Genomic DNA, 144,179 nt, shown 5'->3' with positions numbered 1-144,179 from the left:
TTTATATCTTGGCTGTTTTGCTTGTAAAATGATTTTTTTATCACATTTGAATCTAAAGACGCTTTTTGGTGCAACTGCAGCATTTAGCAGCACGGGCCCAGAATGTATCCCACCTAAAATAGTAGTTTCACTTCAAAAGGATGGGTTAGACAACTTTACTTTTTTATTTATTTTTAAATATAGAATAGATATTATTTCTGGAAAAGTCTTAATTATTGATTGTTATTGATTATTATGAATAATCAATTGCGCAGAGAAAACAACAGCAAAACTCTACCACATGTGAGGGAATTGCATTATGGGAAATCACAGGTCTGTGTAACACTCTAGTCTCATTCTGTGTCAGAATTAATAATTAATTAAAACAAGTGTCTGCTCAAGGGTGGAAAGGTCTTGCAATGAATATCCTAAGCAGGTCTCAGACAATCCCATAGTGTCTCAGATATCACAACACAAAACTTTCACTTCAGCTTTTAACTTACTCCATAACCATGTGGACATGCAATTGATTTTTAAAGAAAAGAGCATTTGCATTCTGACTTGAGAAATGATCTTGTGGTTTCATAATGTCTTGTTTGTTTACGTGTCAGGAATCAATCTAGCTTAGCTGGACATGTCGGAGAAATTTGGAGATAATAGCTAGGCTCGATTTTCTACGTTTTCGCATCCGTAGCGTGCAAATTGATAGGAAAGGATGGGGTATACGGAAAACTCATGCGAAAATTTCGAACTCAGTGTGCAATTACCTTAAGGGTCCGATTCACAGGCTGGTCGAATCCATTTGCGTTTTAATTTGAATCATTCGCATCACGTGCTGAATCGTTTGGAGAGCGTTCTCACTCAGTAAAACAACACGATACTCAAAACAGAGCCACTAACAGAGTGCTGAATATAATGGATATTTACCTAGGATCCATGGAAATCATTTGCCAGTGATGAACTTTATTCTTTAAACATTTGCACTCTCATTAATGTAAACCTCTCTGCACTGCAGGTACATTTCCCAGTGAAAAACACTTTTAACTATAGGCTTCCTCGAAACCTTAATTGTACATGTAGGCTAGGCTGTTTGCGCTAATATGTTTTATTGGCTTCATGGCGCCATGACATCAAGTCTGTTTGCACCTGTCTCTCAAACATACTTAATTGCTTTAGCAATTTTATATCACTGAGCATTGTAGCAATTTATAAGTTTTAGCAACAGTTAAATAAAAACTCTTGTTGACTATTGGAATATTTATATTAGAGTGGAATATTTATCTCAGATAGTCTTTGAAGATACATTTTTGGGTTCATGCTGAAAAATGACTTTTGATTGCTCATCTTGTCTTTGAGACGTTTAGATGTTTTCTGAATCTGGGCACATGTGGAATCACTGGGGTCTTTTTCTGAGGGGAAATATCTAAGAAGAAGAGTTCTTATTTGATTTCCATTGCTATAGAAGAACTGAGATAAATATATATCCTTTGTGACTTTTTTATTTATTTATTTTTTTACTGATCTTATGGGTATGTAGAATGAAAAAAGTTAAATTCACATGCTTGAATTTCTTTATCTGGCAAAACTATTAGGATATAAATGAAAAGTCTTGTATGATGTCATTAGGTTTACATAGTGATTTATAAAGGTCTAGATCAGGTGTCACTAAACTTGTTCCTGGAGGGCCGGTGTCCTACAGAGGCTGTGTCCAAATTCAGGGTCTGCATCCTCCTTAGGATCCTTCCTACCCGGTTGAAGGAGGAGGGATCCTCCGACGTCCGCAAAACCCGGAAGTCGGTGTTTGTGAATTTGGACAGCCTACCCTTCTTTCAGTTCCCTCCCTTACCCGTTGCTCATATCCTGTCGCCTAGCAACCGTGACAGCGCCAAGCAAGAAGCGGGAAAATGGACAAACAAAGAGTTATTCTCCTCATTTTAATTCTTTTGGAAGAAATAAAGCAATTAAATAAATTAAATACTTTCTTTGCTCGTTGTCGGAGAGTTTTTTTATATCAGACTACAAGACAGTCACATCCAGGTAAGCCATTATAGCCTATTTTTATTTGTTTTTAAGTATTCTACTAATTTCTCCTACAAATTCATTGAGCCGAAGCATAAACTTTAGCTTGTTTTGTCAGAGAAACTCCTCTCCCACTCCGCTACCGCTCGCTTCGTCCGCCATTACGCTCTGCCGAAAAGAATTATGGGATAGGTAGGACGGTAAAGGATCCACCACACCCATCCTTCCAATTCGGGGAAAAGGAGGACGTATTTGTGGGCCGCATTTGAAGGATCCTACGAATCTGGACAGCCTTCGTCGCGGCGCTGTGACGTAACATCCTTCAAATGAGTACTCCGAAGGATGCAGACCCTGAATTTGGACACAGCCAGAGTTTAACTCCAACCCTAATCAAACCCACGTGAACCAGCTAATCAAGGTCTTGCTTGGTATACTTGAAACTTCAAGGCAGGTGTGTTGTGGCAAGTTGGAGCTAAACTCTGCAGGACACCGGCCCTCCAGGACCGAGTGTGGTGACCCCTGGTCTAGATGAACACACTCCATCTATCGTGTTTGTAGAATCAGCAGTGTTTATGAAGGTCTTTATTTGTTAATGTGCATGAGCAAATCGTCTCTTTGTGCTTTGATTTATTGATTAGATGGCAGGCAGTGAACAGAGGACAACAGCGGCCTGTGATGAGAACTGAACCTCTGGACTGAGTGTAAACAGCGTTCAGAATCAACAGCAGGGCTGTTTACACGTCTTCTGCAATTGTGAGGGGAATTTCCATAATCACGTCGTGTTTCTGCAGGCTTCATTTGACCCCTGTTAGTCCCTGGAGATGTTGTCAGGTTTAAAGAGTTTCTGTAAGAATCAGGTAAAGGATGATGAGAGCGCAGTGGAGGATGAGTCACCTCGCTGCAGACGCTCAGTGATTAAGACCACAGAAAGCCTTCCAACATGCATGATGTGTTTGTTTCTGTGCAGGTGATTGTGGGAGGAGAATGAGGATGAATCAGAATTTGCTTTGTAATATTGGACATCTTTGTTCCATTTAAGCACTTGTTTTAGGGTGGTAAACAGCTCCTATGAAAAAGTACCACGGTTTTTAGACATTAACAAAGGAACTTGTAAATACCATGGTGGGTTGTATGGCCAAAATCTTACATTTGAATAATCTTAGATCATTTTACACAATAGTTATTGTTTCAACAGCTTTATAGAACTATCACATTATGTCATGTCATGAGAAATCACATTTATTTTGTTATATTTTCAGAATCAATAAATCTATATATATTTTTTTATTTCTTTATAATTTATAGGAAGAAATTAATCAAGAATGCATTAAATTTAACAAAAAAATTTATAACTGCAAAAAATACAGTAAATACAGGTTTGATGAGCATGAGAATCTGCTTTTTTAAAACATTAAAAAGACATACACATTTTTATATCTATGTTGACACTATGAAATAACTATTAAATTGGCTTTTCCCATCAGCGATGAATGTAAAATAAAACGTAAAAAGAAAACTGACTGCAGATCATAATCTCCTATACTAAGTAATTTAACAGATTGATGCACCAAAATAAAAAGATCAAGTGACAGAAGAGCGTGATGCAAACAGTGTTGTAGCACTATTAAATAACTGAAATAGAAAAGTTATTTTAAGTTGTAATTATATTTAACATTTTTTGTTGTATTTTTGATCAAATACAGTAAATTAAGCATTGATGAGCACAAGAACTTTTTAAAAGACAAGTCAAGTTAAGTCACTATTATTTGTATAGCGCTTAACAGCGCTTAACAATGCAATTGTGTCAGCTTTACATCAGCCTGTTAAAGCTGGATGGCTTTATATCAGCTTTACAGTATTTAGACGGGGAAATAGTTTGTCGAAATAGTGTCATTCTCCTCTGGCCAGACAAAATCAGCAGTTTAAATCTAGGCTAAAGCAGAGTCAGATTGTGCGAAGGACTCATCTGGTTCCTGTGGTCTTGTCTCGATGGCCGTCTTGGAGACAGGGTCTTCACTGGGGATCAGTCTCTGGGGCTCATCTAGGTGTCCTGGCTGTAGAGGTCATCTCTAGGTGCTGATCCACCATCTGATCTGGATACGGACTAGATCTGGGTGGCTACAGTGACCTCGGAATAAGAAAGAAACAGACTAATATTAGTGTAGATGCCATTCTTCTAACAATGTAACAAGTACATCGGGTGTTTTGGGAAGTGTTCTGGTTGACCTAATTAATGCAGCCTAACAATCCTTTAACGGATTTGAATTATAGAAATGCGATAGTGTATTATGTGTAAACCAGGTTAAAGAGATGGGTGTTTAATCTAGATTTAAACTGACAGAGTGTGTCTGCTTCCCGAACAGTGTTAGGTAGATTATTCCAGAGTTTGGGCGCTAAATGGGAAAAGGATCTCCCGCCCGCAGTTGTTTTTGATATTCTAGGTATTATCAAATGGCCAGAGTTTTGAGAACGCAGCGGACGTGAAGGACTATAGTGTCATAAGAGCTCACTCAAATACTGAGGTGCCAAACCATTCAGGGCCTTATAGGTAATTAGCAAGATCTTAAAATGTATACAGTGTTTAATAGGGAGCCAGTGCAGTGTTGACAGAACCGGGCTAATGTGGTCATACTTCCTGGTTCTAGTAAGAACTCTAGCTGCTGCATTTTGAACCAGCTGGAGTTTATTAAACGTGCAGAGCAACCACCCAATAAAGCATTAATCTAGCAATAATCTAGCCTCGAGGTCATGAACGCATGAATTAATGTTTCTGCATTTGACATTGAGAGCATAGGTCGTAATTTAGATATATTTTTAAGATGGAAAAATGCAGTTTTACAAATGCTAGAAACATGTTTTTCTAAGGAAAGATTGCTATCAAAAAGTACGCCTAGTTTCCTAGCTGATGACGAAGAATTTACAGAGCAGCCATCAAGTATTAGACAGTGATCTAGGTTATTACATACAAAAGTTTTTGGTCCAATAATTAACATTTAAAAATACATATTTATATATTTTTATATCATTTATATTTTTCCATTAGTCAAAGAAAGACTTCATATACAATGAATGCTTAGTTGTACCATAGTTTGAGAAGCATAGTCTTAGGGGAAAAAATCACATCAAATTTTTTACACTTGATTCAGTAGGCCACAACTCCCAATGGGAAGCGGGACTCCAAAAAAAAAAAGACAAGCCATCAAAGTGCCAGCGAGCGGTTGCCCACGTTTCCCCAGTCGCTGTCTCATCCATATTGTTTATCTTCTTGTTCTTCATGTTCTGTACAAGAAAATGACCGCATGCCCTCCTCCCTGTTGTTTGTTGATGTTGTCAAGAACTCTTGCATTGCTTTGTGTGTGAGTTTGTAGAAGAACAATGGGACTATTCCTAGTCTGTAGTTAGTTGTGTAAACAGCAAGTCTTTAAATATACTCAAGGCGACCTGCTTCTGTCTTGTAGTGTTCATTGGGCCATCCATTTCAATGTCAATAGCACCGTTTTCTCAACAAGCTTGCCACTGCCCTCTGAAACCACACACACAGTCTATGGCACTTTATTTTGGAGCGATGAAAGGCTTTCGATTAAATCACTCTAAATCTGTTGAACACTTAGACCAGAGGAATGACTCACCGCTGAGAAGAGGAAATACAATAAAATGAAATAACCTTCTGAACGTGCCACGTTTCCCTCCGCACAGACCTCTGCTTCCGCTGTTGCTGTGGGCTGTGGGTTTATGACATAAAACGCTGAATAAAGAACAGATTTTTTTTTAATACCTGCTGTAGGTACCACAGCTTTTATGATTACAACTCTTTCTTCAACAGGCTCTGTCAGTATTTTTTCACATCTCCTCCCACACAAGTCTCAGATGTGTTGGGTTAAAAATAGACTAGATTAAACCAGCAACTGAAGATCAGAGTGTGAAAGTCAGAGAGGAATACCGAACAGGAGAAATCCCATGATTCAGTGCTGTTCATCAATGCCATCTCTCTGTGTTTTCCCAGAACTCCATAACACACGGCTCTTAAAATAATGTTTTGTGTGTCTGTGGACATTAAAAGGAATAAAAGAACATTGACACAACTACACACATATATTTTTCAATGACTATTTGTCCTCATTTGACACTGTGTAAAAAATAAAAATAAAATATATATATAAGTAATTAACTTTTAATGCATCCAAAGCTCAAATCCAATCCAAAAACACAGCTCCCATACTACTCTCCATTGGAAATGAATGATTTCCGTTCTGTTGTTTAAGATAGTCAGCCAGCATCACTTGCAAAATTAAACGTGTAATATCATCATGTGACAATGTGGCATACTACTTTTTGTAATATTTATCTTTACGTACTATACTATTTAAAAAAATAGGCAGTATACAGTATATAACAGTATTCAACAAGTATTCTGTCTTGAATGGCCATGCAGTGTTGACAACACTTTTTAATTTCACCCAATTAACAGATGTAGAAGACTGCAAACTCTCCCTTCTGTCTTTAGATGGAGTACAGCTTACGCTCGGCAAACATTTCACAACATTCAACCAGTGTGATAATGAATTATTCATCAGCTCACAGAAACTATTAAAACTAAGCCTTTAATAAGAGCATTTGAGATCATTAAGCTCAATGTACTTCAGTCAGATATTAATCAGCCAGTTTGTTCTTTATCATCTGGTCACTTTTAATATCTGTAAATGTGTCCAAAATAATAATTTCATGTTCATTATTTCTTTATACATGGTATTTTTCTTTATATGTGGTAAAAACAAGAAAAGAAAAATTAACCTACTCTGAGTTTTTCTAGTTTAGGAGCTCTTTTTGAATATTTTATTAATGTGGGGTTTTTTTGTGGGGGACTTAATCATTGTTGTTTTGGGCTCAGGTCACCTTCACATATCTGCTCTTAATATCCTTTCTGTGTCTGGTTGCTTTCTCAGGTTTTTCCCAGAAGGAAACCTTTGAATCAGAGGCGAACGTCCTGCCAACATGTTCAGCACCAAAAGGTCAGAGCGACACAGTGGTTTGTTGCCTATTTTTGTGATGTTTTATGAAAAATTACAGTGACTTGGAGGACTAGACTTTATTTACATCATATTTTAATCGTTGTAAAGTGATAAATGACTCCCAATTAATGTAAAGGCATTAACTTGAATTTGTATTACACTTTTGCTGCCATTTTCTGAATGTAAAGTTGTAGGGTTAACCCATACATTTTTGGCACAATTCTTTTTTTTTTTCATCATTTCTTGTCCTTTAAAGGTGTCATAATGGATATTTTGAAGTCATCGTTTTTTGTACTAAAAAAACATATTGTAGGTTGCAGTTCCTCACCGGTCTGAAGATATTGTTCATTGAAGCTAAGTAGCAAAACTGTATAATTTTCAGTCATTTTGAGCACATTTTATCAGTTTCCAATACCTTACCATTGTAAAAATTTTACATGTATTTTTCATGTAAATATATTTACATATAATTTTCCTAGGCTGGATTTTAATTTAAATTTTTTTTTATAAATGACACATTGTATTTAACTATTTAATTCAAGCATATATTTCCTTTGAATGCATTTCCATTGCAGCCATGTTTTCAGAGTGTCAAAAGCTAGGTTTGACTCATCTAGCTGAATATGATTACGCCTCTTGTGGGTCATTGCGCAGACACACACGCTAAGTTTGACACCACAAACAAACGTAATTGGTAGCTCGTGGAAGTAAAGAAACCAACTGGGATGCACAAAATTGACAAAAGCTGCGTTGAGAGCCTGTGACCTCAGGAAATCACATTGTTATTCTGCACAAGATTTCCCCCCATTCTTATCATGAGTGTCACAGTATGTTGTTGAACACACGGTACAGATTTCAGCCTTCTGACCCTCCTCCATCCCCAACTCCTCCTCTCATCCAGTCAGGATTTGGCTTTCTGATTCTCTTTTGAATCAGGCTAATTTCTAAAATGTATATATTAAATGATTGAATATTAATGATCTCTGCAATACATTCATGTTGGTTCTGTTCTTTTACCTTAGGGGGTTATCGCTGCTCTCCCAGCTCTTATCCGTGCTAGGCTGCATGGATGCGCAGGGAGTTCTTGCCCATAACAGAACCATAGCACCAATCCAAACTGTATGCTAATTGTCAATCCTCTTGGACGATAGTGGTCCTGACAGAAATATGCATAAATGCCTGTGTGGCAAGTGACTATTAAAACCATTGCAATGAAATGTAAAAAATGTAAGACAGGGACTTGGTTTTAAGATTTTGAGATGGATTTTGATCATTTTGTTGGTGTGGCATTTTGATTAAACATTATAAGGTCGCATTATGAATTGTTCACAGTAGGATCAATAACATGCATTTATAAAATATATAGGGTGAATTGTAATTTCATACCAGCTTTAAGTAATAAAACATTTCCATTTTAACAGCTCCCAAGTTTTAGCTTCTAAATATGGTACACTTTTTTTACAACTCTTTGTTTTCTTTCCACATCCTTCCACAAGTCAAATGACTGTTTAGAGGAATTTATTTGGTAAATGCATTTCCATTGCTTTTCTTGTTGGTATTTCCATCCAGCATTTTTATGCAACATCCCAAAATTTGCATAAACAATATGTGGATGGAAATCCAGCTAATGACCCTAATACTGAAATGACAACACTTTCCGACACTATTGAGGGTAACACACATGATCACATGGTTTTGAACCAATCTGCATCCACTATAGAGCTCTTTTATTGTTTGGGTTTGGGTTCTCATCAGCAGTTTAATGGCTCATGTTTACATGCGCTTGTTAAACTGTAACAGGAACAGAGCTAAATTGAATCCTTCATCGCTGGGATTGTTTATTAAACGCATTACAGTTGGAGCAGCTCATTAAAAATGTTGCCCTGCCATCAGTCTTCTCGTGAAAAATTAACCGTAGTTGTCTTTGAGGTCGCAGTAATGCTTATGCACTCTGGGCAGCAGATAAGGCTTCCTCTAATTAGACTTACCAATGTTTACGTTCTGAAATGAGCTCAGGCAGTAAGAGCTAAACCGTTCCACTGATGCCCCGGGCACAGGACTCATTATGCAGTCGTCACATCGCGGTCACCAGAAGCATCTTGACCTCCTGTAGCTGCAGTGTCACTTAAAATCCAGTAAATATTCAGTTGACCTTGGGTAATAGAAAGAAGGTTCACCCTCCAGGTTTGTTTTGAAACAAATCACATTATAGTTTAATTTAGTTCTGCATCCTTGTGTGATACCTGTGCACTAATTGAAGTAGACACCAGTGACTTCCTGCTGAAGCAGGAAGCGGCCTTCTTAGGATGCGGAGACTGAGCTGTCACGGACAGGGTTTTAATTGCTGTCGGTGAGTGCTGTCACGATATTAAAACAGTATTAAGTTGGACTCTTGAGCTACAGCGAACAGGAGACAGACAGGTTTGGTGTGATGCTGTGGATGTCATATTGTCAGGCTGAATGACATTATAAGAATGGAATTAGATTGCAGTGTCATAGAGAGCCTGCTTGGTGATTGTTAATTTGACACAAAGATGTTAGCAGGCAACTTGCTCCATCATTTACTTTGCTTGTGTGGGAAAAAAAGGCCCATATAAATTGAATGGAATTAAAAAGTTTGGATAGCGGGTATTTAACTGGACATTTAATTGTGCATGTTGTGTATTGATGTGACGTCATCAACGTTATTACGCAGAATGCGGAGATAAAGGATGGAAGAAGAAGTTCAATCTGGTGTCTGTGTGGTTCGATCCGAAATAACCAGAAAGGTTACAACATTGGCGACGAGGATGTTGCAACAAGGACTCACTCGTTAGTTAAATCTGAAAGTGAGTTAGACGTGTGTCACGCCGATTTTTTTTTTATCTCGATTAACCGAAAAGTTTAGTGGAGAGGGGCGGCGCGCGTTAAAGATGGACGGTACTGTTCCCAAGTTTGACTGCTACAGCGATCCAGCCACATTGGGTCCGCGGTGGACAAGATGGTTAAATGCATTTGAACTTTTTGCCGATGGAAAGGGTTTGATCCTGGCTGACGATACACGCGACGCTACAAAGCAAAGACGGAGAGCATTGCTCTTACATCACGCAGGGACAGATGTGCAGGATATTTTCTCTACACTCGCTGACACAGGAGGGCCAACAGACTACGCGCAAGCAGTAACAGCGCTGAACGCATACTTTGTGCCTCAGGTAAACACGGCGTTTGCAAGACAGACGTTTTATCAGCTAAAGCAGAAAACGGGACAGACCGTGCAACAGTTTACCACATGTTTAAGGCAAGCGGCAAAAGATTGTGATTTTGGAGCTGATAAAGACAACCAAATAAGGGATGCTGTTCTGAGTCGGTGCAGCTCTGAGTATGTGCGTAGAAAATTGCTGGAGGAAGGAACGGCTTTGACACTTGCTCGTACTCTAGAAATCGCAGCGCAGTGCGAACGTGTTGAACTGCAGATGGCGGCGTTGCACGTTTCTCCAGAGACGGAGGTGAAAGAGACGGTGAGTCTGGTATCCAGAAAAGGAGTGAGAGATCAGAAAAAACGAATGCAATGTAGTAAAGGTAATGCTGATTCAAACAAAACCTGCTACAGATGCGGACAGACAGGTCATTTCGCAAAAGATTATAAATGTCCCGCACGTGGAAAATCATGCAGAAAGTGCAATGGAAGAGATCATTTTGCAAAAATGTGTAAAACAAAGGGAAGTGTGAGACAGACAGTGAAAAGAGTTGAATCAGATGTGGAAAATCAAGACTTTGCATTTGTTGTAAGAGAAGAGAGCAGCATGGACAGAATAACGTTCTCAGTTGGAGGTGTCAGACTACCCATGTTAGTTGACTCAGGAGCAACAAGCAACATAGTGGATGAAGGAACGTGGGAAATGCTTAAGGAAAAAAAGATCAAATGCAGTACTAAAGAGACTGGAAAGCTGCGGTTTGACTCTGAATGTAGAGAAGTGCCAGTTTAACATGGACAAATTGGTGTTTATGGGCATGCTGCTGTCAGTGAAAGGCATAGGACCGACGGCAGAGAGGGTGAGAGCAGTTGTGGAGGCAAGAGAGCCTGAAAACGTTTCAGAGGTGAGAAGTTTCCTCGGTTTAGCTGGCTATAGTAGCCGATTCATACCTCAGTTTGCGAGCATCTCAGAACCTCTGCGCAGACTGACAAAGAGAGACACCAAATTTCATTTCGGAACTGACCAGAAGAAGGCTTTCAAAACTCTCAAAGATAAGTTGGCCGAGGCAACAACACTGGCTTACTTCGACAAGGACGCACCAACAAAAGTCATTGCTGATGCTGGACCAAAAGGTGTTGGGGCAGTACTGGTTCAGGAACAACGTGAAGGAATGGTTCCTGTCTGCTATGTGAGCAGGAGCTTGACAGAGTGCGAACAAAGGTATTCACAAACTGAGCGCGAAGCACTTGCTCTGGTGTGGGCATGTGAACGATTGCACCCTTATGTTTATGATCGAAAGTTTGATCTCGTCACAGACCACAAAGCATTGGAAGCAATTTATAGCCCTCGCTCAAAACCATGCGCACGAATCGAAAGGTGGGTCTTGAGATTACAGCCTTATGACTTCCGGGTGATTCACATACCTGGAACACATAACATTGCAGATCCTCTGTCACGGCTGCTGGGCCCATCAGCCAAAGGTGAGATACACACACATAAAGCAGAGGAATATGTGCGGTTTATAGCAGTTTGTGCCACACCCAGCGCCCTCACCACCAAAGAAGTTGAGCAGATCTCAGCAAATGATGTGGAATTACAGAGACTGAGAACTGCTATTCAAACAGGTTGTTTTGATGACTGTCCTGCATACAAACATATTGCAGGTGAGCTATGTGCCATTGGCCAAATAATACTCAGGGGAACAAGAATTGTTTTGCCACAGTCGCTGCGAGGAAGAGCATTACAGTTGGCACATGAGGGTCATCTTGGTGTGGTAGGAACAAAACAACACCTGAGAACAAAGGTTTGGTGGCCCGGAATGGACAGGGCTGCAGAAAGACTTGTGAGGACATGTCACGGTTGTCAGTTGGTAGCGAGACCAGATGTTGCTGAACCACTGTCGCCCACAGTGATGCCTGAAGGGCCATGGCAAAACTTAGCCACAGATTTACTTGGTCCTTTACCGGATGGACATTCGATTCTGGTTGTCGTTGACTATTACAGCAGGTACTATGAATATGCAATCCTCAAGTCAACAACGGCGGAAAAAGTGATCGACCGTTTGGAAGATATTTTCAGTCGGCACGGACTTCCTTTAACAATCAGGTCAGATTGTGGCCCACAATTCCAGTCCAGTGTATTTCAGGCTTTTTGTCAGGAGAACGGAATACACCATATCAAAACAACTCCAAAATGGGCGCAAGCAAATGGAGAAGTGGAAAGACAAAATGCATCACTGATGAAACGAGTACGGATTGCCCAAACTGAGGGCCAGGATTGGAAAAAAGAGCTACGCAAATATGTGACTGTCTACAGGTCCATACAACATGCCACAACGGGCAAAAGCCCAGCAGAGCTTCTTTTTCAGAGGAAGATCAGAGGAAAGTTACCAGACATTACAACTCCACACAGTGACCTTGAAGCTCGAGACAAAGACGCAGAGCAGAAAGGAAAGGCCAAGATATACACAGACCACAGACGAGGTGCTAAGACATCAGACATAGAGGTTGGAGATCAAGTGCTTGTGAGACAGGATAAAACAGACAAATTCACAACAACATTTCATAGCACTCCTCACAAGGTTGTACGCAGAGAAGGTAACAGCGTTGTCGTTCAGTCACCCACTGGAGCAAAGTATACACGGAATACGACATTTGTCAAGAAGTTTCTGTCTGCGGAAACACCAACATTGGATGGTGAAATGATATGTGCTCGAGAGCCGAGTTGTGATAAAGAGCAAAAGGAAAGTTCAGAGGAAGGCAAAGAGAACTGTGAAACATTTCAGAGAGAGGAGCAGATTCCTAAACTTTGCAGACCCCAGAGACTAATCAGATTTCCTGAAAGGTTTAGAGACTATGTTGTTGAGTGACTGATAAAGGCTAGATTATGTGAGAAGGAAAACAAGTAAAAATCTAATTAAGAGTTTAAGATTGTTGTGGTGTGGTGCACCTGTTCAGAAAGCAGTGCTGATGTTCTATTAAGATGTACAGTGTTACATGTACTTTGAATGTTCTTAACTGTCTTAAGTTGTAAGAAAATGTGAACGATAACTTGTTTAGTTGGGGTAAGTTCATATTCAAGTAAAGGGGGGATGTTGTGTATTGATGTGACGTCATCAACGTTATTACGCAGAATGCGGAGATAAAGGATGGAAGAAGAAGTTCAATCTGGTGTCTGTGTGGTTCGATCCGAAATAACCAGAAAGGTTACAACAGTGCATGCTTTTTTTTCAGTGCATATTTACATTGTGTGCATGCATTTAGTTTTTTGGCCCTATCTAAAACTCGGTGCATCTCTAAAAACACAAATAAAATAATAATAATACTGATAATCTAATATATATATATATATATATATATATATATGCATATGTGTATATATGTGTGTGTGTGCGTGTGTGTGTGTGTGTGTGTGTGTGTGTGTGTGTGTGCATGTTTATGTGGTTTATGAGGACACAAATTTGTATAATGACATGGGTATGACAGAGGTACTACAATATGAAGGTGGTTTATGAGGACACTGCCTATGTCCCCGTAATTCAAAAGGCTTAAAAAACATACTAAATGGTGTTTTTTTGAAAATCTAAAAATGCAAGTCTCCGGTGAGGGCTAAGTTTGTAGGGTTGGTGTAGGGCAATAGCACACACAGTTTGTTCAGTATAAAAACCATTACGCCTATGGAGAGTCCCCATAAACCACAAAAACCAACATGTGTGTGTGTGTGTGTATGTGTGTATATATATGTATATTGTATTATATTATGTTATATTGTATTATATTATATATATATTATATATTATATAAATTCATTTGTAGCATTTAAACAATTTGTTGTTTTGTTTTTTTTCAGTGCATCCCTAAACTTTACCATCTTCTTTGGTTACTTGCTTATTGCTGGTGCTCCTTCTAGACCTGCTGCTGTTGTCAGAAGCAAAATTGATGTAAGACAAATCACAGACTTAACATTGACAGCAGCAATCAACAGCATGCAGTTCCTATGTGTAATGTGAGCACAAATCAAACTCCCTAACCTTGCCAAAGAGAACACTGACACCAATGACCCACACTTGATTAGTTGCAACTTCAAATGCAGAAGACGTTCTTCCTTCAGAGAGCATAAGGCACAAAGGGATATTCAGTCCTCTTCAAAGGTACAATGATCTAATCAAAAATGATACAATAATACAAATGCACAGATATCCTGACTGACATTGGGAATGCTTTGGAATTCTGAGAAGAAATGGTGGAGATGTGAGGAGCTCAACCGATTACTTTCCCCTGCTGTTCTCTTTCCTGAGGGTGATTTTGATTGGTGTTCCATTCATTAGCATAAAGGGGAGCTGTTTGTGAGTTATTCTGAGTGTGTTTGTCAGATTACAGGAGGTGCGGGCATTCATTGAAAGCTGATTTTGGTCGTGTGCACTCAGGGTCCAGAATTAACACTGGGCAAGTGATAACTGCAAGTAAAAATGGGCTTTGACAGGTAAATGAAATAAAGGTCTATATCTTTATTAGGAATTGCAGCATTAGATGGTTTAAATTGAATTGTAAGAACTGTAGTCTGCCCTTGACACATATAAGAGATGTGTGTGATTCAATCTTTTTTTCCTCCAGAACTTCCTGTGGTGACACATATGTGAATTATTCCTTACATAAAGCCACCAAAATGAAAATATGAGAGGAAAATCACAATTTCTCTTCACGCTTTTGTGACAGATGAAGATTCATCTTGTGTATTACACTGCGAGTGACTCAGTGAGTAATCTGGGCTGTTTGTCATAAAAAAATGGCTAAATATTTGTGTTGTCATAGAAACAAAAAAATAATTTTTATTTAAAATAATGCAAAATACACTTTCACGGTAAGTTGTCAGGTGAGAGAAAGCGAACATCTGCAGTCTGATCAAATCAAAAATCAAAAATATTGGCAGGTTTTGGTCAGTTTAATCAATATTGTAGTTTATTTTCTGTTTAAGCACTATGGAGGACGTTTAAAAAAACAGGCACATTCTGTGTTTATTTGATTTGACTGACAGCAGCAACTTCACATTCACTTTCGGATGGTGAATAATATGCACTGAATCAGACAGCAGAAAGACATGATGGCCAACGATGGATGTTTTTGTGAGCTTTTGTCTTGTTAATCTATTCAACCTAACATGAACGTACACCCTTCAGCTGTTGATAGGTGTGATTGACGACACCACTGGCAGCTGAACGTGCTTTTCTGATGTTTATGATGTGTTTGCTTCTGTCCTGTCTGTTCAGTGTGTCTTCTCAACATTTTAGGGTCCTTGCTGAGGCACATTGAATCATCTATCTGCATTTTCTAGTTGCTGTAGTTTAGAGATATATGCAGTTGTTTTTTCAACTAAGATTTTGTACTTTTTGAATAATTGGATTAAAATTCTAGCTTGATTGGATATGATGCACAAAAAAATGCACAAGTGATATTTACCTTTTTTTGTTTTTGTCTTATCACATATCAAGCAGAACTGAGGGACAGTTGTGATTTGTGTAAAAATTACAACCATTTTCACACAATAAATGGTTTGTTTTTCGGTTTTACAGAATTTTTTTTTTAAGTATTATTATTTTTCTGATGTTGGCAACCACAACTGCATTTACATCTTTATGGCAGAGCGGTGGAACACACTTCAGAATAAATGCAGGTCCTGCTGCAATTCCCTGACCTATATTAAAATCTCTAAGACCAGAGCGAGTTTATTTAAAGCTCTGGAGACATTAGATGAGGGAGGGCTGGTATCATTTTCGGCTGCAGAAAATTAAGTTCTCAGACACTGAGAAAATATGGGATAATTCTGATTTGCTGATTATATCTGTAAAGTGCCTACTAATCAAAATGGTTTCTTGTTGTTGTTGTTTTTTTATCAAATTTTCAGTGACTCTTTGTCACACTTGATACTAATGTTGTTCCAAAAGGTAGACTTATTTTTAAGATACCTTCTATTGTTCAATTTCCAAAGCAGGATAGCATCTTCCCAGCATTTTGTGGGATCACATCATGATTGTGAGTCAAGTCTACCGTGTGTTTCGCATGAGCAGCTCTGACCTGTGGAGTTGCTGTTTATTTAGTGTCCTAAATCTGTTAGGTTCCATTTCAGTTAAGATGTCTGTGTAGGCAGTAGAAATCAAGACAACCCATTGACCCAATAAAACTCTTTATATAGTGAGTTGAATCTGTTTTATATGACTCTTTGCATTAGGTTTGCATTATACCATCCAAAACATGCTGTTCACGGTCTGTTAAGGAGTCCAGTTTCAGATCTGGGATACGGTTGTTTCTTTCTCCATAGCCGAATGCTGAAGCATTTTTTATGCCCCAGTATATGAAGCTCCATTTTTATGGGATTATTTTTTTAGGCCACGACTTTAACTTCAAAGAGACTCTGATCATTGCCAGAGGTTATTCCAAAACACTGTTTTCCATTGGAATACTTTTCAACATATTCACTTGTAATTCATCACTGTTCCACCACTCTGTGTTAATGTTTGGGTATTTAAATGCAATATTTGCACAAAGTGTTTTTAATACTTAGTTGGCACCAACTATTAGTTTTTGTGTTTCAGATAGACTTCATGTGACATTATCATGTCACATTTACATGGTATTCCTTTAAAGAATACCACAATATTACCATAGCACAAACATGGTGCACAGATTGTGTTTAGAAATGATTCTTCTCAGCATTTATTAGGTTTATCTTTTTCGTCTATATCTTAAGTTTATCTGTGACATGTCTTTTTATGTACAATTATCTCTTAATTTATATTTGAATTAATGTTTTGCAAGGACAGAATTTTGCCTTGTCATTTGTTGTAGTTGAATTCTGGCATCTGATTGGACAGTATTGCAGCGGGTGTTGTGGCAGGCAGTTGCACTAAGCTGCCATGATCATGTATTGAAATAAGCTGGCAAGAAGCCCTGCGTGCTCACATTAACACTTCATTTAATATCTAATTGTATTTCTTGAAACAGCAGTTGCTTTCAAGGTTGTTCATTGTGTCATTATTTGCCCACCTTCATGTTGTTCCTTTGCTGTTATTACTTTCAAGGGTGAGTAAATAATGACAAAACTTTTATTTTCGAGTGAACTATTCCTTTAGATAATCAGAAAGAGATGTAGATATAGAATCGTGCCAGTTTTTGTATTTACAGCCACGGTTGCTGTGCAGAATACATGAATCTTGTGAGTATTTTTCAGCAGACATGTCAGGCCATTTTAAAATGGGTCACTTCAGAGCTTGCATTGGCAGTTTTCTTTCCCCTCTTATACTTCCAGTGTCGAATCATTTCAGAATTTACACTAGGCGCTTGATTAGAAGTCTTTAAATGACCTAGCCCAACCACAGGCTTGAACTCCCTCTGCATTTCTCTGCCATACAAACATTTGCTGACGGGGCATAAATGCACTGATGGAATGTTCTGTCGCTGTCGTCTCACATCTGAGCGAGGCACTGATCCTCCACTGCACATTCATTTGGATAAGCGACATGCTTTGTGTTCTGCAGCTCTCAGATGTTTGTCTGAGCAATGGACAGACAAAAATAAAATGAGATCAAAGCTTATTAATAAAAAAATATATATGTTTTTCTCATGTCATCCATGTTTTGGGGTGCATGCAGTGCTGTCTTGTACAAATTTGGCCATAAAAAGGTACCTCAGAACTTCAGAAGGTAACCTTTTGAAACAAACTTCACATCGTGAGCACACCTATGATGCTTGGCGATGTACGTAGGCAGCTCACTAGGTTTTGGAACGGTGCATCTGATGCGTGGGAAAAGTGACTGTGATTTGCAACTGGCTTTTCACCAAAAGCCTCTGCAAAGCAGCTTACAGCACTTTAAATGAGTCTCAGCCCATTTGACCCCAGAGAGTCATGACAGAGATTGCTCAGATTGCATTCAAGTCTATCGTCATCAGTTTGCATATGTTCTGATGTTCTTATGCACTTTTTGTTTACTGTTGCTGCTTCATGTATCATTAAAGAAATCTTGGCTGAGCACAAGTAATTTTAGTTGTATGGCTTAGAGACAATTGTGAAAAGTGGTTATAAAAACCCAAATTATATTATGATTTTTGTTGCAAAACAACTATTATATTATTTTTATATTTTTGAAAGAAGTTTCTGGAGCTCTTGAGGCTGCATTTATTTGATAAAAATAGTAAAAACGGTAATATTGTGAAGTATTATTTCAATTTTAATTGTTTTATTTTTTGCTATATTTTAAAGTGTTATTTATTCCTGTGATGCAAAGCTAAATTTTCAGCATCCTTACTCCAGTCTTCAGTGGCACGTGATCCTTCAGAAATCATTCTAATATGCTAATTTGCTGCTCAATAAACATTTATTACTATTATCAATGTTGAAAACAGTTGTGCTGCTTCATATTTTTGTGGAAACCATTATTTTTTTCAGGATTCTGTGATGAATAGAAGGTTCATAAGGGCAGCATTTAAAATCTTTTGTTTGATTATAAATGACTTTGTCAGTTTTGATCAATTTAATTCATCCTTGCTGGTTAAAAGTATTAATTTCTGTATAAAAATAAATCATACTGACCCCAAACATTTAAATGGTAGTCCAAATATTTACTTTTTTTTTTTATTATAAATTAACAAAAATTTGTAAGACTCCTCAATCACAATGTATCTAGACTGACAGTCGTGGCTCATGGTGTTTCTGAAGCAGCGAGGTGCTTCTCTGACCGTCCCTCCAGCTGTGGATAGAGGATGAGGAGCATCTCTCAGACAGCTGGAAATGTTTCACATAGAGCAGGACGTATGGGTGAGCAGCAGAGACGGTAGGCTATTTCCTGTAACCCCAGGAGCCTCTGCAGGAGACCAGAGCGTCTGATTCATTTTCCTGTTAGCATCGCTGTGTGTCTGAACCCACGCTTCAGGTCCTGTGAACAAAGGCACTGTTTTCACTGCGTTTAATAAGCCTAGATAATTCACAAGCCTTTTCACATGCATAGTAATTTGGGAAACATAAAGTTACAAGCTAACAATGGGCAAAAATCTTAAAGGTGATATATTTGGATTTTAAAGAGGTTGTACTTTTTCCCCCTGAAGTCCACTTGTCATTTTTTTTTTCACCAAAACAGTGATAATTTATTTTCTATCCTCTCACTTACTCTTAGAATTAAACTGGCTGTTTTTTTGGTTTTGCTGCTGAGCCATTCAGACTTCATTATAACACTGTTTTCATGTATGAATTGAGTAATGGTGCTTTGCTGCGCTCACATACGGGCTGCAAATTTGATGTGAAGTTCAACATAGTTTTTAATTGCTCCATCAATTATGAACAGCCTCTTTGCAAGGATTTCATTCTTTTGCAAACCAAGAAAGTTGTCGAAATATGAGTCTGTTTTGAAGTTCAGTTTCAATACGTGTGCTTTTTGCACTGGAGAGAAAGTTTTTAGTTTTCAAAGTTTAAGTATGTTTTCAGTACAGTTAACTTCAGTAACTCATCATAGATCATGTCATGTCTTTTTTCATGCACTTTTCATGCCCTGGCATCAGACTGAGAAGTGTCACGTGTCTGTGGCTCATGTCGGTGTCACATCATGAACAAACCGTCCCTATGAGCCTCACAATGTCCTCCAGCTGCACTGAAGCAACTCTCAATGATTCCTGACTGAGCTGCCCACTGCTGGGACGATAAAACATTTATATTTGTTGTTTTCTTTCTAGACACTCTCACTCTCATATTGGTGAATGTTTTTATTTATTTATTAAACATTGGGAAAAAATAATAAAACAGTAATAATAAAATAATTGAATAGTAAAAAATAAATAATAATAGTACAAAAAAAAGATCATAATATTTTTTAATACAAATGTATATTTAATGAATATCTAATTAATTAGAGTTAGACAACTTACAGCTAAATATTTTATATGTATAAAATATTAATTAAAAATATAAATGATATATTGTTTCTAAAATGTTTATTTAATGATTATCCAAAAGAACTTAGAAAAATGTACAGCGCAAAAGTTTTTATGAAATAATAATTTATTCAAAATAAATAGACATTTTTTTTAAAATACTGAAACATTTTACAGCTTAACATTTAGTTATTTATTATGAATAAATTGTTTACTTTGTTTAATTGACTTAATTGCAGCAAGTGCTGCTGACTAATTATGAATTGTATTGAACCAGAAACATTTTTATTATTAAAAACATTTCACACTTGACCTTTAACTTTTATTCAACCTAGAATGTTCCCTTAATGAAGTGAAGTGAAGTGACATTCAGCCAAGTATGGTGACCCATACTCGGAATTCGTGCTCTGCATTTAACCCATCCAACGTGCACACACACAGCAGTGAACACACACACACCGTGAACACACACCCGGAGCAGTGGGCAGCCATTTTATGCTGCAGCGCCCGGGGAGCAGTTGGGGGTCCGGTGCCTTGCTCAAGGGCACCTCAGTCGTGGTATTGAGGGTGGAGAGAGCGCTGGACATTCACTCCCCCCACCTACAATCCCTGCCGGCCTGAGACTCGAACCCGCAACCTTTGGATCACGAGTCCAACTCTCTAACCATTAGGCCACGACTTCCCCATTAGAAATCACACTTAATGTGATTTCACAAGCAAATAAATGTCTTTAGTCTCATTTAACAACATTTCCCAAGTAATTAAATATACACAGACCTGTGGCCTAATGGTTACAGAGTCAGACTCGTAATCCAAAGGTTGCGGGTTCGAGTCTCGGGCCGGCAGGGATTGTAGGTGGGGGGAGTGAATGTACAGCGCTCTCTCCACCCTCAATACCACGACTGAGGTGCCCTTGAGCAAGGCACCGATCCCCCAACTGCTCCCTGGGTGCCGCAGCATAAATGGCTGCCCACTGCTCCGGGTGTGTGTTCATGGTGTGTGTGTGTTCACTGCTGTGTGTGTGCACGTTGGATGGGTTAAATGCAGAGTACGAATTCCGAATATGGGTCACCATACTTGGCAGTATGTCACTTCACAATCAGAAGTCTTAATTAGATAGCATTTATCACCTGCACTAAATGCTCGTACTGTCCTTTAAATGTGTTCTGAGTTTTATTCATCCTTCAAAGTCACTGATAATATTGATCAGAACCAGTGGTGGTTTAATAACAGTCCACAAACAGTCCGCTTCGCTTGTACGCTTGTTCATAAACCAAGGCCAGCGCTGTCCACTGTATACAGATGAGAAAATGACTCATAGATTAGGGAAGATTGAAATGCCTGGAGATGAGCTGAAAATCGAACGGCTTCGTCTCTAAACTCAGCAGCACTTCTTCAGGGACTCAGCTGGTAGTTAATTGTCTCTTATGTAATACGTGAGACCACGTGTTCGATGGCATTTAGATGTGTGAATACGTGGTGAATGTTCAATGCATGCTATAGATTTGACATAAATGGGTCATATTATGAGGAATAAATTTTTTCCTTTATCTTTTTAATAAAAAAGACCTTGATGTCCTATGAAACTAAGAAGAAAGGGGAAAAAAAGATTTTCCAATGGGCCCCCAATGTTTTTTGGTTCTCAGTGTTCTTAAAAAAAATCTCCTTTTGTGTTCCACAGAAGAAAGAAAGTCATACAGGTTCGAAACAACATGAGGGTTAGCAAATGATGACCCAATTTTCATTTTTGGCTTGACTGTCCCTTTAAACATTCCATAAACGTCCATAGGTGCATTCCAAATTGTATACTTATGTACTATTCTATAACGTTTTGAAGTATAATAGTAGTGTGTTCACACTGAAAATTCCAAAAAGAAAAAGTGATGCACTTAAATAACCGAAAAACAAAGTGTGGAATGTTGGAGACTTCATGCACTCAACTGTCACAGCTTTAATGATGTAGCGAAGGGGGAGGGGCTATCAGACTCTGATTATTAATGACAAAATAACCTTATGTAATTCATACACTACATGGTTGAGTACGTAGTGTACAAGTGCATAGTGTATAGTGCGTCATTTTAGTTTATGAAATAAAAAAGAAGCAGACGTTAGCGCCCAAACACAACTATTGTGAGCACTGCTTGCATAAGCGTTATATAAGTAAAGATTGATGCAAAGAACAATTAGAGATGATATGAAGAATGATTCACACAGATTGAAATTATTACATCGATTATTCCGCAGTCTTTGACGCTCAAGGTAGATGTCCGTGGATCCGGTGAAGCTTGATAAATGCTGTTCTGTTTCACCTCGAGGTGGCCAGAGGAAGCAGTGAACCCAGAATAGGCGAGAGATGGCGGAGCTGTCCTGACTTCCTGGTGGTTCACTGGAGCTCTCAGTGGCTGCTGTGGCGAATGGAAAGTGACATGAGACAACCACAGGCACTGCTGGGCCATGCTGATGTGACAGAGCTCATTACACGGCTTCGCCGAGACTTCCCCGCCAGCTGCGGCATATATTTTTAGTCTATAAGGCCAAACAAACTGCTGTGTGCCTCGGTAGATGAGCACAAATATGCAACAACATAAATTCAGAGATTTTTCACGTTGTAGAGTCATTTCGTATAACTGTGAAAGAAACAATTGTTGTCAGACAGGTTTTATGAACACACCTACTGACAAGCCCTTTGATTGTGGTAGGTGTTTTTGTGCTGGTACCTTGACTGGTTTAGGTATTGCTGTTCATTCAAACAATTTGTTCAAATGGCTGATTTATAGTGTTTGGTCTGAATTAGGGATGCACCGAATCCAGATTTTTGGGGTTCGGCCGAATACCGAATCCACTGTTTAAGATTCGGCCGAATCCGAAACCGAATACCGAATCCTACTCGCATCCTTAGTTTTAACATCGGCGATGTTGTGTACTGCTTAGGGTCCTTGCCAAGAGGGCTGCATTGGGATTGGGACCCGCCGGGTCCCGCGGGACCCAACGCAAATCTCGCGGGAGCGGGCGGTTTGAACTTTGCTGCGGGCGGGAATGGGCGGCTAACCTAGCGACATGATGTCATTGTCAACAAAATCAAAGTACTTGAAGTCTAAAGAAACGCGCGGTAGCCTAAGCGTTTTAGATGTCCCCGATAGCCCAGGCTATATTCATCTTCCCTACCAGTGCGTCAGAATACATGCAGGTCAGGGAAAGGAACAAACATGAATCTCTTTAATAATAGCAATACAATACGTTTTTTTTTCCCTGCGGGACGGGAGAAGACACAAAATCAATGCATCTCTATTATCGTGCGGGAATAAATTCTCAGAGTTTTGCGGGTGCGGGCGGGAGTGGACATACATATTGCGGGAGCGGGCGGGAGTGTAACACACACGTTGCGGGAGCGGGCGGTAATGGTCAGAAATTCGGCGGGCGCGGGATGAAGAAAACAGTCCCGCGCAGGGCTCTACTTGCCACCACGAGACAAATTGGCATTGCAAATTGAACATAAAGCTCGACTTGAATCGCCTTCTTTTGGTTGAAAGTATACTGCCAAACAAAACTTTTTTTGCTTACGAGTTCCATTTTCAGATTCTTACAGCCTACTACATTCGAACGGGTCCTATGTAAACACCTTCACGTAATCAACGGCCGTGTGACGTCGTAGCGCAAGTCTAGGGTTCGGTTTCAGTGGAAAATAAATCCAAGGTTCGGCCGAAACCGAACCCCGTCAAAAAGCCCAGGATTCGGCCGAATCCGAATCCGAATCCTGGATTCGGTGCATCCCTAGTCTGAATACACTTTGTTGAATCCTAGTCCTTAAACAAATCAAGTGTAGCATTAGTTCTGGCAGGTCACGTTAGTTAAGCTCGCATCAGCTGACTCTCAGCTGTTCCCCATCTACCTATAGGAATATGACACCTATCTAAGCATTCATATATAAGGTCTCTCAGTATTATCAGCAGTTTTCGCGTTGCTCAATAGCTAATTACCCTCCTCCATCCCCAGCTCCTCCTCTTGTCAGTCAGGATTCAGCCTTCTGATTCTCCTTTGAATCAGACTAATTCTAAAATGTATACATAAAAGTCGTGGCCTAATGGTTAGAGAGACGGACTCGTAACCCAAGGCACCGCTCCCTGGGTGCCACAGCATAAATGGCTGCCCACTGCTCTGGGTGTGTGTTCACAGTGTGTGTGTGTTCACTGCTGTGTGTGCTTTGGATGGGATAAATGCAGAGCACTAATTCCAAGTATGGATTGCCATACTGCCATCCGCTGGAAAGGCAGTCTCTCATGAATGCGCGTACGACAGTTAGTGGAAGTTATAAAAAACTGTTTATATAATTTTAAATATAGATTTATTTGACAAAAATGCATCGTTTCACTACAGGAGGCCTTTATTCAACCCCCGGAGCCATGTGATGCGTGTTTTAATATGGATGGATGCGCTTTATTTGACTACTTTTGGACTGTTGAACAAAAACACTCACCCATGCCATTATAAAGCTTAAGAGCAAGGACAATTTTTAATATAACTCCAATTGTATTCGTCTGAAAGAAGAAAGTCATATACACCTATGCCTTGAGGGTGAGTAAAACATGGGCTATTTTCATTTTTGGGTGAACTAACTCTTTAATTACTCACTCTCATGTCGTTCCAAACCCGTAAGACCTTCGTTCATCTTCAGAACACAAATTAAGATATTTTTGATAAAATCCAAGAGCTCTCTGACCCTCCACAAAAAATATTCTCGTAGCTTTGTAAAATTACGGTTGAACAACTTTTATTTTAGCGATGTCCTTATTACATTACTGTGCCTTGATTGTGGTATTACCCTTGCTGTCTATGGAGGGTCAGCAAGCTCTCGTATTTCATCAAATATATCTTAATTCGTATTTTGAAGATGAAAGGAGGTCTTACGGGTTTGGAACGACATGAGGGTGAGTAATTATTGACAGAATTTAAATTTTTTGGGTGAACTATCCCTTTAATGTCTTTTTGTCTTCATTTTGTTACTTGTTTTTTTAACTTTAATGTTACACTCATAGTCGATTTCAAAACTGAGTCCAAGTCCCGAGTCTTAAGTAGCCCTACTCTACTCGGCAGCTATATTTGCAACGCCTCCGGGCAGCTATTTCGGGCATCTAAGACAAAGTCCTATCTAAATGAACGGGGTAATCCCGAAATCTCAAAAACTGCTTGCTGAACTCGAAATTAAATTGTCAACTCAGCAACAAAATCTGCATTGTAAAAAAAAAAGTTTCAAAAAGTTGTTTCAACTTATAATTTAAATAATTTGTTACCCCGCTGACTTAATTTTTAGTTTAGTCAACTTGAAATTTTAAGATACTCAATGTTAATTTAAGGGACAACTGGAATATTTTAGTTGACTAAACTAAAAATTTTAAGTCAGCGGGGTAACAAATTATTTTAAGATGAAACAACAATTTTTTTTTTTTACAGTGATTACAGCAGTTAGCTACTGCCCCCAAATTCAGCATTCAAGGAGTGCAGATATTTGCCCCAAACACAATTAAATATTTTACTTTTGTGAAACTTTGCTTGTTTTACTCTAGTTGAGTCTGCGTGCTGCTTGATGACACACAATATTTCATAAATAGGCTTCTTATCACTGTAAAAAGTGATAAGTTGACAACTTAAAAAAAATTGAGGAAACCCATTGCCTTAAAATTATTAAGTAATTAATAAAAAAAAAATGTATACGTTAAATGAATTGTCAATTGTCACTTAACTTTTTTTTTTTCAATTATTATTTACTTAATGATTTTAAGGCAGCGGGTTAAAGTTAAGTCAGCATCACTTTTTACAGTGTGAAATGAACTTCCCCATAAATGTTTGCTCAAATAGTGTTAAAAAGCTTATTTTTCAATCTACACCAGCCAATGCGCATGTGCAGTCATAAGTGTGTCTCAATGGGAACCGGAGCTTCTAACGGCCGCTGCACAATCACTTTACCAATCAGCGATATTCTGCCATTTTGCGTGTTGCAGGTTCTCCCACTCACAAGTAATAGGAGTGAACCGTCTTTGTATATGTCTAAAGTCTTTTGTAGGACATCCAGCTTACTATGATCAACAATACAGACATTTGGCCACTAATCAGTGTGTGATCTGGCTGATGTCTGTGTGAAAGCCTCATGTTTGTAGAAATCCCACAACCAATGGAAAGTCGCTCACCCTTGTCAGAGGACATGTTGGATGTTTTAAATCAAACTTGCACTTCTACCATCACTCGGTTACATAATACAAACCAGCTACTTTTAGGTTGAGGAGCCTGAGGACAGCTAAGCAGCTGTAATTATCATGAAAGGTCATTGAGCACGGTAGAGCACACATCCTCTGGACCCCAGATTGAATTGGCCAAGAGCTGCCCAAAGGAAGAATGAGTTAAGGGTCGTTCACACTGAGTGTTTTATTTTTAATTTTTTTTAAAACAATGGAAGTTGTCAAGAGACTGTGTTGTTGGTTGTAGTGAACATTTCACCCAGTTGATGCTGTAACGTTATTGGTGGACTTCACAAATAATAATTGGAATTGACCATGTGACCTTTAGAAACAGGTTGAGTGGTGCTTCAACCACACATGCAGTGTATTGTTGGTGTTGTGCAAGATTTTGTCTTCCTTGAACCCCAAAGCAATTCTATTCTATCTTTTAAGTTTGCTCAACTTTGTTTTTGTTTTTTTGTTTGTTTTTTAACAGTGTGTAAGAATATATCTCACTAAAACACATTTAGCAATATGTGTTGTCACTGGGTTTGCTGTTATCAAGTTGAATTACATGTCTATGGAGGGCTGGGTTTTGATGAGAGCGCATGTGTTCATCATGAACAAAACAATATGAAAATGACAACTTCATTGGTTCTTGCATATCTCATTATGCACAGAGATCGAATATGTGGATGTTTGGCTGAGATTTGAGAGCTAGACCAGTATGTCAAGTATTGCTTCAAAAGACTTGAAATATAAAGCAAAACTTGTATGGATCACTACATTTATGATGCGTTTTTGTACTTTGGTAGCCCTTGGAAACTACATGCTAATGCAAAATTAAATTTTTTGTGTTAGGCCTACATGAAAGTTTGAAATAACCTGAAAGTGAGTAAATGATGACTCAAATGAACTGCCCCTTTAATGCTTAATAACATCTCTGACATTTAGACTTTCAGTAACACTGATGCAGCAGGTGCTTCATTAACCTCATGATTCACATCATTACTAAAAACACCTTCAATATGTTCTCCCAAAAACAAGCGCTCCTGCTTTCAGCCCCCTAACATGCTTTTACCTGGATATGAAAACATTGGCCTCCTCAGACTATTAATTAGCTGTTGACAGTTCACTGATTCCCTCTAATGAAGATCCACGGCTTGTTTCCGCTGTGCCACAGTCAGGAATAGCGTGAAGTCGCATCGTCACATGACCAGCTTTACAGCCTGAGAAACCGAGAGGATATCCGTAAGTGTGATGTCTTCATGCGAGCTGTACACGATTGTGATCTTCACCATAGAGCATCATGGGAGTCTGCTGCACCTCTCTCCACACAGGCTCTTTCATCACTGGTATATACAGATGCACATTTCCCATAGATGTCACGAGTATGTGAACCATGTCCATGAATTGCCGCTGGGCATGAGCTGTCTTTAATGTCAGCTGTGTGAAGCGATTTCCGAGCCAGATTCTTGCTGAGCTGTATCTTAGCAGGCTGTTGTTCAGAATGAGCGAGAGAGATTGAAAGTGAATGGAGAGAGAGAGAGAGCAAGAGATCAGTCTTTTTTACGCTAGCTCACTGTTTTCCCCCTAAGGCGAAAACCCTCCATCTGGGTCAGTTGCAGTGGCCGAGATGGTTTTTGATGTGTGAGAAATAATTTAGTACCTACAGTGCACATGTTGTTCTCTAGCCTCATATATGAAACATTCAACATGACGTGAAAAAAGTGTGATTATTCTCCTTGACTGCTAGTCGCTAATAATGCATATCACAGGTCTGGGTCGATAGAAACACCATTTTAGCCTTCTCTTTTCTGTCTGAGGTTTAACTAATATTTTTAAATATGTATTATTTTTTTTGTCAATTTGAAAAGTGATTTAACAATGTATTATTTGCTACATTTCGCTAAATTTCACTACATTATTAGTCAGATAAATAGATTTAAAATTAAGCTTGATTTAGAATGAATTAATACTACTTATTTCACATTTTGAATAGTTACTCTTTTAATTTACATTTTATTGCCTTTTTAGACAAAAACGGCATATGTATAACTATTTAATTAGGTCTGAAAAGTGAATTATTGTTGCATTTTAACAAGTATGAAAACAAATTGAAATGAAATAAATTAGTAAATTTTTGAATAAAGTGAGTATACGTTATTTATTTATTTCAAGAATAAATATTTATTTAAGCTCATGCCTGGTTTATGAAAATTTTAAATCCTGAATACCTTAAATATAGACAGGAATTGTAAGGAATTTATTGATTCTAGCTTTGATTCCACTTGATTAGCATGATTTATTATTGATTAATTCCATTACTTTTACATTAATGCCATTATTTTAGTATTTTTGAAGAAGGATTTTCTGTCTGTCTGTCTATCTATCTAATATTTACATACTTTAATTTTTTTTCCTAATTAAAATATTATTTATTACAACAGAATGCGGCGGAATGTGTTCACGATCCATTGATGGATCATGAAAATCTTATCATTAATTTACAGATCACTTGCTTTCTTATCTGGATTTTGGTGCACTCTGTCATCTCTCGTCTTTACATGCTTGTTTTTGTCCTCTGCTGTAGCCTGTTTTTCACCCCCCTGCTGATCGTTTGGTCCCCAGTCGTCTTTAATGAAAAGAGCCGGTCAGCTTTTGCTGCAGTCGATAATTTCACCTAGACACAGGATAAGAGAGGGACGCCTCTGACAGCAACACGCAGCTATCAGCCTCATAGTAAGGGCAAGAAAAGACCAAATTTCAATTTACCGCCCGTGAAAATGTAATCTTCTCATACCGGGAGCTTGAAAGAGGTTGGTGGATTTTCTGCCGGAGGACAATGACAGACACTTTGTCACAATAACACATGACAATAGAAAAACAAATAAACAGGTCTACACATGTACGGCACTTAACTCACTTATTCTTCTTAATTTATGCTTTTAAAATAAGAGATATTTCTAGTTTTGTGTCTAGTTTGCTAGTTTTTCTTTAAATGGGAGTCTTACAGCTCATGATTTGTTAGACAATTCTTAAATGTCATACTTTAATTCATAATGCAGGTATGTGTTGTATATTTAGCTTGGCTCAGGGGGCGCTATAGCATATACACCATTGCCTGTTTACAGTCAGTTTTCGCTTTTAGATAAAAAATTGAGTTATGTCCTTTTTTGTTAATTTCATCATTGTGATTGGCTTGACACTATTAATTGTGAGTCCCATGTGAATTGAGCGATGGGTTATTTTATTTTATTTATTTTTTTGCTTCACTCTGGTGGGGTTTATTTTTAGCTCCAGACCACTGACAGCATCCTCCCATAAATATAACCCGGCATTATTTGTATTCTGCACCACAGTTGGTAAGCCATCTCAGAGCAGGTCTATTTTTCAACCCCAGTCTAGAAATATCACCCTGCGCCACCCACTGCAAACACGACAGAATACAGATGTGCCCGAATGGCCCATTTATTATTCAGATCTATCTGTAGAGCTTCATATAGGCCATTTTCCATGAATACGGCACGCTTTAGTGTCCATTACTTTTCACAAATTCCCCCCCACCCTTTTTGTAGTTGTTATGAGATCGATGAGATGAAAATAGTAGTAAAAATTTGCCTAGCATAAGAAGTGGCAATTTTTAAATGCATCAAATATCTGATTACCCATTAAAATGGTGATTTGGGCCTGAATCTTGTCACAACCTTCTCATTACCTTATGGTAGCTTTAACTACAATCTAGGAAAAACACTGATTTGTTTTCAGTCTGATAGGTTTTTAGCTCCATTGTATGTTTAAAAAAGCTCTAGCTCTAATGTGTTGATGGTTTTATCCTGCCAGGGGTATTTGTGAACACCTGAAGTGATTTGTTTTGTGAGTTTTCGGGATCTGGGTCACCATAAGCCCCAGGTATTTCACCATCAACAGCATCCATGTGTGTATTGTGCTGTGGCATTTATGTGTGTGCATGTTTTCCTCTTTCACAACCCATATGTATGTATGTAGACTGCCATATAGAGAGCAGATATTTGAAATGTGCATTGTGTTCAAGTAGTACGCCAAATAAATTTTAATTATAATATTCATTTCAGTAAGTCTCAAGCGATGTGTCAGTAAATAAGTTAATAGATTTGAACTATACTTAATATGAAATAAATGAATTTTAAATATTACTTTTTTACTAGGGTAGGTGCCTATGTAGGCAGCTCACTAGATTTGGAACAAAGCAAAAGTTTCAGTGAACAAACAGTGACAGGAGCAAGCAACAGTATATGCAGTAGATTGAAAACTTGACCTTGCTGAAGGAGAGTGAATAATTGTTGGTGTTAGTTGTCCTTGGCTTGGTAATTTTTCACTCGTTCATTCCAATTCCCTCTTTTCTTATTGTCAATATCCTCTTACTCCTGTTTGTTTAGCCTGGATTCACTGTGCCGGACGAGCAGCTTCAAATCCCTTTGCGTGGCTCAAGCTTTACTCTGGCACTTGCTCTTCCTGCATCATCAGTCGTTTGGATATATTCGTTAAACACATTAGCCTGGTGGCCCACTCTCTTTAAGGCCAGTCACATGATCTTGGTTCTGCCTTAGCTTAACCTCAGCAGCGTGTCAGTCTGCAGATAAGCTCTGAAAGCGCACCATCAATGGACCCCATATTTCACACGCCACGGTACGTACAAAAACTGCATCTTTTTATACTCAAGTTTTCTTGGTCTTGCTGGAGAAGCGGTGAAAGTTGCGCAACAACAACAAAATTTATGTCAGATCCTTCAAACAACTAATATTGGAAAAGCCATTTCCATAAGGAGGCTATTGAGTTCAATTAATGTGGGATTTTGATGATCAAAATAGGTTTATGAGCAGTGTTTTTCCTGAGTCTTTTAGTAAACAAGAATTATCTTGCAGCTTTTTGATTGTAGCTTTTATCTGTCTGTCTCTTTCTCTGGAAATCATCCTTAAATGGGGAATTTGCCTTGAGACGCGTTCAATCAATAGCAGGAAAATAACAGCTCTTAGACTAAAAGGTAGATTTGCTGTGTAAGTTAGAATGACGTCCGTGGCACGCAGACGGAGTGAAGAGATTTGAAAGGATTGAGAAGTCTCTCTTTGGAGAAACGTACAAGAAAGCAATTATGTCTGACCGAGACTTACCTGTTTGTTCTTCAAAAGACAGAGCTGCTGTTATTTGCCATCACTTACCCACTTCAATATAGACAGAACATCCAGAGTGCCAAGAATTTATTTGTTTTGTCAAATATTTCATACTCAAATCTCCTTATTCTGTCAGATGAAATTTAATGGGTTTTAGTTTTTGTTTTTAAATGCATCTTAATGTGTGTGTTTTTTTTTTGTTTTTTCAGCAGTGTTATTTCAAAACATCTTTTTTGAAGTGCAATCAAAAATTATTTTGGCTCCTTGCTTTCAGAATATGTTCTCATCTTAATTCCATTGGGTTCAGTTTGCTTAAACCATTTATGTTGGGACTACATGAAGAATATTTGTTGCGCACAAACTGGGCAGTGGATGTTTATAGTTCCCAGCATGCTTTCAAAAGACTTGATTAGGAGAGTAAAGGTAAAAGTTACACTACCATTCAAAGGTTAGTCAGTAAGATTTTTCATAAATCTGTTATGCTCACCAAGTCTTCATTTATTTTATTAAAAATGCAGTAAAAACAGTTATAATGTGAAATTATTATAATTTAACGTAACTCCTTTCTATTTTAATATATTTCCAAACCTAATTTTTTCCTGAAATGGCAAAATTGAATTTTCAGTTATCATTATTCCAGTCTTCAGTGTCACGTGATCCTTCAGAAATCATTCTAATATGCTGATATTGTGCTCAAATACATACATACCATAGTAAGTACAAGTTTAAAATGACAGCATTTATTAAAATGACAGAAATCAACTGTAATATTATAAAAAATCTGTTTAATATGCATCCTTATTGGACAAAATTTACTGACCCAAAGTTTTTAACGTTATTTTCAGTGTAAATTTATGTTTTTGAGAAAGATGGGGGGGGGGGCTGTAAGTGCTTAATGCTCTGGTGTTTGGGGATTTTTTTTTATTGCTGATGAATGAAGCTTAGTCTTAGGATGAGGACGGTTAGGTATACTGTATGTTGCCATAATGAGCAGTTGCTGTGCAAAAGCCAGTTTATTGACCAGTTTATTGTGTCTTGCTCATTACATGAATTTAAAAAAGCTCTGTTGATTGATATGTTTTCCCTGCCATAAGAAAAAAAAAAATAATTTTTGGGGTACCTTTTCATATGGATCTGTAACTACCCTAACATGCTGACATCCTAACAGATGCTATGAGGATAGGTTAAAGTGAGGCATGGCATTTATATGATATGTTTGCAAGCTGATGCTCTTATTGGGTTATGTTTCCAGGCTCTGTGTTTGTTTGAAGTGAGCACTCCAGGACACACTTTAAGCCGAGCGGTGGCCACGATAATCCTACTTGATCAGAACAAGTGGATTTACAGAGTTTTAACCGCAGTGTCCCAGATAGCCCGGCCAATGAAAGCCAACCCCCTGTCCTCCGCCAGCTTTTAATTCATTCATCCATCCATCCGTTTACCCCTGCGCCTTCCCCTTTCAGTGCATCAGAACTATTTAGCCTCTGGCCTAGGCTAAATTTGAGATAATACTATATATTTGGTTTCAAACACACACTGTTACATCATGGAGTTTATAGCATGCACCACTGTAAAAACTGGCATTAGTGGGATGTATCATGTAGCATATCATATATTGTGACAATGGCAAATGTTTAAATGAATCTAAAGGCTTACCAGTAATACAAACCGGTCCTAATAAGTGTGGTTTAAGTTGTCTGATCCATAAATGCAAGTTTTAAGTTTCACTTATGTTTACCTGAGCATAAGAAAATGATAAGAAAAGGATCAAAACAAAATGCTTACGTGGTAATTTGGAAATATATCACTAGATGTCATGGCTCTCAGTGTAACACTCCATGCACACTGCAAACAAGCAACGTGACAAAACTAGAACACACCCATTATAATCAACAAGGCGTAGACATGGTGTAAATATGAGATTTAGTGTGCAGTGTACGGTTCGTTGATTATAATGAGAGCATTCGTAGGACAACTGCAGGAATCAAACAGTCATATGAGTGATAGCTTCAGTGATAATAATGGGACAGTTCTAATACTACTGTGTTGCTTGCTTCTTTGCAATTTGTTCAGAATCTGAATAACAAATTTAGTTTTTCATTCTGCTGTCATTTTCAGCCAATCCAGAGACATCATTGCACAAGTTATATACGAGGTATATATACCGTGTGTGTGTATATATATATATATATATATATATATATATATATATATATATATTAGCATTTATAATCTAATAGAGATAGACACTTGTTCATTTTAGTTTTGTTAGGTAAGTTTGTAGAAGTAATTTGATGGGTGGCAGTTTAGCTCATTTGGCAGCTAATTAATTAATGCCACTAATCCGAGTGCATGTTTGTGTTTGTGTGTGTATATATGTGCCTGGTTTTGTGTGTGTGAGTTTGTTTCTATGTGGTACACACTGAAGAGAAGGTCAAGAGTGTAACAGCTGCTGCCGCCCAGTCTTCTGCACAGGAAGCAGCATGTTTCATAAAGGTGTAGTGCCACTTTGCTGCATGCATAAACAGTGAGAAATTGTTTCCTTTAAGAATATGTGTGTGTGCAGTGTGATCATGTTGCAGTCTCAGTGTCGGTCAAATTTAACATCTTTAGCATTTCATTTGAGGTTCACTTAAAGGATTGCTTTCTCTCTGGAGAGAACCTCTCATCAATATTCAGGCGCCATTGTAATTATCACACGCTTGCACATGAGTTTATGTAATTGGGTGGGATCTGTTTGTTTATTAGTATGAAATGAAAGCAGGGAAGCAAAAATCGTCTTAGGTTACGTATGTAACCCCAGTTCCTCGAAGGAACGAGACGCTGCGTCAGCGTAACTGGCTCTAAATACCAATGAAATCTGTCCAGAGCCGGTTACGCTGTAGGCGTTCCCCAAAGCGTCTCCTGACGCAGCTCGAGTTCCTGAAGAGGAACATACACTGCATTCAGACTGCCTGTATTGTTTTTACCTTCATAGTAATGGTTAGAGATAAACAACTTCGCACATTTGCACATTTTCTATATATAGATTGTTAAATGCTTTGTGATCAGAAGGTTTTTTGGGTGCTGCTGCCACTACTTTGGTTGTGTGTATAGATTCCAGGATCATTGTATTGAACAACACACAACAAGACAAAAAGTGCACTTTAAAAGTTTGCAAAAAGCAATAATTCATCTTTTTAAAATATAATTTAAAAGTCGGACGAACAGACCTACATAGTAAAGTGTAGCTCAACATTGTCTAGCATATTATTGTTAGTCCAGTAACTATGTATGTTCCTGTATGTATGGGGTCATCACCTTGACAAGCAGCGCAAGTGTTGTGGTTAATACTGCTACTGTATTAACTGCCATAATCTCTGACCCGTGCAGGCCTGGACAGACACCCGCAATGAATTGGATATAAAGCCAGTGATGTTTTATTCATATGTAAATCAGAACTAGTGGTGGCTATGTACTGTAATCCTTGCTCTGCTTTTCCTGCCTTACAGACATTGCTTTGAGATTGATCTAGCACATTGACTCATAATATAAACCTCTTACTGCTTTGACTGGTCAGCCACGTGGTTGTGCATTTACCAGTGGCTTAAGACAGAAAGGACTAGGCTTTTACATGACTGGCAAAGCCCCTTACACAAACCAAAACATGGTGCATTTCTTTTGGCACAATTTAACAAAACAGTGTTATTGTGTTGTTAGATGAAGGTCTTAAGAGTTCTTGTGTATGTGCTTTTGGTTGTGCTTTTGAAATGGACTTTGGATAATGGATAAAGGCAGTGTTTTGAACTCTAGGCAGTGAAATCGAGACGATGACCACTTGATAACGTGGAAATGTGCACAATTTTGAGCAGTCCAGGGTGATTATGAACATGAAATTATCCAGCCATGGCTTCCTGTTTCACAGAAATATAAATAGGAGGGAAAATAAAGCCCAAATTCCCTTAATCATCTATCACAATGAGAAAAAACAAAGAATATATTTCTGATAGCTTCACAAATTAGTGAAATGGCTTTAAGAAAAGAGCTAGAGCAGTGAAAATTCCCATTTCCACCATCAGGGCAATAATTAAGAATTTCCAATCAACATAAAATGTTATGAATCTGCCTGGAAGAGGACGTGTGTCTATATCGTCATAATGCATGGTGAGGAGGAGAGTTTGAGTGGCTAAAGACTCTCCAAGGACCACAGCTGGAGAATTGCAGAAAATAGTTGAGTCTCAGGGTTAGAAAACCTTTAAAACAAATTGTCAAACAGCACCTACATCACCACATGTTGTTTGGGAGGGTTTCAAGAAAAATTCTCCTAGCTCATCCAAAAACAAACTCCAGCATATTCAGTTATCAGACACGACTGGAATTTCAAATGGGACTGGCTTCCATGGTCAGGTGAAACTAAAAAATGAGCTTTTTAGCAGCAAACACTCAAGATGGGTTTGGTGAACACAGGGATGAAAAGTACCCCATGTGTACAATGAAATATACTGCTGTATTTTTGATGTTGTGGGCCTATATTTCTGCTGGAGGTCCTGGACATCTTGTTTAGACACATGGCCTCATGGATTCTATCAAATACCAACAGATAAAAAATCAACAAGTGACTGACTCTGTTAGAAATCTTATAATGGGTCATGTTTGGATCTTACAACCGGACAATAATCCAAACACAAACCTCAAAAACAACACAAAAATGGGTCACTGAGCACAAAACCAAGCTTCTGCTATGGCCATTCCAGTCCTCTGACCGGAACCCTGTAGAAAATGAGTGGGGTAAACTGAAGAGACGCACCACCAACATGGAGCTGGGAATCTAAAGGGTCTGGAGAGATTTTGGATGAAGGAATGGTCTATGATCTCTTGTCAGGTGTTCTCTAACCTCATCAGGCATTATAGGATACAATTTAGAGCTGTTAAACTGGCAAACTTCCTCTAATACACTGGTTAATTGTGGCCAATGTGTATTAGAGGAAAAACATTTATTTCATAATGATATCCCCCCCCCCCCCCCCCCCCCCCATTTTAAATTCTTATTATCCAATGAAATGTTAGATTTTTGTGAATTTGTTTAATAAGAGATCAAAGGGATTAACAATGCAGATTAATTTTCACAGCCTTCTTTGATCATATTTACCAAGGGTGCCGATATTTTTGGCCATGACTGTATATTGTAGATGGATGATAAATATTATGCATGGACAGATACTGTAGATGGAGCGATGGATATTGTGGATGGATTGATGGATGATATAATGTATGGATGGATATTGTAGGTGGATGATATTATGGATGGATGGATATTGTAAATGGATGAATGATGGACAGATATTGTAGATGGATGAATGATGGACAGATATTGTAGATGGATGAATGGCTGGATCAATATTGTAGATGAATAGGTGGGTGGATGAATAGATATGTAGATGGATGGACAGATTTTGTAGATCGATGGAAGGATTGATTGATGGATGGATACATGGATGGTTGATGGATAGATAGATAGATATTGTAGAGGTATTGATGGATTGACGAATAAATAACACTGAGCGAGCAGATGTATTGCACACAAGTTTTTGTCTGCAGCCAGTGGTCGAGTTGGTCAGACTGCAGGCAGGAGCTGGAACTAAAAGACTGATTCAGAAAGTCTTTCATTCTACCTGAGTGCTGCTCACTCTCTCTGATTCACTGGCCTGTTATTTCTGATAATCATAAGCTTTCAAAGCAGAACAATGTTCATCATTCCTTCTCTCTTCAGCAGCAGCACATGATTGCAACTGTCATACAACGTGATGTGCTCAAATAGGAGCAATTTAAAGACGTACACAATGGGCCGCACTACCACTGAAAGTCCAGAACCATCTGGAACAATTCGATCAAATGAAACTCCCAAAGATCCTTTGTCTCCTCATCAAAATAAAAACTCAAGGCTGGTTCTTAAGACTGACAGCTGTTCTTGGAATGTGTCATAGAGATGAGCACTATTATGTTTGGAGTGATGAACGCTATTATGCTCAGAACGGAGATGTGCATTCTCAGAATGAGCGGACGACTGCAAATCATCTGAGAAGTTTTAATTCTCAAGATCACTGTTGCTATGTGCGTTATACAATACTACAACAATACTCCTACTATTTTTGCACTTTGTATATCATTTCTTAATTGAAGAAATCAGATTATATCTATTATACTGAATAATTTTTTCTACGTAATATCCAGACAATCTACATTAATGTGTTATATGTCCAGTAGTACAGTCAAAAAACACTGCATGGAATATTGAATTATTATTAATCTATACATTCATATACATTATAATATATATTATAATTATATATTATAATATAATATATTCATCCATCCATCCATCCTAGTTAAACATCAAACATTAAAACATTACTGTGTAAGCCAACAACTTACTGTGGTATGGGAGAAAAATACCCTTAAAAATATTCTTAATTCAAGTTATATTTTCTCAAAATATACTCTCTAGCAAGCAAGCAATTGTTTATTTATATAGCAGTTTTCCAAACAAGAATTATTTTTTAATTTGTTGTCTTACAAGATTTTACTGGAAAGCATTTTACTGGACAAAGATGCTCATTAAGAGTAATATTCTTTTAGAGTAAAGAGTAAAAACCATTTTTGAGCAAAAAAAAAAAAACATTTTAAAATTAAATTAGATGAAAATTTGATTTAGCTTTGTTATACCTAAAGTCCACATGAATTGTGCTTTTCAGCCTAAAATTTTACTTCATAATCTGACGTGTTTAAAACTTTAAGTGGGAATAACAGGCCCATAATAATTTAGGGTAAAATAAACTGATTGCTTTTCCTGTTCTGAAACTAATTAACATGAGGCAGTCATCTGCAGCTCTTTTCTCTCCGGTACCGTATGCTTGGATGGTTTTATCCCGGCTCACTTTCAGGAAGCAAACAGATGTCCCACCTGAGCCCCAACATGACAGGAATTTCAGATGGACCTGTGAATTACGTCTCAGGTCAAACGTCGGTCTTCTATGCACTTTTGAAGGAATGAACTATTGAACTGAATTTTAATGCTGCCTCTGCTGAGCTGTGCCAATATGATTTGGCAAATATTCAGGTCTCTGTTGAATACATCCATGATAAACAAGATAAATTATGTTTTAACTCATTAGTTCAAGTACAAACTAGTCCAGTTTCCCCTTTCCATCTCTCATTGCGATCGCTCTCAGCCCAGATTGTGCACAGTCATGCCAGCATGATGCCCGCTGACTGCTGATGGAATGTAAGGGTGACGTTTTCACGCCAGCTGCCCTGTGCCAGCGCAGACCGACTGGTGGATGGGAGGTGTTGGAGTGGAACGTGTGAAAATCCACGGGTCGACCCAGAAAAAAGCGCCAGGAGCCCAGACCACCATCTGAACCAAGAGTCCACCCATATGAGCCATTAAAGGCCATGCTTTAATCTCTTCTGAACTCTTCATGTTGCTCAGCTCTCACTTGTAGCTCATGCCTTTTAAGCACCAAATGTTTCATAAATACGTCCTCCCCTGTGACCTCGTTCACCAATGCCAACGATGGGAGTCTGCACAGATGTGTTTCTGTCCACTGGTACCTGCCAGCAGCAGCAGATGTCTTGTGAGGGTGGAACTGGCCACTGTGCAGTGAAATGACCCCTACAGCACATATGCTAGTGCTAAATATAAAGTGGAGTCCAAAAGTTTGCTTTTGGAGACTGGTAGTGAAAATGCCTTTTAATCAATTACAAAATAAATGTTATTGCATACTGCATCAGCGTTTACAATAATGCATCTTTAATTGAGTTCTGTGGGTTTAAAAAGCAATTATGTGATGTTCATATTTTTGCTTAATTTTTTTTATGCATTAATTGTTGTTGTTTTTTTCCTTTTTTTCTCTGTATATACTACCATTCAGAAGTCTGGGGTCAGTACTTAAGCTCACTGTGGCTATGTGCATAATACAACACTACTACAATACTCCTACTATATTTGCACTTTGTATATCATTTCTTTATTGAAGTAATCAGATTGTATCTATTATATTGAATACATTTTGTACATGGCGCAGTGGCCAGTACAATACGTTTTGATCAATTTAATGTTCTAAAAATATATTAATTATTTAAATAAAGTGCTGTGGAAAAATTATATTAGAGCAATAGATGATAGGAAAAAGTGATAGACATATTCAAAATAAATATTGAAAAAGTTAATCGCATACACATTAACTTTTTGATTCTATTTTTTTAATCAGTAACACACAAATTGCAATTTCCACGTGCAAATTGTTTGTCCACATCTTGATCAACAACTGATAGATTATTATTTACTTTTTTTCCATTAACTGTCACTTCACAGTGCTACAGATATTACTTTTTTTCTGTTTGTTCATCATGAGATCTCAAGGTCAGTAGTCTGAAGTGAGAGTTGGTCTGTTGACCTGCGACTCATTAAAGTGTGGCTTAAAACAAATGAGTCTGACCTGAATCTGCTGAGGCTCGACCCCTTACAGCATCACAGTGCTCTCACTTCACCACAACACAAGTGAACCTCTCTTCTCCTTTCCTCTCATTCTCTCTCTTCTTTGTTATAAATCAGTTCAGTTTCCTGCTGAAATCATCAATGTTCTCCTCCAATCATATTTGCCCTCAGCTCTCCGTCTCCACCAATGAGAGAGCAGGAAAGCGGGAATGTGGCTAGCAACTAGAGAGTTATTGAGAGACTGCGGTTAACTCAAGGCCTCAGGAACACTGTGTGTGTGTGTGTTTGTGACACTAACACACAACTTGAGAGATGTGCGCTGATTCAGCGAGGGAGAAGTCTGCCCGGCGTCACATTTAGCGCAGTAATGAAACAGACGTATTCCTAGGGGTTCTTCATAACTCCTTTGGGTTATCAGCTCTTGTCTGCTGGCTGCGTTTCAGTAATATTGATGTATGTTGTGAAATGAATAGCAGCACCTCTGTTAGTTGCTGATTTACTGAGGTGCTCTGATAACAACTCTACCATCCCGCTCCACCAGCACATGCTGGTAAATGCCGTAGGAATCGTTAAATCCCAGCGAGAACATCATGTGTTTGAATCTGCTGTGTGCATTATTTTCTGTTTTATAGCTGATTCAGTTAGAAACACATAGTGTCAAGAGAGATGTATCTGCAAAGTAATGTTTGCTGCTCAGCCATTGTGCACTTGAGGTTTTTAGTTTGCTAAAATCTGTACGTTATGCTGCTTGATATTGCAAACTGTTATTTGTTATCATATTATTTGAATGTATTATCATAAACATACCTATAGTGGCTAATGAATTGAAAGTCTTGCACATTTTGTGCATTTGGAAGTGACGGATCGTTGTTGGATCGTAGTTGCTGCAATCTCATTCATGATTGACAGGTTGATGGAAGGGGGGGGGGGGGGGGGGGGGGTTCATCACATATTTAGAGAAGAGGTGTTGTTGATGTGCATGGATAAATCATTTATAGTAAACACTTCAATATTCCATAAAAATAGGAATTGTCAACTTTGAGCCTCGTACATTGCTGTTTTTCTGTAGTTTATGTATTTTTTTGCTTTTAGACAGCAGTTTGTGAGGCCATTCTCTACAAACTCACACAATTCTCTCTCTCTCATGCTAATACAACCATTAAGAGCTGATGCTGGGAAATCAGAGAGAGAAAAGAAGACGTGGAGGATAAAAAATGATCTCATCAGAAAATTTGGGCAGAAATGTAGGTTGCATATAAAGTGCTGTGCAGAGTGACAGTCAGTTTATAGAAAGATGACAGATGTGCATCAGTGTGTTATGGAATGTCAGGTGAAGAAACCTCATTTGATCTGCTCTCACATGAACTCCAGTTCTTCTGTTTACACTGTATGTGATCAAACATGTTTTTCTTGTTTGTTTTATTGAAAGTGTTCATCACAAGCATGTACTGTATGTGAATGTCATGCTTTAATAGAAAGAGCTTTCAGTAAGGTTGGGAATCAGGTCACTTCCTGTTTTATAATGTTGTTTAGAGCATTTGTGTTTTCCTGAGGTTGAATATAGTGACTGTTATAAACCAAATAAATCAAATAAAAACAAAAACAGCCTGTAGCCTCTGGTATAAAATTCAGCACGTTGAATTTTAATGCAACTCTGACCAAACATTTGTTCAAGCCTCGAGCTGTTTACTCCAGTGCAGACGTTTATTATGTTTATTTCACAGCACTGTTGGGAAGCTGTTTTATCACTTTACCTGCTTCATGCAATGCAATTATATTTAACACGGTGTGGTTTAGAATGTTAATCAGAGATTCCTGCACAATGTGGTGAAACTTTTTAATTCATAAATGCTCCGTCTATTTAAGTGCGTGTTTTTGTAAGTTTAAACAGTTTTATGCATTTATGAAGTAGCTACCAGTATTGGAGAGTAATTGAACCATTGCAAAGACCCCCCCCCCCCCCCCCCCCCCTTAGTTACTGTTGATATGTCCTACAAGCCACACATCATTTTCTCATGCAGTGAAAAATACATCGCAGAGCAGATGACACAGACAACATGCAGACAAGACAGAGCAGATTACCTTTAGTATGAAATTTTGTAATTTTTTAAGAAATTCAAACAATAAATGCTGTTTTGTGTCGTGACCGGTCTCTGTCGCCTTAGTTCAAGTTGCATGTGAACCGTTTACTAGTTACTAGTTAAAGGTGCAATAGGTGATTGTTAAGTTAAGAGGTCTAAATGTATTTATCTGTATTTATATTCTGTGGAAGGTGTAGGACCAAGAAATGTTCGTCCAATCAAAGCGCTCGGTCCGAGCGTTTTAATTGTCTTTTCTACCTGCCTGTCAACGTATAAATTTGCATACCTCTGCTCTGTGCACCCTGTTCGTGCAGACACGATACGTCATCAGCGCGTTCACACACACTATGCAGTCAGAGTGAGAAAGGCAAACATCAACAACCTCTGTAAATAAATACAATTTAAATTCATGTCTCGCATACTTCAATGCACTTTGAATGGAACATATACGCTCACTTTGAAGTGGAATCATGGTGGAATATCTGGTGATGCCCACTTCGCAGGGCACTTAATGACTTACGGTCGAATAGAACAAATGTCGGACGTGATAAGATATAGCTACCTATGAAATGTGCAGAGCAGGGAGTGCGCGAGGACTGTAATTGTAACCGTTGATGTATCATATTGTAGTCATTTAATGTTGTCTCTGCCTGGTATTCTGCTCTTTGAGTGTATGTGCGTTCAGGGGGTGTGGCTTTGCACGGCAATTGCAGGGAGGGTGGGACGTTCCCTTTCAGTGCTATCAGGCTAAAGTTAGCATTTCCGAGATCTCCTACTGCACCTTTAAATCACGAAATAAACCCGAATGAACATCAGACAGTATCGTGTTCCATCTGCGAGTTTATTTGTCAGTCAAAATAGCGGATTTGGCGTTATGACTGGTCAGATCGCCTGTCAATCAAGCTCCATGCGAAGGATCAATTTGGTAGAAAGGCTATTAAGTTATTTTTTAGTAGTTTGAGTTTGACAATAGTTTTATGGAACTTTCCAAGGAGAAGCGGTTTAGTATGACAAACTACTAGTGCATAATATATATATATATATATATATATATATATATATATATATATATATATATATATATATATATATATATATATATATATATATATATATATATATTGTCACTTGTATTGCACATGCTTTACCGCCAACCACTTGAAAATAATTTGATATATTTTAATATGCTGAAATGAGAGTTTCTCAGGTCATCCAAGATGTAGAATGGTTGTTTCTTCATCTCAACAGATTTGGAGAAATGTAGCATTTCATCACTTGCTCAACCAATGGATCCTTTGCAGTGAATGGGTGCCGTCAAAATGAGAGTCCTAACAACTGATAAAAACATTACAATATTCCACAAGTAATCTACAGGACTCCAATTAACATAATGAGGCGAAAAGCTGCTTTTAACTTTAAGATGTCACTTTTGGCCAAAATATGAGTCCATAATCCATTATAACGCATCCTCCAGAAATTCCATCTCATATCAAAATTCACCAACATATTGGAACTGTTTTGGACTGTTTTCACTTATAAACGGTGCTATATCTGTGCGTATTTCTCTCCTGAGTTAGACTAGACAACTTTTTCTCTGTAAATAGTAGTATTATAGATAGAGGGCTCATATTTTAGCCGGAAGAACAAAAACATCTTAATGACGGATTAGTTTCTTACAAACATGCAGCTTTTTACTTCACAAAACGTTAATTGATGGACCGTAGTGGTGTGGATTACTTGTGGATTATTGTGATGTTTCTATCAGCTGTTTGGACTCTTCTGACGGCACCCATTCACCAATGGTGAGCAAGTTATGCAATGCAAAATTCTTCAAATCTTTTCTGATGAAGAACCAAACTCATCTACATCTTGGACAGCCTGACTGTGAGTACATTTTCATTTTTGACTATTCATGTAGCTATAGTCTTTGTTTCTAGATAGCATTTTGACTTAATCAGATAGTGCTACTTCAGATAGTGCTGTGTCATGTTTGCACTTTGAGGCCGTCTCAAGCTATATTATATCCCTCTCCCCAGCTGACTCGATTAAGCCATCAGGCGTTTGAAAAGCCGAGGGCTGTCAAGGCCAGTGTCCCATTACTCTCTCTTAAGAGCCACGTGTAAGCGGCCATGAGGGCCCACAGGAGCTGCTTGTCTCCTCTAAATGACATGTCTTTCTCATGTTCTCATTTAGTTTCATTGCATGTAGTCTGGTCATGGTAATGGCACCCGAGAGTATCTGTAATTTTTGCCTTCAAAGATCGGTGCAACAAGCGGGCCGCAGTGTTGACGTCAATCCTTCACGCTGAGATGTTCAGTTCCCTGTGCACACCAGATCTGAGTTTCACCCGGGCTCAAATCCATCTTTTCGAGCGAGATAAGCATGCTCTGGCTTTGCCTGAATTCCCTGTTGTTTATGCATCTTTCGCCAAAACATGTGACTACTATGCTTAATCTCCGAATGTCTGGAAAGGCAACTCTCTCTGCATGGAGCATGAGGAAGAAGAGAACCAAACGCCAGCTCTTCCTCTCCTTTAAACATTAGCTGTAAGATAAGTATTGGAGTTTCTGTAACACACACACACACACACACACACAGATCCCCTTCTGCTCCCCGCCCATCATGTCCCCGTCTTACTCTGTTGGCTGTGATAAAGAGCAGCCACACTCACGTTCGCCATCAGCCACCTGCCAAAGCGTTTAATCTCACTGCAATTTCCCATCACCCTGTTTTCCCACTGATCCATCCCACGTCCTGTGAGTAGGGGATTTGGGATGTTTTAGAGCAGGGGCCGGCAACATTTTCGGCATGACGTGGCATTTTTAATTTTTCTGGTTAACCACTGTGCCAATATTTCATATTTCTCCCCCCCCCCCATAAAAAAAATAATTTTTAGTTTACAGTAAAGAAAATAAAAACAATTTTGGAACCATTAAGACTATGTGGTTTGTGACATTGTGTTCATGCACATTTTATCTGCTGTTCTCAGTAATGCAGTGCAAAAAAATTTCATTAAAGTTAAAAATGTATTTTTAATTGTAAGTTAATTAATACTGCCAGATAGACATCATGGGCCATTTTGTCCAAAGTTGCTGTTTTACAAGCTTGCATTGCTGCAACAATAATAGGAATTTTTTATTTAATTATTTATTTATTATCTAGTTTATTTTTTAATAATCACTAAATGAAATTGTTAAATTGTTAAACAGACACACATGCGTTTTATGCACATAAGCAACTGCATATAAATTTTAGAGTATATATTTAATATATTAAACACCTTTTATATTTTGTATAATATATTTTTTGTTTTTATATTAGTTATTTTTAGTAAACGCATTCAATTTTAAAATTGACAGTTGTATATGTACGTGTGTGTGCGCATTCACCTATGCATATATAAATTAAATATATGTATTATGTATATATTAAACAATAAATTAAAAATAATGCATTTATATTTAAAGAACAATAAATAATTAGGATCTAGGATAAGATAGGATCTACACTTTTAATATTTTTAATGATGTAGCCTGGTTAATTAAAGGCTTTTTATCTTTTCTAAACGAGTGCCTTGAAGTTTAGCATTTTTTTTCCTTTTAATATTTAATTAATTTTTTTATTTTTTATTTTTTTTTAATGTGGCAATAGACTTTCATGATCCAATGTTATCAATGTTTTCATGATATTCCCCCTTACACTATGGCGTCTGTCTTCTGGTGACCTTGCGTGACCTCTACCATCTTCTGCTCAGCAGTTTAGGAGAGTTTCCCGGTTCAGATTATTTTGACTTAGAAAACTTATTTTCTAATTATAGCTCAAGCAGTAAGCAGTGTTTTCACAGCAGATGTTCTGTATCGATTCAGTGCAGACTCTGCGTCTGTGAATCACATAATCTACCCCTTAATTGAAGGAGAATGTTGTTTACATAAACACTTGAGCAGCGACGGCCAGTGCTGATGGTTAAAATACAGCTTCGGCATGAATACGTTCCCTTAATCAGAGCAGAAGTCATGCGGCGAGGCGGCTGTGGTTATTATTGTTTAAAAGGAAGCTGGTGCTTTGTTTACATCTGGTGTTACTAAGACTGGAAGCTAGCCAGACCCTCCTCTCCCCCCTCACTGTCTTTCTGAGCTGTGAATAATAGATAAAGCCCCGGCGATGATTGGCACCACATCTCGTCCGTATGGAGGAATGAAAGAGCGCCGCGCCAGCTAGTTAATACGCACCCTGCATCACAGCGAGAGCAGGACCTCAGTGAAGACTCGCCATTCGCCATTCAAAAGCGGACGGTTTGCATTCACAGGAACAACAGGAGCATCTAAATGGAGAAATTAAAAGTGTGTCTGTCTACAGGTGCCTGCCTGTCTGACTGAACAAATCACAAACTAGCTGCATGATTTTGTCTTGTAGTGTCATTGATACTTCACTGATTTACTGAATCTTTGATCGTCCCACAAAAATGGTTGTTAATTGACTAAATTAATTACTTTGAGTGAACCTAATTTGTTTATGTTCACTTTTTAACCAGTCAAAAGTCTTTTATGCTCACCATGTCTGGATTTATTTGATCAAAAATACAGTTGAAAGTAATATTATTCCATTTTAATATATTTTGCAGTGGCAAAGCTGAAGTTCCACAGCTATTACTCTAGCCACAGCCACATTACTCCAGTCTTTAGTGTCACATGAACCTTCAGAAATCGTTTTAATATTCAGATGTTTTCAATTATTGGTATTCAGTTATTAATGGTTCTTACTTTTGTTAATGTTTTTGCTGATTAGTTTTTATGGATTCCACAAAAATATTGTCTTCTACACTGATAATAATGAAAATTGTTTCTTGAAAGCCAGCTCAGCATATTAAACTGATTTTAATGTAATTTAAGTTTAGTTTAGTTTAGTTTAGTTTTCAAATAAATGCAGCCTTAGTGAGCATAAGAGATTCCTTTCAAAGACATTTTTTCAATTATTCCAAACTTTTGACCAGTTGTGTGTGTGTGTGTGTGTGTGTGTGTGTGTGTGTGTGTGTGTGTGTGTGTGTGTGTGTGTGTGAGAGAGAGAGTGTGTGTGAGAGAGTGTGTGTGTGTGTGTCACATTGGTTGGTTAGCTAATAATGCAATAAAAATAAAGCATAAAAACAGGTTTTAGCTAAATTTCTATTGTTTATATAATATATTTTAGTTGGATTTAAGCATTTTTGTCAATTTTTTTGTATAAAATATTTCTAGTCAACTTTCCTCTTACTTTTTAATTGTTAATCGCTCTACATTCAGGGATTGCATACTATTTGAGGTGGCTGGTTTAGTGGATGAATATTCTGTGTATTTGAGGTGGTTAAGTTTGGCTCTTGTGTAAAGTCTGGCTTGAGTGTCTGGCTTCAGTTTTATGGTTGACTTGCTGCTCCGTGTTGTCTAACTAACTAGTTCTTGTTTTTGTTGTGCTTCCTTAACCGTGTAATCTTGCTGGCCGGTGTTTGTCTTCTGGCTGATTGCACATATTATGTAATAGTGAGCTGGTTTGAGAGAGAGAGACAGAGAAGGGAGGGAACCGCACCTGGGGTCTGCTATCAGCATGCAGTCAGAGGTGCTGGAGGCTCTTTTGTGAGCTGTTTATTTGGACAGGTGTCTAAATGACACACACACACATCTCTGTTGGGAGAGAATAATTTAATGTTTGTCTACATGCAAGATTTTTTCAACTAATTATAAAGAAGTTTAGAATACATAATAATTTCTGACATGTGGGATCAATATTTTGCTCATAATGCTGTTTTCCTTAACCTTTTATCAAGCAGTCATCATATGTTTATGAAATTAACATATTGAGCTTTGGTGCTTCTGTAAGTAACACAGCTAAAATTTGTTTTGCTTTTTCAGGCTGTTTGTGTCAATTGAGTCGAGATGGAAAGTGAAGATGATTGACTGTGAGATCAAACAATGTACTGATCCCCAGTGATCTGCCTTTCTTTCTTTAGGTTCACTCAATTTTTAAAATTAAATCACTTTAAAGATAAACGTTTGCCCTGAGTGAAGAAATTCAACTTTTCGTCATCGTCAGTGGTTTTAATCTAAACAACTTTTTGGGATAATGCAGCATTTTTCCAATTGCAGATAAATTTGGGAATATTTTAGAGTCACCCGAAGGCAAATGTAATGTGCCATGTTGCATTTTTCTACTTAAGCTGCAGAATGAAACCTCATGCATGTACTATATCTGTATCAATTACTTACACCATGTTATCATATTTTTAATCATATGGTTTCTTGAAGTATTTTAGAGTACCATTTAAATATGAATATACTGTATACAATAATTTAGTGCCATACCCCCGGTTTCACAGACAAGGCTTAAGCCTAGTCCTAGACTAAAATGTAATTCTGAGCTGTTTCAACTGAAATAAACTTGCACTGACTGATCTTAAAACATATCAGTGCTTTGTTTTGTCTCAAGATGGACACCAGTAATGTTTTTTTCTAAGGCATGTTAATAAAAATTACTTAAATGTCCTAATTGAACTATGGCCTAATCCTGGTTTAGTCTAAACCCTATCTGTGAAACCGGGCCATAGTGTATTAGTACCATAGTTTTACCATCGTATACCATTACCATACCATAAAGGGGAAGTCGTGGGAAGTCGTGGCCTAATGGTTAGAGAGTCGGACTCGTAATCCAAAGGTTGCGGGTTCGAGTCTCGGGCCGGCAGGGATTGTAGGTGGGGGGAGTGAATGTCCAGCCTCCCTCTCTCCACCCTCAATACCACGACTGAGGTGCCCTTGAGCAAGGCACCGAACCCCCAACTGCTCCCCGGGCGCCGCAGCATAAATGGCTGCCCACTCGTCCTGGTGTGTGTTCAGGGTGTGTGTGTGTTCACTGCTGTGTGTGTGCACGTTGGATGGGTTAAATGCAGAGCACGAATTCCGAGTATGGGTCACCATACTTGGCAGTATGTCAGTATGTATGATATAAAACAGATTTCCATGCAAAGTCATAACAGTCTGTTTACCCATGTCTCAACAGTCTGTTTACCCATTAGAGAAAAATAGTTCTGTTTTTTAATTATCATAAGAGTCATGTGTCACAAAGCTCAGTCACATATTGCACTCAAGAATATGGGTCAAAATGTCACCTGTTGCCTCCATTTTTGGCTTTTATGGATGCATGATACCACAATAATTGACTGGCAAAGAAAAGTTCTTCTCATGTAGATCTAGTCATACACAACATTTTAGATGGAATCAACAAAGGCAGGCCTTTAGCAGCAGATATACAGTTACACGCACACAGGCCATAAGTTTACAACCCCTGCTCTATGTGGTTTGAAGACTCAGTTCTGCATGTCCCCTCTGCTGTTTCCTCTCAGACTGAAGAAGAAGTCCCAATCGGTGGATATCGCCTCTCAAGGTTTTCCAGCACGGCTCATCCCGAGTCTGTCCTTAAACAGATCTTCACCACCTGTTGCCAAGACAACCACATCTGAGGTGCAAGAAAACAACACCACCAATTCCCAGTGCCGTGGTCTGCGGTGCAGCGATCTGAAACGTGGATACACAATAGGTAAATGAGCATCCGACTATTTTCAGTTTGAGTGTTTCTCTCAGATCTCATGAGTTTCAGTTGAGCTTTATCTGTGTGTGTGTGTGAGAGAGTGCACGATGTTCACATTGTATGTGTTTAGAAAGTTCTGACTTCCTCTTTTCTGCCTCCTCTTGGCCTCTTCTTGCTCTCTGCTCATTCACCTCAGTCTCACTTTGTCCTCTTTGTCTCCTGATACTCTCATGTCAACTCTTCTCTTTTTCTCCTTGCTCTCATCTCTGTATCCTCGCTTTTTCATCTCCTTCTTATCCATCTCATCTTCTTCTCCCCTCTTGATTCTCTGCTTGATCTCACCTCATTTATGTCTCCAGTCTATCTCCTCTCATTCTTCTCTCTCTTCTTGCTCTCCTCTCTTTCTTTCCTGTCTCTTCTTTTTTCCTTTAATTTCTCCGTTTTCTACTAAGTATTATCCTTTTCTCACCTCTTTTTCATGTCTCCATAGTTTCCCCTCTCCTTCTCCACATTTTGCTTTCATCCATTTCACCTCGTTCTCCTCCCATTCTCCTCTCTCTCCATGCTTTCATCTCTCTCTTTTCTTGTTCCAGTCTCCTTTTTTTCCTCTTTCCTATTTCTCTCATATTTCTCCTCTTTTCTGCCTTTTTTATCTGTCTCCGTAGCTTCTCCTCTCGTTCTCCACCATCTCTTTTTGCTCTGTCTCTCAACTTTTTCACCTCTCTTTCTCTTCTCTCTTTGCTCTCATATTTCTCCTCTCTTTATCCTTTCTCCTCTTTTCCCTCTTTCTCATCAATTTCATTTCTTTCTCTTCTTTTCTTCTAGAGCTAATCTCTTTTTCATGTCTCCGTAGTCTCTCCTCTCATTCTCCACTTTTTGCTCTTATCCATCTCATCTCTTTCTCTTCTTATTCTCCTGTCTCTCCGTCCTCTCATCTCTGTCTTCTCTCTTGTTACTGTCTCCTCTCATTCTTCTTTCTCTCATATCTCTCTTCTTTTCTGCCTAGATCTCACCTCTTTTTTATATCCATCTCCATAGTTTCTCCTCTCATTCTCCACCATCTCTTTTTGCTCTGTCTCAACTTTTTCTCCTCTCTTTCTCTTCTCCTTGCTCTCATTTTCTCATTTTCTCATTTCTCCTCTCAACTATTTCATCTCTTTCTCTTCTTTTCTTCTAGAGTTCATCTATTTTGATGTCTCCATTCTCCTCTCAATCTTCTCTCTGTCCTTGCTCTCACATCTGTCTCTTCTCTTTCTTCCATGTCTTCTCTTTTTCTCATCGGTCTTGTCTTTTTCTCCTATCTGACCTCTTTTTCATATCTATCTCCATAGTTTCGCTTAATGTTCTCCACTTTTTCTCTCCTTGCTCTCATGTCTGTCTCTCCTCTTTATTCTCTCATTCTCCTCTGTCTCCTCTCTTTCTTCCCGGTCTCTTTTTCTTCTCTTTCTCATCTATTTCTCCCCTCTCTTTTCTCATTTTGTCCTTGATCTCACCTATTTTCTATATCTGTCTCCATTTTTTTTCCTCTTGATCTCCACTCCCTCTTTTTGCTCTCATCTCCATCTCTTCGTGTCTCATTTTCTCTTATCTCTCATCTCTTTCTCCTCTGTCTCATCTCTGTCTCCTCTTTCTTTTCTGTGCTATATTACCATATTGAAAAGCTTTTCTCAGTGTTTCTCCTAGTACACAGAGTGAAATCTGTGACCTGTGAAATAAGCCCAATGCTCGTGCGGGTTTGTGGGGCCTGAAGAGATTGTGAGGAGAGATCAGAGGCTTTAGAGAGAGCAAGAGATGGCTTTCCTTTCATCTCAGCCGGTTTGATTGTGCTGCTGATTTGACTGCACCATTTAAGAGCCGATTAAAAGAGATGTTTCCTCAAATCAAGAAGGTCCTTCAGTTGTGCTCACAGAACACGGGTTAGCAAATATACCTGCTTTGTGTTCACTTCATTTACTCACTCTTGGGCAGCTGTTTTACTTATTACTGTTTTTCAGTGTTTTGGCTTTTTCATTTTCATTTTACTGTTTTATTATTAATACAGGTTTTTAGTAGGGCTGTCAATCGATTAAAATATTTAATCGCGATTAATTGCATGATTGTCATGAGTTAACTCGTGATTAATTTCAACTTAATCGCACATTTTTATTTGTTCTAAATGTACCTTAAATGAATGCTTTTTAAGTTTTGGATGCTTTATGCAAATGTATGTTTATCATTACTGAAACCATAGTCAACATAGAGAATGAATACTAGACATGTTTCAAAGGTCATAGATGTTTTTCAAAGAACTTGTTCATGTCTATTAGACACATGAAAAAAAAGAAATACCAGGTTCCTATAACTTCTCTTTCTCTGCACTGAGCAATTTATACAAACCTGTTTACATTTTTGCACGACAGGGCAGATCTTCTTCACTGTAAAAAAAAAAAAGAAAAAAAGAAAGTTGAACCAACTTCAAATTTTAAGGGAACAAGCTTCAGCAGATTTTTGAGTTCTCTCAACTTATTTTTGTAGGAGATTCTCAACTTTTTGTTGTATAAACTTAAAACAACAAGTTGAGAAAAATCTGCTGAAGCTGGTCGCCTTAATTTTAAGTTGGCTCAACTTTTTTTTTTTTTACAGTGTTCTGAACATGCAAAATGTACATATGAAGAGTTCAGATGCAAAAGCCTCTAAGTGCCATCTGAAAATTTCTTCTAAAATTTGCATTTTTATCAGGCTGCTATGTTTATGATCAGTTATTTCACTTTAATGGCAACGAAAAGAACCTATTCATTGGCTTTAAAGGGAAATTACTGAACCTTCACATAGGAGCCTGATAAAAATACTCATTTTTGAAGAAAATTTCAGATGGCACTTAGAGGCTTTTGCATCTGAACTCTTCATATATTATTATATATTATATTTGTTTGCCTCTCTGTGCCCACATACTGTATTTTGATGCAGCTAAATTCTCAATAAAACTGTTTTCATTTATATATTTTACTATTTCTGTTGTCAGACAACGGCATGAATATGAAATAGTGACTGAAACGCGACCCATTAAGACTAGGCTACATAACCAGCTCTCCCTTCCAAGATGTTAATCTGCACAAAAACCCTGATAATCGAGCAGTGTTCTGATGAAATCAAATACACATAAGATAAAGACAGCAGCTGTGCTGTGATTTCGGCTATACTTGCTATACTTGCATGTAAAATTAGAGAAGAAACATAATATCTGTGTTTAACCGAAAGCGCTGCTCCTCTCTGCCGCTCGCTGAACAATGCAGATTCAGAGAGAAAGAGAGGTGTGTACCAGCAAGTCTCAGAAACGAAATAAGGTTTGGGTGCTTTTTTGAAGGGAAAGAAAGTCGCTAAAGGGGTCTGCAATGTCGCTAAGTTGCCAACACTGTGCATCTCCATTTCTCCAATTACGGGCTAGGCCACGGGTCAAACAGAAAATGTGCGCTGCATTAATCGTGCATTAATAAAATTAGTGCAGTTGAAATGAATTTGCATTAAAGCCCTAGTTTTTAGTAAAATAAGTTTACGTGTTAAGTGTTTTATTACATTTAGTAAATATTTGTATTTGTTTTTATTTCAGTCTTAATCATTTTAATATTAATACTTACTTTACTAAAAGTTTAAGTTTGTGAAAAATGTGTATTTTATTTAATTTCATATTTATTTCAATTCCCAAAAACATTTTTTGATAGACATTTACAAGGATTTACTTTTCTAAGCATTTAGACATTAAAAAAAAAGGATAAATCCCACTGAATTACATTGCAGAAGGGAAACGAATGGGACTGGTATCAACCTAAAGAGGTTTATTTTGCTAGAATGATCTGCTGACTGTATATTTTGCCCTGCTGTTTCAATAAATGGACATGAAATATTGATCTGAGTTGAAATTTGGTTTTATTAAGTGAAAAGAATGAGACCCGTGGAGCCATACGAGAGATGTAAAACTAGCACAGCTCTGCAGAAAACTGGTCGCCTGGAATAGCAGTCAATTAGTTTAACAGTTGTTATTGATGGCAGAATGAATCAGAATATTTCTGAGAGTCATGTAATAATGATTGATATTTTATTAGCTTTTCACATTGGTTGCTCTTTAATGTTATTGGTGATTTTGCTGTTCTCATTGTTTGACTTTCTCCTATCTTTTAGAGGCCGTGCCCTCAGGCAGTCACTGCAAATCACAGCGCAGTTTGCCTTCTCATAGTGCCTCTAATTGGTGGAGAGGACGGCGGGAGAGAGAAGTGTTATCGATGGCCGCACGCTGAGCGTCTTTTCATCCTGTGTCAGAATCGCCATTAAAACCACACCGCATATCCCGCTACATTTTAATAACCTGCCCTCATGTGTCCCGCCAAATTATACTGTCATTTCCAGCTTGATGTGAGCGATGGTTAGAGTGTTTTAATGTTTTTAAATGAATATGACCCTGACAGGCCATTCGGTCTCCTTAAATGAGAGTGGTTTTATAGCAGGCGAGTGTACATGCTGCAATAAGTGCTTTTGGCTGGCTGCAAATGAGTCAGGGGGAGCACAGCATAAATTTGTCCATAAACTGCAATAATGAAATAAGTGCAGATCTCGGGTGATGTGGGAAATGCGCTTCAGGTAATCAGTGGAGAGGAATCAGGTCCACAGCGGTCCCTTAGGGTCCTGTGTAGCCTTAATACCTAACTCACCTAATTCTGTTAACAAGATACTGGATAGTCTGTTTTGTAAGCCTATATATTTATCCTGTAGTTCTTCAGAATGACGTTGACTACCCTCGGCCTTTGGTGCTGGTAATGGTGGGACACGTGAAAAGTTAAATAATAGAGGAACTATATATCATTGCACATTTGTGCATTGCAAGTAAAGCATGCAAAGTGCATAAAACACACTGTTAACCAGAAGTTAGTTTTAACCGTTTGTTAAAAGTGGTCACATACACTACTATTCAAGATTTTTTTTTTTTTAAGGGAATTAATACTTCTATTCAACATGGATGCATTAAATTGATTAAAAGTGACTGTAAAGACATGTATAATGTTACAAAATCTTTCAAATTTCAAATAAATCCTGTTTGAACGTTCTATTCATCAAAGAATCCTGGAAAAAAATGCATCACGATTTCCACAAAGGTAGTAAGCAGCACAACTATTGTGAACATTGATAATAAAAATAAATGTTTCTTGAGCAGATCAGCATATTATAATGATTTCTAAAGGATCATGTGACACTGAAGACTGGAGTAATGATACTGAAAATACAGCTTTGCCTCACAGGAAAAAAATAATTAAAAAAATATATTAAATATATTGGAGTTGCTTTAATTTGTAATAATATTTCACAAAATGAATGCATCTTTAATCAAATAAATGCAGCCTTTGTGAGCATAAGAGATTTCAAAAAGAATATACAGTCATGGCCAAAAATATCGGCACCCTTCCTTGGTAAATATGATCAAAGAAGGCTGTGAAAATCAATCTGCATTGTTAATCCTTTTGATCTTTTATTTAAAAAATTCACAAAAATCTAACCTTTCATTGATAATAAGAATTTAAAGTGGGGGGAAATATCATTATGAAATAAATGTTTTTCTCAAATACACGTTGGACACAATTATTGGCACCCCTAGAAACTAGTAGATAATTAAGCTTCACAAATTTGTGAAGTGGCTTTAAGAAAGGAGCTAGAGCAGTGAAAATTCCCATTTCCACCATCATGGAGGTTTCAAAAAGTATTGAATAAAAGGGTACCGTTAATTGTGGCCAATGTGTTTTAGAGAAAAACATTTATTTCATAATCATATTTCCCCCCATATTAAATTCTTATTATCCAATGAAAGGTTAGATTTTTGTGAATTGTTTTAAATAAAAGATCAAAAGGATTAACAATGCAGATTAATTTTCACAGCCTTCTTTGATCATATTTACCAAGGAAGGGTGCCGATATTTTTGGCCTTTCTAACCCCACACTTTTGAATGGTAGTGTATATTATGCAGGATTCAAAGTTAACACTTGCTAAGCGCTAAATAAATATTAATAAAAAGGTGAATAACTAAATAAATTATACTTGCCAAAATCCAGAAACTTTAAATAACTACAACAAAAAGCATAGATGTTTTTAAGTTAAAAAAAAAAGTATTTTAAGTTTTTAGTATTTCATATGCCATTTAAGGGGGTTAAAGAATTGTCCTTATTGCTGCTAAACTGCAAATGATTGATTTTAGAAACATGGCCTTCATAAACCTCTCATTTGAGCTTCTCTAAACTCCCTTCCTTTCAGTCGGTGTTTTATGTCAGCCTTCAGCTGTTAAACATAAGCGTCTTCTTCCACATGTGAGCTAACACTCTGTTGCACTTAATACCTCTGTATTTCCGTTCTCATTAGGTGGCTGAGTATGATCTGCTATGATGTGTTAGGGTGAACTGTCAAACCGCACAAGACTGATCACACTGTTAATGGTTGTGGAAAGGTAGAATGTTTGTCCTGTTCCTCTGTCTCCTCTCTTCTTGGACGCACTGCCTCGTTATTCTGAAATGTATTCTGAAGGTGCTGACCTGAGGGGTCAGGAGAGATGCTGTATGGGATCAAGCTCTGTTGTACAGGAAAACAACAGACGAGGGTGCAGCATGCTAACAAACAAATGTCATCCTGATGAAGAACGGTCAGGCTGGTGTGAACTCTGAGCTGGGCTTCTAATTACCAGTGAACAGACTCATTGTCTGCTGCCCTCACAGACCTCACAGTTGTCTGCTGGGTATATATGTTTTCACATATTCCACAACTTGAAATATCAGCAACACTGCAAGTGTATTTTTATCAAGTTTTTTAGTGAATATAACTGAATTTCTTAAGCGATAATGATAGCCGATATTAAGACCTGAAAAGTTTATTCTTTATATTTAATTTTTTTTAGCCTAAAATACCTAATTTTGTCATTACAGGAAAATAAAATATATTTATTTTTATATATATTAATAATATAAATATATGAACATACACTTATTAACATTTTATATGAATAAATAAATTTAAGAAGTTTAATAGGCCTAAATTAAAAAGAAAATATAAATATATATATATATTGTCAGTCCTCTGTCGTGTGTGTCATGTGTTCCTGCCTCTTGTGTCCTTATTTGCACCGTGACATATATATATATATAAATAAAAGATTTAAAAAAATCTGTATTGCCTCACACACCTGAATTATTCATAGGTGTGTGGGATTAAAGTACAATATAAACTAGAAAAAATAAATAAATAAATACTGCACACTACTTGCATTATAAATAAATATTAGCAAAATTTTGGTCAATCTACCTTCATCAGGTCAATTAAAAAAATTATAGTAAATATTTAATTTATTATTTAAATTATTTTATATATTTTATGTATATAAATTTTGATATTTCATAATATATCTTATATTTATAATAATTTATTTATTTTATTTTGATAAGGTATATCTTTGTCGTTCTGGCATCTTATACTGGTTAGATTATAGCAATAAAAAAAACACCCATATATAATGTTTGTTTGCAAACAGCAGTGTCCTGCTATTACCCGTGTTATTTACACACTGAATTAGATTGGTTTGGGAGTTAGATAGAATGATGGCAGTGCAGAGACAGTTACAGTAACCAGCCTGCGGCCTCCACCTGCACGCTCCATCAGCACCCGACCTGCTGACTCCAATTCAATTAGCATCAGTTCAATAGATTGAGCAAGTGTCGAGCTCAAGCGTGGCTTCTGCAGGCTTCTCTCAGGCTGCAAAAGGAGCCGGATATATTATCCAGGAGAAAATGTCGGTGACATTTACTCCCCTGTGCTATAAAATGCAGAAGGCCACTGTGGCAGGCCTATTTAGAGTTTATGACTGGTCTGTTGGGCCTAGAGGAGAACATAACTGTTTCTAGCACTCCGTTCTGTATAGCGGTAATGTTTATTTGCTCAGATTGATGCTGTCTTGCGTGTACCTGATCTCCAGCAGTGCCTGTGCATCCTTCTGTTTACACAGCCACAGTAAATGAAGACACTACTTCCTAGCAGAAAAATATCCCTACATCTGTAGCAGACAGGATTGACGCACACCCCCGGAGGCATCTGTGTGGCTAACACATTATCGACAAGCCTGTGACCATTAAACAGCAGAATTATGTGAGCCATGTCGCGTTCAGATCAATCACGTCTGGTTCAGGTCAGTTTTAGCTGTGGTGCTCCTCCCTAGTTCAAGTTGACCTTTGTGTTTCGACCGATTGACCTAGTAATCATAGTTAACTGGCCTGGGCTTCCGGACCATGCAGAGATCAGACATGAAGAGAAGGATCCAGGACCGCTTGCTGAAAAGGTCAGGTGTGATGGTGGATGACCTGAGGATGGATGACTCCTGCAGCTAATGTTGAGGCTGTTTGTCACGTTTTATAGTAGTATTAGGGGTTATTTACTACTTAATGTAGTCAGCTTCCAGGAGGCAGGGTGCATGGGTTCTTTTTATCAGTCAACTGTGAAACAAAAACAAGCTGATCTTGTGATGTTTTTGTGCCCTTTTCACTTTTATGCAAATCAGATAGTGGCGGAAAATGCTTGCAAAATTGGGGCTTTTAGCATCCTTTTGAATAGATTTTAATTTACCACCTGCTATAATTTCACTAGACAAATCGTGCTGATGTTTGTCATTCCAGCACATCACAATAAGCCTCATTTATGTTAAAACAAAGCATGTTTATGCTGAAAAGAAGAGCAGATACATAGCTATTCCAGCGCATTTATCACCAGCATAAGATGGATTATGAGTGGTTTGTGAAAAAGACTTTTCGTGCTAAATACTGCATGCTAATGTGCCAAAACTATTTAGTGAATTTGCCCCCTTATAATATAGTTTGAAGCTATTTTAGTGTGTAAAATTATATATCTATGGGTAGAATTGTATATTCAGCTTTGTTTTGAGTCATGTCTCATAACATTTCCAAAGAACAAGGTCACTTTACAATCCATCAAATATAACTTTACGCTGAACTTTATTTCCCTATCAGTCGGTCACTCCGAGTCACGTCGGTGACCGACGACTTGAGATCCCAATTCCAATTCGTCGGTCACCGACGTGACGTCTCCGTTCCCTTCTTCAGGGAACGAGGGTTACATATACGTAACCGAGACGTTTCCTGTCATTCAGATCTTTTGTGCCCCTAAATAACGTGTGAAAATTTCAAAGAACTATGCAGCTGGTTTCTGCACCAACACATTATGATTTCCATCAGTATATAATTGCTCTGAGATAAGGTATCAAGGAGGAAGTTATATATTATAGGAAATTAGCATGCAAACATGGCTGGTGCAAGATGAGACACATGAGACCAGCACAGGCAGTGTGAAAAACACAAAAAATCTAATAGAAAAATAGCAATGTAAAAACAACAATACAATGTCCTTTTTGGTAATGTATATAAATTGAAATAAATCTGTTCTGTCTATAAGTAGTATTCATTAACTGCTTCTAAGAGAAGGCATGAGAACACAGCGTCTCAGTTAAAGATAAATTGTTTGCTTTAACCTTCCTTTTACAGCAGATTTGCAGTGGCAGTTATTTCAGACACAGAATATCACCCATTTGTCAGGGTTCTGACTTTTTCAATGCATGTTATTTTCATGCCACAATGTTACCAGCATCTCCTCCACAGATGGAACCAAAAGATCTGTTCCTTGACTTGCTCTGTGGGCAGTGAGATACAAAATATCTGTGAAATAAAAAAGCAGACTGAATTACAAAGTGGAGACAAAAGGCTGACATGTGGTCGATTAATATGGTCAATAACTGACACAGACTGAGCAGAAATTATACAGCGATGTCCCTTCAGTGCCATGTGGAGGAGGATATGAGCTACATCACAGTTTGAGTGAAAATGGTTAAGTCAAGCATTGATGCCACAGACTGAAACTGATTGTAAATCAACATCCTTACAGCTCAGACAAGCTTTGCATACATGTTAGTAGGATAACAGGGGAGATCTAAAGAATATCTGGAGATGTCTTGCCGTTTAAAAATTTGGAGTCAGTAAAATTGTTTTTAGAAAACCGTCTTCATTTCCTTAGTTTTCTTGACTGTAAAGCACATGCGGCACAGTGCTACCAAAATCATTTGGACACATACTGCCATACCGTTTTTGGAAAACTTGCTAGGTTATGAAAACATGTACCTGTATTTAAAAGCATTGTGATACTTTTGGTCAGTTCCTCCCCTGCTCTCACTTCTCTCTACATCTAACTAGACTGGCAGTCACAGTACTTCTCCAGACGAAGGCGCCGAGATTCATGGATTAGGCCGTGGGGTGGAATGAAAACAGTTTGCTTTCCTGGAGGTGGTTCTGCAGCCAGGGCTGAATTTACTGCTGCATTACCCTCGGAAGGATTGGTGCCGCTGGATTTATAATCCGTGCTGTATAATTATGCCTCTCTCTCTCTCTCTCTCTCTCTCTCTCTCTCTCTCTCTCTCAGCAGGGCCTCCCTCTCTTGATTTGAGCAATTTATCTATCAGAGTCTGAGTTCTGCCTCAGTCCCGCCCCTGAGCTCGGCTCCCAGTGTGCTGGCCAGGGATGGATTTTATTGATTATTATTGATTAAGGGGATTTTAAATGAGGAGTAAGCGGTTTGTTCTGAACACCTCGATGTGAAATATAAGATCTGCCAGTCCTCATAACAGCTGATATTTGTTTGCGTTTCCTCGTGCATTTGCTGTACACGTCAGAAAGATTTCTGTATCTGTGTATGTTGTACATGTGCATATTTTCAGAACTTCCTTGGACTGAAACTTGAATTACTAGATTATTGTTTTCTTCACCTTTTTTATCACTTTTCCAAAAGAGCTTATATCAAACTTTAACAAACTTAACAAGACCCTGCAGCTTTGTTCTTAGTTCTTAATGATCTGTTTTAATTCAGGGTTGAGTACATTTGTGGATCGAGTCCATTTATAATCTTAGCCGACTATTAAAATCAAATAATCGCTCAATACTTATTATGCACTGCACAAAATGCTTTTCTTACTTAGATTTTTTGTCTTGTTTCCAGCCAAAATATCTTAAATCAAGAAAGATTTTCTGGATAAGTAAAAATTATTGTCTTGTTTTCAGAAAAACATGTCAAAATTAAGTGCGTTTTTGCTTGAAACAAGCAAAATAATCTGCCAATGGGATAAAATAAATAATCTTGCTTTATGCTTGAAATAAGATTATTTTGCTACGCCATTGGCAGACTAGATATTTTGACTGGAAACAAGACAAAAAAAAATCTAAGTAAGAAAAGCATTTTTTGCCGTGTGGTTAAGGCCGATTAGAAAAAACCATAAAATGTTATGCTCTTAGTAGTCAAGACTTTTCATGTGAACATCAATATTTCTTCGTTTTGTGGTTCATTTATGTAATAAACTTTTTTTAGTCATTGGATCTAAGATTTTTTTTTTTGCATGTGAACATTATTTTATAATTGTGTGGCAAACATTGTTTTATTTTGAATCGAAAAAGACCCTTAGATTAAAATGCTGTTAGAATTGGGGCAGAAGCCATGTGCTGCTGTTGTTTTGATTATTTTATTAAATTATAATTTATTATTTAATAATTCCATAAATTAGACAGATTTCAAATACCTTCATTATTCATTATAACCTATAGTGGATAATTTAATCCGCATTCTTTCTGCGTATTGTTTTAGTAGTTAAAAAATATCTAGACCCAATTATACACATTATATTTATATATCATAAAATATAATGTATAAAATTGGGTCTATATTTTTTATTGTAATTCAGATTAATATTTGTTTATCATTATTTATTTATTTACATGTTATTTATTCATTTGTTTTTCATAATTTTTTATTTGCAATATTAATTTTTATATATAAATAAATCCCAAATTCAAACTAAATTATTGGCAAAAATACAATAATTTAAATCGAATATTTGACTTCTGCGTTACTTAAAAAATCATCAAAATTATATCAGGGATAAGCTTTCATCCTCTTACCTATTAGAAGAAAATGCCCCCCTTTCATGATTTTCAATTTGTTATGAGAACTAACTTATACCAACTTACCTAAAAAATGTTTCCATCTTTTTCCTTTAATAATATATTGGAGGATGCATCATCTGTTCATGCTGAATCTCTCTAAATATGTTACAGTTTAGCAGTAAATGCTAAATCAAATGCTTATATTTCAAAAGAGCACATCATTTTCTGTCATATGAGCCATTTAAAGCAGTGGAAGAACTACTGTACCAAATCAGCTGAAGGGTCGCTCATCATACAGTGTCTTTCCGCTCCTGCTTTGCCTGTGAGATCTCCTCATCATCTTCAGATGTTTCTCTTCTCGCAATGCCAATCACACTGGCACGTCTTACTTTGTGATTGTGGCCTCATTGTCTTGATTACCCTCTGAGCCTCTCACCGCCAACATCCACCTCCATCCTCTCTATCACAGGCACTTGTCCGTTTCTTTTCTCTTAATCAGCACAGGAATGAAAGGAGACAGGCGTTAGGCCATTATAATTCATGCACCAGCGCTTAACATAATGATGAAAAATATGAGCATGTCCTTCTGAAAGGGAAAGCAATTAATTCCCCCTGCAGAGTTCAGGAGAAGATATTAACACAGTGGTTAGCATAAGATTGAACGTGTTTTGTTTACACGAGCCTGATCTCTGTGTTGCCCTCTCAACTCATGCTGGGTTTTTTGTTGACCACCCGACAGAGCCAAGCTCAGGCTTTATTGTTTTAATAAATTGAATGCTAGTGATGATGGACAGATAAAGATGCTAGTGCATTTCTGATGGTCTCCTCTCTTCTATTCTGCTCACAGATGATGATTTCAGATATAATTTTAAATATATTGCAAATACAGATTTTTTGCTTGCATTAATAACGCTTCCTCCTGTGAAAAATTGGTCCGGTCTGAATCAGTTGCTTCCTTAGATTTATATATATTTTTTTATTTTTATATTTTGTTATATTTTAAATAAAATATAACTTTTCATTTACATTTTTACATTTAAATATTACTAACTTTACATTTTCAGTATTGTCCAAAATATATTTTTCAATATATTTCAAAATATAACAAAAATGGCCAAAACTGTTGCATTTTAACACACTGTAAATATGCTTCTGATTAATTAGGTACTCTGATGGCTTTTTTTTCTTCTTCTTCTTATTCTCAATTTTGTTCAAAATATGTTTTGAACAAAATATGACAAAAAATGCCCAAACTGTTGGAAAAACTGACATTTTTTTTCTTTTTAGTATTGTTCAAAATATATTTTTAAATATATTTGAAAATATTAAAAACAAAATGGCAAAAAGTACACTGCAAAAAAAGCTGTTCTTACATAGATTTTTTGTCTTGTTTCCAGCCAAAAATAAAAAAAATCTTAAATCAAGAAGAATTTTCTAGACAAGTAAAAATTATTGTCTTTTTTTCAGAAAAAACAAATCAAATTTAAGTGAGTTTTTGCTTGAAACAAGCAAAATAATCTTGTTTTCTGTTTAAAATAAGATTATTGTGCTTACCCATTGGAAGATTATTTTGCTTGTTCTAAGCAAAAACCCAGTTAATTTTTACTTGTTTTTTCTGAAAACAAGACAATAATTTTTACTTGTCTAGAAAATTCTTCTTGATTTAAGAAGTTTTAGATATTTTGGCTGGAAACAATACAAAAAGTCTAAGTAAGAAAATCTTTTTTTTTGCAGTGTATGTTAGAATTATAGATTCCAAAATACATTTTTATATATCTATATTCAATAAGTTACTTAATAGTTACTTAAATTTCCAATTTTTTTATATTTATTTAATTTTTAATATTGTCCAAAATTTGTTTTAAAAATAATTTAATATTATATATTTTGTAAAATATATATGTTTATAATATAACATAATAATATACAATAATAATAATAATAATAATAATATGTTTAGGTGTTTAAGATAAGGTTTAAATTAAATATATTTTCAGTTTGAAGAAGAAAAAGAAACATTAAGCTTACTTTGAAATATATTTTGGACATTTTTTCTTTTCTTTTTTTTTTTTTTTGGGTAGTACTGCCATTGAAATGAATTGTAATGCAAATGGTAGGCTTTCTCCGGGTATTATAAATCTCCTTTCACCCAGCCAATTTGTTTTGAGCTAACTAGTGGGGCACCACCTTAATTGAGACTTTGCAGGGTTTCCTAATCTTTAAACCTTCTGTCTAAGACTGTAGTCCTCTGGTAACAGCACATTAAATCAGACCCCATGCAGCGTGTAGCTGGGCTGTGATCAGATCAGTGCAGTCATGTGTTATTACAGAAGTAAGAGACTCGGCACTGCAGTATATCTTAAGAACGAGCTAGTACCATTTTAGAGACCATTTTCAAATCAAGATTTCATGCATATTACCAGGCTAACTGCGTATTCTGTTTCCAGGTTGATGAGCCAAGAACCCAACTTTTCAGAATCGCAATGCTTTGCCCAGTGGGTCGGCTGTTTGTTCAGGTGTCCCGCAATTCTAAACCCTCCTTTGGATTCTGAAGCGAAACCCTTTGTGCTCTGTAACCAGGACAGATATGACATAACCATATCAATTACAGAAAAAAAACTGAGCAGGATGGGGGAAAAATCCTGATGCCAAAATGAACACAATTCAGTTCAGACGAGAGGCTTATCCACTAAAAATAGCTTTGTCTTCCTGATGCGATTTCCTTTCTCTGTACAGGGATTTTTCCTCCACACGTTTAAGCTGCCTGCCCCCCCTCCCCCCTCCTTTACGGGACCATTTTTGCTACTGAAATAAAAAAAAAAGATGATATGTCAAATATTTGGGTAACACTTTATTTTAAAGTGCTCTTGTTACACGGTATACATACTATTAGTCTATAACATTAAATTGTGTATAATTACATGCAAGTAACCCTAAACCAAACCCTAACCATATAGTAAGGACATTAATTAATATTACTCAGTATTTAAATATAAAATTACACTGTAACAATGACACCTTAAAATAAAGAATAACCAATATTTGTAATATACACTACAGTTTATTTGATTAAAAATACATTCAAATGTAGTTTATTGCTGTGATGCAAAACTGAATTTTCAGCATCATTACTCCAGTCTTCAGTGTCATATGATCCTTCAGAAATCATTCTAATATGCTGCTTTGGTGCTTATACAATAATATTTATTATCAATGTTGAAAACAGTTGTGCTACTTAATTTTTTTGTTTTGTTTTTTACAGGATTATTCATAAAACATATTTTTTTGTTTGTATTTACTTATTTATTTTAACACTGTAAATGTCAATTTAATACCAAATATATATATATATTTTTTTAAACTGATTTCTTACCCCAAACTTTTTAAACAGTATAGAATTAAATTTATTTATGTTAAGCTGGCCTACTTTAAAAAAGTAAATAAGTAAATAAAATACTTTTATTATTTGAATGTCATCAATAAAATATTATTGCAGATATTGTAACTATTTAGACCTACCAAACAGAACAGCAAAAATAGTTTATGTTTGCAAACAGGTTTCAGCATGATATTTTTTGATCAGGTGGAGAACTGGTTTAGCAGTTGATTGGCTGGATCCAGCTATTGGTTGCTGTGATGACAGTCTGGCTGATGATCTGTGACAAGAGTCTTGCAGTTGATTGGTTGCCGTGTAAAGGGTCCAGTTGCTGATTGGTTAGCGTGACACAAGTCTAGCAGTTGATTGATTGCTGTCGTGACAGTCTAACTGATGTTTGGATGCTGTGTGCTTCTATGCAGTCAAACTCGTTTCTAAGGAATGCCGTGTATAATTGCAGTCCCTGGTTCTCACAGCAATGACTGAACAACCGTTGAGGTCAATTGAGCAGAGAAGGTAAAATAGCATAACGTTAAAAAACGCTGATGGGAAGATCTGACTCAGACCTCTAATGACTGCTCATATTCAAACTAATAGACCTTCCTAAACTCAGGTCATCAGTTGAGGGACTGTTACACACTCATGCCTTGGTGAAATGATTCATTCTCTGAGATTCTTCTGTGGCCAGACTGAGTCATTTGCATTTGTCTTGTGAATATTCATGAGTTTCTGTGCAGTTTGGATAGCATAATCATCTGTTAGATGGTGCTATCATCTCAGAGAGGGAAAGCAGTACTTTTGTCTTTGAGGCAATCATACACCTGAACAGAAGAGAACACATTATCCACCTGCATGAAAGCCAAGCGCTCCACCTGTATGCTGTGCCTTGGGGGAAGTGTGTGATTTCTGCGAGTTTGGCAACAACAAACTGTATGACATGGCGATATATTGTTAAAAAATATTCCTTTATATTTTTCAGCTTTATTGTGTGACATTCAATGTGTATCTCAATATGTATGTATTTGCTTTAAAATGGATACAAATTTAGATTTGTTTCCTCCTCTCAGTCAGAGGAATTAAATTTCTGCCAAATGGCTACAGCAAATAAAATACAATAACATCTTGTCACAAGATAATCGAGGCATGTTTTCACATTTTCCTCTCATAAAAGGAACTCAATAAAGATTGAATTTTTATTAATTAAAAGTTAGATGCACCCCTAACTATTATTTATTTATTTTAGCATTGATTTGGAATTTGAAATTCCAACCAAACAAACGTTATGACATGAAATATTAAGAAATATTTAATTATTAAATAAGTTCATATGACGTTTTTGTACAAATTCAGATTTTCTTGTTTTCACTGATGCACAATATTATATTTGGAAATCATACTGGATACATTTTTTTGTTGTTGTTGCTAAAATACTTCAAGGCATGTAAAATGAGTTGAATATTTCCTTGAACATTTGTGAGTGATAAAGCAAACTAATCATTGAATCATTTATTTGAAGTGATTCATTAAAATGAATCGGCCTCCTTTTTTCAGTTTTACCAAGACTCTATTATAATATCTCTATCATAGTGCTCTCGTACTCAGCAGGGAGCTGCACTGGGATTGTAGAAAGCAATTTACCATCCCGAAAAATCCCACACAAGTAAAATGGAAAGAAATAAGTGTCTCAGGCATTGAACGTCATACATCCATTCGCTGGTATTTTATCTCCACATCCACAATCTCTATGATTCCTTCTTCTGCACCACATTTTGTGTCATAAATAACATTTCACTTTATCATTTATCACAAATACAGCTGTCGTACAGGAGACGTTCTGTCTGGCATAATCTGATTGTATTTAGTGCTCATTCATTACAGCAGCAGAGCTTCACTGCTTTCTCTATTAGCTGCATCTGCCCAGCCAGAGTGAGTTTTTGCTCCATTTGTGTCTGTCTAATTGGGCCTGTAAACTGTGAGGCTCAGGGTAATGTGCAGATGTTCATCCTTGGGTTGATGTGCTCTGTGTGTGTGGTGTCTGGACACATTCAATGTGGAAATGGCAGTTGTGGTGGTGGTTTAGTAATGAGATCTGTCTTGACTGAAAGAAAAGGATTATGGCTCTCATTTGGTCAAGAACCAGAGTTTCCATACAGCCTTTTACTTGAGATATACAAGCAAAAACTCAATTTTCAGGTGCTGAATTCATTTTCATCTATATTACAGTATGTCTTCTTTAACACTAATATAATAAAATATAATAAACTTATATGTAACAAATAATTATGTAAATAATTGTATGTATATATATATATATATATATATAATTTGATCAATACTACAGGAATATTGTTAAATATTATTACAATTTAAATAATGGTATATATATGGTAATATACTAATATACTAAATAATATACTTTAAAATGTCATTTATTCCTGTTATACAAAGATGAATTTTCATCAGTCATTACAGTCTTCAGCGTCGCATGATCCTTCAGAAATCATTCTAATATGCTGATTTATTATTAATTTTGGAAACTTAATCTTTTTTATGTCTGTGATACTTTTTTCATGATTCTTTGATGAAAGAAAAGCTAAAAAAAACAACATTTATTCAAAATAGAAATATTTTCTAATCTTGTTTTCACTATCAGTTTTTTGTAACATCCTTGCTGAATAAAAGTATTCATTTCTATCAAAAAGAAAAAATGTTGAAGAAAACATACTAAACATGCAACAGCAAAAACTGCTTAAATTCACAGGGCCCAGGACAATCCTAAAAGGCCCCTGACAAAAGCAGAAGATGCTGCTGCTTGAGTCTTGAGTGTTTGTTTGTCTTTGCACGTCTCTTACATCAGCGAGGGTCAGACCGTTCTTACAATTCGATTTAAGCCTTATGTTACAGTTCCTAATGAAGTTACGGGCAGATTGGAAAGGAACTCCATTTAATTTACTCATCAAAGGCTATTTTTCTTGCATTTGGAGCTGCTTGAGTTTTAATTTTAGACCCTGGTTGATCGTATTCAATAATTAGGTACGTATAAAATGCTGCTGGTTGCAGTGATGATACATGTGTGTGTATATAGAAAAATCCTGCCTCGTTCTGGTTTGGAACATTTGATGAATCACTATAAATATCTAATGGCGAACAAATGAACTAATTCTGTGTGCTCCTTATTATTTCCCCAGACTCTCTTCCATTCTGGAAATTGAAATAGAAGAAGGCACCCGATGAATACTGTGCGCACTGAGAGGAGAGAGGAATATTGGTTGGGAGGGAAGCCCTGCTTAAATCTCCCTCAGCTAATAGGGCTTATTTTATTTCTCTTCTAATATTTTATTTCTCTTCTATGTAATGAGAATGATGGATCTTTCATAGGGCCGGTCAAATTAAACTGTTCTTTAATTACAGCCGAGCTTGTGGAGAACCTCGAATCAATAGTATGTTTGTGTATCTGTGTTGAGCCCAGCTCAAGAATGATTTGAAAGGCCCTTAACTTCTCATTGTTTAAGAAATAATTTAATGACCTGCTGGTTTTTGAACTTCCATGCAATTACAGCACAACAAGGACGGCCCTTTAGCTTCTGTGTGCCATTTTGCAGCTACTGTGTACAGTAGTTCATCTACAAATGAAAAACATCACTAAAGCCATATGCTTGTTATTTTCAGTGGAATCAGATACTATATATTTTCCATATAAAATTCATACTTGGGACCAGAAGGACTTAAAAAAACGGTAACACTTTATTTTAGGGTATCTTAACTAGTTGCTTATTAGCATGCATACTACTAGAATATTAGCAATTTAATAGTAGTAATAAAGCACATATTAATGCCTTATTCTACATCCCTAATCCTACCCAATACCTAAACTTAACAGATGTCTGGACTTTCAGGGTTCTGTGTTACTCTGATGATAACTTTCAATTGTTTTCACAACAATGGTTAAGTCTTTTATCAGCAGCTGAATTCATGCATGTCTTATTTGTTGCCAACTTTTGCTGAACAAATCTATGAGTGTACAATAATATGGCTGACCAGCAGAGGGAGTTTCACTCATTTAAGTTTTGGGGGATTTTGGGATCTGTGTAAATTTGGCCTGAGAGGCACACTTCATTTGTCACCCCTTGGGATGCAATTAACTTGATGAATTAAAAAGACACTGAACAATCTTTGCAATTAGCAGTGGCTCTCATATCGTCAGATGAGCTGCATAGATGTCGTTGGGGAGGTGGAGATCTACTGATCGCTTTCCCTGCAAGCTGTTTTCATCAAGTTAAAATATAATTGAGACTCTCTGCATAATTACAGCATGTCTGCCTAATTTACCCCCTCTGAATTCAAGGTTTACTGGTAGGTTTACATCATGTGATAGCAGTGTTTGCTGGTGTGTTTTGTGCAACCACAAAAGTGTCCGAGGCACAATAAACTCATATTGGCCTAGCATGCATGATTTTCTGTGGCAGAGCTATTTTATACTTGTGTTAGTGTATGAAATGACATTTTAGTGTATAAAAAGTATGTGTTTATTTACTGGGTCATTAGTATCACACTTGTAAGATGCTCCAGTAAATATGAAGGTTTGAAAACATTACTTGAAATTAATATTATAATATATATGCTTCCCTTACTATATGTGACCCTGGACCAACACAACCAGTCTTAAGTCGCTTGGTTATATTTGTAGCAATAGCCAAAAATACATTGTATGGGTCAAAATGATGGATTTTTCTTTTATGCCAAAAATCATTAGAGCATTAAATATAGATCATGTTCCATGAAGATATTTTGTAAATTTCCTACTGTAACTATATCAAAACTTAATTTTTGATTAGTAATATGCATTGCTAAGAACTTCATTTGGACAACTTTAAAGGCGATTTTCTCAATATTTTTTTGCACCCTCAGATTTCCAGATCTCAGCCAAATATTGTCCTAACAAACCATACATTAATAGAAAGCGTATTTATTTAGCTTTCAGATTATGTATAAATTGACCCTCATGACTGGTTTTGTGGTCCAGGGTCACATATATATATAAAAAAAACTATATTAGCCTATGATGTTTTAAACCCTACGAATTTACGAACTCAAAACTAGCCAGTAAACATAGACTAATTGGCTATAAACTTCACAACATTAATTTGGTATTAACTTCAAACTTCGAAAAGTTGCTTCAATCATTTTTTTGATTTCACTGTACACGGCTACCGACGCGACGCGTTTAATCCTGACGCCGCAGGCAGTCGACCAATCACAGTCTTTGTTTACGTCAGCATTCCATCACTTGCAGTGATAGAGAAGAGAGCGTTTGGGTCGCGTCGCGTCGCGTCACGTTGCGTGCGTAACAAACGGCGAAAAGTTCAGCAGCTGCTGTCAGTTTCAGTTCCTGCTTCTGCTCGCGTGTTTCACAGTCTCCCCTGTTTTTATTGCTTTTAAATGTTTATGCTTTGGGGAGGATCTGAATATGGATTATATTCAGTCGTTCAGAGACGCGATCACTGGTAAAATCTGGCCTGTTACCGTGAGAGAAGTTCAGTTTAAAGACTACTCTGATGCAGAAACGCCTCTGGAGAACACGCATGAAACACACACTGCAGGTATTAGTTTTGTGTTCCTCTCAAAAGTTTTACAAACGGGTTTTAATGTAATAGTTGTTGGTCTTGTCGCGCGCCTGTAAATTTTGACAGTGCAACATGGCTGCAGTACTAAGTTACAGTGAGTTATTATTGAGAGAGTTTTTACATGTCAGCTGCCCTCCTTTGCATTGCATTGCATTTGACTGGTGAACTTTAGTGAGAAAGAATTAAGAGTTCATATTCTGGCATTTGGTATTGTAAAGTTTATTGCTGCATTGTTGCTTTCTCCTACTCTGCTGAAATATTCATGGTTCCTCGCTCTGGTCATATAAAATAATTATATATATATAAAAAAAAAGTCCATTAAATGTCTCTAATGAATATATATTTGTCTATTTTGGTTATGATCATAAATATATATTTTATATTAACTTTATATATAATATTTAATCAGCTGCATTTATTTGTGAAGTGTGACTTAAGCATTTATATTGAAAAAGAGTGATGTGATTCTAAATTGGTAACACTTTAGTTTAGGGACCGATTCTCATTAAAAACTAGTTGCTTGTTGACATGCATATTACTAGCATAGCATATTAGCTGTTTATTAGAATAAAGCACATATTATTCTGCATGACCATATTTTAGATCCTAGAGACCTACTTCTCACCTAAATCTAACAACTAGCTTATAACTATTAATAAGCAGCAAATTTGTTGAGGCAAAAGTTGTAGTTAGTTAGTTAATAATGAGAATTTGTCCCCAAACTAAAGTGTGACCCAAAAAATATAAATCATATTTAGCATTTCATGGATATTAAAAAGTCATGCAGATTTGGAATAATGTAAATGGGAGTATTTATTTTTAAATTTGTTTAAAAATCATGAACCAACTGAGCAATAGAATTATATTGGTCAAACTCTGTAGGAACCATTCATATTGTATTGATACTGATAGATTATTACTTCTCCACCTTAAAAAATAGTCCATGTATACATGTCTGTGCAGTTTTGTAAAGAAGCCCCAAGTGCTGTGAACTCTTGCATCGACAGCAGACTCTGTGTTATGTATTCCTGTCACAGTGGGCTGTGAGTCAGGTTAATTGCAAGGACTAATTAGGCCAGAGGACGGCTGAGAGGCATGATGATATATGCTGTATGATGATAGACATGTTTCATCCGATAGCAATTTTGCAATCCTGTTTATTCTGCAGTAGATATAGGTGGATATACAATAGTTTGTTATTTAATACATTTGAAAATGTAATTTTTTCCTGTAATGGCAAACCTGAATTTCCAGCAGTCATTACTCCAGTCTTTAGTGGTCCTTCAGAAATCATTCTAACAAAGACTATAGAATACCTAATATGCTGATTTACTGCTTAAGTAACATTTCTTATTATTATCAATTTTGGAATTTTTATGGAAACTGTTATTCTTTTTTCCAAGATTCTTTGATGAATAGAATGTTCAAAAGAACAGCGTTTATTTAAAATATAATTTTTATTTGTAACAATCTTTACAAGTCTTTACATCAAGTTTTGATTAATCTAATATGCCCTTTATGAATAAAATCATTAATTTCCTTTTAAAAAAAAGTCATACTGACCCCAAACTTTTGAAGCGTAGTGTATAGTATATTAATAAACATGTTTTTTGGTTGCATTTCAGAGCTATCTTGTCTTATGTATACTGTTCGATTTTGGTCATACAACCCAATTGAAGGCCAGAGAAGAGTAAAATGCAAGGATTTGACTGCTGTGAAATTGTAAAAGTACAGGAAATAGCATTGCACCATTAGTTCACCTCAACCTTCAGTTAGACAGATAAAAGGACAACTGCAACAGACAATATTGCTGTCCTTACCATTTGACACTTATCAAAGCGGTGCAATGCTGATAGCACCGTGTAAGCCTATTTGCATAAATGGATTAAAAAACACAGAGATAAAAACAAATGGAGCTCATCCTTGTGTAAACAGTAACTGACTGTAGGAAATCACATTTCTGCACTGCAAAATGAAGCATTGCTTAAATACAGTGGGGATTGATGGTGTTTCAATTTAGTATTTTTTAAATTTAAAGCAAATATTTTTTATGAGTTAATATTTATAAATATTATAATCATGATAAACATTATCAGATATTTTCACTCATTAGTCATTAATGATATGATATCAGCCCCAAATGCTCAGTGGTGGAATTTCAGAAGTCATTCTATTTGTAAATGTGCATGCGTTCCCAAAACAAGGAAATAATGGCACAGCGTTTTCTGAAGCATCTCTGGCTCCTCATTACTGGAGAGGAACCAGTCTAAAGAATGAGTGGGCAGCACTGATGCTGGAAGCGCAGGGAGTCCATTAGCATACATCTGCACTGGCTTTAGATGGACGTGGGAGGCACAAGACGCGTCCTGCTTTTCTCTAGATCACCCCCAAAGATGAATGGGGTGTGTTTTCATTACTGAGTTAAGACTAATTCCTCTGCATTTGCCAGTACTGTGCTGTGACAACCCAAGAGGTCATGTGTGGACTGAAGCTAGCATGGCATGACTGCTCATGTGCTGATTTGATCTGTAAAACTACCTGTCCTTGGACACAGGTATTAAATGTAAATTAAAATGTATGAATATTAATATAATTTAATAAATTAAACAATGACAAAAATATTATATATTTATATATAATATAATATTTAAATAATATTAATTAAATTGTGATATTCATATATTTTAATGCATTTAGTAAATGTTAAATATCATTTAATGTTACAGTATTATTTATTATAAATAATATTTATTATATTTACATGTATAATACATTAAACAAATTTATTAATAGTGTGATTTTAGTACTATTTAGATAGTTATAGTTTTTATTAAATAAAATATTAATATTTTAATGCACATTTAGTGCATTTAAAATGTAATTTAATGTTCTATAACTATAAAATATGATTGTTTTATTTTAAATTATTTACTTATTATATTTTCCCATGCATGATGCATTAAATGTATTAACATATTATTTTAGCACCACTGAGACACTGTTATAGTTTATATAGTTTTTATTAATTGTGTTTCAGTTTTAGTACAAGTTAAACTAAATAAATGCATTGATAACTAACTGAAATAAGCTTACTTTATAAAGCTTTTATTTTTCAGTTAACGTTTATTTTTATTTCAAGAAATATATATATATTTATATTTATATATATATATATATAAACATAAAATTAAATGCATAATTTGCATTTTAAATATTTAACAAATGAAGGATACGTCATCTCATTTGATTACTCTGTTTTGTTTGAAACTTGGATGCAAACCAAAAGGAAAATGAAACATTAGCATTGACTCCATGGACATCACCTTTGAACTTCATTGATTGTTCAAAAGCATTGGGGCCCCAGCGGTGTTTTTTTATTCTCGTCTAGACTAAATGCTAAAGTAGCAGGGAGGGTTTACGCTCAGCGGATCAAACTTTGCCCTCTGTTCAATAACCTTTTAAGTTGTGACTAAGCACCCAGGCCCGGTGTGCGTCAAAGGCCGAGGGAGCTGTTTACCTGCATCACAGCGGCTGATCTTTCAGCTCCGGTCTGCGCTCTGGGGCCTTTTTTTTTCCTGACCTGCAATATTTGTCCTGCTTTCCCAATGGTGGGTATGGATTTAACACTAAAGCTGCCACATGCAGTGAGATGAAGAATAGTTAAAGTGTCTCTGCTGAAGGGAAGTGTTGAACTAGACGTCACGTCTCATCCCAATGTGCTCTTTAGTCATGCCAATAAATTTGAAGAAGACTCATTTTTTTATCGGATTGTCTATTTACACTAAGTGCAAAGGCTATTTACACTAACTCCGCCCACCAACGTGTGATTGGGTTAGTCAACATTAAAAAAGACCCCAATTCAGCATCAGTTTCAGTTGTGTACATGGTAAGGCACATGCTTTTTGACGCGATCGACTCGAGTTAGAGTCCGCCTTTTGCAAACTTTTTTTTCAATAAAAATTAAGGAAATAATCAAAGAGATTGAAAATAAAAGTATCGGGTAGGGTTAGGGTAGGTGTAGGGAGGTCTTTATTGTCCCAATAAGGTGGCATCCATTTAATAATTGTAAATAAAACTATAATTTATATGCAATACTTTATTATTGCGTACTGTTTTATAAAATGTACAACAATACTGAGGTGCAGATAATTGCCACTCTTTGCAATAAGTAGTATAAATAGCAGAAAATCTTGCTATTTGCACTTAGTGTAAATAGCATCTATCGTAAAAAAAAAAATGCTATTTGTACTTGGTGTAAATAGCATCTAATTTGCTCTTAGTGTAAATAGCATCTATCGCTATTTACACTTAGTGCAAATAGCCGCTGCCTTTTTTTATTTGTGCCGTGTAAGTCATAGGTCATCTCTTAGAAATCATGCATCATACCTGTGTGTGAGTGTGTGTGAGATCTGACAAAAGATCTGGCAAACTATCAAACGTGTTTTTGCAGCGTTGAGTAATGTAACCAATCAAAGACACATCTGTTGATTTCTTCAACGCAATGGCCAATCAGAAAAGTTGTAGTTTTTCAGAATTCACTCACCGCTGAAAGCGCCAGAGTTTTGCACGCTCGTGAATCATCTCATGACTAACTAAGTGCAGGCGCGATGTAAATAAGAGATTCATTGTGTAGTTCAGAGAGCTTGATTGTAACGGAACTTTGTGAGATCGCGATGAACTTTGATGAGTGATGCTTTTAGTGATGGTAATGGGAGTGCGCTTTGTGTATTTTCTAGGCTATAATCCATTCAGAATTTGAATGAAACTTTCGTTTTCGGACACATACATGCTGCAAAGTTTTGGGGATGATGCTGGATTCATTCTCGAAATATCAGTGATAAGCAATGGATGAGACAAAAAGGATTTAATTCTGGAACCAGTCCTGGCCAAACGTCCTGAGCGAGATCCAACTTTATTGAGATTGGGACATATCAACCAGTAATTTAGCCAACCAACCATTATCAACCATTAATATCAACCAACTAAATTGAAGCTGCAGCTGCAGTTTATTATTGCATGCTATTTTACATACTTTTTTAAACACTATTGGCACTAAACAAAGCCATTGCCTATTTCCTCTTATTTTTTAGTTTTATTCTTTGACAGAATAATTTAATCATTAATGATTTGTGTTTAATAAACAAATATCCCATTGTTCAATTCATTATTCAGCCTTCCTACAAAACTCTGATATCTTCAGTGGTTCTCAGATGCTTACATTTAGAGCAGAGCTGAACTCACGCCAGCAGTGTAGAGGCTGACTTTAGCCACTGCTTTATTTGATTTGCAAACTAAATAGTGCTCACTAAAGCAATAACCAAGTGGATGGAGGTATCTTGCTGCGATTAGTCACCCTGGAGTGAGTGCTAATAAGAGGCTCTGGTGCGGGTGACACACGTGGAGCCACTGACAGGATCGGGGTTTGATTAATTGACCTGGGGTGGGTGTTAATGAGGGAAAGGAACAGGCCGTGTGGAGTTCAGCATCTCCCCTGACACACAATTCAAACTGCAGTACCAGCAAACACACACACACACACACACCAGCTACTGTGACAGTCTGGGCCGTGACAACTGCCGGGGACTTTAAGAGTTTGAGCTGTTCGGTTCAGTGAGCAACTTTGCCATGTTTTTCCCAATGCTGTTACTTCTTCCTTTGATAAACGGGTCATATGATGAAACAGGATTCATTGTAAGTCTGATGTACCACATAGACATACTCTAACAACTTATTCAAACATTAAAACTATGCAATAACAGTTTGTTCAGAAATCATCTTATGACGTCACAACTAACAGTAACATGTGACCGGCCACATTTGGTCATTCCACATATATTCGCTACTTTCTGTTCTAGGTGAGCAGTTATGACAAAAGAAAACAAAAATCAGTTTTTAGGTTTAAATCTAGACCAAATGTGTTTTTTAAATTTTTTTATTTAAACTATGTAAAATTGCATTTTTTTCCCCCTCAATAATTATAAATTAGTATAATTAAATAGTATAATAATTAGTTATATTAGAAAAATCTGAATTGTATAATTTTTTTTAAATTTGGTATTTTTATAACTAGTTTTTATTTTTAAATAAATATTAAATTTATTTATAATTAAAAAATTCCTATACAAATAATTTTTTTCTAAGCTAGATTCAAAATGAATTTGGTTTAAAAAATAATGCCACAGTCTGAATAGTAACAGTGTGTATAGAAGTACAGTAGCAAAAATAGACTTTTTAATTGTAAGTGTTCATGAAAATCTAAATTGTGACTCTTTCTAGTGCAAAAAAGACTAAAATTATAACTGAATCTCAGAGAGAAAAATAAAACTAAAAGTTCTTAATATATCCCCTTAAGCAGAAAAAATATGAGTGAAATTGTTGCGTAAAGAAAGTGATGAAATGTGTGGCAACTTTTCCTCCCAGTCATGACAAAGTGTAAGTGCACACATGATTCTTTTCCTGTTTAACATTTGAAACAGATATTTTCAGTAGAATTAGTCAGAAATCAGATTACACGAATCCAGCGATTATATTACATAATGTGCGTTTAAATGTAAATACACGTCTCGGCTTTATGTGAAGGAAGAATCTGAACTTAAGAATGACATTCAGTCAAAAGCTCACATTGAAAATGTATGACTTTACTGTCAGAAAAGCATGTTATATAGTTCTTACTAGGACAGTGTGTCTATTGGTTACATAATGCATTTACACTATCACTGTAAACATAAGAGCTTTTTCATGCCTATAGATTCTCGAATCTGTATCTGGATGTTGAACAGGGCTTCACTTCAAGAGTGTGTCAAGTATCTCAGCCTTATATAAGTTGAGTCATCCTCTGTAGCGTATGCTGTCACACAATTGCATTTATTTATATATTTCCGGTATGTGTTTATGTGTCTACATCAGTAAAGATGCTTTGTTTAGTACAGGTCTGTGTTGATGTATGAGGATTATAAGTCAAAAATAATATTGTTTGTATTGCTGTTTTTATTTTGCTCCTTTTGTGTTTTGAAAAGAATAACAGCATACATTTAGGATGACATGAGGAGGAGTAATGCTCTTTTTGGGGTTAGCTGTCCCTTTAAGACCGATCTTGGGATAGTGAATCAGATTGTTTGTTCATTGTTGTTAAAATGAAGCAGAGTTTTGCATGGCAAATAACAAAGTCTCCAAACAGCCATGGTCATCTCATTCCAGCACAGTGTGTGTGTGTGTGTGTGTGTGTGCATGTGTGTGTGTGTGTGTGTGTGTGCGTGTGTGTGTGTGCGCGTGTGTGTGTGTGTGTGTGTGTGTGTGTGCGCGCCACCTGCTTATGATGATGGGGCACTTGTTTCCAGCACCATTCTGAGCAGTAAATGAGAGCTGTCTCAGAATAACATCCGCCGGGTCATTGCAGCTGCCGCTAACACAAACCTGGTTGTTTTCACTGTCGCGCTGAAGTTGGTTGCATGCGTTCTGCGTCCTTGTATGACAGCAACGCCCAAATAAGGAACACACAACACATACATAAAAATACATTTTCTTCCGTTTTGATTGCAGTGTCATGTTTGTAATGTCTTTTTTTCCTGACTCTACAACTTTGCTTTGTAATTCAGCATGCACTGTTTGATAGATACCTCACAGACATGAATGATACCTCAGATCATGCAGCTTGAACGTGTAAAAGAAGCTGAAGACATTTGACAGAATTTCACCTATCAAAACTTTATGTATTTATTATTATTTTTTTTTTTTTAATCTCTTATTCTCACCAAGGCTGTAGTTTTGGTCTAAAATACAGTAAAAACATTAATATTGTGTAAATATTATTACAGTTTACAATAACCTTTCTATTTTAACATATTTTAAAATGTAATTCATTCATATGATTCAAAGCTGAATTTTCAGCATCATTACTTCAGTCTACAGGTGTCACGTGATCCTTCAGAAATCATTGTAATATAATCTAATTTGCTGATTTGCTGCTCAAGAAACATTTCTTATTATTATCAATGTTAAAAAGTTATGCTGATTTTTTTAAACTGTGTATATTTGATATTTATTGTATTTTTATTAGAAAGTTCAAATGCATTTATACATGCAGCTTTTATTTTAGATGGAAATTATTTTTAACAATGTAAACATCTTTACTGTCACTTTTTGTTTTTGTTATTGTCATATTAATGTGTCCTTGATTAGAAGTAGGCTACTCATTTAAAAAAAAGAGTAAAATCTCTTGTATTGTATTTTTTTTTTTTGTTTAAATATTATGATTCTTAAAAATAATAAAAAATGAAATACGTAATTATATATATATAATATATCATATTTATATGTATAATATATATTTGTTATTATATGGTAAATAATATTATATAAAATATTATATATTTATTTGTAATATATATTATATGTTTATTTACAATTGTAATTGGATCATTATAAGCCATAATATGTTATATGTTTGGCATATTGAGGCTTGTACATGTACAAACCTCATTCATAGGTATAAGCTGTTATGCCTTATCACATTTCTATGAATTTGCAAACTTCACTGATAATTGAAGTATAACTGTCATAGACCATTAGTGCTGCATTTTTGAGAGCTTTTACTGCTTAAAATCATGTACAATTAGTGTTACATTTGCAGACAAAATAGGTAAAATGTATCTGGGCCAGGAATAATATTATTTCCTTTGCCACTGAAAGGAAAAAGAGAACAGCGTGTGGCCTTGTCCCATATTTCCCACCTGTGTTATGTGACCACTGAACGCTAGTTCTTATTAGCAGTGGCCTTTATATTTAGAGCACAAAATACTAGATAATCAGTGAGCCACAGTACAATGGCTGTGTTCCAAAACACAGTGAGCTGCCTACGTATGCAGCATTATAAGACATCATAGATGCAAATGCTGTTCCAAAAGTGTGATTTATGTGCCACTGCCTGTGTAGAGGGAAGTCGTGGCCTAATGGTTAGAGAGTTGGCCTCGTAATCCAAAGGTTGCGAGTTCGAGTCTCAGGTCCAGCAGGTGGGGGGAGTGAATGTACAGCTCTCTCCACCCTCAATACCACAACTGCTCCCCGGGCGCCGCAGCATAAATGTTCACGGTGTGTGTGTGTGTTCACTGCTGTGTGTGTGCACGTTGGATGGGTTAAATGCAGAGCACAAATTCCGAGTATGGTCACCATACTTGGCCATATGTCACGTCACTGTCACTGCAGAGTGTTCCAAATCACTGACTTATGAGGTTACATTTGAGCTGGGATGCTTCATATGTAGAAAGCAGTGCAGCTCACTGGACTTGTGAATAGACCCAACGTATCTGAGTAACAAATGCGTATTTATTCAAGAGATTTGTCATATTTTGTTGATGGAGAGACACCAAATCCATGGTCTCTGCGGCTCTGGAACATTCTGTGTGTGGCCAGTGTCCATCCAGAGCCACAGAGACGAGAGACCATGGATTTGCTGTCTCTCAGACACACATTGGGCTCTTTGTTTAGTTTCGATGTGACCGCTCTTATCTCAGCGTGTGAAAAGCCTGCTTCAGACGATATACACACACATGAGGGTTCAAATCTAGACAATTTAGCCGTTTTTCATGAAACTTATCTCTGTTGTGTGTGTTTGCTCGCTGTGTTCCTCTCTCTGACTCATGCCTCGGTCAGTGCTGTTGTACTGGAGCACACAGACATTAGCATATTTTTGCGATCTATTATTGGGGTGTTGTAAACATATGAATTATATTAATTATACCCCAAATTCTCTGTTTCTCTGTAATTGAGTCATTTAAAAAGTAATAAATATTTTACATTTACATTTCTGTTAAATGTTTTTTTTTTCTTGGGATATATAGGCTCTAATATATATATATATATATATAATATGTATATGTGTGTGTGTGTATAGAACACAGATGTATATTAAAATAAAATTAAAGAAATATGTTCAAAGTGCTTTAGTGCACAATTTTATTTTGTTTTGATTTATTTTATCCTTCAATTATGTTCTGCCCAGACTTCCGGTTTCATTTTAAAGCATGTCAACACAAGAAGGAATGCCGCAGAATTCCTTTCAGTTCCCGTCCAATTCCAAATTCCTGAGCCTAATTATGAGCAATAATAACAGTACTGTTTACTATAGAAAATATATTTATGTCTCTGAATGTGGGAATCACACATCATCCTTTGAATCAGTGCAGATTAGCTTTCTAAATATCATGACAATGTGTTTTAGAGTAATAAAACTGTTTCGGAGGCACTCTGTGAGACGTCTCATTCAGTGACATCATGTACTGTAAATACTGAGAGATCAGCCACTGTCGCTGTTTGTCAGGTTACGCTCTCAAACAGAGGCGTGAAAGCGCTGGATAAAAGATCAGTGTTTGTATCAGCGCTTGCGCTGGCCTGGTTTCTTTCGCTGCTGTCTCTTTGGTGTGAGCACAGAAATAGCAGGACGACTATGACTCATGGCTGCACAGCCGAGCGTCTCCCTGTCACACTGTCACAAGTGCAGAACCTGTTAGACGGATTCTGGAGTTAATGTTAATGTGAAGATGGACGGACCGCCTGAAGCAAAGTGAACGTGGGGGAATTGCTAACAGCGCTCGCATAACCCTGAACATACACACACACCCATACCCATGAGACTATATGCATACACATTAGTTCCTTTTTTTTTTTTTTTTTTTTTTTTTTTTTTTTTTTTTACCTTTATTTTACCAGGAAATAATCCCATTGAGATTCAGAATCTCTTTTTCAAGGGAGTCCTGGCCAAGACAGCAGAATAATAGTTCCATATTAACATGTACATTAAAAACAAAAAACATTTAACAGAAAAAAAAAAAAAAAAAACAGAAAAAAAATAAAGAAAAAAATAAAAAAGTTCTAGTGGATATACATTTTGGTTTGATGATTGCAAACTGCATTTGAATGATCTGATATTGATCTTTTAATCTATGCCTTTTCGAATTTTCGTCAACCTAAACATTATTTGTAGCACACCTCCTGTTCTGTGGATGTTGCTAATGTCTAAGTTCCTTGATAGTTCATCTCTTTTTTAAATGTTAGTTTATTTTTGTTTGTTTGTTTATACCAGGGCTGAGTAATTTGATGAATGCATTCAACTGCTATTTGTAAATGCTGTGCGATTATTTGTTTGGCTCCCTTCATAATTAAATTTTTTACATTTTAAAAATTTTAATTTTTTGTAATGGGGAAAAATCATACTGTAACATGGTCACAAAAAAGTGTGGGGGACAATTATTGTATATGATTTGGTTCAGTATAATCTAATTTAATATAATACATTTTATAATTAATCAGTTTTTTTACTATAAAAAAATTATAAAATTTCAAATAATAAATAACTGAATATAATAAGAAATCCGTTTTAATATCAGTTAAATATATCTTAATTATTAATATCAGTTAATTTTTACATGTATCACAGTTTCCACAAAAATCTTAAGCAACGCAACTGTTTTCAAGATTGATAATAATAAGAAATGTTTCTTGAGCACCAAATCATCATATTAGAATGATTTCAAGGCTCATGTGACACTGAAGACTGGAGTAAATTCAGCTTTGCACATGAATAACACTACACATGAATAAATTATGATCAGTTTGAGACTTACTGGTCAGGCACCAGCACACTATCCTACCGATAGGGGCATCAGATTTGGTTCAAAACCGGCATCAGGTAGCTGTGGGATTGGATGCTGGTGTAGTTGACGTGCTCTGTTCATCAGAGTCAGCGTTACTGCTGCTGCTGTCACGGTTCTGTTTCCAGACACTTCTGCTCTCCCCTCGGATCTGAGCAGGTGTCTGACACCCGTCTCCCCCAACACATGCTGAAGATCCGTCTCTGTCGGCCGAAAGTGATTGACAGGACCTTTGTTTTCCTCTGCAGAGCGTGAAAAGTTACACATGAATAAATTACATTTTAAAATGTATTAAAATATAAAAGGCCTATTTTTAAGTGTAAAATATTTTACAATAGCCTTGGTGAGCAGAGATAGTTCTTTCTAAAACATAAAAAAAAATTTAAACAGCAGTACCCATTTCATGCTACTGCTAGATTAACATATGTAATATAGAAGTAATTTCCTTAACATATCTAATTCCTTAAAAACAAATCTAATATCTCATCTAATTTTATTCCTCTAATAGTTAGGGGCATCAAAATGCACCATATTCACAGAGTGTGCAAACCCAGATTATCTGATGTCAATACTTAATTGGAAAATCAGTGCCAATACGTAACATAGCCCTATTAGCTTTGCATAAGCCAGGCATTGTAATTGGTTTCAAAGAATTCACAGCACAACATAAATGTGATACTTTCAGGAGGCAGCACTACGTCTCTCTCTGTCTCTCACTCTCAGAGGTCAGGGTGGTCTCTTGTCTGTTACGGCACTTGCAGCAGCAGGAGGCATTGCAAGGTGAAGACACATCGGCTGTCATTGTGCTGAGCGGGAGAGAAAGAGAGGGAGACAGTGGGGAAAGGAGGGAGGGTGAGAGAGAGAGAGAGAAAAGCTGCGTTCTCTGGCTCACCGGAATCGCTCGTTCACACTCGCTGTTGACGGATGAGCCGTCGGTCGAGGCTGAGAGCTCGGCAGCTTGTGTCAAGCTGAGGGGAGAGCGGAACATGAACATAATGAGAACCTTCCCTCGCTTGCTTTCAGATACCGGCCAGAAGAAGACGCCGGAGAAGAAGGATGGAAGGCGGATGTCGTTCCAGAGACCGAAGGGCACCATCGAGTATTCCGTAAGTGGGAACATCAATCCCTTTCCTTGTTATTTCTGTACATGTGCTGTGCATTGTAGGCTTGTGTCTTGTAGATCTTATCCCGGCACTGTTTACTCTGAGGATTTTTCCACATGTACCTGCAAGATTTCTGTGAGAGTTTGCACGAGGACTCTGTGTGTGTGTTTGTGTGTGTGTGTGTATCCACAGGGATGAATTGAGAGCAAGTGTGCTTCCATCAGGGTTTAGGATGGAGAGACGCTGCATGAAGCCAAGCGAATGTTTACATCAGCCTGTTTATTTTCGCCAGTCTGCGTGTGAATGTTCTTATCAACATACATTCCAGAAGAGTATTGCTGAATGACCTTCCTTTCTGCGTTTGTATTTCTATTGATTTGGCGAGCGCGTGTGCCGAGTGAGAGAGAGAGAGACCGTGTGAGCTTCGATTGTCTGTCTTAACAGCTTGTTGTGTTCTTGAAATGACCCTCAAATTCCAGCTGCGGGCAGAACGCTTCTCGTCTCTCTTCCTAGTAACAGAGGAGCGTGTGGGTTGAGACGAGACCTGGAGTTCTGCCTGGAAGTGGAAAGAGACAGAGGAGAGGAAACTGCTGGCGGCTAGAGCTGTCATTTAGCCAGAAGATTGGAATCATACCGCTTTTCCACCAAAAACGGTGCCGGTGCTCATGCCGGAGCTGGCACTCAGTCAGGCAATCTGACGAATTCTCTCAGAAACGGCCCATGTTTACACTGACTTAGATGAACTAACTAGGTCACTGTGTTTGTTTACAAATCTTACGGGTTTGTTAACATTAAAAGTAGAGATGTGTAAAGTCCACTAGTCAGGGCTACCTGAATGAATACTCGATTTGACTAATAGATAAATTTAAAGACACAAAATTTAAAGCACAGCATGTTTTTAACGTGCTATTGAAACCATTGTAGCTACAAATATTAAAACTAAATTTGTGTATAAGAATAACGCTAAGTTAATCAACCTCCATATATTCGATTAGTTGGTATTTGGATGCGCAATAGACTAGTCAAGCATGGTCATCCATCCCTAATCCAAAGTCATTTAAGCGTCTTTTTTGATATCACAGGTTTCTTTTGTATGTGTAGTTTGATTAAAAATATCAATATTTTCTAATATTATTAATATATATTTTAATATATTTTTAAATGTAATTTATTCCTGTGATGGCAAAGCTGTATTTTCAGCATCAATACTCTTGTCTTCAGTGTCACTTGATCCTTCAACATTTCTTATTATTATCAACATTTCTTATTATTTTCATTATTCACCTTTATGAAAACAGTTGTGCTTTTTAATATTTTTGTGGAAACCACATTTTTTCAGGATTCTTTGCTGAATGGAATGTTCAAAATAATTGCATCATTTATTTGAAATACAAATCTATAAATGTCTTTAATGTCTTTTGATCAGTTTAATGCATTCTTGCTGAATAAAAGTACAAATTTATTTTCAAAAGAAATCTTACTGACCCTAAACGTTGGTGAACGTTGGTATATATATATATATAAATTAATTGAATTCACCACTTTTATGAGAAATTAAATTCTAAAGCACCGAATACTGTCAGTTTGCTAATGAAAGCATTGCTGCTAAAAAATTAAATATAATAAATAATATAAATGTATTTTATGAAAAATATTAACTATTCAGTTGTTAGACTTCTAGTAGACTAATTAGCTATTGTGACCTATTATAATTGTGTCATTGTGACTTAATAAATTCCGCATCGTTTTGATATAATGAGTTACTCTTTTCAGATCAGTTCATACAGTTTGAGACTTACTGGTCAGGCACCAGCACACTATCGGTAGAAAAGGGGCATCAGATTTGGTTCAAAACCGGCATCAGGTAGCTGTGGGATTGGATGCTGGTGTAGTTGACGTGCTCTGTTCATCAGAGTCAGCGTTACTGCTGCTGCTGTCACGGTTCTGTTTCCAGACACTTCTGCTCTCCCCTCGGATCTGAGCAGTTGTCTGACACCCGTCTCCCCCAACACATGCTGAAGATCCGTCTCTGTCCGCCGAAAGTGATTGACAGGGCCTTTGTTTTCCTCCGCAGAGCGTGAAAAGTGTGCAAGACGACAGCGGGGCATTTGTCACAGGGCATAAACAGCGTGTCATGAGGCTGTTTGTGGCGGTTGTTGGTGAGGGGTGAGTGGGGGTTAACATGAGAGAGATGGCAGATACGGCACTCATATCTCAGTCTTCCAGCTTGCCTTGAAATCTTCCACTCCAAACCACACCACACCGCTGCAAAGACGGAGTGATGGATGTCATATTGAGAAGATGTTTGGATAATTACTGGACTTGATGCGTAACCCTGAACACACAAATCATCTTTAAATGGATAGCACAGCCAATAGTCTATATATCAATATTCTGTCATCATTTACTCACCCTCATGTCGTTTCAAACATGCATGACTATCTTTTTTCTGTGGCTTCATTGTTTTTCTCCATACATTGAAAGTCAGTGGGGTCTAGTGTTGATTACACTTTCAGAGAAACTGCCTCCATTATTGTAAAAGCCTTGCCTCCTGCCACAGATGATTTTCTTCATTGCTCTTTTCTCAAGAAGCAGTCTCGACCTCAAGAGGGGTTGAAGGAGAGCTAAACTATTGTAGCCCATCTGCTCAGTCACTAATAACGCTCCGCAGGTCAGCGGGTTCTCACCATTGGCTGGTCTGTGGCCAATTAAATTGGTTGGACTCCAGGAAAGAGCCAGAGAGATTGAAATCTCATCGGAGAGAAACAGTGAGGATTCAGCATCTGCTTTACTGCTTCCTGAGTCTGTTGATTCCTGTAGCGGTCTAGAGTCATTGTAACAGCACTAAAGTCATGAGGTTAGTGATTAAAACTTAAAGTCTCATTATGCATGATGCATACTGTGCACAAAATCAATAGACTTTCTGTGCATATTTATAATTGCATTGATTTGAGTTCAGCATCAGCAAATCATGCAAAAATCACTCCTAAGCTCTTAAAAATACATTTCTGAATGTACATGAAGCTCATATGAGATTTCATCACAGGGCTGTGAATGTGAAGAGCTTTAGGCTGTGAATATTTGGGACCAGGCTCACCAGTTGCCCCTTGACCTCCTGCTGATTAAAGACTGATAATTTCTTTGTCAGTGGGCAAACATAACAATAATTTTTGTCCCCACTGTATATATATATTAGGGTTGGGCCGATAGACGATGCCATCGTCCATCGCCGATGGCTGATAGACATCACGATGTTGAGCCAGCATCGTGATTTCATGCGCTATTGCTTTTTATTTTCACTTTCACTTTTGAGATTCACGATCGCACATACTGTTTATACTATGGAGCGGCAGTACTTGCCACACATTTTACAAGATCAGATGTTTGTCAGTTGTGCTCAGGATCTGCAAATCATTCGCCATCATCTCAAGCTGGTCTCACACTTCTCACTCTTGATGAGAAGCTCAGCGTCGTGCCACATCTTTACATTGTTTTGAATCGTTGCTAGGCTCAAAATGCTGCGTAATGTACAAGTAGAGCACTTTAATAATCAAATAATACATGAAGAAATGCATGTGTTTGGACTTGAATATGTCTTCTGATGAGACGTGTGAGAACTTGTGGAAGTTGCTCCCAGCTTTAGGGTGGTGTAAGAGCTAAATGTTTAATGCTGTGTTATAATGTTTGGAGCCAACTCTAGACATTACTAGTCTTGATCCTAATGACCTAAGAGTTCAACGTGTCTAATTCAGAATGGGTGAGCCGCATATGAAGCTGCAGGAAAATGTGCCTCTGCCTGCAGATTCTATTAAAGTGTCAAGTAGCTTAACAGCAGTGTATAGTTGTAATAAAAAAGTATACTACTTGCCAGAAGAATTGTTTATGTTGATTATTAACCTTGATACTTGAATGTGTCAGGAAGTCGGTTTAAGGACTGATGTGCTCTAGTGTTTCTTTACTAGTTGTACATATCTTTGCATCAATTTATAGTTTTATTGTTGATTCTGTTGATATTGACTTGTATGCAGTAGACTACAAACTCAAACAAGAATGCATTTGACTTTCATTTGATCCATACACATTTCCTACTTCTCAGAAGGAACCTTGAGCCACCCATGTCTGGAAAATGTTGAGCTCGTCTAGACTGTCCTGATGACTTACTGCTGCGTGTGTCTTTTTTCCAAGCAGAAGCGACTGGCAACGGCTGACATCTCTACTGGCACCGCTCGTGTTGTATATTGGGTGATATTTTTATCCATGGCTGCCTTTAGAAAGAGGAAGACAGACCTCGGCGGCACTTCCTCCTAAAGTCTGAGATTGAATTAGAAGGGAAAAAACACGGGGGAGAAGGATAGCGCATGTCTAGACTGCAGAGAAAATCATAAATTCGCCATCTAACAACTACAGGTATTAGTGTCCAGTGAAGGCAGGTTGTGTTTGCTCTGAAATGAAGCGTCCAAATAAATAGCCCACGGAAGAACCGTTTTCAAATAGCTCTCACAGGGAATCAATGTTCTGCGCCCGACAGACTGGATGAAAGGACGCCGCTAGCGTGGGGACATTGGGAATATCGACTACTGACGTTCCCATCTGGAGATGACCAGAAAACTTCTGTGCAAATTGGGGGAGGGGGAGGTTGGGGGTTGGGGATTCTTCCATTCTCTAAGAAAAACAACTCACAGAAATCTGATTCAGAGTAGAAGTTCAAAAAAATTCAACAACGCAGAGCTCATGCTGCAAGATGCTGAAAAAAAATTTGTCACAAGATGGTGTTCATGAAGAGGAGCTGTGTCTTTGTTTTGTGGGAAGTGGTTGAAGTGTTAGTTAACCAAAAAATGAAAATATTTTCATCATTTACTCACCCTCAGGTTGCTCCAAATCTGTATGATTTTTTTTCTTCTGTGGAACACATGTAAATGGTTAGCTTGCATACTTTCCCTTCAGTCTAAATTCTGTCCTTGATCTGACCATCTCACTGCCCTTCACACACAAGAGACTCATGATATAGTAAACAGAGAGTTAAATTATGTAGAATCCTTTACATTAAGTCATTATCTGTGTAATGATCATCTGACTGTCCTCAGATGTTTATGTTTAGAGGAAAACTTAATTAAATAGTAGATTTAATTGAATAGCAGATTTATACTACCATTCAAAATTTTGTCATGATTTTTTTTTTTTTACAAATTAATGCTTTTATTCAGCATAGATGTTGTTTTTTTGAACTCTCTATCTATAAAATAGATAGTTTTCAACATTGATAATAATAAAAAAAATCTTTAGCACTAAATCACTATATTAGAAGGATTTCTGAGGGATCATATGACACTAAGGATCATGTGACACTAAAGACTGAATGATGCTGAAAATTCAGCTTTGCATCACAGGAATGAATTGCATTATAAAATACAATTAAATAGAAATCTGTTATTTTAAACCACAATATTTTTTCACAATATTACTGTTTTTTACTGTATTTTTGAGAATATGAGACTTCTTTCAAAAACATTCAAAAATGTTACAGACCCTGAACATTTGAGCGGTAGTGTACAACATCCACCTTGTGCAGACCAAGAGGAACCTAAAGAAATGTATTCCTCTTCTTCCTTCTCGTTGTTTTTACATGTTTTTGTGCTTTTGTTATGCAGGTGGAGTCACGGGACACTCTGAACAACATCGCACTGAAGTTTGACACAACTCCCAATGAACTAGTTCAGCTTAACAAACTCTTCTCCAGAAATGTGGTCCCCGGTCAGGTGTGTATTTCCCCCTTGAATATCCTATTGCTTGTTTTGTTTTGCTTTTTAGTTTAGTTTCATTTTAGGTATTTTAGGTAATTATTTAGGCTACTGTGTTGTAGATTGCAATAGTTTCCAATAGTTAAAATGAAACCTTTCAGTTTTTACTACTTGGATGTCATGTTTTGCTCTGAAATGCATCACGTTACAGAAGTAAAAAAGGTTGGTAATGCCATTTCATGTTGGCTTTGATGTTACAAAAATCACACACTCTAAACTGAATTCATGGCAGGTTTTCTCAGCAAACTTTCATTATAACGCTTCACTCCCTCACCATTAGATCTCTGCCAAGCGTTAGACAAAGAATCAATCTCTCACTGTTTAATATAGTGCAACAGCATATCAATTATTGGCCAATATGACATTTAACCAGATAATATCTCTCAGAGAGATGGAGTGATTAATGACTTCACTGTTCCAGTCATTGCATGAGCAGTTATGAAAGATCTCTTGCTAAACAGCTCCAGTATTGCTTCATCATCTCCTCACAAATACATGTTAAGCAAAGCTGAAGTCCGGATCGTTGATATTCACGTGGCGGCGAGTGCAGTAATGAGAGGGTAATAGATAGAGTCAGGCGCTGGAGACCGCCACCTGACACAGTACAGCTGGAGGGCTCTTAGCACAGATCACGTGACCAAACTCTGCGGCTCCTTCCATTAGCGTAATCCTCCCAAACGCTTCGGCCTGCTGAACAGCCCCTCAACACTGACTCCACTACCCTGCAAACTAACACGAGTGGAGCCTGTTCTGTGTTCAGAGATCTCAGGAGCACCGGGAGAGATCATGTTTGATGCAATGAACTTTGAGACGTTTAATTACTGATTTCTTCCCTGTACTTCAACAGTTTGTACTTCAACATTTCATTATTATATATTATATATGTGTGTTCACTGCTGTGTGTGTGCATATATATATATATTGGGGGGGGAGTCGTGGCCTAATGGTTAGAGAGTCGGACTCGTAATCGAAAGGTTGCGGGTTCGAGTCCCCGGCCGGCAGGGATTGTAGGTGGGGGAGTGAATGTCCAGCGCTCTCTCCACCCTCAATACCACGACTGAGGTGCCCTTGAGCAAGGCACCGAACCCCCAATTGCTCCCCGGGCGCTGCAGCATGGCTGCCCACTGCTCCGGGTGTGTGTTCACGGTGTGTGTGTGTGTGTGTGCATTTGTTCACTACTCACTGCTGTGTGTGTGTGCACTTGGATGGGTTAAACGCAGAGCACCAATTTCGAGTATGGGTCACCATACTTGACAATACGTCACGACTTTTAAATATATATATCTGTGTGTATTTTTTTTTCAAATAAATTTCATAGTTTCTGAAATAGAACAAATCTGTTCTGAAACTGTCATATTAAGTCACCACATAAATGGAAAATAAGTTAGATATTTTAAAATAGGATTATTACTAACATATATACTGTATATATATATATTAATTTGATTATTATATATATTAATGAATTAAAATTAGATTTTTACTATATATATATATATATATATATATATATATATATATATATATATGCACACACACAGCAGTGAACACACACCCGGAGCAGTGGGCAGCCAATGCTGCGACGCCCATCATCGTTCGGTGCCTTGCTCAAGGGTCTCATATATATATATATATATATATATATATATATATATATATATATATATATATATTTAAATTAAATATATTACATATATTTTTTTACATTTAGAAAGTGTTTTTTCTTTCTTTTTAAACATGCTATTAATTAATGGATTTATTTAATGTGACAGATTCAGAACAGAATTGTTTCTTTCAGCTTTAAATAAAAAAAAAATTTGAACTCGATGGAATGCTTTTACAGATTATTTATTTATTTAAAATGACGAGTCAGTAATTTTCTGTGCTAATTGACATTATGACCTTATAAAAAATAATCATTTAACACAGAAAATAATTGACTCATCATTTTTAATAAATAAATCATAAATCATCAATTGATAGCCTTAAAAAAAAGTCTTTTGTTACACCTTAACATTTACAATGGATAATAATTTAGATAAACTTTTGTCTCTGTGTGTGTGTGTGTGTGTGTGTACTTGTTTATGCTACAGTGTGGGGACCAAATGCCCCCACAAGGATATTAAAACCTGAAATTTTTGACATTGTGGGGACCGGCCTGCGGTCCCCACGAGGGAAAAGATGATTAAAAATAGTAAATTATGTTTATCTGAAAGTGAAACAATGCAAACATGTTTTCTGTAGGGGTAGGGGTAGGTTTAGCGTTTGGGGATAGAAAATATTGTTTGGTCAGTATAAAAGTAATAGAAGGCTATGGAAAGTTCCCCCAATTCACAGAAAAAAACGTGTGTGTTTGTGAGTGAGTGTTGATCGTTCATGCATGCAGTGTCTGGCTGGTGATTGTGAAGCGTAATGCTGCGGTTGTGTTTGCAGGTTCTGTATGTTCCCGATCCAGAGTATGTGTCCAGTGCGGGCAGCTCTCCCTCCTTCAGTCCCAGCAGCCCACTCTCTCCCACCTCCTCAGAAGCTGACCTGGAGAAAGTGACCACGGTATGTGACATTTCCCTCTTCACACCGCAAAGCCTCATCATTTAACCTGTGCTCTGGAGGGACTCTCACACAATCACACACGCCCCGAGCATGCCACGAGTTCACACTGAAGGATCTCTGGCTATATTCCAAAAGCTTATGTATCTTATACTTTCTGGCTTACAGGATTCATTTAAAAGAAACTTAATGGAGCAGTGAAATCATGAGCTGACAGCATGAGATGCTGTTGTTCATTGTTAGTCAGGAAACACTGTGCTTTGTTTTCCATCAGCTGATAGAAAGAATGCGTCTTGCAGAAATTTTGTCGAGCTATCCGTGTGTTTGTCTGTCAGGACGAATAGGAGCTCTAATTGTTTAAAAAATTTGCTTAAGGTCAACACGTTTTTCTTTAAAGCTTAAGTGTGTACATTGTTGTTAAAATACCCAAGTATCCCAATTTAATCTGCAGACTAGAAGTACGTTTTCAGGAAAACTGTTTGAAAACAGTTATTGTGTTTGCAATTCAGCTTGGTAAATACATGGCAAACACGCTTCACTTTAAATACTGCAAATATATCACTGTTGATCTAATAGTTACCGAGAAGGACAGATGGTTACATAAAATATTTATATGACACAAATAGATGTAAATTTGCCTTTGAGCGGGTTTTGAGATCACCTGGCTCAAGGTTGTGGTTTTTCACTGTCAAACATGATATATTTACACACCCTCTGTAATCAAATACCTGCAATGAGCTGTGTTGACTTGCCCTCATTCTTAAAAGCCCTTCATCTAAATCCCTAAGAAATGAGCCATTTCTGGTATGGTGAATAGTGTGTGAGTCCTTAGCCATCTTCAAGAATTGGCTAAAAGCATCTCGGGTTACTTGCGTAACCCATCTTCTCTGACTTGGGAACGAGACGCTGCGTAGCTATGATGCATTGGGAACGCCCTCTGGGTGTGCTGATTGTCTGAAGCCCTTATAGAATTACGCCAATTCATTGGCTGATGGTATGGATGTCGTCCTCGACGTTCTTACGTCGCCATGCTTAAACTGGCGAACGCGCCATCTGCTCCTCAGATTTCTCTGCGGAAAAAGGCCACTTGTCGGCAGCACGAGGAGCTTGGTAGCGGAGGCAGCATCTCGTTCCCTACTAAGACATTCTCTTTCATAGGTTCACTCAACGCTGCGTAGCTATGACGCATTGGGAATGATATACCAAACACGGCAAGCTAAAGCGCTGTCGTATCTGGCCCGATGATGAACCAGATAGCATCTATGGCTGGTTCAAACGGACAAGAACTGGGAACCAGGAGCGATGTCAAGATCCAAATTATAAAACCTGATAAAAGTGAGCGGAGAGGAACATCCTGCCGCTATACAAATATCCTCTAGGGGGACTACTCTAAAGGGAGCTAGAGAGGAAACCACACTCCGGGTAGCATGTGCCCAAACGCTGAGAGGTGAAGACCACTCACCTCGTAAGCCAGCGAAATAGCTTCCCTCACCCCGTGACAAATCCTGTGTTTCGATGCGGCAAGCCACGGCGGCCAGCACCAAAGCTAAAGTGGGCGGGACCTGCGTCCCGAAGGCCTACTTCTGAGAAGCGAGTCTTGACCCTCAAGAAGAGGGGAGATCAGAGGACTCCAGGCTATGGAATAGCATCCTGATCCACCACATAGCATAGCTCTCTGGCCGGAGGCCTCAGCCTCTGGAGGAAACGTGTATCAAAGGGGTGTCTGCCCACTGACTGGCCACCAAGAGGGGCGCAGTAGGCCAATAACGCCGCCACGTAGACCTTCAGGGTGGAGTGGGTTAACCCTGTGGAGGAACGGGCCTACAAGAACTCCAGAACTGTACTAATCGGGCAGTTGACTAGGTCGAGCTGGCGACCTCCGCATCATGAAGTGACACTTCCACTTCAGGGCGTACAGTTTCCTCGTACTCTGGTGAGCGGAGGCCTCGAAAACACTTGCCGAAACAGTCGAGCTCTTGGAGCGGAGGCCTCAACATGATGACTCTCTAGATCGAGAGGAGGCCTACTACACTCCACACACTGGGCATCCTGTGAGGAGGTTATCTACCACTCACATAACTGCCCTAGCGGTGCTCTGGCGAGCGGAGGCCTACTACACTCCACACTTTTTTTTTTTTTTTGGAAGTAAGGCGGGCAGAAAATGGCTGCTTCCAGGATTTGGAGAACTCATGATGCAGATCGCTGAAGAAGAGCAACTTTCTCCACGCAGGCCTCGAATTTAGGCCGCTCAGAAACTGCTCGTCGAGTTTAGATGACTGGGATTTGTGGAGCCAATCAATAGAGATCTTCCCTGAGGCGTGCACCAGCATGTCTATAAGCTCTCAGTAGGCCGCAGAAGGCCTAGGCGCTAGGCGGGAGAACGTCGGCTGAAATATCGGGTCAGAATATGGCCACTTCGTGAAGGCAGAGAAATCTGAGGAGCAGATGGCGCATTCGCCAGTATAAGGATGGTGACGTAAGAATGTCGAGGACAGTATCCGCGCCATCAGCCAATGAATCGGCGTGATTCTATGCAGCATCGAGTGAACCAATGAAAGAGAACACATCCATTATTTGACCCTCTAACTCTAGCACTCTCTATTCTAATTCTATTCTTTAAAAAAAAACTTGTACCTTTTAGACTTGCATTCTATTCTTTTACTACTTGTTTTCTTTATTAAAAAAAACTAACACTAGCTTGCTCTAGTCTTTTTCTGTTCGATCTGTTTTCTTTTTATTTACTGTATATATATATGTATGTATATATATATATATATATATATATATATATATATATATATATATATATATATATATATATATATATATATATATATATATATACTTATATTATTAAATATATATTTATTATTAAGTAAATATAAAAACGTCTAATGACTCACTTTTGTCATTAGTTTAATGTCTAATGACAATAAGAGAATTCAATGGTCAAATTGCAGCATTACAATTGCTTATTTTATATTGTTAGAAAAAATGGAATATTCAATTTATTGCCCAGCCTTAGTGATATAGCATCTCTTCTCTTCCCTGTGGAGTAACTGTGCTCGTGTTACACACTGTCAGTAGGCTAGCTGTTGAATTTCTGTTTTGCAATAAAAGGCTTTACCTTCAGCATCTTATAAAGAAGAGGCCAATGTACCTCGCTGCCTCCTGGTCTCCATAGTGACTGCAGCGACGGTGCCGTTTGCAAACCTGCCCGCTTGTGCGCTCAGCCTAAGATGCTCCTTTCCCTTTGATTTCTTTCACACATATCTATTTAGACCGTTCCTCTGGGAAAAGGAAGCAGTGATCTGTCTAGCAGTCTGAGACAGGTACTGTACTAGGAATCAAATTAGGACTCCTGACCTGTTCCAAAATCCAGTCAGCTGCCTACCTAGACAGCATTGTAGGCGTGCATGTTCTGACATGATGGCACCTTGTTTTAGCCAAAATTTAAGACTCTTCTCTCTTCTTAGAGAATGCATTTCAAGAAGCTCTGTAACAAAATTAATTATATTGAATAATCTTATTTTATCTATGGGAGCCTACAATTCATTCAATTTTGAAAAGTCTTGATAAAAAATCATAAAATGCTTATTAGAGTATCACATTTTAGACTTTGCAACATGCTATTAGAATCAGTTGTGATTAACTAAACGTACTTTTAGGAATGCATTGATATTATTTTAAAAAGTAATTATTTTCTTTTATTTTTGTCTGATGATGGATAACTAGCCAGTATTAAAATTATATGCCCATTTGTCTAAATAAATGAATTTAAATAAAACACCAAAGGCATCACAACATTATAATATGCTATAATGGTATAAATAGTATGCTAAATATATTACAGTGCATCCAATAAAATGTATATTCATTTTAAGATTTAATTACAAATAGATTCACTTAAAGTGAACATAAGATGATGGCAAAAACTATTTTAAAGTAATTTAAACATTTTGTACAATTAAATATCCTATAATAACACATATTATCAAATAAGTTAATAAATGAATAAAAGATATATATATATATATATATATATATATATATATATACCAAATAAATTATGACATATATACCAAATAATAAAAAAAATGTATGTAATCTATGAGTACTCAAGGCGGCAATATATTACTTTCAAATGTCTGTGCAATTAAACTAAATGTATTATTAATTATTAATCAGGTAGCTAACAATAAACATACTGTTAACTTGCTCATAGCGATTGCCTTCAAACTGTTGCTCAGCCCTAACAGTAGAAAGAGAAAACTATGCTAATTTGCAGTAAAGCACCCCTTGTGCCAGGTCTGAGAATGCAACACCTACTTTCATGTGTTATTATAAATTACCTTCTAGCACTTTGATGACAAAATGGAGCTTGTGTAGCTATAGAAGCGTTTGTGTTCGTCTATTTCTAGAGTGTATATGCTGACCCTTAAAAGGCTGCTGTCTATGTAGGCAGCACACAGCAAGGCAGCTCTCAGTCATAACAGGCAGCGGTGCTCATTGACCTCCTCAGCCAGAGAGCCTTCTCCCTGCACACTACAGAGTCCTCCAGAGACACGACAGGGTGAGCATCAACCAGGTGCGCTTTGATTCAGTCGAGTAAAGCAGACAGCTCTTTTCCCAGGCTGTAACAATCTTTTAATGACTGAGCCGTTATTGCGGCGCTACAGACTGGGCTTGTATTAATTATTAAAGTGGATGCCCTGGCATGTTTGTATGTAATGAAGAGCAATAGTGAATGCTGACCACAGAGTGCAGTTTATTTGCTTTCAGAAGTGGATGCTGCTGTAATGTGTTATAGTAGTTATATTAGCCATGCAGGTACTTCCATAGTAGAGGAATATGTTAAGGAATGTGTAAGTACTATAAAATACTATAGTAAACATTTGTGTTTGTTTATTTTTATTCAATTGTCTTAATTAATTTAAATGTATTTTTCTTCCCCTGCTATTTGAATGGGATAGTTCAACCAAAAAGTGAAAATTCTGTCATTTAATTGCCCTCAAATTGTTTCTTTCTTCGGTTGAGCACAAAAGAAGCTATTTTGAAGGAAGTTGGTAACCAAACAGTTGACAATAGCCACTGACTTCCATAGGATGGAAAGAAATACTACAGAAACCAACATGCTCTGTTACCAACATTTGGTTTGGTAATATTTTCTACTCCTTTATGTCCACTTGTGTATTGATGTGTTGATATTTTGAAAAAGATATTTGTTATTTCAATTATTCATTATATAATTACAAATAAATACATCATTGGTCGTATTGCATGTCAGTCATGTGGTCTTGAGCTGTCTAAGTGGGCGGTTCTTGTTCAGAATAAGCTGCAGAATGGATCAGACTTTGTGCCGATATTTGAAAGTCTGACTTTCAAAAAGCAGTATTGACTCTATGAAATCTGGTGACTTTGAATTGAGTCTCCTGAAGAGTTTTTGCCTCGTATCGTCCTGATCTCACCCTGCCTTCCTGCTGTATACTAAATTTAGTCTGCGTCACAAGAAGACGAGAGGGAGTGAGAGACTGGCAGTGAAAAGAAGAAGAGGAAGGCCGGTGTGTGTGTGTGTGTTAGAGAGATGACCAGTGTTAATTACCAGTGGCTGCTGGTGTTGGCTGACACTAGGAAAGGTGACTTTGTCCCAGTGTTGCTCGTCTGGTCTGATTTCATGCCCAGAAACTCTTGTGGTGCTTTGCTTCAGTCAGTGAGAGCATGAAACTCTTCAGATCAGCAGAGGTTATGTGTGATGTTAAATTAGCACCGTGCATTTCATGGTGAGTTCCATGCTCATTGTGACATCATGTATACCATTCAAAAGTTTAGGCTCAAGAATTTTTCTTTTTAAAAGAAATTAACATTTTTATTCAGCAAGGATGCATTAAATTGATCAAAACTTGACATTTATGGCTTTAAAGACATTTATAATGTCACAAAATGTTTCTATTTTATATAAAAGCTGTTTTTTGAACATTCTGTTCATCAGAGTAATACATTTCACACTTTCCACAAAAATATTAAGCAGCACAACTGGTTTCAACCTTGATAATTATAATAAATGCTTCTTGAGCAGCAAATCAGTATATTAGAATGATTTCTGAAGAATCATGTGACACTGAAGACTGGAGTAATGATGCTGAAAATTCAGATTTGCATCCCAGGAATAAATTACATCTTAAAATATATTCAAATAGAAAATTGTTATTTTAAATTGTAAAACTATTTCACAATATTACTGCATTTTTGATCAAATAAATGCAGCCTTGGTGAGCATAAGAGACCTCTTTCTTAAAAACAAAAAATATTACTGACCTAAAAAATTTTTGTAGCTCTACATTTCACTATATGGCATTTCACTATATCTACTTCCACTTTATTTTGCTCTTAAAGATTTTGCAAGAGCACAGAGATAAATATGCAGTCATTAAGTATTTTGCTTTCAATAACAACAAAACCACATATGGATCCATTTTGGGATCTTGCGTGTTGCCATAGAAACAAATAATTTCTGAACCTAAGGATGTGAATGGCTCCAAGCAGAATCTAGACACCTATTTCAGTGACATCTGTCAGGTAGATTTAGTCTTTTCCCCTGCAGAACCTGTTTCTGGTCACCAGATGGAGCTTCAGGTTGTTGTTGTAATATTTCACAGCAAACAGCTGCATATAAACAAACCCACAGATGACAATTAATTCAAAGTACTGTTGTTGATCTCAGTTAATACTAGAGTCAGCTGACAGCGTCCTTCTGCCATGTTGCTCACTCTCATAATAATGGCTTCATAGCTGTTGAGCATTTGAGGGCCCATCTACTGTTTCCATCTAATAGCACACGAGTCATGAACATGAGCTGTGTGTGAAGTTGAACAGTACTGTAAGGGTGTGTGTTGAGTATAGATCAATCCGGCAGTGATCTAATGATCACATGGAACTCAACCACCCACATGCACAGCCCCTGCAGTCAGGGTTAGTGGCCTTTTTCCAGGCTTAGGTTCTAAATCCAGCTACTGGTCTCCTCCAGGCTGAATTTCACCGGGGCCGTGTAAAACCAACCCAGCGTAGGTAAGCTCCAGATGGCCTAGAGGACATTAAGATACACTTTTACACTTTTTCTCCTCCTCCATGTCAAATAGAAATGTCACCCAGCCAGAGGACACATTCTGTTGGTCTGTCTCTTCCACAGTGTCTTTTGTAAAAATCATGAGATGTTCTTGGAGAAGCACTGAATGCATGTTCTTCTTGACCCAAGGCTTCAGAAGCTGTTGTCCTTGTGTCGCAGTAATTGACTTGCATTGATTGCTGTGATCTGGTGCAGTAATTCTGTTTATGAATTGACCACCTGTGCAAGAGTCCGTCTGTTAAGACTGAATATCATTATTTGCTGCTACTGGGACAAATAAGTGCCAGAAATGCCCTTTATTTTAATAATGGACAAATTGAGAAATATTTTAGGTCTCACAACAGAATTGATAATTTTAGCATAATTTTAAAGTCAGTTTGTTTTAATCTGAATTCAGGATTGCCACCTTCACATTTTATTTATGTTTTTTGGTCTAAAAACAAACAAAAAAATTTGTTTATAAAAATAACTTGACTTTTTTTTTCATTTGTATATTATTTTTGTAAAACTGAATTTTCTTTTTTTTATTTGTATTACATTTTTATTTTTTAAATTGATTTTCTTTTTTTTTTTCATTTTTTATTTGTGTATTTTTCATAAACTTTTTTACAATAATTTTTTATTTATACAATTTGTTTGTTAGAAAAAATTACTTTTCAGTTTTTATTTTAATATAATGTTTAAATAATATTCATAAAAATTACTTGCTTTTTTTATTTATAAACTTTTTCTTTGTAAAAACTGTTTTCTTTTTCATATAACATTTTGGCTTTTTATTTGTGTATATTCTTTGTAAAAAATATTGTTTTTTATTATATTTTTTATTTTATAACATTTTTGTTTGTAAAAATTACATAGAATTTTTTATTTGTATCATTTTTATTTGTTAAATGACTTTTTATTTTAAAATGGAATATGGTTTTTATTTGTCAGTTTGTTTCTTAATATAAAAATATTAGATTAGATTATAAGTAAAAATTATTCATTTTTATTATATAACATTTTTGTTTAATATTTTTTTTTTCATTCATTTTATATCAGTTATACTTTTAAAGATTACTTATTTTACATTTTTGTTCATAAAATTATTTGATTATATCTTTTTTTTGTAAAAATGGATTGTCATTCATTCTTTTATTTTTTAGCATTTTATATATTTTTTTTATTTGAAAAAATTATTTGTCATGGCACATTGCACATTTTTCCAAAGCAATTTTACAGAAATTTGTGCCAAAAATTAATTTTGTCAACCTAGTAGAATATTTAAGAGAATACACTAGAATGTAGAAGGCTTCATCACTAACCCTCATTGACTAAAATCCACAAGATCTTGAAGAAATGCGTCTGACTGCTGTCTGGAGGACATGACCCTATCCAGCCCAATTATACAGGGCTTTTTTAAGCCTACTGTTCTATTAGTAGTTCAGAAAACCTCCCGACTAGAGAGTTTTTAAATTAAGTAGTTCACCACATCCCTAGCACAGATACAGATCTGTTTATCCATTCCTAAATCCTAAATTAAGCTCTACAGCATGCACGGAAGGCGTCGTTTGTTCTTTTAAATTTTTACTAAGTTACTAATCAACGTCTTCCTGGGAACACTGGATGTTCTTTTGTATTCCGGTGGTTAATAACGACTTTGATAATGAAGCTAGCAATAAACAGCAAAACGCATCTGGAAATACACAAAGCTATTTGCGTTTCCGTGCGCGTTTCTCTGGTGGCATCCTTCCTCCCGGCGCTGTGCGAGATGAACGCCTTCTTCCTGGGCTGCTAGAGGAGGAGAGACTGTGTTTGGAAGAGGCGAAGTGTGTTAACTGTGAACGGGGTTTTATGAAGACATGTTTTGACTCTCTGGTTGCTTATTCTACGATCTGAAGGGTGGGCCGGTCTGTCACAGCACGCAGGATATGCGATGTCGAGGCCAGAGGGCGGGAACAGCAGCCGCTGTGCTTGTCAGGGAAGATTTTGTGAGAGCGGTTTAGATTATAAATATTAATTGCAAATGTGTCGAACGTGGAAAAATGTTGTCTTTATTTATAGTGTTCTGATGCAGATTTTGTGTGTGATTTATAAGCTGTAACATCAAAGGCAGAAGATCAGGGACAAATATATGTCCATTTCATGATTTTAAAAGCCTTCCTAAACAATTGGTCACTGCTAAAATTTCTACTGTATGTGCCAGTGATATGCTGTTTGCAAAAAGTGTTAATTTGTCGGAATACATCAGTGGAGAAAGATACAGATATGTATCGCAGTTTCCACAAAAATATTAAGCAGCACTGTTTTCAACACTGAAAATAATAAAAAATGTTTCTTGAGCAGCAAATCAGCATATTAGATGATTTCTGAAGGATCATGCGACACTGAAGACTGGAGTAATGATGCTGAAAATTCAGCTTTGACGTCAAATTAAATTGAATTACATTAGAAAATATGCAATATTTATCATATAGAATATTTATATTTATAATGATTTAAATAATATATTTAAAATATGAAAATAGAAAACGATTATTTAAAAAATTTTATTATATTGTGTGTGTGTCTGTGCATATATATATATATATATATATATATATATATATATATATATATATATATATATATATATATATATATATAAAATTATATATATAATTTTTTTTTTTTTTATTAATGCAGTCTTGAGCATAGGATACTTCAAAAATATATTTAAACAAATCTTGCCAACCCCAAACATTTGGAATGTAAGACATTTGTAACACTAAGATATACTGTACACTTCATACAGTTCTACAGTAATGGCATTGAGACATGCAGATTGTGATTGTCATTGTGTCACATCTTTGAAAGTGTTTATATATGTTTTCTAAATGTTCTAAACTTGAAATCTAAAAATGTTCTGAAAATATTTCTATAAATGTGAATTGTTTGTTGTAATACTGGATTGTAATGGATTTTAAGGGACAATTCACCCAAAAATGAACATTCTCTTATCATTTATTTCCCTTCATGTCATTCCAAATCCAAATTTTGACACATACTGTTTTTTTTCATACAGTGAAACTCAATGGGGTCCAAAAACATCATTGTACCTTACTGACTTTCATTGATTACAGAATGTTTATTTTTGGATAAACTATCCTTTTAATAATTGTAAAGTATTAATTGAAGCATGAGTAAAGGGTGTCTTTGAAAAATGTTGCTAATTATAGTGTTAAAATATCGGTATTGCTCTCAAATATCCTGATCATGTACCTTTGCCTTTAATTACTATTATTGAGATAAATGGTGTTGAGCGTCTAATTGTGTCTTAGTGTGTTTTAGTAGTAAGATTTTCACAAAAGCCTTGTAACGTGTTGTGAAAGATTCTCTGTTGTAAACACTGTCACTGCCAGATCTGAATAGAGAGAAAGAAAGAGCAGGAGAGCTGAAGAGTCAGTGGTCTCTTGTGCAGTCACTACCCCAGCATTGGTGCATCAGTGTCAGTTTGCTCCAGTCGGCTCTGAGAGGTGTGTGTGTGTGTGTGTCGGAGGGAAGCAGACAGCTGTGGGCAGGAGGTCGTGTTTGCAGGAGACCCAGCACCCACTCTCTGCTCCCGCTGTCGGCTACGAGTATTCATGCCTCCTCCAACACACACACCACTACCCAGAGTCCTTTGCTGCTTCCTGTTTCAGAACCAGTCCAGGAGGAGGCCAAAAGGTTTCTCTTTTTTCAGTTTTATTTTAGTCTTTCACTGATATGCACTACTGGTCAAAATTTTGGGCTCTGTAAGATGTTTTTGAAGTCTCACCAATTTTAATTTATTTTTATTTATTTATTTATTTTAATGTATAATTTAATAATTTGAATATTTTAATAATAATGTAATTTAAAAGGGCAGTCGTGGCCTAATGGATAGAGAGTTGGACTTGTAACCCGAAGGTCGTGGGTCCAGCAGGGATTGTAGGTGGGGGGAGTGAATAACCAACACTCTCTCCACCCTCAATACCACGACTGAGGTAAGACTTGAGCAAGGCACCGAACCCCCTCCTGCTCATTGGCTGCCCATTGCTCCGGGTGTGTGTTCACTGCTGTGTGTGTGCACGTTGGATGGGTTAAATGCAGAGCACAAATTCCGAGTATGGGTCACCATACTTGGCCACACACCACTTCCCTTTCCCCTTCCCTTAACCCTTTATTCCTGTGATGCAAATCTGAATCATTACTCCAGTCTTTTATGTCACATGATCCTTCAGAACTCATTCTAACTGATGTCATGTTATTATCAATGCTAAAACAGTTGTGATACTGTATATTTTTGTGGAAATAATTTTTTCAGGGTTCTTTGATAAATAGAAAGTAAATTTATTTGAAATGGAAAGCTCTTGTAATCTTATAATGAATTATATACATTGTGCTGGAGTCATTTCTTTTTCTATTTTCATATTTTGGACTGAATGGACTGATTTAATAATTTGTTACAAATTATATTACATTGATACAAATTATATGTGCAAACAACTTTTGAACAAATCTGACACAAATTAGGTTGTTGGCATACAGTATGAGTACTGACATAAAGAGAGCTATAAATTGTGGCTTAGAAGAGTTCGTCTTAGAAGAATTTATTTAGAAATATTTCAAATCTCATAATCAAATTGAGATTTCTGACTTTTGGGGACAGCTGAAAATCTGAGCACCGTTTAAGACATTGAGATCTATTTTGAAACTCTGGAGGAGACACGTAAGATTACTCACATATAAGCATGAGACAAAAGTACATTTACTCTCAATATAATTTAATTTCTTGAAAGAAGAGATCTCATTTGCGATTTTCTCTCCTACAGTCATAGTTTCCACCAAATTACCATAGTTACTGCAGTTATTTTTACACAGTACAATATAAACTATTATGTAAAAAAAGTTGTTTCTGCAGTTCATATATGACTATGATTTTACTGTAGCAACGATAGCTGTTGTGATGGACCCTTTTTCACAATCCCAGTTTTCTCATAAATCTGGGAAACTTTTATAGTGGTGAATGGAAACTACAACAAATATAATTTTTGCATTCCCATTTGTCCCACTATATCGGCCCCAATAATAAAACATCCATGATTTTCTAGCGTTTCTGTGACTTTCTTGTTAACTCTTCATTTTCCCACCTAACACTGATGTGACGTACCTTAATCAATAACACACCATGTTCATTCACTTAGGTCAAAGGAAAACTGGTCCTGGTTTCTACCAAGGTTTTTTTCTCGATTTCTGTCACCTCATGTGTTTGGGTTCCTTGCCACTGTTGGCTTTCGGCTTGCTTTGTTGTGGTGTGAAAGACACATAGCTTTCCGTAATTTATCGATACGACCCATATGACACCATTGGATGAGAAAAAAACTTGAAATGAATAAAGCTGGATGATGGCACTGTTGTTTTCTGTAGAGCTGCTTTACAGCTAAATCACATCTTGCAACATTGACATTAACTTCACACTGTTATTGATCTGAACTAACTTGAGCTAAATAATGATAGTATTGTCTTTCAAAGTTTCTTCACAGCAGAATCTGAACTGTCTCCATAGCAGAGTTTCCATAATTGCTTCTGCTATTTCGTGTTTATCTCTATGAAGCTGCTTTGATACAGTCAGTACCATATAAACCACTATAGAAAAATCAAATATTGAGAGATCGATTATGTTGGTCAGATGAGAGAAAGATGTCAAATTTGCTGCCTCTCCCTCAGCAATTGTGTCAGAAACTTAATCATCATATAATAACCAAATTTTTATGTAATGGGGACAATGTGATGCGGGTGAGTGGCTGTTGTTTCTTTATTTCTCCCTGTAATCTGTCCCGTCGCTCTCTCTCAGGACTCCAGTGGTCCACCTCGCTCCGATGCTCCTGCCCCTTCAGTCTTCTCAGCCCTGCGGCCCTCCCGTGTGGTTTCCTCCACCTCAGAGGAAGAAGAGGCGCTGACAGAGAAGTTCCTCAAAATCAACTGCAAGTACATCACAGACGGCAAGGTGAGTCAGCGTTCGGCTTTACTAGTGGCAACGGCTCCGAAGTTGCACAAAAGTTAACTTATGAAGGAGTCCTCAGGTTAGTCATTAATAGGACCCCTGCTATTCCTCCATCCTCTGGGGAAACAAAGGACTGCAAAACAGCAAGGAGCTCCAAGTTTTGCTTCAAGTGTAGGAGTTGAGCTGCTGTCTCCAGCACTGATCTGTTCTCCTTAGTGAATACTCTATGCCTGACGAGTGTAATGATGTTAGTGCAAAGATGATTTTCTCTCACACTGTCAAAACATGCCTGCCCTCACGTTCACCCCAGCATTTATAGAGTGAATTCACTGAACAGTTACGGCGTGCCCAGTGTGGTCTGATTTACAAACGTGACTCTTATGAGCCAGTTCTTATAATTAATCATTCCTAAAAAAAAAAACAATTCAGACCTGTCTTAATTAGTTTGATGGATTCTTCACTGAATGATTAAATCACACAATGGTGTGTGAATTCATGACAGCATTGATAACCTCCCTCACACCTTCAGCACTCATACATGTCTATATAAAAGCTTTACTACCACTGAACTTCACTGTGGGAACCAGGCACTTCTCACTGGCAAAAAATCACTCATCACAAAATGAAAGCTTAAAGTGCAGGCCTGCCACAAGTCCATTGTTTTTACATTTGCTATATTTTCACATTTAAAACAATGATTTGACATTCCTCCGGTGTCATCTTTTGTGCAAAGAAATAATAAGTCTTCTGACGATTCTCTCCCTAGTGGTTTCAGTGTTGTCAGTATTAATGTCTGAATGATTCAATGGGCTTTGTAGCACTTTCAGTTGTTAGGAAATTACTCCTCTTTAAATGTTTTGATTCAGCATACTCGCCTGTTGATCAAAAATTGCCTTTAAATTGCACCAGAAATATATATTAAACAGCGCAACTGTTTTCAACATTGACAATAGCAATAAGCTGTTTCTTGAGCAGCAAATCAGCATATTAGAAGGATTTCTGAAGGACCGTGTGACACTGACGAGATGCTGAAAATTCAGCTTTGCTTTCTATTTTAAAAAATAGAAGCATGTACTGTATTTTTGCTCATTAAATAACTTGATGAGCATAAGAGATGTCTTTCAAAAACATAAAATCTTACCAACCCAACTTTTGAACGGTAGTGTTTACGTTAATGCGTTTCAAAAAAATAAAAAACATGAATTTTTATCAAATAGAAAATATTGTAATTTTATTGTTTATACAGATTATCTGACGTACTTGTGTCCTGTGTCACAGGGTGTTGTTAGCGGGGTGTTGCTGGTGACGCCCAACAACATCATGTTTGACCCTCACCGGATGGACCCTCTGGTTCTGGAGAGAGGCTGTGAGGAGTACGGCATCATGTGTCCACTCGATGAGGTTCAGTCTGCAGCCGTTTACAGAGAGATCACCGACAGCAAGATCCGTGACTCCATACCACCGTAAGACCTCTCACTTCATACCGTCACAGCACAGAGATAGCTGTTCGTCTTTTACTTGCCTAGCATTTAAATAATCCTATGAATGCATTTAATAAAATACAGAATCAAATAATTAATCGAAATTGAATATCAAATTAATCAATGAAACAAATCAAATTGAATCATTCTGAATTTGCAAAAATTGTTCTTGAATCAAATCGTAAAACTATTAATCGTTCAAGATTCACATGCCAAAGTAAGTTCTTGTCCTTGCTCTCTTGTAGGTGGCACATAGGCCAAAAAACAAAAATATAAAAATGACTTGAGCCACCAGACTAATGGTTTTGATTATGAAAGATTATGAAAAGTGAAAATTGCAGCTGCGTTGCATGCTATTAATTGGATTCATCTTCAGATGTCTTATCTAGATTAAAGATCTCTCATGTGACAAATCGGTGTTTTGTCTGTAGTGAGCATGAGGAACCACGCTGCTGTACGATTATTTCAGATATCCACCGTTCAGCTTTATTATACAGGAAATGGATTTTTACTCTTAGGTTAATGAAGCATGAATTCAGACGCCTACGTCTGAATTACTCACCCATTTCGATTTGTAATATGAAGTTAATGATTTTAGCAGCGTTTCCACCCCCAGATATTTATATCCTCTGTTGGTTTATGAATGATGATGTGTTTTATTCAGCTCAGAGCTGTGTTGGTTGGTTCATCAGTCAGACGGGGTTCACTGCAGGGTCTCAGTTGTGGATGTGAAGCATAGATGCCTTTGATCGTGCAGATGTACAGACAGAGGGACCTACTTTTAATTTATGCACTTTTATGTTAGCTTGTACTCTTATTAATTGCTCCAAACGGTTTTAAGTACTTCTATCCACTTCCCACGTACCATCCAGACAGACACACGTCATTGCGCCCTTGTGTTTCAGATGTCTCAGGCTGTGTCTTTACTGCAGTACAGAAGTCACATCTGACATGACAAGTAATGATAGGAAGTCTGTGCATTTTAGACTTTTTAATATGACACAGAAGCATCACAGTGGTGGGAAACAGTGCATAAGAAAATCAAAAGTTGATTTTCATGCACAGCATGCTACGGTTGTCACATTACCTCATATTTTATGGTACAATACCAGTGCAAGTTTCACAACACCACACAACATCATGTTGTTTGGAAGTGGGCCTGTAATATGTTGTTGTATTAAGTCTTCACAGTTTTTACAGTATCTTTATTTTTATATTTTAAATCAAATTTTGACAATTAAAAAAAAAAAAAAAAAGTAAATTTAAGATACAATAATTCTTAGCATTGTTATCATTATTATTACTGAATTCAATAATAACTATTTAGTTCAGTCTATAATTATATATAATTAAAAATAATAATAATAATAATAATGTGAATAAAATAAGGAAAAATCACTATTGTTATTGGAGCTTGAATAACAATAATGTATAAAAACATAACTATTTTCATTTAGTTTTCATTTTGATTTTAATAATAAATAAAAAGAATAAAAATTAGATAGAAAATAAATTTAATAGATAGACTCAAATTATTATTATTTAATTTTAATCAAGTTATTAATAATTGAATAAAAACCAAGTAGATTGAACAGTGCCCTCCAAAAGTATTGGGACAGTGAGGCCAATTCCTTTATTTTTGCTGTAGACTGAAAACAAATGTTGGGTGGCAAAAAATGTGTGGGTTCAAACAAAGGTGCTATCCTCTAAGTTGTGTATCAGATCCAGATGAAAATACCTGTAAATAAAAGCTGAAATGGTAATCTCTCATCTCATATTCATCTCTTTTGATGTCAAACCCAAATGTTTACAGTCTACAGCAAAAATTAAGGAATTGGCCTTATTGTCCCAATACGTTTGGAGGGCACTGTATATATAGCAGTGCATACAATGGTATCTGTGAATGATTATTTATGCTATTACCATTGAAGAGTACTGTGAGATTGAACCAAAGCCACATCATAGAGCAGTAAAGACACCTTTAGATGTGCAGTAATAGTTTTCTAGAAGGTGCATCTCTCATTCTCTCTGTTTGTGGCACAGGGATCTTGAAGCTGTGTTCTCTGGAAGCTCGCATCAAACGGATCAGCGTATGCGGGAGGGTTACGACAGTGCCAGCATTGCCCCCCGCAGCACAGAGGGCTCCATCTCAGAGGACGTCTTCACCGAGTCGGAGCTCTCGCCCATCCGAGAAGAGCGGCAGTCCACAGAGGAGCTACAGCAGGAGGACAAGTCATCGGGAGCCTCGTCCCAATCCGTGCAGACCCTCTTCCAGGAACCTCAGACGGCTGAGGGCAGCCATACAGAGGAGGAGGAGAAAAAGCCAGAGGAGGGAGACCCAGCCAGCAAAATTGCCCTGCCCAAACAATTCAGCCAGGAACAGCCAAGCACACCCACCAGCAGGGACCACCAGCAACCACCCCACTGCCAGACCGAAGGAGTCGCTCCCTCCTCAGGTTCTCAGAGCTCGGCCCCTCAGAGCTCTGCCCCTGGAGCAGCAGAGGCCACAGGACAGGAAAGCAGCCCCGATGGGCCTAAACTGACCCGAGATGGTACCCGAGATTCAGAGACAGACGTAGAGGAGCTGAGGAAAATGTGGAAGAGTCACACTATGCAACAAGCCAAGGAACAGCGAGAGAGCATCCAGCAGGTCCAGAGAGAGAACGTCCAGCAGTCTAAGAGCAGCCAGGAACAGAGCTCTGCTGAGGGTATGACATCATCTCCAATATTTCTGCAATTTGTGTTACTGACTGTGATTAACACCTTTTAAAGGAGTCATAGGTTATTATACATTTATGTTTTATGCTTAATAATTAATTATTACTTTAATGAATAGTTATATGTTATATTAATAGAAATATAGAACATATATAGACCTTAAATAATAAATTTAAAAAAAATTATATTTAATTTTGTTATTATTTTTATTATTTTTTCAATTTGTTTATTTTTATACAATTTTATATATGATAAAAATGTATGAAATGTTAACTCAAAATCCTACTTTTTAAACAGTATTTAAATAAATGTTTTAATACAATTTGTTTTTTAATTGTTTATCAATTTTATTTGATTTTAATTATTTTATTTTATATAATTATAGAGAGAGAGACAGAGAAAGAACTTTATATTGTGTATTAAACTGTATTTATCTATATATCTATATCTATATACAGTGCCTTGTGAATGTATTCATACTTTTTGTGTTGCTTTACCATTATAGTGTATGGATTGTAGATTGATGTGGAAAAAGGTCATTTAAAGCAGTTTAACATAAGGCAGCAACATAAAACGTGAAAAGAAATAAGCGGTATGAATACTTTCGCAAGGCACTGTATATATCTATATATATATATATATATATATATATATATATATATATATATATATATATATATATATATATATATATATATATATATATATATATATATATATACACACACACACAAAACTTCCAACTCACTTTTTGCACATCATAAGGTTCTTTCTCTTAAGCTGTTGTGCACATTTAGTATCATTGTAACCAGCACTGATGACATTACAGTACAGCGTTTTTACATTTTACTATCAAAGTAAGCTTCTGTCCTGGTGTTAGTCTGGGGTGGGGCATGCTGGGAAGTGCTGATAACCTTGTGTTATGTGGCTTTGTTGATGGCAAGACTAGAGAGTGCTGGGGAATGAAAAGTAACACTTTACCACAGCTTTTACACGCTGCTTTGATCTGTGGAGGCCAGACTGTGCCAGCAGCCCTTTCTCTGACCGAGAGATAAGCTAAAGCCCATCAAACATGACAACTGCACATGCACACTAATATTACAACACACATCATAAACATTCTTTCCTTAAAAGTATATATGAAAATATATTAACTACAAATAATGTGATTAATCACAAGTTGTTGATATTGAATTGAATCTGTTGACAGAACTAGTATGTATTTTATCAGTTGCCCAAGGCTGTTTATATATTGCCTGAGGTGTTAATTTTATATTGATACTAATGTAGCAGAGTTGCAGCCTCTGCAAAAAGCATGCTATTATGTTAGTTTTCTGTCTTGGTTTAAAAAAAATCTAAACCAAATAAACTACCATTCAAATGTTGGGGATCAGTAAGAATTTTCAAAGTTTGTTATGCTCACCAAGGCATTTTTTGATCAAAAATACAGTAAAAACAGTAATATTGTGAAATATTATTACAATCAACTGTTTTCTATTTTTATATATTTTCAGATTTAATTTATTCCTGTAAAGCTGAATTTTCAGCATCATTACTCCAGCCTTCAGTGTCACATGATCCTTCAGAAATCATCTAATATGCTGATTTGCTGCTCAAGAAACATTTCTTGTTAGTATTGATTTTAAAAACAGTTGTGCTGCTAAATATTTTTTTGGAAATTTAGATTTTTTTTTTAAAGGTATAAATAACAGCATTTTTAAAAATATAATTTTTTTTAATAATTTAAAATTCCTTACTGTCACTTTTGGTCAATTTAATGTGTCCTTGCTGAATACAAGTATCAATATCTCTGTTAACTGACCCCAAACTTTTAAGTGGTAGTGTACAATAAAATATAATTAAACCAAGATATGCTGACAGCAAAAGGGAAATAACCAATTTTTACAGATGCTTAAAGGATTTTTGTTTTAATCGGAAAAAAAAAATACTGAGCAAGAAAATCTTTTTTTTTTGCATTGTGGTGTCATACTGAACCGGTTATAGCCCTATACCAAAGAACTGAATTATTATATTCATAACCAGTGGTATTTAGAAGGTACAGTGATACAGGGGCAAATAATAGATTGGTATGATATTCACATGATATGCCAGAGAGGCGTTATTCAGGGCTCTATGAGCAGTATGTCCACTAGGCTCCATAGTCTTATAATAGAATGCAGATAATGAAATGTTCATTTTTAGACTCTCACTTGTATATTTTTATCATCATTCCTCCATGCTTTTCAGCTGTAGACGTGCTGAGATCACTGTGTGCCCCAAGGTGCTTTCCATCCCAGCGTATGAGTCATCAACTGATAGCTATTCAACTCTAATGGATGAGCCGGCTTTCAGAATGAGCCCAGGAGTGAGTTAAAAAAAAAAAAGAAGTGACATATGGCCAAGTATGGTGACCCATACTCGGAATTCGTGCTCTGCATTTAACCCATCCAATGTGCACACACACACACACAGCAGTGAACACACACACACCGTGAACACACACCCGGAGCAGTGGGCAGCCATTTATGCTGCGGCACCCGGGGAGCAGTTGGGGGTTCGGTGCCTTGCTCAAGGGCACCTCAGTCGTGGTATTGAGGGTGGAGAGAGCGCTGGACATTCACTCCCCCCACCTACAATCCCTGCCGGCCCGAGACTCGAACCCGCAACCTTTGGATTACGAGTCCGACTCTCGACTTCCCATACTTAAAGATATTAAAGATATGATATCATGAGGAAACAAATCAAGAAGTTTCCTTGATCTTGTCTGATAAAAGGGTTTAAAACATATGGCTTGTTTCTAAACATCTGCTGCTTGCTGACATCAGATGAATACATGAACATGTCACCACCCACGTCAACAATGCCTGTTTGTTGTTCAGAAAGTTGTTTAGTCACGTTGCGATAATGTGGATGAAGCGGTATAGATACAGTATATTAGTATATATGTTGGAAAATTGGGGCATAAATCTGCTTATTTTTCTAGTGCAGGTTTTCATTTTTTTATATATATTTGTTTTTTACTTTTGCTTGTATTAAATGTTATCAAGCTAAAAAAAAAAACATCATAAAAGTAGTGTGCACAAATTAGTGTGCACAAATTATCTTAATCAATACGATAGCTTCACAGCAACAAAACCTGGAAACAGCAATATTCATCAACCATTAAAACAGAGTATAGAGAAATGAAAATGGAAAAAAATGAAACGGATTTCATAGGGCCCTATAATTATATATATATATATTTTTTTGTGGTAATAAAAATAGATGTAAGTGAACAATAACCTTTAAAATTACTTAAAATACATAAATAATATCAATGAGGCAATAATAATTAGTTCAAATAAAGTATCAAAAGTACGAAATCATATGGTTTTATTGAACAAAAAATTTTAAAATGTTAAAATACATAATGTATTATAAAAAATAGAGCTAATGTGCATTACGCATTACACATTACAACAAAGGCCTGCAGGCCGAGGCGCCACATGAGACGATCGCTTGGGGTGACGCGTGCGATTTAGAGCCCGTGTAGCGTGAGATGACGGGAGTATTCTCATTTGCTCGCGCTCTCGTCCGGCCATGTTCAAGAGCTAGAAGACCGTTATGTCAAGCTGGTTGTTTTCGTCAATGACGATTTCCGGTCTACCCTGGAGGCCCGCAGCGTGGTTTCCTTTGGTTGTGGTCCGTATGAGGATGATGTGTTGTCCACCGCAGCCTCTGACTCAGAGGATTTGGAGAAATGCAATTCCCCATCTTACAATGAGCTGTTAGACATTGTGATGCGAGCGGTCGACAAGTTGGGACTAGAATTGGACTGTGAGCTGACGCAAAACCAAGCCCAATCTAAACTGGATGACCGGTTTTTCACTAGTCGTACACCATCCCAGCCCCGTAGGCCTCTTCCCTTCTTTCAAGACCTCCACCAAGAGGTTTCGAGGTCTTGGAAGCAGCCTTTTTCGGCGCGGATTACTAACGCCGCTGATTTCGCCACCGTGTCTAAAATGACGGATCACAGTTATGGGGCAATGCCGGCTGTCGAAGAGACTCTCGCGATACACCTCGCGCCTAATTCGGCTCCGTCTTGGAAGGCGTGCCCTATGTTACCGTCCAAGCCATGTAGGATAACCTCCAATTTAATCTGGAAATTTTACATGGCCGCTGAGCAGGCTGCAGCCATGCTACATTCTATGGGTGTGCTTCAAGCCTATGAGGCAGAGCTCCTCAAGGAGCTGGATGAAGGGGAAGGCCTCACTCCTGAGGCTGTTAAGGAGCTCAGGAGAGCTACAGATTTGGCACTTAGAGCTACCAAACATACAGCTCAAGCAGTGGGAAGGTCCATGGCAGGTTTGGTGTTGGTTGAGCGCCACCTCTGGCTCACTCTAACAGACATCAAAGAAAAGGACAAAACTTTTCTTTTGGACGCTCCCATTTCGAAAGACGGCTTGTTTGGAGATTCAGTCACCACAGTGGTGGAAAAGTTTCAGGCAGCAAAACAACAGTCTGCCTCTTTTCGCCAGCTCACGTAGGCCCAGGGAGGCAGAACGTCAACCACCAATGGTCCGTTCACGGTCATCCTCTCTGCACCGTCATCGGGAGGTTCAGCGTAGTGAACCATCGCCTATGGCACCCCCTCAGAAGGATTGGGGTCCTAGGTCTCGTCTACCCGTTCGCCCGCACCAACGCAGACGGATAGACCTGAGTTCGACAGCCATGGCCTCTCGCTCTCAGGCTCCTAGTAACAGTTCCTGATTCCCTCGCTCATCTTCGGAGGCCAGGCCCTCCTTTGGAGAGTTTGGTCGGACCGCACAAGCGTATCCGCCTCTCTCAATGTGGCCTCCCGACTCAGATCTTAACTGTCCCGCCGCTTACTGCGCCTCGGGCGGTTTTAGACCGGGTCCTCAAGGCGAGCACCTCCTCAGACAGTCTGCGTGCCACAGCCTTCAGAGTTCGAGTGAAAGCCCAATGTTTTGACGTTTATGATGGCCTCCAAAACCCACACCCTTGGGGTGTTGGGCTGGGCCGACAGGGCTCTCGGACACCCTGTTATAGAGGTTCCCGCCACTCAGTTGCTTCGGGAACCTATGCAAGAAACTCAGGAGAGATATTTATCAACCCCGCCTATGCTACCTGTTCTCGCGGATGCCAGCAACTTTCCGCAGTCTGATGTCCTGACACCTGTAGTTCGACTACAGCCAAACACAGAACGTCTACAACCTCTAGCAGATTTTTGCAAATCGCAACGGTACTACACACCATTCGACACGGGTACACCATGCAATTTCGGAAAGGGCCACCCCCTTTCAGCGGGATTCTTCCCACGACAGTAAAGTCCATTTTGTCTCAGATCCAACCCCAAGATTGGTTTGTGACCATCGATCTAAAGGATGCATACTTTCACATCCAGATCGTCAAGAGACACAGGAAGTTCCTCAGGTTTGCTTTCGAGGGCAAAGCTTACCAGTATTGTGTTCTTCCGTTTGGACTGGCTCTGGCCCCCCGAACATTTACAAAGTGTATGGACGCAGCTCTGGCCCCGTTACGGCTCCAGGGCGTCTGAATTTTTAACTACTTAGACGATTGGCTAATATTAGCTCAATCCCAGGATCAGGCACTGAGACATTGAGACTTAGTGCTCGATCATCTACGGAGTCTGGGACTACGAACGAACCCACGAAAGAGTGTTCTGCTGCCTCACCAGTGAACAATGTAGACATGGGTAGACATGGATTCTCACACGATGCGGGCATGTCTGTCTCCCGCACGTGTGCAGTCATTACATACCTGTCTCAGTCAGTTCAAGACAGAACGTCTAGTCCACGTTGGCTAGTGTCTCAGGTTGTTGGGTCTGATGGCGGCAGCATCCCCTGTAGTTCAGCTGGGCCTGCTCCATATGCGACCGTTTTAGTGGTGGACCAAGAGCCAGAACGTTTCACCTCATTGTCATCCGCTTCGCAGAATTACGGTGACACGCAGAGGTTTTCGCTCTCGAAAACAGTGGAAAAGACCCCAGCTCCTTCAGAAAGGAGTCCAACTGGGAGCGTGTCTTCGTCACAATGATGTGTTGTCCACCGCAGCCTCTGACTCAGAGGATTTGGAGAAATGCAATTCCCCATCTTACAATGAGCTGTTAGACATTGTGATGCGAGCGGTCGACAAGTTGGGACTAGAATTGGACTGTGAGCTGACGCAAAACCAAGCCCAATCTAAACTGGATGACCGGTTTTTCACTAGTCGTACACCATCCCAGCCCCGTAGGCCTCTTCCCTTCTTTCAAGACCTCCACCAAGAGGTTTCGAGGTCTTGGAAGCAGCCTTTTTCGGCGCGGATTACTAACGCCGCTGATTTCGCCACCGTGTCTAAAATGACGGATCACAGTTATGGGGCAATGCCGGCTGTCGAAGAGACTCTCGCGATACACCTCGCGCCTAATTCGGCTCCGTCTTGGAAGGCGTGCCCTATGTTACCGTCCAAGCCATGTAGGATAACCTCCAATTTAATCTGGAAATTTTACATGGCCGCTGAGCAGGCTGCAGCCATGCTACATTCTATGGGTGTGCTTCAAGCCTATGAGGCAGAGCTCCTCAAGGAGCTGGATGAAGGGGAAGGCCTCACTCCTGAGGCTGTTAAGGAGCTCAGGAGAGCTACAGATTTGGCACTTAGAGCTACCAAACATACAGCTCAAGCAGTGGGAAGGTCCATGGCAGGTTTGGTGTTGGTTGAGCGCCACCTCTGGCTCACTCTAACAGACATCAAAGAAAAGGACAAAACTTTTCTTTTGGACGCTCCCATTTCGAAAGACGGCTTGTTTGGAGATTCAGTCACCACAGTGGTGGAAAAGTTTCAGGCAGCAAAACAACAGTCTGCCTCTTTTCGCCAGCTCACGTAGGCCCAGGGAGGCAGAACGTCAACCACCAATGGTCTGTTCACGGTCATCCTCTCTGCACCGTCATCGGGAGGTTCAGCGTAGTGAACCATCGCCTATGGCACCCCCTCAGAAGGATTGGGGTCCTAGGTCTCGTCTACCCGTTCGCCCGCACCAACGCAGACGGATAGACCTGAGTTCGACAGCCATGGCCTCTCGCTCTCAGGCTCCTAGTAACAGTTCCTGATTCCCTCGCTCATCTTCGGAGGCCAGGCCCTCCTTTGGAGAGTTTGGTCGGACCGCACAAGCGTATCCGCCTCTCTCAATGTGGCCTCCCGACTCAGATCTTAACTGTCCCGCCGCTTACTGCGCCTCGGGCGGTTTTAGACCGGGTCCTCAAGGCGAGCACCTCCTCAGACAGTCTGCGTGCCACAGCCTTCAGAGTTCGAGTGAAAGCCCAATGTTTTGACGTTTATGATGGCCTCCAAAACCCACACCCTTGGGGTGTTGGGCTGGGCCGACAGGGCTCTCGGACACCCTGTTATAGAGGTTCCCGCCACTCAGTTGCTTCGGGAACCTATGCAAGAAACTCAGGAGAGATATTTATCAACCCCGCCTATGCTACCTGTTCTCGCGGATGCCAGCAACTTTCCGCAGTCTGATGTCCTGACACCTGTAGTTCGACTACAGCCAAACACAGAACGTCTACAACCTCTAGCAGATTTTTGCAAATCGCAACGGTACTACACACCATTCGACACGGGTACACCATGCAATTTCGGAAAGGGCCACCCCCTTTCAGCGGGATTCTTCCCACGACAGTAAAGTCCATTTTGTCTCAGATCCAACCCCAAGATTGGTTTGTGACCATCGATCTAAAGGATGCATACTTTCACATCCAGATCGTCAAGAGACACAGGAAGTTCCTCAGGTTTGCTTTCGAGGGCAAAGCTTACCAGTATTGTGTTCTTCCGTTTGGACTGGCTCTGGCCCCCCGAACATTTACAAAGTGTATGGACGCAGCTCTGGCCCCGTTACGGCTCCAGGGCGTCTGAATTTTTAACTACTTAGACGATTGGCTAATATTAGCTCAATCCCAGGATCAGGCACTGAGACATTGAGACTTAGTGCTCGATCATCTACGGAGTCTGGGACTACGAACGAACCCACGAAAGAGTGTTCTGCTGCCTCACCAGTGAACAATGTAGACATGGGTAGACATGGATTCTCACACGATGCGGGCATGTCTGTCTCCCGCACGTGTGCAGTCATTACATACCTGTCTCAGTCAGTTCAAGACAGAACGTCTAGTCCACGTTGGCTAGTGTCTCAGGTTGTTGGGTCTGATGGCGGCAGCATCCCCTGTAGTTCAGCTGGGCCTGCTCCATATGCGACCGTTTTAGTGGTGGACCAAGAGCCAGAACGTTTCACCTCATTGTCATCCGCTTCGCAGAATTACGGTGACACGCAGAGGTTTTCGCTCTCGAAAACAGTGGAAAAGACCCCAGCTCCTTCAGAAAGGAGTCCAACTGGGAGCGTGTCTTCGTCACAAAACTATCACGACGGACGCGTCCCTGATTGGCTGGGGGGCGGTCCATCAAGGACACCCAGTTTGGGGAATCTGGTCAGAGGAGCAGCGGAGTTGGCAAATAAATTGTTTGGAACTACTAGCAGTCTTCCTGGCTCTCAGGCAGTTCTTACCGCAGTTGACGGGCTGTCATGTGTTAGTCAGGACGGACAACATGACTGTAGTTTCATACCTGAATCGGCAAGGAGGATTACATTCTCGCCCCTGTACAGGCCGGCAAGGAGTGTTCTTCTTTGGGCTCAAATCAAATTCCTGTCATTCAGAGCAGTCCATATCCCAGGTCACCTGAACTCAGGATCAGACCTGCTCTTGAGACAGAGGCTGAAGGACGGGGAATGGAGACTTCACCCTCAAGTGGTGAATCTCATATGGCAGGGGTTTGGACGAGCGGAAGTGGATCTGTTTGCTTCGACCATGACTACGCACTGCCCGCTCTGGTTTTCCCTGTCTCCCCCGTCGCCTCTGGGTCTGGATGCTCTGGCCCACGAATGGCCCAGAACCAGTCTGTACGCTTTTCCCCCTATCCGGCCGCTCCCAGTAGTTCTACTCAGAATACAATCGGATACACAATACCAAGTCGTGGTTTTCAGACCTGGTCAGTCTGTCGATCGGCCCTCCTTGGGAGATTCCCCTCAGGCACGATTTGGCACCCTCGGCCGGATTTATGGAAGCTATGGGTGTGGCCCCTGAGCGGAATGCGTTAATGTGTTCTGGTCTCTCGACTGAGACTACCGACACTATTATTAATTCTAGAGCTCCCTCCACAAGACGCTTATATGCTTTCAAGTGGAGACTCTTTGCTTCGTGGTGTAGACAACGTGCCCTGGATCCAATTCATTGCCCCATTGGTTCAGTGCTGGAGTTTCTTCAGAGCCCTTTTTCTGAGGGAGTGACCCCCGCTACTCTCAAAGTATATGTAGTGGCCATATCTGCGGAACCTGTGCTCGTAGGAGATGTTTCAGTGGGTCGTCATTCTTTGGTATCACGTTTTATGCAGGGTGCGAGATGGATTAGGAAGGTCTGTCGGGCCATCCCTTTGAGCCGTTGGAGTCTGTGTCAGTAAAGTTGTTGACTCTCAAGACAGTTCTTTTGCTGGCTTTATCCTCCCTCAAGAGAGTAGGGGACTTACAGGCTCTATCTATCAGCCCTTCGTGTATAGACTTAGCCCCAGGGCTGGTAAAGGTCTTATTGCGACCCAGGCCGAATTATGTTCCTAAGGTTGCTTCGAATTCATTTTGCTTTCAGCAAGTGGTCTTAGAGGCTTTTTCCCTCACTGACGCGGGATCAGGTAACATGTATCTTTGTCCGGTAAGGGCATTAAGAATCTATGTAGACCGCACAGCTCAGTGGCATAGATCTGACCAGCTGTTCGTGTGTTTTTGTGGTAAGAGCAAAGGCTCCGCTGTCACTAAACAGCGAATGTCGCATTGGATAGTTGAGGCTATCTCTTTAGCCTGCGTGGCTCGTGGCTTGACTTCGCCTCTAGGATTACGTGCTCACTTCACGAGAGCAGTGGTGTCTTCTCAGGCCTTTCTGAAAGGATTGTCAATGGAAGATGTTTGTGCTGCGGCAGGATGGTCCTCTCCTAGCACTTTCATCAAGTTCTACAGTCCCAGCTCCTGGCTCCCAGGTCTTATCCGCTTGAGCAGATGCTTTCCTTGGTCTCCGGCTATCTAAGGTACGTCAGGCATTATGGTATAGCGTTCCCAAAGCGATGAGGTCATCGCAGCATTGAAGTGAACCTAGGAAGGGGAACATCTCAGTTACGGGAACAACCATGGTTCCCTGAGTAGGGAACGAGATGCTGCGATGGGGGCCGTTCCATACCTTGATAGCGCTTCCTTCGTCATTTTGGAAATCTGATGAAATAGCGTGTGGCACGTTGATATAGCATACGGTATGTATGCGTGGGGGGTGTTGCCAAACGCTATTTGGCCAATAAATTGGCGTGATAGTATAAGGGCTTCAGACATTCGTCACCAAGACAAACAATTTTTCAGCGGATTAACTTGCACAGATTAATTGTTAACATCAAGACTAGCAATGTGCGATAGTAAGTAAATAAAGTTTTTTGATTTCATGCCGACTTTAAAGCGCATATACTGTATTAGAACTGCATCGCATATAATTATTTAATTAAATCGTAGCGTTTGTAAATTCGCAATTATGCTTAATTATTATTTATTATTTAATATATCATGCAGCCTTGGAAAACAGTCTATTAATATGTTTTATGGATTCTCGTCCATGAAATGTGCCACTTCTGGTATTTTGCCAGTTAGTCGGCGCGAGCAAAATTAAGTCGACAATTTTTGACTAAAATCGATGAATCGCGACAGCCCTAATTATGTGTTTATTCTTTACAAAACAATAATAATAAAATAATATTTATAGTATTTAATAATCATTTATATATTTTTTAATGATAGTTTTTTTAAATGTTGATATATATTTAATGAAGTCCAAAATGTGTGTATATATATATATATATATATATATATATATATATATATATATATATATATATATATATATATATATATATATATATATATATATATATATATATATATATTGTTATATAATTACATTTCCATTATTTCGAGAATTTCATTTTTTTATGATTTTTACCATTTTATTTAAAATATATAGATAGATATTAGATTATTAGATTATATAGACTATAATCTTGAACGTGGAAATATATGAAAAAAATATATATATATTTATTGCAAGACTACAAAAATGTATGAAATGACCCCTCTAAAATTTACTTTTTACTCTATAAAGTTATTTTGCTTATTCAACACAGTAATATTCATCAACCTCATGGTGTGACAAAGTTCAACTCCTGTCCCGGCACATATTCCTTTTTGGATCATTGAACTGTTCTGACAAATCACAGGGGGTTATTACCACAGCTCAGGACCCACTTCAAAAGTCATCTGAATTACACACCAAATTAGCCCATTGAAAATGAATGCCCTCCCACTGTGTTCTGCAGCGTAAGTAGATTAATGTTGCATTGGCTGTCTAAAGGGCTTTGGCTCCTACAGCACTGGTGTAAGGTGTTTCTTTCTACATCTCCCGCTACGTTGACCTTCTAATCAGTTATTAACAAAAGATGCATTGGTTTCAGCTTCGGATATGTGGTCCTGGCAGGGTTTAGTTCATTTGAGGCCATGTGTTTTTGTTCCAGTGATTATTGTATGCCTATTTTTTTAGATAATGTGCTTCATGTCCTTCTTATGCAGGCCATGAGATTTTTAGACATTTTATAGACAGCCATTCAAACTTGGTCATGTATTAGACAGTTTTGCAAGACAAATTTCAAATGCAGATTCTTCTTACAGATTCTTCTCCTTTTCTCCTTTGCTCAGTTTCTGTGGTGGGCTTTTAGGGTGAGCTTTTATTTCTGTTTCAGGCCTCATGGTGTCCAAGGAGAGGCAGAAGTCTCACAAGTTTCTGTGTCTTCGGGTTGACAAAGCCATGAAGAAGACGTTTGTGTCCAACGCCAGCGCCTCCATGCAGCAGTATGCACAGCGTGACCGCAAGCATGAGTACTGGTTTGCCGTTCCCCAGGAGAGGTGAGTCGGACATGTAGAATTTTGTTTGTGTTCATTATTTGTATAAAATCTGGTCCATTTTGCAGTTTATTCAGGCAAAGCAACACACTCTGTCTATCTAATCATCTATTCATCCATCTATCCGTCATGTTTTTAAGTGTGGTTTGTTCCATGTAAATGTTTTATTTTATTTTATTTAGCCTTTTTTCTTCATGCAGTATATGTTATTTTATTATCTATTAGGTTATTTGTTAATTAAATTTTTTACAAAATGAATAATTTGTTCTCTTCTTATTATTATTTATTTTTAATATTTTTATTTTCGGGGCCGGGGGTTGGGGGTTAAATGTGAACTATTCATGTTTTTGGCAGATTCACACAAAACACATTTCCCTATGAAATTACAAAATTACACAGCATAGTTAAATTTAAATCTAAATTTAAATCTAAATTGAATTTTGTGAGAAGTCGCTCTCATTTTAAATGAGAAAGATGTAAATGGTAACCTGGTCTTATTATGTGAACAACTCCCTATTTAATTTTATTTAGGTTTTTAATGCAAAATATTTTATCATATATTATATTGTTTTTATTTTTACAAACAATATCAGTTATTATTAGTATTAGTATGGGCTGAAATGTGACCTATTCATATTTTTCTCATATCCACACGAAACATGTTTCTCTATGAAATTACACAGCATAATTCAATTGAAGTCATTTTGTGAGAAGTCAACTTATTTTTATATTAGAAATTATGTCAATTTAACATGGTGTCATTATGCGATCCGTTTTCTACTACTGAAACAGTGCTGTCTTTGTTTTATTTCATCTACCCTCTGATTCAACACAAGCGTTCAGTGTTCTTCATCTCACTGGAACTTATTCTGTATGCCATCACTGTATGAGATGAGTCACAGATATTTTTTAGGAAACACTTGCTGGGCTAAATCAGAATGAGAGAGTCAGAATAGATTAGCTTCGACACAGTCTACAAGTTAAGAAAAGAACTCCAGACGTGCTGTATGGTGTAGTCCTGAACAGCATCTGTACTGCTGGAGAGCTGCAGAGCTCTGTGGCCAAACTGCTGTTTGTTATTGTCACTGAGACTAGGCCGGGCCCAGCTATGTGACCTAGTTGGGTGGCGACCCGGATGATCAGTGTAAAGTATTATGACAATAGTGCATGAGCAGGGCCCGAGGGATGAGGCTTTGAAGCTCACGCTGCCTGTCAGCCACTTGTCTTGCCCTGATGCAAGTCACACTGAGTTTTCCACAGCTTTGCCTGTTTAAAAACAAAAAACAAAAGTGACATGCACTACTGTTCAAACTGTTGGGTTCAGCATTAGATTGGTCAAAAAGTGACAGTAAAGACATTTATAATGTTACTGAAGATTTTCATTTCAAGGAAATGCTGTTCTTTTGAACTTTTTAGTCATCGGGAAAAAAGTATCACAGTTTCTACAAAAATATTAAGCTTTTATAATATTGTAACTATTTTCAACACTGATAATAAAAGGAAACGTTTCTTGAGCAGCAAAGCAGCATATTAGAATGATTTCTGAAGGATCTTGTGACACTGAAGACTGGAGTAATGATGCTGAAAATTCAGCTTTGCATCACAGCAATAAATTACATTTTAAAATATATTAAAAAAGAAAACTTTAAGTTGAAATAATATTATAGTATTACTTTTACTGTATTTTTGATCAAATAAATGCAACCTTGGTGAGCATAATAGACTTCTTTTAAAAACATAAAAAACAAACTTTTGTATGGTTGTGTAAGTTATTACAGGTACCTCATACCTATATATATATATATATATATATATATATATATATATATATATATATTAATGCAATAAAGGAAAAGTGGCAAATGAAATTCAGATGCACAGTATAGCCACTATTTTTGTCCTGTAAAATAAAAAAATCTTTTTTTTTCTTAATACTTCTCAATCAATTAGAATGAAACACATTTGATTAGACATTTTTGTTAATTAAATATTCTTTATTTTTGGATTATTCTTTACACTACCAATTAGGATGTAACTTATTTAACATATTTAACCATGTCTAAATCCAAAACTCATTTTTGCCTAAAATCCGTGCAGAGAATATGGAAAAATTCAGCAGATTCTATCTGGCTCATAAGCAATTAAAAGATGACATGTAATATTATTTGTAACAATGTGTTTGTCATTATTTCTCCAGGTCAGACCACCTGTATGTTTTCTTCATCCAGTGGAGCCCGGATGTTTTTGGGGACGGGTTAGGAAGCATCAGCCGTGATCCTGGCTTCATCGTGGTGAAGAAAATTGAGGAGTCAGAGGCAATCGAGGAGCAGCAAACTGTAGAAAATTCAGCTGAGTGGGAGGTACTGTACGGCCCGTCCAGCTCACATGTTTGGATTGATATCATATCTGTTATTCAAGCTCGTGTCTGTATTCTTTGTGTTGATATGCACTGTATTTGATTCAGATATTTTCTCTTTATTGTATTTGCACTTGTCTGTTTGTTTTTATTTTCTGTTTCTATGCTCCAGGTTTCTGGAAGTGTCTTTATTGTGTTCCCCGCACTTCATACACCTTCATGCACCAGTCATACGTTGTTGTCAGAGCTCCTGTATTCAATCTTGCTAAATGTTTCTGGGTTGTTTTGGTGAAGCCAAGATGCATTGTGCATTGTGAGCTTGCAGCTAGTGTTTTGCATGAGTGTGCAATTGTTTTATTATTTTATTTGTTTTGTTTTTTAAGAAAGAGGCACATGTATGCAATTTATGCATGCATGGATCCCTCAGTCGTGTCTAAAAAGGCATGGTTTAGCCCAACTATGTCATGCCTGAATGAGATACAAGCAAATCATGCCAACTGGTGCAAGTGTTGTTACCTGATGTATTATGCGTGGTGTGTCTTTTATAAAGCTCCGTTTGAATGTTTTACTGATTGGATAATACCATCTGATATTTCCCCGCATGTTATTGTGATCTGGTTGCCGCATTGAAACCAATCTGTGGCACTGAGAAACCGATACTACGACTGCGGCGGCACTTAAATTTGACTTTAAATTAATGATGTAGGCAACAAAATAGACTGATTTGTTATTCGGGAACTGGAGGATCTTTGCAAAGCCACATGATCTTTTGATATGAATAAGTAAAATTAACTTTCTCTGATCATGGCCGCAGGGGTGGCGTGAGTCATGAACTCAATTGGATATTGCGACCCCCAGGATACTCAGGGGATCAACTGTAACACTAAACAATCTGAGTGATGACATTTGTTTAGCACATGCTCAGCCAAGCTACCTCTTAAGTGCAATTAAGTGTAGTTGTTTTTTCCTTGTGAAACTGATTTTTAAGCATAAAAGTTGCATTTTGAATGTCCTGTATTTTTCTCTGCTGTCTGAAATTGTGATGCCTGTGAATATAAACATTGTTTGACTGATAAATGTTAACAGGTAGGTCTAAATAGGCATTTCACTAGGTTAGTTGATGGTTATGTTGTGTGACATTTGAAACATGGCCAGTGTGATTCAGTTTGGTTGTTCTACTCATAAAAAGCAGTTTATTGGTTTAATGATAAGGGACTAAATATAGTCATGCCTGTAAATTTAAACATTGTTTGGCTGTTAAACATTAACAGGTTGGGGGCATTAATATATGTAATGAACATTGTTGCATTAAAATATCTGCTTGAAGGCTTCTTTAACAGAGATGCACTGAGAGCAGTCTGGGATAACATGGATCAACAGGTGCTGCTGTTGCATTCAGCTTTTCACTTGATTTTTCTTGCTAATATAATTTGTAATGCTATATATGTAAGGGACAAGTGCACGGCTAGCTGTGCATTAAACGATTTTAATGCACGATGTAGAGGCCAAGAACCACCCGACGTGAAATATATAAATGTATTTGTTGTATAATAAGCATTTTCAGTATTGTTCTCATAAATGTTTTTTTTTTAATAATAAAAAAGTAATTTATATTAAAAATATATAATATGATAATACAAAATTTAATTAAATAATAAAAAATGTATTACTTAAAATGCATGTTTTGCTTTAAACATTCCTAACAGCTAAAATACATAGTATCATTTAAAATTGAAAATATCCAAGAATGCTATTAAATTCTTACTTTGAGGTGTGCTCTTATTTGATTTACACTGATTAATATAAAGTGTTTAAATTGCCTGTGGCAACTTTTTGTCTTGCATTTAATATTAATTCTCAGTGTAAATATTTTACATATATATTCCCTCAAGTTTGCTACTTTGTTATTTCTCAAAATATAGTGAACAGCCTACTTAAAGAACAAGGTGGGCATCCTGCCCAAAAATGCTGTCTAGGTAGGCAGCTCACTGGGTTATTTAGTGTTCATGGTTGATGACATTTGAAACATGGCCAGGGTGTTTCAGTTTGGTTCTACTTCCAAAAATAGTTTTACTAGTTTAATGATAAGGGGAGTAAATACAGGCAGATAAAGAATAGGTGTGTATTTAACTTAGAACGAGTCCTCATCAACAGCCTGGTTTTTCATAGTGTCCGTTTTATAACATCAATCATTTGACTCATTCGCAAGCATTATTGATCAAAATATTTAGAGGTCGCGTTTAGGTGGGAATGTTCCTTTAAAAGCGCTGAAAGCCTTCCGGACAGGAGGCGTGACATATTTTAACAGAGCCAATCAGAGACTGAATTCTTCCATTTGGTCGGATATCATTGGCTCACACAAGTGTCCATCATTGTCTTGCCGTCGTGTTTATGTCTGAATATGGCATGTTGTCGGTCGGCGGAAGGAAGGCTGAATGTGACAGACAGTGAGATAATGTTCTCCAAGCGGGTGAAGGAAGGAAAACCTCTGACTCCCAAGTACACTTATGTATGTAAACACAAGTGTTGAGTGAATGCGTAATGCGTGAGCGGGCTGTTGAAATATTAGCGTATAATGTCTGGCTGTGTTGATTGACGGGCTGTCTAATGGGTTTGTGTTGCTGCTTTTGAAGTAAAACAGTGTAAAAGTGAGATATGACCGTCTGCTGTTGATCTGTGATGCTGGAGCTTGTGTGTGTGTGTGTGTGTGTGTGTGTGTGTGTGTGAGAGAGAATCAGTGAATGTCTCACCTGAGACGAGATGCATTTTTTATGAGTGCTCTAGTTTACCTTCCTGCTTGTACATTATTGAGGTCTGTAAAGTGGCAACTTATCGGCTAAAACTTTTATTTACCGTCTTGGAGTAGTATGGCCTCTGGTCATTACTGTCGATTAATACTGCAAGTCAGGGTGCTGCAGGACTTTAAAGGAATAGTTCACCAAAAAAAAAAAAATCCTGTACTCTCCGTCATACATTCCAAATTCCAAACCCGTATGACTCACACCAAAGAGAACATTTTAAGTGAACGTCCTAGTTGCTGTTGTCTCTATATGATGAAGATAAATAAGAACTGGACATTGTAAGCTCATTGTAAGATAGCGCTACTTCTGAAGCAATACTATATTTGTGTGAGGAAAAATGTAAAAAAAAAAAAAAAAATCTTGACATTTGCTCTAGTGTCTGGTTGTTGAATGAGTCATTCTTATGATTCAGATCTTTTCAATGAATAGGTTATTCCAGTCCACTAAACAACAAAAGTCTGATTCGTCAACGATTTCAACTCAAGTTAACGACTTATTACATGAAAGTATGGATTCAGAAGACTTGTACTGTGTTGTATTGTACACATTTTTGTAATACTTTTACTGTAATTTTGGAGATTGAAATCCCTAGTACCCATTCACTTCCATTACGCTGAAAAGAATTGGCTTGAGTAATCTTCAGCAATTAACCTTTCCTTGGAAGAAAGACATGCAGATTTGATATGTACTGAGCATGGCTAAATTATGACAAAACTTTAATTTTTGGTGAATAAAAAATTCAAGGTCAGCAGATGGCATTTTTCTTGCTTAATGATTGAGATATAACTTTGATTGTAGGATGGTCTACATGACAGGCTGGTTAAATTTAGGGCTTTCTGATCTTTCTGATTGGGATGATGAGGGTGAGTAATGACAGAATATTTAGTTCTGGAGGGGACATTGAGTGTTTGCATTTCTATGTGGCTCTGCAATGGCTTATGTTAGCTATTATGAATATGGTTTGCATATTTGTCTGCAGAGCTTCATGCAAAACAATTCACACACTCGTGCAAAACGCTCGCTGTGTTGTCTGCTCACATCTGTACAGTAGTTTCACATGATCTAGGCTTTCAATCTTATACTCATCTCTTCCATATCTCATAAAGACGATCATTCCCGACCGCAGTTTTAGTAGTTAACACATTGTATTCAAAGAGACCCAAACTGCACATTGTACATATTTTGGCCTCATCCTATCGTCCTGCTCAGCGGTGTGGTTGTGTCCCCTTGTCTCTGGAGCAGGTAGTGTCATGGACTGAGTACCACCGCCGGATCGATGCGTTAAACAGTGAAGATCTGCGCTCCCTATGCAAACGCCTCCAGGTGCACAAAATCTGTAGAACCCTGCAGATGTAGCTCTAGGTTTTGTAGATAAGCTTGCTGTGGATGGCAAGTTTGCGCTTGACACAAAAATGTTTGTGCAGAAAATTCCATAATTTCCCATAAAGAGTTGCCCATGAAGTGATTTTACAATTCTTAGATGTACAACTTAGCAACAGCACTACCGTTCAAAAGTATATATTATAAAGAAATTAATACTCTTATTCATCAAGGATGCATTCAATTGATCAGAAGTGACAGTAAAATTATAATGTTACAGAAGATTTCCATTTCAAATAAATAATTGATTCATCAAAGAATCCTGAAAAAAAAGGAACGCTGACAAAAAAATATTAAGCAGCATAACTGTTTAACTTTGATAATAAGACATTTTTCTTGAGCACTAAATCAACATATTACAATGATTTCTGAAGGATTAAGTGACACTGCAGACTGAAGTAATTATGCTGAAAATTCAACTTTGCATCACAGAAATAAATTAAATTTCAAAATTATTTTCAGTTTTAATTATATTTCATAATATTAAAATTTTTACTGTATTTTTGATCAAATAAATGCAGTCTTGATGAGCAGAAGGGACTTCTTTTAAAAACATTTTAAAAAGCAGTTGTATCACTGAAATAAGGAATTTTCTGGAAGCCATGCTAGAGAAAGTGGGTTGTATTTCCATGTCCAGAATGTTCTGAGGTTTAGGCGGGTGTTTGGGTCGAGACCTGCACTGACTGCTGCCCGGTTATTTGTTGTAAACAATTGATGTAATTGAAGCACGGCCGGTGTAACCTGAGTGTGTTCAGGCCACGAGAGGGACTGTTAACTGTCTGTGGCACTACATTAACACCACTAGTCCTGATGTAACAGGCTTTAGAGAAGTGCTTCTCAACTGGTTATGCTTCATAAACCAGATTCTACAAGCGGCAATCCAACACAGCACATAATTGCTTATGAAAGTGAACAAAAATGTCCTTACATTACATTTAGTGCAGTTAGCAGGCACTTTTATCCAATGCAACGTACATTGCATTTAGTTCATGCATTCTCTAGGAACTGAACCCATGACCTTGCGTTGCTAGCACAATGCATATTGTTTGAGCTACAGGAATCCTTCATCTCATAAAATGAAGTTTATTAATCTTACCATTAACTGCATCAGAACAAGCCTAATTATTAACATGATAGGCTGAATAGGAAAACTGACTATTTCCACTGGTTGAGAACCACTGACTTTGGGAAATAATGCAAAACAAGTGTTTTTATGAATACAATATCCCATATTGCCTAGCCAAAACATTTCCTGTGAGATTAGATTTTCTCAGTTTAGTTTGTCCCCTTAGGTTAATTCCAGTAGAGATAAGTCAACTCAGCTTGTGTTGAATTTACATGTTAAATCTATGCAACCTCACTTCCACAAATGTTTTGAATACCAAATCCCTGCTGTGAGAGTTCATGGGTAAATTTCAAGGAAGATCTACAGTCATGCTTTGTTATAGTCATAGTTATAACATAGTTATAACATAGTTTGTTAATGGCTTTTTCTGTCTTTAGATCTCCACGAAGGAGGATGTGAACTCCAAACATGGCATGTCCATCACCGCCAGCCTGGAGCCAGAGACTTTCAAGCCCAACCTGAACGAACCCAGTGACCTTCTGGAGGCCGAGCAGATCGAGAAGGTAAGCGCTCAGTGGCGCGGCAGTGAAATAAATCTGCCCAATGCTCTGGGCTTTTCAGTGTTTCATCGATCCGCTGGTCCAAAAATAGGTGGCCCTCCTCACTGTTCACCGGTTATTGATTCTTGGCCGGAGGATGATCTCAGACATGTTAACAGACAGATTTATTCACACTCGTCATGTTATGGCCAAGAGCATAGCAATGATTTGAAAAGTGAAAGTGACGGTTCTTGACCCATAAATGATTACTCACCCTCCTGTCATTTGAAACTGATATGATTTGCTTTCTTCCATAAATTTATGCAGAATGTTTCTGCTGACTCTCTTCAATATAAGAAAATACAAATATGCACCCTTTAGGGGTAGATGAGTTACAAAGTTGTAGCTTTGTGTGTATTACCCCTGTTGTAACCCTGAAGACACAATTTTTGCCAAAAAAAAAAAAATATATACTGTATTCTATACAACTAGGATTTAAAATGAAGAAATAAAAATCGCCTACATTTTAAGATTACGAGGACAGAATGATCTGAATTCTTCCACTCATGTGGATAGAATACTGTATTAAAATATTATATATTGTTAAAGCTGCAAAAGATTTGATTAATTTATGTTTTTTGTTCTTTTGAGTCAGTTCTTTTAAATGAATCATTCAACAAGGAATTGTTCAGTGGGTTTAGAAACATAATTTGTTCCTTATCATTTCAGCCTTACATATGACTCTGCCCAAGTGTTCTGAATGAAAACTAAAAAAATGTAATTGTTTCCTTGTCAAATTAACTGACTAAAATTAAGACTAAAATTACTAAACATAAAGTGATTTGAAGCTATATAGAAATATATAACAAACAAACAATTACCAAACCACATAAAATGACTATATTTTGAAATATAGTTCTCAAAATTTTTAGAAAATATAAATTTGAAAGCTAATTCAAAATGAATAAACATTTATAATAGTATCTAAATAATGCTCAAATAACACAAAAATTTTACTAATTTTTTTATTGCCACTGCAGCAAACATTTTGTTCAGCTCTCATCCAGAAAGATAGCATGACTGCGCTTTTTGACTGTTTAATAAATCCTGCAGTTGTCAGAGACATTGTCATAATATTTGTACATGACGTCCTGATCTTTTAATCTGATCTCACAGTGCTGTTTGTGAAGTGTTTTGTAGTGAAGCTTCAGAGGTTTTGTGCGGTTATGAGGTTTAAGTCATTGCGCCCTGCGGGTGCCTGCCTTTCAAACGCATCAGCGCTCTGTGAATGGATCACCTGAGGTGGTCTCTCGCAGAAACCTTTACTCAGACGTAGGCACATTTTGTTGGTAAATCAAATAAACTCGTGTCATTACGCAGAGTAATTCAATGCTCTCCAGGCGCTGGGAAAGCCTGGACCTGCCGGAGGACACAGAGACCGCTGCACAGGAGCATGTGTCGAGGAAACACACAGCACTCTGCTGCCCACTGTGTGTGTGTGTGTGCATATATATATATATTAATATTATATTAATCACAAATTTTTCTGAATTTAATTTATGAAGTGCTTCATATTGCATCAGGACAATGACCCAAAACACCCTGCCAGTTCAGTCAAGGAATTTATAAGGGCAAAGAAATGGAAAGTCTTAGATTGCCCAAGTCAGTCTCCAGATTTAAAGCCGATTGAACATGAATTTCACCAGCTGGAGAGGAGAGTAAGGGCAGAAACTCCCCAAAACAAGCAACAATTGGAATTGGCTGAATTAAAGGCTGGGAAAAGCATTTCAAAGGATGAGACCAAGAGTCTGGTGATGTCTATGGGTCACAGACTCACTGCTGTGATTGTGCACAAGGGATCTGCAACTAAATAATAGCTTTTAATCTTTTATATCTGCCTTATGTTCAACTGTCCCAATACTTATGCTCACATCAGATAGAGGGATAAAACTCTAAAAGTGCTGTTCCTTTTATTTGGTAAAACATATATTTGTTGAAACAGCTAATAATAAAATGTGACATTCTGTAGTTTTGTCTCATATTCATCGTTTAATCATATTTGCAAATGTCTTGACTCCACAGCCAACAGAGCAATTCCGTCTTTACTGTTCCAATACTTATGAAGGGCACTGTATGTGTGTATATAGTGTGTGTGTGTGTGTGTGTGTATATATATATATATATATATATATATATATATATATATATATATATATCAAAATTTAGGTTCTCTGTTTTAGTTGTTTTTTTGTTTTGTTGGTTTTTTTTTTGGTTTTTTTACATTTAGTGCTTTTAATTAAACTTATTTAATTGCCAAGTTAACATTTCTCGTTTTCGTTTAGCTTTTTCATTTAGTATTTCTAATTTATTTTACCTTTATTTAAGTAAACAAAAATTCTTCTAATAGATTTAGTTAATGATAATAAGGTTCTTTGCCTCTACGTCATGCATTAAAATCATTTATTGCACACCTAGTCACAGATTATCCCTAATTTATTCTGTTTTTCACTCAGATGGCGAAACATCTTCCACCCAGAACCATCGGTTATCACTGGAATCTGGCCTTCAGCACATCTAAACACGGCATGAGCATTAAGACACTGTACCGGACCATGCAGGACCAGGACTCACCCATGCTGCTGGTCATCAAAGACAGCGATGGACAGGTCACACTCTTCTCTTTATCTCTCACAAGACCTTGGTTTCAGACCTATATTAAAAAAAATACAAGAAAAAGCCAAGAGTTCTCATGTCATGTGACCAGAAACAGTGATCAGTTTCCTAATCGGCTCTGGTCTCTGTACTCTTGTAGATATTTGGGGCTTTGGCATCAGAACCCTTCAAAGTCAGTGAGGGTTTCTACGGCACAGGAGAGACTTTCCTGTTCACCTACTATCCAGAGTTTGAGGTTTGTGTTCAGTTTATCCCTTAATTTTCATTACAGGCAGAAAAAGCTGTCAGTTTGAAATGAATTCTGATTGTGTTTTTCATTTGGCATGTTCATGTGCCAAATTGGTTATTGATTTATTGACTTTTCTTGTTCTAAAATGCTGTTTGTTTGTTTTCTCACTGGCAGGCATATAAATGGACTGGTGATAATCTGTTCTTCATTAAAGGAGACATGGATTCTTTAGCCTTTGGTGGAGGAAGGTCAGTAACTCAGGGCCTTAATAATTAATGTTAATATTTTGAATGCTGATTTTCATTAGAGATATTTGTGTGATACAAATGAGTATGCAAGGTAAACATGAAAATTTGGCCAGCACATTGCAAACTCATTGTCCTGTTGCACAATCTAAACATGCAAGTTTTTTTTTAACTACAAATCTTGGTGCTGAAGGGGTAGGAGAGTCTTCTTGTGTCTGTTCTGTTTATACTGAATGTGTTCTTTTTCAGGTAGCTAGTTATTAAAATGCTGACGGTGTAACACACTTGATCAGCAAGTTCCTTTTCCATGACAGTACTAAGTAATTCAATTTAATTTGACGTCAAAGCTGAATTTTCAGCATCATTACTCCAGTCTTCAGTGTCACATGATCCTTCAGAAATCATCTAATATGCTGATTCGCTGCTCAAGAAAGTTAAGTAGTTGTGCAGCTTTATATTTTTGTGGAAACTGAATTTTTTTCACCATTCTTTAATGAATAGAATGTTCAAAAGAACAGCATTTATTTCAAATAGATTTATTTTAATGCAGTCAAACAATTAATTGCATCCGAAATGAACGTTTTTATTTACATAATATATCTGTGTATACTGTGTATATTTATTATGTATATGTAAATACACACACATACAGTATATATTTTGAAAATGTTTACATGTATATATTTATATTCATATAATTTAGATTATATATAAATATATTAAATGTATAAACATAACATTTTTCATTTTTTCATACATGCATGGGTGTGTATTTATATATACATAAATATACACAGTACACACACACATACTATGTAAACAAACTTTTATTTTGGATGCGATTAATCGTTTGACAGCACTAATTTATTTATTTAATTGTAACTTTATAAAATGTTATAAATATGTTTTAATCAATTTCTTTTCATCTTTAATACAATGTATTTTTTATTTATTTTTTTATGTTTTTTTTTCAATCTTACTGATCCAAAACTTGAATGGTGGTGTATGTTGCATTATTAATTGCAGAGTGACATTTCAGACAACGAAAGATATAAATAAAAGGATTTGCATCCAACTACTGTAGTGTTTTGCATAGTTTTTAAGCATATTTACATAGTTTTATTTTAAAACCCATTCCATTACAAGAGACTGAATTTTTGATCTGAGACTGTTTTCTTCTCTTTCAGTGGTGAGTTCGGGCTTTGGCTGGACGGGGATCTTTATCACGGCAGGAGTCATTCATGCAAAACCTTCGGGAATCCCATGCTCTCAATGAAGGAGGATTTCTTTGTGCAGGATATTGAGATCTGGTCGTTTGAGTAGCAGCTCACACAGAGGTACCTTTTTGTCGTTAGTTGGAGAGAGGAATTGGACACGAGGCAGATCCCAAACCTTACTGCACATCACCGCGGCTCCCAGGAAGCCCATAACGGATGCTACTGTTACCACGCTTGTCGTATGTTACTCCTGCATTTAATACAGAGCTCTTCTTTGTGCTGTTTAGTATGTGTGTGTTTTGTTCAAGCCGTGTGCAGCGTCAATAACCAACAGGACCCCCGAGCACTTTTAACATCAAGTGGAGATGATGATGATGGTAGTGGCGGCATGGGGTTTGGGCTGCCCGAGAACTGCTAGTCCACTTTACCTGAGCCAAAGCGCCAGGAGTTTGTTCAAGAGATGGTGTTAGCCGATAGGGTGTCACTACTGGATCGATGGGGATAAAAAAAAAAAAACAACTACGGGAAAAGAAAAGCAAGCAACTGAAAACACATTCCCTTGCTCTCAAGAATATGCATTTTTGGGACGTCGATGGATGACGGCGGCGTCCGGGAGAAGATGAGAACGCATCCGTAGTTTCTTTTGAGGCGAAATATTCAAGTGTCGTGAAATTCGTAGTCTTTCTGTCGTTCACTATCATAGCACACCATGTCGAAGCACATAATCGGAAACCCCATAGTCGTAATGTTCTGTTCAGTGGGTTTTACGTGTGAGTGTGGCTAACATCGGCCCCTTCGCTTTGGAAGGGACGACTTTTACTGTTCGTAGGCAGAAATGTGTCGCAATAGATTTGTGGAATATGCAAATTCCTGTCCTGTGACCTCAATCCAGACGGGGCACTTTTGTTTTCCCCGTTTCTCTTTCTGAGAGACCTTTTACGTCTTGACAGATTAATTGCTTTTCTGGGTATCATTTGAAAAGCCTGAAACGTGGTTTAATCGTTTTTCATGAATATAATGACAATACTATATTTATGTATATGATTATATATAAGTTCATATATATATATATATATATAATATACAAATATATATACTGTATAATGATATATATATTGCTGTTAAGTGTGACAGTGATCTTTTTTGTGCTGATATCTCAGCTGTTACTAATATATTGTATATTACCCTGTAAATTAATGTTAAAATAGTAGATTTGTTCCTATATATATATAAATGAATATACAGTGTGTGGATTGGTGGGTTGCTTCTCGCACTTTATTAATCTAGTTTCAAGCCAGGTTCTTCAGGCCTCATTAGCAGTAGCAGTACAGTATATATTTTTGTTGATTCGTCTTTTAGATTATAGAGTAAATGAATCGTTTATAAAGAGCTTGCTGCTACTGTGGAGAGGAAAAGTCTCAGTGGTCGAGCACAGGGTCGAATGTGACGGACTCCAGCAGGGAAAGTCTCCTCTTCTCACGTGTCCTGTCCCAGCGGGGTTTTTTTTCTTGTCTGGTCTTTTGGTCTTTTCGGTGTCTAGATTGACTGTGCACACAGCGAGAGGAACACAAACGTCCTTTCAGAGTCGCAGACAAGAAGTGCAACAAATCCTTCATCTACTTCACCGGAATATAATGTTACAGTGATGTTTAAAGAACAATGAATACTAATAAATTGTTGTAATCTGGGACAGAATCAGGTCTCTTATGGTTTTTATTTTTTTGGTCTGGTCTCTTCATCACAAAATAAACAAGTAAATTAATTTATCATGTCAATACCATAGTATTTTAGAAGGTAATATCATCAAATGCCATGTTTTATCATTATGGTCATTCATATAACATGGCCATTTATATAACACTTTTGTGTGAGGGGAAAATTTTGTTTACAAGAACAAAGTGAAGCTGTTCTCATTGTTGGTGCGCCACCTGCTGACATACTGTATTTTGCACAAAATGTTACTGTAGTTATTTATCCTACAAAAATCCATCCAATTACAATAGAATGATAGATATTAAAATACAAAGCCTGCAAAACTGGATCATTCCAGTCTGTCAAACTATATTTGACTCAATATCAATATACAAAAAGGACAAATTATTTGAAAGAACAGTCCATAGAGTGGCTACACAGAGCCAAAAGTACTACAGTATGAACGCAGAACCACAAGCCCATGGCTGAATTAGAAACTAAGTAAACCTCACATTAAAGCTCTCATCTTCTTTCAGTAAATATCCACATGATTTTACTCTACACTGAATGCCAGATTCATTGCACATAGAATTTTTGACGGCACTAAAAGTTGACTTGAAAACAGTTTTTAAACAACAGAGAAAGGCAAAAATGATAATGGAAGGCCCCGTGTGAAAGCCATGACAAATGGACACAATTGTGAAAAACTTCGAAACCACAATAAAGCAATACATGAGAGGAAAACAATTACTTCAGCCACAAATGAGATGTAGTCCCATTGATTTTCCTTAGTTCTTGAAAACAATTAAAACATCTACACAGGTTCACAGGTCCAGCAGCCTAGTGGCTTAACCATTATGAATTGATTAACTTTTTTTGCACTCAGAAATGCATTAAAAACATGCATTTCTGACTGAAAACTTAAAGTTTACCAGATTTACTCATTTAATGCATATTCCTCTGAAACAGATTGCATAAGAAATGGTTTGTAAATGCTATTTCATATTGACTTGAAAATAAAGCACAGGATTTTCCCTCATTTAATTGCAGGGTAAGGCAAATGTCACTACATCATTAGCTTACTCTTAGTACATTTATGCATTTAGCAGACGCTTTTATCCAAAGCGACTTACATTGCATTCAAGTTACAGTTTTAACATTTTATCAGCTCTTGCTTTCCCTGGGAATCGAACCCATGACCTTGGCGTTGCTAGTGCCATGCTCTATTATTTGAGCTACAGGAAAGCCTTCTTAGTGTATGAAAATATAAGGCAGGGTCTTTGTCTATTAATTTTAGACAGCATATGCATTTCCTCATCAGAGACTCGTTCCTTGTGCAGTATGTCTGACATGAATCCCTTTTTCCCAAAAAATGAGGCACTCAGATGTAGCCAACATAGACAGATGTGTCACGTTCACCGTCTGAAGAAATCAGTTTGTTTTTCAGTTTTAAAAAAAAGTTCCTTCCTAGTAAATCAGGTACTGTAACTCAGAGTAAATGAGAGGAAACATGACGCCACAGGCTCTGTACATGATGGCTGCGCTGTTGAGCAGCGCTTGTGGTATCGTGAGCCAGGATTCAGATCTGAAGCTGAAGTATATGGCGTATAACGCCACAGCGAAAAAGTGACCAATCAGAGTAAAGGGTTTCGGCGACAGTCTGGGGAAACAAAAACAGATTAGTGGTGTCAGAAGATCTCAGATATCTGCAAGAACCAGTGAAAGACATCTGATTTGGCAGATTCTTTGTTAATACTTACACGGACAGAAGGCCGATCGGCCCATTGATGCATTCTCCGCCAAGCTTGAAATAGTGGAAACAGGCTTTTCTCAACTGATGCAGTGAATCTAAAAATAAACAGATGTTTTAGTTACATCTTTAGTTGTGAACTTTGATTTTTAAAACTGAAACTGAAATATTTAAGAATGTGTTTTGTCACTTACTGTCGGTCGCAGCAAACAGCTCGTACAGAGCTTGAGCCAAAACGTTCACCACAAACGAGTGAGATGATTTACGCTCCCAGTGGAATTTCTTCTTTGCCTGACAACAAAAACAGTCTTCATTGCACATTTTTTCATTTCTCAGATCCGCTATGATGATCACAGTGGCATTTAAACATTCATCAGTGCACTCTGATCCACAAAAGACTAGTGCATTTGAGGTGCCTTACTGTCTGCTTACCTACTTCTTTATTGGCATCTATGATTCCATGAAGGCTCCATGGAACCTCAAATGCACAAAAGGTTCTTTTATAGTGTAAAAATGTTCTTGAGATTATTAAAAAATAAACTGTTCACTGAAAAGTTTTTCAGAGGCACAAAAGTGGTTTGAAAGTGTATTTTTATGCCTAATCTAATAAGCATAAATGTATACATAAACCACAAATACTGGGTAAAATAGTTTTCCGTTTAGCAATAAAAATATATTTTACTGTGTGTCTTATGCTACCTATAGTATGTAGGCAACTTACTATGTTTTGCAATAAAGTTGATGTTAAATATGTTGTTTTGATGTGGTATGCAGTGAAGAACAGCAATTACTGGCACTAGAAAGGTACCTAATTTTACACTCAGATTATTGTAACTGCATTTTGTTACCTGGAGCACAGCTGTATTGTCATAGAGATCAGGGATGTTCTTGAGCAGGTCTCTCCAGATGCGGACGTCATTCAGCACCACACTCATGCCGCCGCCGGTCAGAGGATGACGCATGTTATACGCATCGCCTAACAGCAGAACCCCTAATGGAGGACAGGTGGGTCAGCACTCGCAACACTGTCGTTTTTACACGTAAAACTGCACCATTTCACTCAGTGCATATGGTCAGGGTTTTTAAGGATAAAACCTTATTTAATTTGAACTGTTCCACTTTTATGTAACATCTACATTTTAGAGTTCTAATGCTTTAACACTTAATTATTTCAACATTTGACATATAATTTTTCTGACATAATCCTTCTGAAATCATTCTAAGATGCTGAATTGCCAGTAAAGAAACATTGAAGTGTTGAAAACAGTTGTGCTGCTTAAAATTTTTGTGGAAACCATGCTATACTATTACTACCATTCAAAAGTTTGGGTAAAGTAAGTAATAAACAAGGCTTACCTTGTTTATTGACTGGTGCGGGTGGCAGGAAGCTGGCGGGCATCGTTCTCAAGCGATCGTTCTGCAGTGCCAACATGAACGACTCTTTTAAGTGCTCTGTTTAAGCAAAACACACATATTTGTGAGCATTGTGTTGTCTAAATGCTTAAATTGCATTGTTGTGCTCTAAAGAAATGCAACTGAAAGAAGTATTACAAAAATCTTTGAGTGCAAATTTAGCAATAAGGTTATTTTAAAGTCTAAATCTGATACCTGGTAGTTGTGGGTAGATTTTTTCCGTCATGTACCACTTAAGGTCTCGAGGCATCTCTCCTCTGATGTCCACCAGAACCCGAGTTTCATTGGAGGAGATCTGATAGATCAACACTGGACTGGGATTAGCTAGAACCAGCTCTGCATGGTTGGGCTTGAACTGAGGAGAGTCCTGGAAGAGAACATCGTAACACAATCAATCACTGTGTTACACTCTTAAAAATAAAGGTGCTTCATGATGCCATAGAAGAACCTTTTTTGTCTGAATGGTTCCATAAAGAACCTTTAATATCTGAAGAACCTTTCTGTTTCACAAAAGGTTCTTTGTGGTGAAAGAAGGTTCTTCAGATTATAAAAAGGTAAGAAAGAGATGGTCCTTTAAAGAACCTTTGACTGAATGGTTCTTTGTGGAACCAAAAATGGTTCTTCTGTGGCATCACTTTGAAGAACCTTTTAAGCACCTTTATTTTTAAGTGTACTTGGGAATTTTCAACAGAGATATGCAATTGTCATCCTAGTATTTACCTTCATTATGCATCCAACAAAATGAGAAGACACTTTAGCTTTCCCAGAAATCAGATTCTTACGGAACTTGGAGAAACATCCGTCAGCAACTACCGTCATAGGAGCATGGACCTCCTGAGAAAGAGAGAACGAGTATAAGTGCAGCATGGAAAATCTGACTGCCAGAGCAAATCTAAATACCTGTGATTCATATAATCAAACTTTTACAAATATTACAACCAATTATCAGTGTGTCACTACCTTGATTATCCCTGAGTCCTTCTCTCTGTACTGAATTCCTGTCACACAACCATCTTCTTCCTCCAGGCTGGTCACCGTTCCCTCCACGAACTTCACACTGTGCAAACATGACATGATATTAGACCCATCAGTCTCCAAATCCTTCACAAAATCCCATACAGAGACACGAGGCCTCAGAAACACAAGAACATCTACCTAAACCAATAGGTGCTGTATATTCTCACCATATATGTGTGAAATTGAGATGTATACATCATCTGAAAGCTGAATAAATAAGCTTATTAAGTTATGATAGGACAATATTTGGCTGAGATACAACTATTTGAAAATCTAGAATCTGAGGGTGCAAAAAAATCTAAATATTGAGAAAATCGCCTTTAAAGTTGTCCAAATGAAGTTCTTAGCAATGCATATTACTAATCAAACATTAAGTTTTGATATATTTACAGAAGGAAATTTACAAAATATCTTCATGGAACATGATCTTTACTTAATATCCTAAAGATTTTTTGTATAAAAGAAAAATGGATAATTTTGACTCATACAGTGTATTGTTGGCTATTGCTACAAATATGCCCCAGCGACTTAAGACTGGTTTTGTGGTCCAGGATCACATATAAGGTCTACAGTCAAACATTTTCTCTAGCAGTGGTTTCCAAAGTTCAAACACTTTCAAATACGAATCAGAAAGTTTCTGAACCACATAAGTAATGATAAGCATGACATTTGTCATCGGTATCTTTATAGTCATATATTAGTAACTGTGTCAGGTATTTACTTGGGCTCAGCGAGAGCAGCTCGACGCAGTCCCATGATGAAGCGTCCATGATGGAAAGCACGTCCACCCTGAATGCTGTTCTCCTGCTGGGGATACGGGATCTCCACCTCCGTTTGGCTCTCCAGGTCATGGATTACATAACCATTCACCACATGGGCATCCAGACCTTCAACAGCATCTGAGAGAAGACAAACAGAAATGAAAAGAAAATACTGTGAGTTTGTAAATATAAAATGCAATGCTTAAAAGTGCAGTTTAATACATTTAGATATTACAGATCTATGCAATAAAAGCCTGCTTAGTCTATATATTATATATTTGAAAATATATTAAAATATGCAAAGAGGATTTGAATGAGCATGCATTTAATAGAAAGATCAGATGAAGTGTGACTGTAAACGGGATGTGTGTACCCTCCAGGCCGAGTTCTCTGAGTGCCCGATATCCTCCCGGCTGCAGAAGTTCTCCCACTATCCGATCTGGTTCTTTCATGTCCCTCTCCACTACTGTGACCCTCCGGCCGTCCCGGGCCAGAACGGCAGCCATGGCTGACCCCAGCACACCAGCGCCCACTATGATGACCTCTGGATCCTCTGCCTGACCGGACTGACTGTCTGTCGCCCTCTTTCGCTTTACATCTCTCTAGTAAAGACAAAAAAGTGAGTATTATACATTTTTTGTATTCTTAAAGTATAATATTAGTTTTAAGTTTAAGTGACATTCAGCCAAGTATGGTGACCCATACTCGGAATTCGTGCTCTGCATTTAACCCATCCAACGTACACACACACACACAGCAGTGAACACACACACACCGTGAACACACACCCGGAGCAGTGGGCAGCCATTTTATGCTGCAGCACCCGGGGAGCAGTTGGGGGTTCAGTGCCTTGCTCAAGGGCACCTCAGTCGTGGTATTGAGGGTGGAGAGAGCGCTGGACATTCACTCCCCCCACCTACAATCCCTGCCGGCCCGAGACTCGAACCCGCAACCTTTGGATCACGAGTCCAACTCTCTAACCATTAGGCCACGACTTCCCCTTAATAAAGATAATCATTTTTAAAATAATCAAATATAACAATTTGACAGGTTTATTTCAGTGACAGCCAGGTGATCGCAAATGAAATAATACTTAATAAAAAAAAATAATAATAATAAAATAATATATATATATATATATATATATATATATATATATATATATATATATATATATATATATATATATATATATATATATATATATATAAAGACTTATGATTTACGTCATGGTTATTATGAATTTTTATGATTTGCATCATGGTTATTTTAGTTAACTAAAGGTTTAATATTTAAAGCATTCAAATGACTAAAACAAATTTAAAAGTATCTCAGTGAGACAACACTTAATGAAAAAAGTAACACGTGTTCTCTGTGGACCTCTTGAAGTAGCTTGTATTATAATGCAATAAATGTATAGGGGTTGTGTGTTTTAAAAAATCAATAAAGTGATATGTAATAATAATATGTAATATGTTTCTCATTGACCCAACCCAATAAACAAACAAATAAATCTGATAAAAAACATTGCATAATCCAGTTGTTTCGATTTTTGTAACATAACTCCAAGTGGTGAAATAATTCCAGTAATATTAAATAGATTTCATGGAAATTAATTCACAATTATAAAAACACAAAGACAACGTATGATCAAAAACACTATCTCACCTTCTTAGAAGTGCGACTGCAACTGTCTGTAGTGGACTTGGAGAAGAGTTTTTTGGTCGGAGGGAATGTAGTCAAGAGTTTGAGAGGCTTCAGGAGAAACTGAGGAGCTTTGAGCGTCTGTCTGCTGAAGCCGAGGCACGTGATCATCAGCCCCACGGACACGCACAGCACCGCGGCCACTAGCAGCTCTCTGGGCGCGGTGCTCACCAGGGCATCGCATTTCTTATAGATATACGTAAAACTTGCAATTCCAAGAAAGGTCCACATGTTAAAAATCAAAACAAAAAAAAATAAAATAAAAGACACCTTTATCACGTTCAAAAATGACAAGCACAGGTGATCAGAAAATAGTTATTTTTCCATACAAAAACTGGGAAAAACAATAGTATTCTTTTTCAAAATAATTTAGGTCATGAATTCAGTGAAAATCCTCTTATTATAAATAATCATAAATAAAAAGTAAGTATATTATCCAGCACATGCGTCCACTCGGGCTGGTGCGATGCTTCAAGGTGATGCTGAATAATTTATGATAATGAGGACGCGGATCCTCTTGCAGTTTGTAGACAGCAGCGTCCCGCCTCCTCTGTTTAGAGCGAACCAATCAGATGCGCGTATTCGGTGAGCAGAGCTCACGCTATCTGGCCATTGGCCAATCCAAGGCTGCTGGTTGGCGAATGGACTGCAGTATGATGTGATGTCACAGAAAGGTTGCGTTTGGCAGATGTGACGAGTTTATTATTTAACATAGTCGTATTAAAAAGGGCTAAAAATACATTCATGCCCATAAATTGGGAAGAACAAATAGTTAAATGCTTTCCCAGGTATAATAAACGCAAATAATGTTATTATTATGGTGTTATTTCTAAATTCCAATATGAAAAAATAGTTCTACGGGTTTAACTAAAGGCGGAGTTTAGCAATAACAAGCTCAGTGGTGCAGAAATTACATTAAATAAATGATTAAATTGTTCCAAATGTCGTTATAGTTGCCTATAACAATAACAATTATCTAAAGTAGCCTATTTATATATGGCAAAAGCCCATAGTGTCATTTCCATTGTGGTATCAACGAAAAAAAAAACTGATCATGTGCTAACTTGTGCCAGAAAACTCAATTTAACTCATAAATCATAAAAACAAATGACACTATGTAAAATGAGAGCTTGACGATAAAAGAAAACCTTGACCTCACGCCATAAAACAAGGGTTTTACAGGTATTTTTTTTAGTCATGCTTGCAGAGTATGTTATACATTTTGTTGTATTATCTTTCATTTATGATTATTTGAATGGAGAATATAGCAAATATAATCTAAAGAGAATCAACATTGAAAATAATAAAATTTTAAATAGGCTACAACAAAAACTCTGGACACATTAAAAGTAATAACATTAATTTAATTGAATCTAAAATAGACTTCAATATAAAAAAAATTTAAGGATGAAATGACATGGACATGTTTTCAAGAAATTTTCACCCAAAAAACTTCCCAAACACAGTATTTATCTGAAACTTCCACCCCCGTCTGATGACTGTAATCATGTTTGATGCTGGCCAGCTGTGTTGTGCATCTCAAGCGTCTGTGTGAGTTTGGCCTTTTCATTTGGTCTACTTCACAGTCGAGTGAGTCGTCGAGAAGATGCTCTCACAATCATAATTACTCACTGACACAATGTTTTCTGAGGAGGTTTGGAAGCATGCAGCTCTGCAGCAGGAGTGGCATTCTTGTGGTAGAATAAACATAGTTTATTACAACATTAAAAAGGGCTAGGCTAATTATTTGACAATTTTTGCATCTGACTCCGTCTTAATATGCAAGCTTCATTAGAAGTGCCTTCATTCCTTACAAAAAGTGTTGTGGTTGTTTGATTAACTTAATGATTAACTTGTATGCCACGGTGTTCACCTGCTGCTACATGGTATTAGTTAATTTTTGATCCAATAAAAAAATACTTAAAACAATTTAGTTAAACCCTGTGGATTTTTTTTCTTTTAATAGACTACTCGTGTTTCTGTAACTCATACATACATAATTCTTGTTTTGCAAATTAGAAACAAATCAATGTATGCAACAAATGTTTATTTTGTTGCAAATGATTAATGATAATTCTAATTTAAATCTAACTCAGAACAAATTTGAAGACCAGATTAAAGACCCATTCGAAGAAGTGTAATTACATTCTAATATGGAAAAATTACTGTGGTACGTTTTTCTTAGTACTCTACAAGCTCATTAGGAGATTTCACTCTTCTTGGCTTTTACTATTATATTAACATTTGCCCTTTTTCCCTTAGTCAAACTGAAAAGTTAAGTTTAAAGCTTCAAAACATCTACAATTATGACCCACAGTAACAGATAGGCCATGAACTCAGCATTAAGTGACTACA

At 37.5% G+C, this 144,179-nt stretch overlaps 2 protein-coding genes across 5 annotated transcripts; one reads left to right on the top strand and one right to left on the bottom strand.

The window, feature by feature from the left end:
* Positions 1 to 49,347: 49,347 nt before the first annotated feature.
* On the top strand, positions 49,348 to 133,990 carry LOC306877558 (oxidation resistance protein 1-like; the record flags this gene model as incomplete). Of its 4 annotated transcripts, none has more annotated exons than XM_079429391.1 (15): positions 49,348 to 49,567; positions 83,218 to 83,300; positions 88,946 to 89,053; positions 91,529 to 91,645; positions 104,599 to 104,751; positions 106,027 to 106,211; positions 108,273 to 108,937; positions 120,822 to 120,984; positions 123,179 to 123,341; positions 127,381 to 127,461; positions 129,022 to 129,147; positions 131,637 to 131,789; positions 131,936 to 132,031; positions 132,200 to 132,273; positions 133,458 to 133,990. In XM_079429391.1, 15 exons carry the CDS (start codon positions 49,348 to 49,350, stop codon positions 133,591 to 133,593), a joined length of 2,523 nt encoding a protein of 840 aa, XP_079285517.1. In that variant the 3' UTR covers positions 133,594 to 133,990. The 4 variants fall into 4 exon arrangements, with proteins under 4 accessions (XP_079285517.1, XP_079285518.1, XP_079285519.1 ...); XM_079429393.1 differs by lacking the exon at positions 49,348 to 49,567 and adding an exon at positions 70,245 to 70,525; XM_079429392.1 differs by lacking the exon at positions 127,381 to 127,461.
* A 1,220-nt stretch (positions 133,991 to 135,210) lies between these two features.
* Positions 135,211 to 142,322, bottom strand: LOC306877557 (squalene monooxygenase-like). The gene is made up of 11 exons (XM_079429390.1): positions 141,789 to 142,322; positions 140,494 to 140,722; positions 140,081 to 140,258; positions 139,303 to 139,399; positions 139,063 to 139,176; positions 138,538 to 138,709; positions 138,286 to 138,381; positions 137,778 to 137,920; positions 137,124 to 137,220; positions 136,940 to 137,027; positions 135,211 to 136,839 (listed from the first exon to the last, which is right to left on the bottom strand). The coding sequence occupies exons 1-11, from the start codon at positions 142,053 to 142,055 to the stop codon at positions 136,647 to 136,649; spliced, it is 1,674 nt and encodes a 557-aa protein (XP_079285516.1). The 5' UTR covers positions 142,056 to 142,322; the 3' UTR covers positions 135,211 to 136,646.
* Between the last annotated feature and the right edge of the window lie 1,857 nt (positions 142,323 to 144,179).

The sequence above is a fragment of the Barbus barbus genome (assembly GCF_936440315.1).
Source record: "Barbus barbus genome assembly, chromosome: 12".
NCBI lineage: Eukaryota > Metazoa > Chordata > Actinopteri > Cypriniformes > Cyprinidae > Barbus > Barbus barbus.
Note: the sequence above shows the minus strand (reverse complement) of the source record. Positions and strands in the feature narration are given on the sequence as shown.

Coding starts and splice junctions, on each gene's coding strand:
- LOC306877557 (XM_079429390.1), bottom strand. CDS start 142,055: ATGTGGACCTTTCTTGGAATTGCAAGTTTTACGTATATCTATAAGAAA. Junction 140,723..141,788: donor GCAGTCGCACTTCTAAGAAG/GTGAGATAGTGT, acceptor TGTCTTTACTAG/AGAGATGTAAAGCGAAAGAG. Junction 139,177..139,302: donor AGGACTCAGGGATAATCAAG/GTAGTGACACAC, acceptor TCTCTTTCTCAG/GAGGTCCATGCTCCTATGAC.